Genomic DNA, 106,463 nt, shown 5'->3' with positions numbered 1-106,463 from the left:
CTCGACAAGTTCGTCGATGAACTCGACAACTTGCCGCTCCATACTTTTGCAGCACAGGTCGAGGAGAAATCTGCTCCAAGCTCGACTCCTTCTGGTGCTGCCTCAGCTTCCCCTGGTTTGGACTTGTTCCAATCTAGAGATCTGCATGGTCGACCTCGACTCGATCCATGCAAATTGGCCACTAATCTTCAGGAGGCCGACGAATCCGGATCCCTCTCCATGTTGGAAAAAGATCTGGACTTACTGCTCCAGGATGGAAATCCTGAAGCCACCGCGTGTCGGGGGGCTTCGGGTTGTTCTGGTCCCGGTGATTTGGTGATCACCTCCTTGCCGAAGGGGCGCATTGTGCATTGGAGGGGGATGATGCTCTCCAACCTACTCGAGGCAGAGAGCCGACTTGTGGCTCACCTCGAGCCATTGCCTTTCCAAGAGGGCAGGCCATTGGCCACCGCGGAGGAGGGGTCGACTGAGCTAGTCGACGAAAGTTCTCATGAGCTTTCTTCCCGCCAGGTGCTAATGGCCGAAGAAGGCGATGACGGTGGGGACTTTCCCATCGACAACTTTGAAGCGATCTCTGAAGATGAGATCACGGCCAACGCCGGTAACGAGAATGACGTTGATCGTGAGGCACGGAGGGCCAGGAACAGGGCCCGCACAATCCGGCGGAGGAGGGCTAACGAGCGAAGGCGATCTATGCATCGCGAGCTCGACCCTGAGTTCGCTGCCGCAAGCGAGCGGGGTTTCAGGACTCCGGTGGCCAACATCGCCAGGGTGACGGCCATCCTCGAGCGCAGCCACGACCTGGAGGTACGCCAAGCACTCCTCTACGCGCAGAGGGCTTGGATCCAACTGGATCAACACAATCCGGCGTCCGCCATCCGGGAAGAACGCGTGGACGAGAGTCGAAGTCAGGCTCGCAGTCGAACGGCTGGTGGTCGTCCTCAACATCAGATCAGCAACGACAACGCACGTGGTAGCCAGGCCCCTGGCGGGAGGCAACAGCCACCGCAAAGGGGTCACCCACGACATGTCCATCTTCGACCTCCTTCGGGGGACCTTACGCCAGCACATCAATGAGGGTCGCGATGCGCAGACCGTGATCTCCTCCAGGTGCAAGACTCGCGAAGAAGTCGAAACTGAATGTACTGACTGTAGCGACCGGTTTCCTGCTTTTTCTGCTCGTTTCAGCAGCTACAAGTACCTAGAGGGCTTCAAGCCGATCGGCATCACCAAATACGACGGCAAGCAAGCTCCTCAGCAGTGGCTCCGTTGCTACTCCACGGCCATTGAGGTTGCAGGGGGTTCAAACGTCACCAAAGTCGTCTACTTCCCGATGGCTTTGGACCCTGCACCGCTCACCTGGCTGGAAAGCCTTGGCAGCAACTCCATCGACTCCTGGGAACGACTTAAGAAAGTTTTCATCGACAACTTCCAGGGAGCGATCGCCCGTGCAGGTACTCGACACGATCTTGCCCAATGCAAGCAAGAACGTAACGAGCTCCTGCGGTCCTACACGCGTCGTTTTTTCGATGTTCGCGCCACTATTGTGAACATTTCGGAGGAGGACATCATCGATTGCTTCTACAACGGCATCACCGACCCGGGCACATACAGGGACTTCGGGCGGAACAGGCCGAAAACTGTTGCGGGCCTTCGTGATATGATGCACGATTGGTCCGAGCAGGAGAAGAAGATGCGGGAGCGGTTCCCGCGGCATCAAGACAGCACTCTGCGGCGCCCAAACGACAACCGCAGTGACAAGGGCCAGCGGGACTTTTCGGGGCCACCCCGAAGCGAAAGCCACATGATGTCATCGCGACTATCGATCATCCTTTGCGGGGCAAGAAGTCGATGACGTAGGAGGAGTTCGAAAAGCTCCTGCAGAAGAAGTGCCCATGGCATCCGGGCGCCAACCACGCTGCCATCGACTGCTACCACCTTCGGAGGACTTTCATCAACTCCGGTGGCGGAAAGAAGAACAAGAAGCCTGCTGACAAAGAACCCGAGGATGATGATCAGGAGGATCATAGGCGCAACCCGAAGTTTCAGGACGCGTCAAAGGTGGTCAACGTCATCTTTGGGGGAGACGAGGATTTCTGTTCCACGCGGGATCAGAAGCTGCTCCTCCGGGAGATTTTGTCCATCGAGCAGGCGGTACCACGACCACTCCGTTGGTCGGAGGTCCCCATCTCGTTCTCTCGTGATGACCAGTGGACAAGCTTTTCCGAGCCCGGCAAGTTCCCCTTGGTCCTGGATCCTGTGGTGGCGGAGGTCAATCTTATCAAGGTCCTCATTGATGGCGGGAGCGGGCTCAATCTCATCTTCGTCAGCACCTTGAAGAAAATAGACCTGGATTTCAAGGATATGCTGGTTCCCAACAAATCCCCCTTTTACGGCATCGTCCCAGGTAATGCGGCGCACCCGCTTGGTACGGTGGTCCTCCCAGTCACCTTCGGCACGCGGAAGAATTATCGTACTGAATTCATCAAGTTCGAAGTGGCTACTTTTGACTCTTCTTATCATGCAATACTGGGTCGTCCGGCACTTGCCAAGTTCATGGCAGTGCCACATTATGTCTACCTGCTTTTTAAGATGCCAGGACTCGGTGGAGTGCTCACCCTCCGCGGCGACTTGAAGAAGTCCTACGACTGCAATCAGGAGGTGATCCAATACGCTTCGACTACTCGCGTGCCAGATGCTTCAGGAGAGGTACTCGTGGCCGCGCAGCAGCTCTCCCAGACCGGGCTGGAGATTCCTTCCAAGAAGGCCAACTAGTCGAGCATCCAGTCGACTGATGATGTGGCCCTCAAGACGATCCAGCATTAGGAGGGAGATTCATCTAAGACCGCTGTTATTGGTGCGGGCTTGGGTGACAAATAGGAACTTGCGCTCGTCAGCTTTCTTCGGGCTAACCGAGACATATTCGCATGGAAACCAGCGGATATGCTAGGGGTGCCCAAGAAGTTGATCGAGCATGCTTTGAATGTACACCCGAAGGCTACGCCTAAGAAGCAACGCCTGCGGAGGTTTGCCCATGACAAGCGTGAGGCCATTAAATGGGAGATCGCTAAACTTTTTGCGGCTGGATTCATTAAAGAAGTAATCCATCCAGAGTGGGTAGCGAATCCCGTTCTTGTAAAGAAAAAGAATAATGAATGGAGAATGTGTGTTGACTACACTGATCTCAACAAGCATTGCCCAAAAGATCATTTTGGGCTGCCGCACATTGACCAACTTGTCGATTCGACGGCTGGTTGTGTCCTTCTTTGTTTTCTTGATTGTTACTCAGGATATCATCAGATCGCGCTCAAGGAGGAGGACCAAATCAAGACTGCATTCATCACCCCGTATGGGACTTATGCCTAGAAAACAATGCCCTTCGGGTTGAAGAACGCAGGAGCAACATACCAGCGGACGATCCAGATGTGTTTCGCGGATCAGCTGCACCGGAATGTTGAGGCCTATGTGGATGACGTGGTTGTCAAGACCAGGGATTCTGATAATTTGATCGCAGATTTGGAGGAAACATTCAGCAGTCTGCGCAGATTTCGGTGGAAAATCAATCCCACCAAGTGCGTCTTTGGAGTCCCTTCAGGAAAATTGCTCGGGTTCATCGTCAGCAATCGGAGCATTGAAGCCAACCCTGTCAAGATCACGGCCATCACTGATATGGAGGCCCCGGCTACAATCAAGGATGTGCACAAGTTAACAGGTTGTATGGCGGCTCTGAACAGATTCATCTCCCGACTCGGGGAGAGAGGACTGCCCTTCTTCAAGCTCTTGAAACGCCAGGATAAGTTCCAATGGACGGAGGAGGCTGAGCGGGCCTTGCAGGATCTGAAACATTATCTGCAATCACCTCCAATCCTTACAGCACCGTTGCCTGGGGAGGATCTGCTACTTTACATCGCGGCAACAACTCATGTTGTCAGCAGTGCTATTATAGTCGAGCGAGGCGAAGAAGGCCATGCGTTTGGAGTGCAGAGGCTTGTCTACTTCGTCAGCGAAGTCCTTTCCGAATCCAAGGTACGGTATCCAGCTGTTCAAAAACTCTTGTATGCAATCTTAATCACATCAAGAAAGCTACGCCATTACTTTGACGAGTACAAGATCACTGTGATCACGGACTTCCCGCTGGCGGATATTCTTCATAATCAAGATGTCACGGGTCGCATATCCAAGTGGGCAGTGGAACTGGGGGCTTTGTCAATCGACTTCAAGCCACGCACTGCAATCAAGTCGCAGGCTCTAGTCGACTTCATGGCTGAATGGAGGGAGAATCAAGTACCAACCCCAGTGGACAAGCCAGAGCATTTGACCATGTATTTCGATGGGTCTCTCAAGCTCGACGGTGGTGGCGCTGGGGTTCTGCTTATTTCTCCACGAGATGAGCAGTTGAAATACGTCCTTCAGATCCTGTGGGCGGTATCCAACAATGAAGCCGAGTATGAAGCTTTGCTTCACGGGCTTCGTTTGGCGATATCACTAGGGATCAAGCGACTACTTATATATGGCGATTCTCTTCTTGTCGTTCAACAGATCAACAAGGAATGGGACTGCAACAAGGAGACAATGGATGCCTATGTCTAGGAAGTACGCAAATTGGAGAGCAACTTCTCCGGCCTGGAGGTTCATCATGTATTGCAGGAGCACAACGTCGGCGCAGATATCCTGTCCAAAATGTGGTCCACGCGCGCTCAGGTCCCGCCGGGAGTCTTCGTTCAGGAGCTCAAGCAGCCATCCATCAAGTCTTCTCCGCAGGTAACCATCGACGTGGGTCCCCAACAACCCGATCGAGAGGTTATGGTGCTGGAAGAGGACTGGCGAGAGGCTTTTATAGACTTCATTCGAGATCAACGATTACCAGTGGGAATTGACGCTAGGAGCGCAGACGCAGCTCGCATCTTACGCAGAAGCAAGGGTTTCGTCCTGGCCGACGGCAAGCTCTATCGGCGAGGCGCTCGGTCAGGGGTTCTCATGAAGTGCGTCACAAAGGAAGATGGCTACGACATACTGCGGGAGATCCACGATGGCGTCTGCAGCAACCATGCGGCTTCGAGAACGCTGGTGGGAAAAGCGTACAGAGCTGGTTTCTGGTGGCCCACCGCAGTAACCGACGCGGAGGATCTCGTGCGCAGGTGCCAAAATTGTCAATTCTTCGGCAAACTGACGTATGTTCCAGCTCACAGCCTTATCACCATACCGCCATCCTGGCCTTTTGCTTGTTGGAGTCTTGACATGATCGGGCCCTTCACGACGGCGCCAGGCGGTTTTACCCATGTTCTTGTGGCTATCGACAAGTTTACTAAATGGATCGAGTACAAGCCGATAGCCAAGCTCACGCCGGATCGGGTCGTCGACTTCATCTTAGATATTCTGCATCGTTTCGGCTTCCCCAACTCCATCATCACGGACCTGGGGTTCAACTTCACGGCGAACCAGTTCTGGGAGTTCTGCGAGAATGCTTGTATCGAAGTTAAATATGTCTCGGTTGCACACCCAAGGGCCAACGGACAAGTCGAAAGGGCGAACGGTTTGATCATTGACGGCCTCAAGAAGAGACTTTATGATGCAAATAGCAAGAAGGGAGGCAAATGGGTGCATGAGCTGCCACATGTCGTCTGGGGGCTTCGGACTCAGCCGTCCAAAGCCACAGGACAAACACCTTTCTTCCTCGTATATGGATCTGAAGCTATTCTACCAGCCGATATCATGTGGAAGTCTCCAAGGGTCGAAATGTACAATGAAGGCGAGGTGGACGAGGCGCGGCAGTTAGAGCTCGATTCTGTGGACGAAGCTCGCTGCACCGCTCTTGTTCAGTCAGCTCGGTACCTGCAGGGGATTCGGCGATATCATGATCGCAATGTCAGGGAGCGGTCATTCAGTGTTGGTGATTTGGTTTTGCATCATATCCAGGACGAGTCTGGCCTACACAAGCTCAATTCAAGGTGGGAAGGCCCGTTCGTCGTCAAGCAGGTTACAACGCCCGGTTCTTATCGACTACAATATCCGGAAGGTCAGGATGTCCCGAACTCCTAGAACATTCAGAACCTGCGCAAATTCTACCCTTAAGACGAGGCCCGGTGATCGCTAAATCCCCGAGGGCTCAGAAGGTCTTTTCTCCCCGTGTCAACTTGGAGGCTATGAGACACACGACTCGTTTTGTACCTGCCTTTTTACTTACACGATGGCCAGGGTCACGTGCAAACACATATGTACATAAATCGACTTCTTGTCGTGAATGATGCGGGGGCTATGGCCACGATCATCTCCCTTCGACTCCCGTTCCTGACGGAACCCTCGGCTCCGGCTAACTCCTCTGCACATTGAGTTCCGCCGCAACCTCGGATGGTCGCCAGCGACAGCAGTCACATTTTTTTCCAACGCAGTCGATCCGCTCGACTAGCTTCACAGCAGCACGCTGGAAAGGCTCGCATAACGAGCTCTCTCGACTACATCCTGAGTGGCTGCACTCAGAATAGTCTCGTTTCTGCCCAAAGAATGGCAAACCCGCGGCGCCGCCCGCACCTGCTCCTAGCAAGCTTGATCCGTCCGGGTCCTACCTAGCTTACGGGGCACGCTCACAGAAGGAGCGCTCTTCGACTACACTCCGAATCGCCGCACTAGGGGTAGTCCCTCTTTTGCCCTATGCACGGCAACCCCGCGACGACGCTCGCGTTCTTTCCTAACAAGTCTAAACCCGCTCTATCGAGTTGTGGCTAATCTGTTAGACAAGTCCTAGCCACCCTTCGGGTCGTTGCACCCAGGGAAGCATCTACTACTTGCGCTTGTAAGCCCGGATCCCAATTCAGCTAAGGAACGCAAACAAGTATAGATATCAAGTGAAGTATTTACATAAGAGAATGATTATTTGTTTCTCGTACCCTAATCCTGCAGTACGTTGTGTACAATTTGTTCTGCTACAGGTTGGGCTTCCTGCAAGTACTCTTCGAATCGCTCATCCGTGCAATCCGCCGCCATCCCTTGTGCAAAAATGCCCAGCTGCGCGTTTGGCATGAAGGACTTTACATAGGCGAGGGCGTTGCTCACGCACGCGATTGGAGCTTCAGATAGGAACTTGAGCATTTTCTTCGGGGCTTCACGGAGTCGCTCCAGCAGGGGCCGCGGGCCTGCCTCGCCTTCTTCTGGGGGATCCACCATGTCCACCAGCTCCTGGGCGGCCCCCCGGAGGTCCTCCAGCTCCTTGTGCAGCTGCTCGTCCTTCTCGCCCAGCGCCTTGACTTGCTGAAGGCAGTCGACGAACTGACGTTCAGTATCGCCGATCACCTTCTGCAGCCGTTCGACATCATCTGTACGACGATACAGCATATTCTTCACGTCAGTAAGCAGCTCCTCTTTGTGTTTCGTTATTTTCCTAAGCTCTGTGGTAAGGGTACTTCAGCATCTAAGGGGAGCTGCCAAGGAAAAGTACTCGAGAGAAGCGAGGGCCTACCTTGGTGCGCTTTCTTCTCAGCCTTGAGCTGCTCCTGGTACTCTGCTTGTTGCTCCTTGAGTTGTTGTTGGAGCTCGGAGTTGGCCTTCTCGAGGTTCTTCAGGTCATTCTTGAGCAGCCAGGTCTCTCGAGTTCTTTCTTGATTCAGTATGTCCAGCTCTTGCTGCAGATAGCAATTCTTCGTAATCTCCTCGGAGACGCGCTTGTCCAGGGCAGCTAACTCTCGCGCGTCACTCACAACCGCGCGGAGTTTCTCCGACTTCCTCTGGGATTTGGTGATTACATGCTGCGCAAAAGGCGGAGATTGAGCCATAAACAATTCACCAATGTGCACATCTGGAACATTACCCAAATACTACCATGGAGAAGTCGTATAACTCCTTGAAGGTGCTCTTGAAGGTCTTCAGATTTTCGGCCGTCAGCAGGAGGTCGTCCACCAGGTCGGTGGTGATGACGTTCTGGTACCCCGGCCCGGCCCTCAGCATCTCACGGGGAGTCCCCAAGGACCCGGCGGTATCCCTGGACGCCGGCTGCTGGACACCTGCAAGTATGCAATGCAGTCAACACATTGCGCCCAGCTCTCGGTAGCTAGCCGCGGGCGGATAAGCGCTTACCTGTGCCATCAGTAGGAGCGGCTCCAGGGGCCTCGACTTGTTCTCCGCCACCAGCTTCGGCTTCGTCTTGTCGGAGCTCGGGAGGCGGCAAGTCGGGGAGCGTCGCATCTGCCTCAGGGGCCAGCTCCGTAGGCACTGGTTCTCCAGGCGCCGATGGCTCGGAGGCAGCGGCGGCCGGGGCCGGCTCCGCACCGGCGGGGTTAGCCCGGGTTGCTGGCTCCGGGGCCGTAGTAGCCGCGCCTGGGTCCATCTGGAGTTGCACCGCGCTCGCAGCCCTGATGATATCGAAGACATTGTTATCCAAGTGGGCAAGAGCAAGATTTTCAAGCGGCAGGAGGGAAACTCACAGTGTCGACTTCTTTTTGGCGGCCTTCTTCACCCGCCAGGCCCGTCGAGGAGTGCCTGTTGCTGGCGGCGAGGCTTGGTCGGCCGACTGGGGGATCCCCACCACAGCAATGGTCACCGCAGCGACGGCAGAGGGGCCTGTTTCCACTCTTTCGGGCTCAGTCTCGGGTGGTAGAGCGGGGAGACTATAAGTGGAAGCTATCAGTATGCCGCATCGTTGACATTTCGCAACTAGCCCAAACAGCAACTCAGTACCTGGAAGACTCGACTTCTTGTGCCTTGCGTTTGCGCACTTGTCGTTGGCCCTTCGGCACCGGTGGTAGAGCGCCGGTCAACTCCACGCTCTGGTCGGAGGAGTTGTCCCGACGCGGTTCCCCTTCGATTCCTTCGCTCGCCTGCGAGTCCACGCATTCGGTGGACTCGCTGCTGCCTTGAGCCGCAGCAAGGCGAGCCCCCCTTGGTTGCAACGGCAGCAGAAGAGCGTGGTTCTCCTTCGGCTCCTTCTCCCGCCTGCGAGTCCACGCATTCGGCGGACTCGTTTCGACTTTGAGACACAGCAAGGCGAGCCTTCTTGGCTGCAGTGGCAGCAGAAGGGAGGAGATGATAGGCTCGGGGGAGGTCAGGTTACGGCGGGTAGCTACAGTACAGCTCCGTGTGTCCCTGCAGAAAGTTTTTCAGTTAAGTAACGGTACAACATCAGATTTCTCCAACGAAAAGAAGTCGAATACTTACCAGCTTGGGCGGATTTCGTGCGGAGAACAACGTGGGCACGTACGGCACGGCGTCCACGTCTAGCAGCACCCGCTGAACTCGCTGGAGTGCGACTTTATCTGGCAACTCCTCTGTGCACATGCGAGAAGGGTCAGCGGGGCCTGTGTACTCGAAGCCCAGGCAACAGCGCTGCTGGATGGGTTGGATGCGGCGTTTGTAAAATGAGAACATAACGGAGGTGCCGGTCACTCCCTTCTTTTTCTGTGCCTCGATGGCCTCCAGCAGCTCTCGGACTTGAATCATCTCCATGCCGGAGGGTTCAAGGTTCCATTCCCCCCTCACCACTAGCGGTCTGCTCGACTTCGTCGGAAGTTGGGGGGTATGATTTTCGATGCAAAACCATTGGTTCTTCCACCCAGGAAGGTTTGAAGGGAATTTGTACGAAAGGTATTTCTCGCCGGCCTGCTGTCGCAGTTGGATGCCGGCGCCCCCTACTACGGCAAGTTTCTTTGTGGTAGGCTGGGGCTTGATGCGGAAGAGAAAGCGGAATAGATCCCAATGGGGTTCAATTCCGAGAAATGCTTCGCAGAAATGGATGAAAATGGAAATATGGCAAATGGAATTAGGGTTGAGGTGATGGAGCTCAAGCCCGTAGTAATAAAGAAGGCCGCGAAACAAGGAACAAGTGGGGAGGGCCAATCCCCGTTCGGAAAAATGGAAGAATGTGACAACTTCGTCGACATTCTCCATGGGGAGAGGTTCACGATAAGAGGGGCGCCAGTTGACAAGGTTCTTTTCTTGAAGCAACCCCTCGGAAACTAGCTTGTTTAGATTGTTGAGGGAGCACTTACTGTGTGTCCACTCCGTGGTCGTTGGCTCCGCATCTTTCTTCTTTCCCTCGATCTCTGACTTCTTGGACGCCATCTCCGATGCGCTGGCCACGAGATGCTCGGGGGCTGCAGGGAGAGGGGCGGGGAGGTTGGAGCGGGAGGATCTTCTTGGGGGGATGGTGGCGGCGCTTGGCTCGGATTGGGGAATTCGGTGGCTTTTGATGGAATGCAGATTGAAAGCGTGGTTTTTTCCTACCGTTATCGCGGGGTTAAATAACCAGCGGGGTGGGGAAAAGTTACTGTTCTGAAGTTCAGGAGTCACGTCCGAGAATATTCCGAATCTGAGGGGTCGTTTGATGGATTATTTGGATTGGATATTTGATTAATCATTTTTTCAGGGTTTGTCCGCCTGAAAAAAGCGTTTTTTCGAATTAATAATCTAATACCCATCATCCGTACCATCGTTTTGGTAATTTTGCAAGTTGTCATTATTCGCCTGCATGCCACGGTTATTGGATCCTTATCTCCAAATTTTGTGGGATTTGGATTCAAGGCTCGGGGGCTGCGGGATACGTGGCATCGACTACTTATTTTTTCAAATCTTTTGAAGGATAAGTAGGGTCACAGACAAATGGGACCCTCAGCCTGATTCTCCGATTCAACCTAAGGCTCGGGGGCTACTCCATATGGAGTGCGATTTTTAAATCGCACGCCATAATAGAAATTCAGGGCATGAGCACCTCATAGCTTCGATACAGCCAAACAAGTACTCGAAGAATGACTTCAAGACGAAGCTTCAGAAGAAGTCGAAGACTGCTTCGAAAGTACTCGATAAGCCTGCAGTACTCAGCTACGAAGAGCTCGGGGGCTTGTCAGACCCGGGGCCATCGGGTTGGGCACATTACGTAGTTTAACAGATTAAGCCCGTCTTATCTCTTACTCATTTGGTTTATCTCTTGTTTATCCCGTTTAAATAGGAGATAGAGTTAACCAACACGGAGAGGATCTACTCGAGATGTGTTCTGGTATGATCCCTTGACGGGGGTTGGTTAGCATCTTTGTAACTCTGACCTCTCGGATATATAAGGGAGGTCAGGGACCCCCTCAAAACAGAAGATCATTAGATCGTTCCACACCAAAGTCAATACAAACCAAACAGGACGTAGAGTGTTACGCTCTGTGCGGCCCGAACCTGTCTAAGTCTTGTGTTCCTTGCACCTTCGAGTTCCTGATCTCGGCGTCTCCTCACCCAAAACTTACCACCTTGGGCATATCCCTCGGTGGGCAGCCGGTTAAACACCGACAAGCAGCGCTGGTCGCGCGCTGAATAAGCAAAAACCCGTGGTCCCCGCAAACACCTTCTCCCTTCCCCTCCTGCTAAGGTTGTGTTTGGTTCAGCTTTCTGAACCTTCTTACAAGTTCAGCTTTTGTGCAGCTGCTTTGAAAAAGCTGTTTTTCTGTAGTACAAATTTGAAAGCAGGTTGTACCCTACTTTTGCAGCTTTTACTATTGGTCACATATATACCCTTTCAATTCTTTTTTATATATAAGAAAATAAAGATTTTCATGTATAGGAAAATAAAAATAAAAAAATAAAAAAAGTTAACTCCAAATATTTTTATATGTATAAAAATAAAGATTTAAAGGGAAAAAATTGGTCATCACAAAGAAATATTGTATACTGTCAATTTGCATAAAGACAACATATAACTTTTTCACAGCAGGCATCTGATAATAGCTTTTTCACAGCTCACAGCTGAACCAAACGCACCCTAAATTGCCCAGCAAAAGGAACTGGAACTCCAGCACTGCCACTGCCTCTTGCCGCACACAAAAGCAAAACAGACACAAGAGATTTTTATATGTGCCCATCATCTACAGATACATGTTTTTAGGGTTCCAGCAACAAAAAGAGATCCACAGGAAAAAAGACATCCCCTGATGCAAAAATGCAGATCTTGTGTTACAAAGTTGCTAGAAGTGCAAAAACTGAACTTCCGGACAAGACAAATGTGCTGGATCCACCTCATTGCTCCCCCCTCCCAAAAAATTTCCACTGTTGTAGATGCGTACCTGTAAGATTGAAAATCAGGAACAAAATTAGAAAATTGAAAAAAGAAATACAAAGATTTGCCTGGGAAAAATGACTGAACTACATGTTTTCACAATACATTATTGCCTGATGATGCATATTTAGTTGCCTTTTGATGCATGTAAAAATGCTTTGGTGCTCCTGCTGTCTAATCAGTTTTGTGACTTGCTGGAAATGGTATGTGTAGGGAAATTAAAATGGATTTAAACAAGCTTCCACCCGAATTTGATTATGAATTTCTAGATGATTCAGATACCAATCCTCCCTATTGCACTCAACCAGTCCTTGGGAGAGAGGAGTAAATGACAAGGAGTATGATCCAAAACTTCAAGACTCAACTGTTTTGGGTAACAATATAGCTGCAGTTGGCAACAATTTAGCTGTTGTTGGCAACAATTTAGCTGAAATCACCCCAGATGTGCATACAAAATGCTGATAACCCACCAGATGTAGCAATTGTGGAGGAGATTTGGTCAACACCTACACTGGGCAAATGTTTGGTACTAAGCAAGAAGCAAGGGAGTTCTACAACTCATATGAAACCATGTTATTGCCTAATGATACCTTATATTTTGCCTATTAAAGTATAGAAATTTGCCAATATGAAACCATGTTATTGCCTAGGGAGATTTTAGTACTGAGTGGGAGCCAAGATGGGTTAAAAGCGCATCCATCGAGTGCTTAAAGAAGCATGAATGGTGTGCTTATATAACTCTGTTTTATTTACAAACAGATTCATACAACTAAAAAAGGTGAAGAAAAAGAGGAACTCATATATGCTGTACTTATGTAAACAAGCAATTATATTGTTTGTACTTGCGCAATTATAAATGAATTTTGCAACCGTAAACTGATCACTGACAGCGTACAATAGATTGTTGCTTAACGATGAAGTGCTTGTTATGCTACAGGTTTGTAAAAGACAAAAAATACTGCATAGAGAATGTGCCCCCTCCCCATCACAGCCTAAAAAAATCCTACTACCCACTAATTAATTCCGAACTAACATAGAGCTACCATAAGTAAAAACTACTTATGGTTCTTGTCGCTGCAGGTTCTTGTCCTGAAGATCGGATTTTCGAGTCATATCCCATATATCAACTCTTCGTGTACTTTTGGATTGTCAGAAGTTTTTTCAGTCTGAACAAATCAACTGTGTTGTATACGTCTTGTAACCGGGAAAAAACAAAGAAAAGAAAAACGTACCCAGCTGAAGAGTAGAGGCCAAGCTTAAGCCCCTTGCCGTGGACATAATCCGCCAGGGCCTTGATCCCAGATGGGAACGTCTTGGGATTAGCGACCAGGTACCCCTGTCAGCAAGTCAATTACTAGCAAAGATAATCTGTTCTAGTTTGCAGCTAGACCGATCGTGCTGGAACAATGCTCAGTGCAGGAACCAACAGCAAAGGTACAGTAACTGACGATGAGCTGAAATAGCTAGCACTACTGGTGATATACCTTTTTGGTCCTTTGGTAATCTGCCCAGCAGTCATCTGCCATGAACAGGCAGGCAGGTACGGCGGTGTCATCTGTCAGTAACTCGGATAACAAATTAACACGTATGAACTCTGAATTAGAGCCAGGCAAAGAGACCGCACCTAGGTTGACGTACGTGTACCCTGCCCTGGCGAGGCCGGTGGCGACGAGCGCGTCCGCTGTTCGTCGTCGGAATCAACAGCGTACGTGCAGTCAGTCAGCAACAGCATCCATAGATTCAGATACGATATGGGTTGAGAGTGGTCTCTGACTGACCGGTGCTCCGGACGACCGTCTCGTTGATGTCGCACTGGAAGTGGTTCCAGCTGCTCTGCTCCACCTGGGACCGCGGGAACGAGGGATCAGTCGGAGAAGAAAAGCAGCACCCAAGCTCGGATCACAAACACCCGAGAGAGAGCATCGGGCGGAAGCCTCCGCGCGCGATTCTGAACGCTGGAAAAGATGATGATTCGTCGGTAGTCCAGTCACCCCATCTGCGGCGTCAGGCCGAGCCCGTTGGCGAGGAGCGCGCGTCGGTGGGGCAGCCGGCGGCCGCGGCCTGCAGGAGGAGGGCCGTCGGGGGCGCCATCCGCGCCGCGCGTTGCCTCGCCAGACCTGCAGACCAGCAGCCCCTGCGTGGCCAGGCGAGCACGTAACGCACGCGCGATGGATGCGACGCACGCAGGGCTACAGCGGCAGCGCGAGATGGAGCCGCTGCCTTTTTGTCCGCCGCGTGGCGCGGGCCGCGGCGCTGAGACGCTTTCGGTTTCGGGTACGTGTTCTCTCTTGCCGTGCCTGCGTCGCCCGCCAGACGTACTACGCGCGACCACGGACCCGTGCGCGCGCATCATCATGTCTGCGTAGCCTGTGCGGCGAGACAAGCCGTGACGCGCGGCAATCGCTCAGATACACAAAAAAAAAAGAAAACCATGACACGCGGGCCGACAGCTTGTCGCGCGCACCATCTGGGCCGCGGACTGTTGGGCCGTGGACTAAATTTTTTAAAAAAGGAATAAAAAAATAAAATTCGAAAAATAGGTACCTCCCGCCCAGGATGCGTCCTCCCGCCCATCCAGCGGACGGGAGGTTCCAAAAAAATTTGCAGGCCCCTCCCGAGAACCTCTTTGCGAATAAGGAAAACTTTTTATTCGCGAAGAGGTCCTTGAGGCATCGCGCCCGGCCAGTGGGCGGGAGGCATCCCGTCCGACCAACGGACGGGAGATGCCCATCTACTTAATTTTTATTAATTTTTATTGGAATTTATATTTTACAGACTATTTAAAATTGGACTGTTGGGTCGGGTGCGCCGGTCCCTACCCTCGCCAAGACTCGAATGGCAGGCAGTGTCCTACTTGCTCCATCAATGGGCACTGCAATGCCCTTGGCAGAGGAAAAAGTAATTCTCATTTTTCAACACCATTTCCCTCCACCTTCAATCTTGCCGTTTCAGGCGGCGGTGGAAACCGGTATCAGTAACCACGGCTTGGGCGTCGGCGTAGGGACAAGCCAAAGGTGCCGCCACAGCCAACCCCATACCGCTGGCAACGCTTGTCTGCGTCTCTCCTTGCGAAAATACAAGGGAACGCTACAAATCATACGACCTAACTTACACAAAGTTTCCATCAGTTATACTCCGTCCTTCCATTTTTACAAGGCATAGTATAACATGGCACGGTCATCTAAATAACACTATGACCATTCATTTATCATATACTATATCATTTATGGTTATAAACTTATATGCATGGTAAAGTATATTTGATTACGAATCCAATCACATAAAGTTTACATTATAAAAATAAAAAATTAATAGTAGAATTAATGGTCAAAGATTGCAAAGTTTGAATCTTGATATGCATGTGCGGATGTATCTTATAAAAGTAGATGGAGCATCGGAGGCAAAAATGGAAAAGGCCCGTGAACAATTCAGGTATAATGCATGCATTAGATCTGCACCACTCAAGAGTCAACAAGACCCGTCACCAATCATAGTACTGTAATATCTCTCGAGTCCAATGGACGCACACAGCATTCAAACATTGCGTCTTACATTTCCATTTCCCTCAGGAAGCTCATTACATAGGTAGAGGGACGACTAACAGCATTCTGTTTCTCCTTTTGTCTTCAGCGCGCTTCATATTGGACAACTGTACAAGAAACAAAACATTTAGTGAGAAATTGCACATGGGGGCAAAGATAAAGTGAAGAATGCATATCAAATTCAGGTTATCAACCATATATCAAATTTCGCAATCCTAATTCAACTACCATTTTCAGACTAAGCTGTTCCTATACGTTGCACTATGTTTGTCAAACAATAAAGGTCAATGTATGAAAATTGTCGTTTTCCTAAGCAGTAAGTATTACATACTAAAAGTGTCTAAAAGATCAGGTGCCTGTTTTAATCCTTGACAATGAAGGACATTTCACTGCATTTCAGGAGTAAAATCAGCAATGCTCCTACATGATACGTGCAGTACTGCCGTCCCAACATTTTGTGGCATGCCACCACAACCAATCTTTATGTAGATAACCCTATGTCCACACTAAACCCTTAACTATCTATGGCTTTAACTAAAAGACAGGCGACAACCTCCCCCCTATTACAGGTAATCTCCTTCTAAACCATTAAGTTCAGTTATCGCAGTTTAACCTCATCATATCCCCATAGATATGTTTCGAAGGCAAGCTGCAGCTATGGGCTCATTTCAAATAATATAAGATTTGGGATGAACTTTGCTATTATGTGAGAAACATATAGGATATATCAAAGGCTTCCCATGTATATGTTTATAAGGGCTCACACCTGGCTATATTTTAACTGTTAATGACAAGACTTTTGGATACAATTAAGTTAACCAACTGTAACAATAACTAAATCAATCATCACTTTTGAATGGGCACATAATTTGTCTTTTTTAAGTGCACAAGGCTATACAAAGTACTAGGTTGCTAGCTACATGACAACTTCAGTCCCTTTCTGTAATGACTGAACCAGAAAACTCATAGATAATAAGATAAATGAAATGCTGTGTTCTAACTGTGGACACAAGAAAATCAAAATCACCACAATTTTCAGTTAGTGCAAAGGTACAAGTAATGTTCAGAACTTAGTAGCACAATATCCTACAAAACCTCATTGAGTAACCTAAGTGTAGCACTGCGGACTGCAAAATGTTTACCGTACTAAGTTGCATATCAGAAGCCCTACTAGTGGGGTCAAGAACAGATACAGTATGCTAGCGATGTCATTTGGATTTTGAAGAACATAAGTTGTATATCAGAAGCCCTACTAGTGGGGTCAAGAACAGATAAAGTATGCTAGCGATGTCATTTGGATTTTGAAGAACATAAACTTAAACAGTGAAGAATGTGGCAAACAAAGTGATATCCAAAGGAGTGTTAAACGCCTGTTTCAGGATACAAGTGAAGGTAGAGTTGTACACATAGGAAAAAAACAAATGCATCTCATCTTACAGAATATACAAGTGTCAAGGGTGGGAATTAAAGTATCATGTAACACCCTGCATATAGACTAGAAGAGATCCAAGTTACATGGTTTCCAAATCAAATAAAACGAAAGTGAAATCCAGTTTCTCCTTATTTCGCATAAAAGAAAAGGATTGAGGAAGATAGCGGAGACGAAAAAGTTAAAACTAAACACTAGTCATGGGAAAGCAGAACAGGCCGGGAGTAACAAAAACGCCAAATCTCAGGACCAATCCCAGATTAAACCCTCGATTTAGCAGCGGATCACAGGATTGGGGGATACAAAAACCGAAGCCGCAGCTCCAGAAAGGAATCAAATAATCCAATCCTAGAGACCCCTGCTTGCTAGCGAGCTCAGCCGTCGCAAGGTCGGCGTGACCGAAGTCCGAGAACGAAGCAAAGCTACACCGGCTGCTGCGGATCCATGGGTCGGGGGAGATCTAGGGTTTCCGGCGGCAGGTGGTGCGCGGAGAAGGGGAGGAGGGTTTGGGGGTTTCTACTTTCCTCCCAGTCACAGCCGTCGCACCGTGCCACACGGCAAGAACGCGGAAGAAGAAAAGGAGAACCCGGGCGGGCCCGGCTGGTCCGCTAGTCCAAGTCCTACGTAACCTAACCCCCAGACCGAGAATGCGGTGGGCCTGCGTCATTGTTAGTTTATTGGGCCTCCAAACCAGTGGCAGAGGGCCCGGTATTGCCCGGTATTGCTCGGGCAATACCTCGGCTCGGCCCAGCCCAACTAAAAAAATCTAACCCTATCCGCACGCCGCCCGCTCTGCTCCAGGCTCCCGCGCGCCGCCCGCCCGCACGCCGCGCGCCGCCGCCCGCAGCCCCGCGCGCCGTCGCCATCACGCCGCCGCCCGCCGCCCCGCGCCCCCGCCCCCGGCCGCCCGCACGCCGCCGCCCGCAGCCCCGCGCCCCCGCCCCCGCCCGCCCGCCGCCCGCAGCCCCACCCCCGCCCACCCGCCGCCCGCAGCCCCGCGCCCCCGCCCCGCCCGCCCGCCGCCCGCAGCCCCACCCCCGCCCGCCCGCCGCCCGGCCGCCGCCGCCCGCCTCTGCCTTCTGTTTCTTGGTGACTTGGTTAGTTGGTTTCCTCTTTGGTTTTTACTTTTCATGGCACTGCTAAGAGCCTAAGAGAGTCCGGTCACAGAGATCTAGGATTTGGGAATTTGGGAGCTGTGGCTGTGGTGGCTGTGGCTGCGGCAGGAGCTGCACTGCCAGGAGCCAGGAGTGTCCGCGCCTTTGCCAGTTTGCCTGCAAGTCCGGCTCCAGGCTCCAGCCCGCCTCCGCACATTGGCGCCGCTCCGCCGCCGTCCTTGCCGTCTTGCTGAGTGCCAGCGCCCCGCCGCCATCCTAACCATGGTTGAAAAATAGCAAGGGGAAGAAAAAAATTAACCAAAACGGTATATTTTTACATTATCCAGTGTCTAGACTCTAGGCCTCTAGCAATGTCTAGTAATTTATAGGTATATCTTGAACATTCGCTCTCATTTCAGTCTTATTTTACATTTGCTTGTTGTGAAAAACGTTTAAATTGCGGCATGCATTTTTTTAGCTCGTTGTCTCGGCAATACCTTGATTTTGTCGCGTCCTCCGCTACTGCTCCAAACCATCACTTTCCCTGCTGCTTGCTCAACAAGAGCCCCGGCCCAACATCTATGGCGGCTAACTGCCTCTTCAATTGTTTCTTCTTCTTCTCAAGTTCATTCTCGGAATCTCACGCTCTGAGCACGTGCCACCGGCGTATTGCGGAGCGTCTCACTGACCACAGCGAAGGTAATTAGTAGGCTTTGTGAAAATACCCGGATCGATATAGGGGGAGTTTTGCAAATATTCGGATCTCGATTAGTAATCGCGATGCAAAATAGGGTCCTATTTGTAAATATAAAGGTCCTATTTGTAAAAACAAACTACCTGGTGCCAACAGATAAAAAGGCCGGCGGTGCTGCAGTCGCCGACGAGATGGCGCTGCCGCCGCTCTCCGCGGCTGTGCTATGCCCGTCCCCACGCATCCCGCGCGAAGATCCGTCGAGATCCACCTATCCTAGCCGATGCTTACGGCTTCACGCGCGCTCCTCTTACGTCCTGATCTCCTCCGCGGACGCCGGCGGGCGGCCGCGTCGCCTGAGACGGCGATCGAGGGACCTATAAAGCCCACGCGCACGCACCGATGGCGGCGCCTGGCCTAGCGTTTCCTGATTTCCTTAGTATTGCAGGTGAACTGGGGACGTCTGACGGCAGGATTCAGGTCGATCAGTGTAGCAACTCAAGAAAGCCTGCAACTACCATTTGAGAAATGAAATGCTGGCCTGTAATGACTGGGAGATCAATCAGTTTCCAAGTTGCATTTGTGAGATCTGAACTGGTGAGGGTTCTCCTTCTATCACTATGGATGCGTGTGCAGCTGGCCTTTTAGAATCATGGGAATACAGCCTTGTCTCAAGATGCTGAAATGACATGATGAACAGGCAAGGAGAGGAGGTTTCAGGTTTTTGCAGCCAAACAGTAGTTTCCAGTAAGTCACTAGAGTAAGCAGAGCATGTTTCAAACACTAATTGATGTAGGCACAGAAATGCATCCACACATACCAACACTTAGGGGAAGGAACTGTTTTTTACAGGTGATGGAACACATTACTTTCTTGACCGTTGAAATGTTGTACTTACATAAGTAAAGAATACTTGGGCAGCAGATTGCCGCAAGTTCTTACAGTGTTGAGTTCTCCATAGCGTCGAAAGACTAAGGATACCGTGCAAACAGATGTACAGGAGACACAGTAGTTTCTTTCAAGGTTGCAAACTTATCAAAATATGGATGCAGCACACCATAAGTCATCAGTTAGCACAGCAGTCACCTAGAACGAAAAAGTGATCATCTGATAAGGATCCACCTGGACCTGGTTACTGAACCCTTGGCTCCAATCAACCTTAAACGAAACAAAGCAACATGTATATGCCTGACTGAACACCATCTGGTTTCATTCAGAGATTTGGCAACGATAATTTCCAGAGAGAAAGAAAATAGCCAAATCAGCCAGCATAATATTTTCGTGACCCAAATAATGAAATTTCTCCTTGCAAAGTAGTATGCTTTAAGTTCTCTATAACCCACGAAAGTAAAGTAATGTTTTTACAGGAACCACAACCAGTAGACAAAAGTCTGCATTACAAAAAAAAAAAGCTAAAGTACAAAGAAGCTTGTCAAAGACATCACATGATTTGTCCATGAAGCTTCTTATCAACAATCACTTTACATTCTAAAAGCCCAAAGTGTCTCTTGCACTAACAAAGACATGTTTATTGTTATCACAAAAAACAAAGACAAGCATCTTTAACTTGAATTGACCAATGAACAATTCAATGAATTAGCTACTGATTTCCCTTTTCATGCAAGAACACTTGAATTTGAGTACCTTTTCATTAACAAACAACACTGTATTAGCATTTTGTTTTTTGGTAGTCAGAAATCTACAATGAGCAATGCGGAGGAGCAAGTTCAGATTATAAGTGTTGGATTATATGTATGATTTGATCTGCTCAAAAGTACAAGTTGTGAGAAATATTAATATCCCCCCTAAGATTACTTACCAACGAGATTAGTATCAGCACAATAAACTTACCATTTCTCACCATCCTTTGCAAATCCACTGATACGAATTTCGGATCACTCTCCTTTTACCATATCAGCTTCCTGTAAATTAAAGATTCAGAAGCAACAAAAACATTGATTAGATGGAACTTAAATTCGGCATTTATGAATTGCTTTCAGAGTCCTGAAAAGAATGCACCGAATTCCTTTTGTGATATTTAGGAATCACATTTCTTCAGCTACACATCATATTCGTAAACCAATCATGAGATGTACTTTGAGAAACGATGGTTTTATTATTTGCCAAAATTGCGCATGTATCGATCTGTACAGTACTCACAACATCCAAACAGCTAAAACCAACAAAAGATGCAAACTTTACAACTAAATTGCACAAACTGAGAACATAACTGAAATTGCATTGAACTTCATAGAAATCAAATCCACAGGCCAGATTATGTACTTAAAAATCTGAAAGGCCTAAAACATACGATAATCCATGTGCCAAAGCAAAGGAAAAAACATGAAAATACCATTTCTCAAATCACCACGTGTTAAGAGCTTCCATCACTGAAGCAAATTTATTGACCATTACAGATATATTCCAAGTTTCAAGTCGACCAGGTGCTGCAATCTTTGCAGCTAACGCGTCTGCAGTTGCTAGCAATACCCTACTATGTACAATTGTTTGGTCACACAGAACAGTCAGACATTGACTCCAAGACAAAAGCAAGCTGGGCCTGATCTCTATTTTGGCAAACACACAGCGAGCAATATAGGATGGATTTCATCGAGACATTCTACAAGCTGCCTATGGTACATATTGGAGAGGGTAAATATAACTGATGGTCGCTGGGCTGTTTGCATGATTCACAAAAAGGAAGCAATTTCCATCTGTTGCACTTAGCCAAGCTTCAGCTTCAGACAAGTGAATTCACAACATTCCTTTTTTGATTTCTCATCAAACAATTACCATACAGATCTTTAGCTGACTTGAGATCAGTGTGACAGTTCAGCGGTGTACGTAGAATTCTGTTAGGAAGAATAACCAAATAACTAGAAACAAAGAACCCACACGCAGGCACACATCATATAGCAATAACCACTGTTGTTTGCTGCTTTTGATGCCCCTGCTCGTGGTTACTGAAGCTGATATATCAATAAGGTCTTGGTGGATAGGTACCAGGGTAAGGTGCTGCATAAGATCAATTGAGGCAAATAGGGATCATCTGGTTAGAGCACTGACTAATATCTTGAAAAAGGTGAATTTATCTCTGCTCAGTTGAAACTTACCAGGTGGATACGGGGACTGTGCCTCTGGTGGGAGTGGGTATGGTTGACCATATGGTTGCGGCGGATATGGTTGACCATATGGCTGCGGTGGATACGATGGAGGGTATCCTGCCGAAGGGGGTGGGTATGCTTGCTGCAGAGGTGGTGGATATTCTGTAGTTGTATATGGTGATTGGCTAGGAGTTGGGTAAGCAGAGTATGCAGATGCCGCAGGATATGCTGGAGCAGGTGGATACGAAGGTGGAACCCCAGTGTATGGAACTGCTGATGCTAGTGCTGGTGCTGCGGCTGGTGCTGGGATTGGGACTGGGGCTGGGGCTGGCATTGAAGGTGGAGGAACAGAATGTGTACTTGCTGCACCGATACTTCTACCCATTTTGTTCTTCTGTCAGACATAATAAAGACAATCAGGCACACGCCAGTGCTAAGAAGGCAAAAGGAATAATAAATCAATATCTCACCATTGCCGAGACATCAACATGCATAATGAGCTTCACTTCCCCAGCGGATCTGCAAACTTCCCGCTTTCAGAAAGTTCATAAGACCAGTGCAGTCAAGGTATGTGAGACAGGAGTACCTCATGTTGCGTGTCTGAAGTGGCCATGAGGAATCATCATAGCCATTTGCGAGCACCTTGTGCAGATATACTCTACAAGAAAGCACAGCCAAAGCCAATGGTTACTCACTAAACAGTAACCGCTATTTAACATACTGATGGACGATAAGAGCACAAACCTGCCACTGCCGATGAAGTCATCGTGGGTTAATGTGTTGCTGTTCCAAACGACAACATTCAACTCGCGGAGCCCTTCAATGAGGGGTATATGGAATTTCTCATCGAAAGTTGGGTTTCTTCCCCCATCTGGTATCATTATCACATTTTAGGTTGAAAAAAGAGAAATAGACTAACAGATACAATATAATAAGCATGGTTCTCTAGAGGCCTGCTAGTACGAAAAGATTGGAAGATTCTGGAGGCAAATAATCGACAAGATGAATGTTTTATCATTGTTGGTGATGTCTGATAACTTCATCGCTTGGAGATCAGTCTCATTTATTACAATAACATGTAGTAGCTAAGAACTTTATTGGATCTTGGAACCAAGGGAAGGAGTATATATCAGTTTTCGGAAAACTTCTCTTCCATAGTATAAAATTCAATATCCTAGACTGCACTTAGAGGAAATAGTTCCGGGTCCATTCCAATCGAGCCTCCTATTCCAGCATTAAGATCTTATTGACCTAGAGCTTTAGGTACTGTATTTGTGGCAAAGAAGTAAAAACAAAAAATGTTTGTATGAATTGCTCATAAATGTGTACAACCCAAGATGATTCGGCAATGGCCAGACAAAAAAATGGTGATCGGTTTCAACTTTCAGGGTCCCTAGTTTCTTCATTACTTTAGGTTTTGTTCAAATGAAATTAGTTTTTAAACCATGGAACCACTAACATATACAGCTAGCTTCCAGATAATGATGACACCAAGACACGTAAAAGGAACAAGGGATTTTAGTACCCAAAGCAAGTGCTTCTAGCAGCAGCAGGGTATGTTCATCTCTTCATAATAGTTGTCAGCCATTAATGATTAAAAAAACATAATGGTATCAGAATAGCAAAAGGTTATAATAAAAATCCATACCAAACTGAATTCCTTTTTAATGAAAGGTCCAACATGATAATTTACTATCAAATCAAGAATCAAGCACGTTATGCCGATTCCAGGAAGATGCCAGCTAGGGGTATCTAGCGCATCGACAGGGCATATAACTAGGCACAAAGACGCTATGCACAAAGTTAGATAGAATCAGCCCAGCTGGTCGGCTGTTGGCCTCCGTATCAAAGCTGTGTACCATCAGCGGTATTTGTTCCCTATGGGCCCAAATACAGCTAGCTTGTAAAAATTGTGCAACCCAATTAATTGTGCAAAGAAGTAAAAACAAAAAAAATGATTGTGCAAATTGCTCATAAATGTGTACAACCCAAGATGAATTGACAATCGACGGACAAAAAAATGGTGATCCGTTTCAACTTTCAACGCAAATTGTAGGCATGATTTGCATATACTCATCACTCCCTAGTTTCTTCATTACTTTAAATTTTGTTCAAATGCAATTAGTCTTTAAACCATGGAACCACTAACATAAACAGCTAGCTTCCAGATAATGACGACACCAAGACACGTAAAAGGAACAAGGGATTTTAGTACCCAAAGCTAGTGCTTCTAGCAGCAGCAGGGTATGTTCATCTCTTCATAATAATTGTCAGCCATTAATGATTAAAAAAACATAATGGTATCGGAATAGCAAAAGGTTATAATAAAAATCCATACCAAACTGAATTCCTTTTTAATGAAAGGTCCAACATGATAATTTACTATCAAATCAAGAATCAAGCACGTTATGCCGATTCCAGGAAGATGCCAGCTAGGGGTATCTAGCGCATCGACAGGGCATATAACTAGGCACAAAGACTCTACGCGCAAAGTTAGATAGAATCAGCCCAGCTGGTCGGCTGTTGGCCTCCGTATCAAAGCTGTGTACCATCAGATTTATTTGTTCCCTATGGGCCGAGCTGTGAATTCTCCCATTAGCTATTGTTTTGCTTTGCCGCCTTTTCTTGTTCATTGTTTCACCTTCCTTTGGCCGTTTGTTTTAATTTGGCTGTAATTTTCTAGCTCGGTTTCTTATAAAATGCCCTTATCCCCTATTTTTTTTTTCCTACTGAGTCATGTAATGTAAGGTGACCAGGAGGCAGCAGGCAGCACCCACATCAATATTAACGGGAAGCGGCAGCAGCAGCTGACCCGTTCACCTGCCCACCTACTACGGCCTTGCTGATACCGACAGTTCACATTCAGCCAATGCCTCTGAATCAGACCAATTGAACGAGTATGCCCAATACGTCAATAGGTTGAGCTGAATCAACTGCTGAATTTCCATGCTCGCAGTCTGAATCGGTGTAGCACGTACCCGTTTGAATTTCAGGTTCGGTCGCCCGCAACCACAAGCAGGTCCGTCGTTGACATTGAGAGGAGGAAAAAAAGGAAGGCAACGAACAGAGAGAAGCGGGTACCGACCGGTGCAGGTGCGGGTGCGGAGCTTGGTGGTGGCGTACTCGAGCACGACGTAGGGGTCCTGGCGGGTGAAGAACTCCGTGTCCCGCAGCTTCCGGCACCCGGTGACTGCAGGCAAGCGCAAGGGGAAAAAGTTTTCAACCTAGGTTTCGGCGCCTACAGCTACAGAAGCCGAGGTGGGGCCTGGGGGGGTGTTGCTCGTGGAGCGGCTCACCTCTGACTTCCAGGATCAGCCCGTGGATTGACATGCGGAGCGCGGCCGCCGGCCGGGCTGGCGAGGAGGATGGGGAGGGGCCGCAGGAGGAGGAGGAGGAACGAGCCAAGCCAACAGGGTTGTCGCTGGGCGATGCGAGCACGATGACGAGGGCCCGGCCCCGTGGTGTCTTAAATATAGGACCTTCCTCCTGCTGGGGCACCGCTGCACCCAGGACCTCCTGCCGCGGAAATATAAATTCCCATAAACTTCTCCAGCGGCTGCCATGGCGAGCAGAGAGGAGAGAGCCGCTTGGAAATTTGGATGGATCGTCCCTGCATCTGAGAAGACGCGTGGGCGTGGCCCCCAATCCTCGAGCCGGATCGGTTGCTACTCATCGTCATCGGCGTGTCGTCCCAAAGAGAAGAGGGCAGAGAAAAAGGCAGGATTTAGTTTTGACCCGTCCTGCAGGTCGTTATGAATAAGCAAGCCCTCTGGAGCACGCAGCAGGACCTGACTGACCGTTGGCGACTGAAGAAACAGGGCTAGAGGTGGGCCAAGGCCCAAGGCGCGTCGCCGCATGTGCGTGCAGCAAACCGCTAGCAGTTGCGATCCACGTTCTTGCTTGGATCCGGGTCACGCATTTTTTTTAACTAACATGGCCAGTCAACGGAGCGAAGGCTACGTTACGATCCTCCCCTCCAAGCACTTTTTCCCCGTAATTTCTACGCAGGAGAGGCACGTGTACGCAGAGAGAGATCAGGTTCCAAATACGCCGTCGACCGTTGGTTCCCGCGCGGTTGGTTTGGAAGGGCTTGATTCGCACAACTACCATGGCGCGTACGGGTATCCTCTCTTCTCTTACGATTCTCCAAGACGAATCTGATCCCGCACTGGTTTGTTCGAGGGTACCACACGGTTTCTCGCCATCGAAATCCGAAAGGAATTTCTTCCAAAAAAAAAATTCCGAAAGGAAGCATCGCAACGGCAAGGGAGGACGAACGCATGCTGGATAGGCAACTTGAGCATCGTTGTTGTCCGTTGCAAACGTACGCGCGTCGCAGTTCAACGGGATTGGTGTGGGGGGAGAGAGCAGCAATCGCAGCACACAGCGCCGTCGCCGCACGTAGAAACTACGGGGAGAAGGTGCTCGGAGGGGACGACAGAGGCTGGGCCCGTCTAGGCCGGCGCTCGCATGGCGCAGACAAAGGGGCCGGGATCCCACCTCTCTCCCCCCTCCTCGCTCGAGGGCACCAGCAGAGTGCTGCTGATTGCCTTGTTCCCTCCGCAGCAGTCTATAGTAATTGGTACTGAGATTTCCATAATGGTGCTGGGGAGGTTGCGATGTGCTACTATATGCCACTAGACATGAAAACAATGTTGCAGCAAGGTCGAGTATTGATTCATCTGTGAAAAAAGCATACGTATCAACTGGTCATTTCAATGGAAGATATATTTGTAGTGAATAAAGATTCTGAGCCAATGCAATGACGGAGAAAGAAAAGCTGCATCAAGCCTAGGACTGCAGTTAGGAAGTGTTTTATTGCAGAGTACAACTTGAAACAGCGTTGCATAGCCATCGAAGTTGGAAACGTGCATGGTCGACCATTATTGTGGGCATACATCCAATTGCGTGTCCACTAGAACCACTGAGTGGCCTCTCGAAATAATTGCAGACACAACCTCTTAAGGCTTATATCAGTATATGGGCAACACTACACAGAATACAATGTTACAGTTGCCAAAAGAAATTGATGGCACACAATCCAAAAAAAAAGGGGGCGATAATGCTATAATCTACCTTGTATCTACCTGACCGATATAGTATAACTTAATTCAATAGCCATTACAACAAGATCACATAAAACTGAGTCGGCCTGGTAGTGCTCTGTCAAACGATATTTACAGTCAGCCAAGACTACCACAGGAAAGTGAGTTACCTTCAGTATTACTGTCGCCAATCATTTTTTTTAGCTCTCTACCAGGCTTTGTTGATTGTTGTACAATAGTCCTTACTCATCCCTATCACTAGCACACAAACTCACTCTACAACCCAAAGACAAACCACAAGCAGAAGCTGCAGGCCGAAGGTTATACCAAGGTTATGCTCTCTTTACCGAAAGCTCCTTCCTGCTTAAAATGCCAGCCTCGGCTGTTGGTTTGCGCGCACGTTATTGTGCCTCAGCCTCAGTCCCACTTCCTCTTCTTGATCTTGCAGGACTAGTGCCCTGTCCTGGTCATCTGACCCTATAGTTGCTCCGGATTCGCTTGGTTCAGGTGTGTCCTCACCAAAGTTGTGCAGCCTCCGGCCGATCAGATAGCGGTCATCCCTGATGGAGTTGTGGAGGTTGGTGAACCAGACATGGAATCTCTTGCCACAGAAGAAGAGGGCACTGAAGATCAGGCAGCCTAGCCAGGCAAAGCGGTAGACTGCTGAGTTCACGATGAGAGGGTAGCCCAGCACCGGGAAGATGCCCCTTGCAAGGACGTATGGGACACAGAGAGCAGTAAGGAGCTTGGTGACGATCGGCATTATAATTTCATGGAGGACCCACAGACCCCTTAAACGGGAGAAGCCATCGTCTCTAACTCTCTCAAACTTTGACCTCCAACTTTCATCAACCAAAGGTGCCATCTGATCCAACATAACCTGGAAAATAGTCTCAAAGTAAGTTAATTAACTCAAAACCTCCTCTAGTACAAAACAAGGTTGATAAACAACTGGAAAACAAAAGGCAGGAGCACAAGAATCAGAGTCATCTATAATCTTACCAGCCTAGTCCATATTTTCAAGAATATTAACCCAAGCGCCCAATCCTGGTATAATAGGAAGACGGGGCTCTCATCGATAGGCACTCTCATTGGTACAATGACCAGTAGCTCAAAAAGGAGTCCAATCAAGACAGGAATAACGAAGATCTGGAAGAAAGAAAAAATGCTACCAGTTAGATCTATAACACAAAAGGTACTCAGGAAACTCCTCTTCAGCCAGAGAGCTGCCACAAATTCAAAAGGTGGATAGCAGAAACTTGAAACAGCACAGTTAAGTCCAGAAGATTACCCATATTGACAACAGAACAGAGCTCTTCAAAACAATAGAGCACCACTTGCAGATCTGTTGTACCAGGATTCCTAGTTGCCGCGATCTGGTATAATCAATTGCATATCTGGTTCCAGCTGCTGCGCTCCAGAGAATATAGCACCCAATGCTAAAGGAGAAGAGATCTGGACAAGAGTACCCAAGGGTGTCAGCAAATGTGTTGCACAATTGATCTCGTTATTCATAAACATGAGAAGTTACATAACATCAATTGAGGAAATAGAATAACAAGTAAATTACCGTTGCACTTGATGCCATGTGTGATTGGCAGACGGGGAACAGCCTCAAAAACGAGACGGCCAATCGATATAGGAATAACTATCATTCCAGCATTGAATATTAGTAGTGTCATCCATGCCAGTACAAGCAAGAGCACAATCCGAAGCACAAAGCCGTACCTTCAAAAATGGAAAAAAAATCAGATAATTAAACCATAATTTATGTTGATGTATTCAGAAAAATATGATCAGAACCTCATACACTTGTCAACTTTCTCGAGTATTTGTTATATAGATTGATAAATTACTCAATTATGTTAATAATCTATTTGTAAAATTATGATTCAGAAAACATGTGCAGATAACTGAGCCACAGTTGCATTCAGTTTTTTTTCTATACAAACTCCGTTATCTTCAGAGCTGTTTAGTTCTTTTGATAGTGTAATCTGTGTAGGATTGCATAATGTATGGGGGGAAGACCATGCATACTTATTCTTTACACAAATCTAGAGATTATATAAATACTTACTCTGAGTCTCCCTGATCATCTACATCAGGTTCTTCAGCAACATCATTGGCTTCATTTGCATTTCCCCTGCCATTATCTTCTGCAGCAACATGTTGTATCATGCGTTGTTCAACCTGTGGGGCAATCATTTCCCGCCCACCATGGCCCCTATCTCTTCTTTCTGCCCTGCCATTCCAATTTTCCTGCCCACCGTTTTCTTCAGGTTTTGGCAGTAAGAAATCAGTTAATCCAAGGGCCCAACCAACCGCAGCAAACCAATGGTGCAAAAGAGATTTAATAGTTGCACGAGGCTTGAAGTGCTCAATTGCGAATGGGATGCATATTTGGAACAGAAGGACATCAACTGGAATCTCAGTGAATGGGTCAAATATCCTGCAATTCCGGAGGCAAACACGACTTAAGACTTGAAATTCCAAGTGACCAAAAAAAAATATGTTGTGTAAGCTAACTCACGTGATGTCCAGAGGAAAAATTGAAGGTGCTACTCGCATGGCCAGTTTTACAGGTAAGAAGACCAACATCACAATCAAGCTTCCATACACGGCAACAGACAAAAGAACCCGTCGAGCATGTTTATGCACAGGATCGTCAATCAAGTCCCTAAACGGATTGTAATTTGGATCAGCAGGGTCCCGCAGAAAATAAAGAACTCCATTGCGCAGTACCTAACACAAAAAGGTAAAAAGAATGTCAGACAAATGAGATATAGGAGAATTTAAATGTCTGATTGCAGTTGCTGGAGATATAAAGTGAACTGAGCAATACCCCTCGAAGAAGACTGACAAATATGCTTATTTGGAGCATATACACAATCCCAACTAGCCAATGGATAGAAGAGCTCGCCAAGGGTGACATTGTAAAGAATTCAACTCTCTGAGCAATTGTTGTGCCCAGCATCTTTAGAGTGCAGACATCAAGCCACCAACCACACATAAGAGGAAAGACACCGAGCTCAATCACCAGAAGGAATGCGACTTTGACCATCGTCATGAGATGTTTCATTCCAGCAAAGAACTGCCTGCACAGAGATGGAATGGCCTCTAATATTGTAGCTATACCATAGAGTCTTCCAATGGTAAAACGTTCTCCCCTAGCATATCGAAGTAAAGCCAGTGATCCGATGTACAAAAATACAAGGCAGAAGATGAACATGTATCCAACAGCAAGAGTTGTCAGATCGGAAAGATAAGATGAGCCGATGGTTGTTCCTTTTATCAGACTGCTTTTCCCAGTGCCTTGAATTACACTAAGACCAGTGGCATTTATCTTCAAGGATTGAGTAACAACCTCGATCACATGCCCAATGACACCTTCATTGTTACTATCGGAAGAAAAATTCTTCACAACATTAAGTGCACTCTTCAATGTATCATTAGCTATAGAAATAGCTGTTTCTGTGAAGGGCATCATTTTTGCCAGCATAGGAGTAGAGGCCGAAGAGAAAAACCATGATAGATAGTACAGGACAATCCTTCCCAATGAGAATGGAACAAAGATCACAACAATGAGGAATATAGCATTGCTGGCCAAAACCTGGAGAAAAGACACATTCCTGTCAGTATTTTAAAAATCTAGGACCACAAAAAATCATGTTATTTACTCGCAAAATAAAATGAAGTTAAGACATCGATGATTTTAAAAGCACCAACTGCAATGTTTGAAATTGGATCATAGATGTTGTCGAAAGTTAGGACTATCAAGCTTCTCTCATGCCCCTTTCATTTCATATTTCAGAGAAAAAAAAATCAACAGTAACCAATAAAGCACTTAGAAATAAACTGCCTGCTGAATCAACAGATCGGACATGTCAAGTGGATTGACAAAATATGATATGCATTTATTTAAATTGAAAAGCTGAGTGAGATGGTCTTAAATTATCAACAAGATGATATCCAAACATGCTTATTGAGACTCAATTTCAGTGGGCCCTAATAATAAAGGTTTTGACTACTTATTACTACATATTGGACATTATTAGAAAGCAAAGCAACACAACTCCAAAACTCAAAATAGTCATGCAGACACATTAGTCCTAGAAATAGTGTTGTAGGAAAGAATAGTACTTACTGTTATTGCGTTCTCAACCAAGTGGAAGACAGGGCCTTGCATACCAACAAGTTCGTCAAAAGGAACATCCTCTGCACCATCTGCATCATCCAGACCATCAAGCATCTGCTCAACCTGAGCCTCAAGTCGCTCCAATCGAGCAGCAACATTTTCAGCATTTCTCCTCAGAAGTTCACCAGCACCAATTCCTTGGGCTTCAGCTAATTCATCAATATTTCCATCTGCAGGAACCCTATTATTAGGACCCGCTAACCTCCTGACAGCCCGAGCACCATGCCTTTCACGGCCTCCATCATCCCTCTCAGCATCATGTCCACCAAGCTCACGCAAATGCCTTATGTAGTCCCGTAATGAGGTGGCTCCAAGAAATATAAGGACAATGATAGCTGAGAGAAGGAATCCATGAAGGCAATCACTAAGGATCAACTGAGCACTGATGTGACTCAGGAACAGCCTTTGCGCTTCACCAAGACTTCTCACAAATGTTAACCTCCATATCCAGTAGGTAATGAATGGGATAATCATGAGCCAAACTGAGAGAACAAAGGCAAGCCGGAGTATGAATTGAAACACATGGCATGCTTTCATTCCAACACCAACTATCAGTTCTTGGAAAGGAAGTCTTGTCGGAGCATTTTCAGCGTACACAGGTGAGAAGGAAAATGCATGTTTACAAACCTGCAGTGCACAGATGCGTGGATCAGAAATTATCTAAAGAAACTGGAGTTAAGACAAACAAAACACACCATCCTCTCTGTTTTTTCCCTTGCAATTCAAGCAATTACCACCCAGCCCTAGAGTTTCCAATGGAAGTTGGAACAACCAACAACTAATACCTGTTCACTCATTTACCCTAAACCAAACAAACACCCGAAAGTGAGACGCTTTAAAGATCCAAGAAATTAGTCAAGAGGAGCTTCATTCTGAAAGGACATTAGGCAACTGAAACTAAAAATCAATTGTCAATATCGCATCAATAGTTTCACTGCTAAGCAGCTCATGCAGTTGCAGGTTATCAGAACCATCATGCCTTCCTAAATACAGAAAGCACAACAGCAACGCGGTAGTATGAAATTCCTTTGCTAGCAGAATAATCCATCAAAACTGTCCAGTCAAAATGAATCTGAACCCTAACCCCCTGATTCTAGCAGCTCAAAGGCATAAAAAGCTCAATAATCACAACAGCAAGCAGCACTACAAAATTCCTTTGTTATCAGGATAATCCATCATAACCATCCAGTCAGCATGGTTCTCATCCCTAATCCCCTAACGCAGCTCAAAGCCATAAAAAACCACATGAATTACTAGCTCTACCCACTACCGACGCATATTAACCATGCTCTGCCCCAACCTACATGCCATAGACAAAAAAATCACCCGGAGCACCAGCTCAACATTCAATCGACCGATTCCACCACGCAATCGAACCAATCAAATCCCTAAATCAACAACGCAGCGGCGTCCCCAACCACGGGGGCGGGCGGGGGCACGGTTTTTACCTCGCACTGGCGCGAGTTGCTGTGGTCGAGCCACTGGAGGAGGCAGTCCTGGTGCACGAACTTGATGCTGCCGCTGCAGGCGCACGGGTACCGGAGCGGGTGGCCCTCGTCGCCGCGGTTGCGGCAGATCCGGCACACGTCCCCCTCCTCCTCCTCCTCCTCCTCCTCCTCCTCCTCTCCCCCGGGCGGCGGCCGCGGCTCCTCCGGCAGCTCGCCCGCGGCGGCCCGCTCGGCGATCTCCGCCATGGCTGGCTCGCGGGGGGGCGGCGGCGGCGGGGTCGGCCGCGTGCGATCGATCTCGCGGGGGACGCGGATAGGGGGCGAAGGCGGTGGGGGGAAGTTGCAGGGAAGAAAAAAACGTGGAGATTTCCGGAGCCTCGTTAATGACGCGCTGGTGACGAGGCGGTGGCGGTCGGCTTAACGGGTCTCGATGGGCGGGTCGGAGGAGATCCGGACTTATCAGGAGGGTTCGATCTGTCAAGGTTTCGTATTGGGCTTGGGCCTAGATACAGCCTGCTTTATAACTCTCTGAATCTGATGATGGGCTGCAACAGGTCATCATGGGCTAGCCCTCTAGTTGTATTGTAAGTTCCCACTCTCTCGCATAGAAAATTAGAAATAATAATAGAGCAACTCTAATCGCTCCCATGGAAGTTTTATTTCTTCGCAAATGAGGTATCACATAGGCAAATATAGTGGCATGGTTTTTGAATTTTGAAAAAAAAATGAGTTCTATTTAGATGAAACTTGGTTCACACGGTTTGCAATACAGTGAAGGTATTCCACACATCTCTTGAGGGTTAAGAGTTTTATTCATCTAATCCCGTATGCCATGTCCAAATAAACGCTTCCATGTCACGCTGAATTAAATATTATGATTGTCTCTGAAGTAAAAATAATTAAACTTGCATTGTAGCGGTTGTTTTTCTTCAAAATTTCATTCCACCTCGAATGATATGACAACCTTGAAAACAGTAAAATGAAACTAGTACTTACAAACTACCTCACAATCTCTCGTCGAAATAAACGGGCCCTTAACAAGACAAGACGAACTAGCTCGGTACCCAAGCAAGATTTAACCAGCTAAGGCCTTGTTCGGTTATCTCCGAATGAGGGCCCATCCCACCTGTATCCTTACAAAAAAAGTCCGTTCGGTTTGGACTGGCCCGGCAACGAAACAGGCTGGTAACGGCCATTTCCCCGCCTCCACGGCCCGGAAGACTTCCCCACGTTCAACTCAGCCGGATTTTATCCTGCCGACGCGACGGACGGACGCACGCGAGCGAGAGCGAGGCCGACGACGCACGCCCTAGCGCGAGTAGGCAACCCTATTTCAAATCCTGGGCTGAAATGGATGGTGACCAAGATCGAGTGTGATACCTGGATCCACTTGATCCTGGCCAAGGTTGGAGGTTGGTCCGGACTTAAACTTGAAGAACCCAACGAGGCCTAAGTCAGAATACATTGTAGCAATAATTTTGAACGTGGACCACACACAGGGTTCCACTTCCGTTTCATCCATGCAACAGCCCTAGAGCAGCATCACGCATGCAACTAGCCAGCTAAGAACAGTAGATTAGTAGAATCACTGAGGCCAACAACAACAACAACAAAAAAAGAGAACCGCAGTGGTCACCCAAGTCTGATCTATTTCAGGTCAGAAAATTTCGAGCTCTCGTTGCTCAAAACTGCTCCAAACTTTCCAGCCTGACGACCTGTCAGCGTTCTTGTAGCCACAGTGACCCCCATTTCCTCCCTACGGCTACATCTCGGCGTCGGAATTGTTCCTGCCGGTGCCGGCCGCGGTGAGCGGTGGGCCGCCGCGCCTGCCACGGGCGCAGGGATGAGGCTGCTCGCCTCGCTGCCACCCTTGCCTACCCGGAAAAGGGAACGACCCGGCGGCCGAGGCTTACGGCGGCTCTCGCTAGAATCTTTAGGCCGCCAGTGGCCGATCCAGTGGCGCTCGCTCAGTGCCACTGTTGCTGGTGCTGGACAGGCAGGCTCAGCGGCCGGGCCTGGACGCCGCGGGCGGCTGCTGCCTGCAGCGGTGGCCCAGCTGCCCCAGTGGGAATCCTGATGATGCTGCGGCGGCGGCGTCGGCGTCGGCGTCGGCCCGGGCGGTGGCGTACGGCGGCGCCCAATTATTGCCGCCGTTGGGCCAGCGCATGTGTGCCGCTGCCGCGCCTCCACTGCTGCCGACCTGGCCCTGCGCGATCGGTCAGGTGCTGCCGGGTCGGTCAGTGTTCACAGGAAAGGAAACCGAGCGAACGATCGAGATCGATCGCAGCAGATTAGCACGATCTTTCTCTCACGGCGTGATTGGATCTTGTGGAGGTTTACTGTGAGAGCCGATCGGTGGTCGTACGGGCAACGTACCATCTGGAGCATGTGCCCGGTGTCATCCCTGCCGCCGGTGCGGGGGTGGTGAGCGTGATCGTCGGCCAGGGGGAGGAGCCGGAACGTGCACGGAGTCGGGGAAGGTATGGTGCGGATGCTCCCGTGAGGGTAGCCGGCGCCCGTCTCCTCGTCCTCCTCCGGCAGGGCGAGCTGGTTTCCCGGCATGGAAACACTTTCAGTGTCAGTGTCCGAGAGAGTTCAGTCAGGTGAATCAATGGACATTAGCAAGCTCATCAGCGTGGTTTATTCACCGTCAGGGTCATCGTCCTCTGCCTGCTCGGCGCGGTGTTGAACGCATCCACGGCGACGGTGGAAGAAGGGTCGCCGCCGGCGCAGCCCAGGCTGAGCTCGAGGTCGAGCTCACCGCCCCAAGCTGCACTCACAAAGATAGTCTGGGGTCAGGATCAGAAACACCTGAAACTATGGTTGGAGATTTTATTTGTGCGATCAAGGGGAAAAAAGACCAAGAATATGACTCACATTGCACTTGGAGCTCCTCATCGTACGTCTGGGGCTCAAAGTTGGTCACTGCCTCCTTGCCGTAGCACTTGATGGCAGCCTTGTCATAAGCCCTGATTAGCATGGCAAAAAATCAGAAACTGTCACACGCTAACAAAGCAATTCTGCAACAGTCAGTGCCGCATAACAGAAATGCAGAGGAGTGCAGCGAGCAAACATACTGGGCAGCCTCCATCTCCGTGTCATAGAGGCCAAGGTACACGTACCTGCAATGACAAGGAAGTCAAGCCAAAGTTTCTCAAATGAAGTTCAGGATTTTGCAGTAATCGTTCGGTATTATTACTTCTTGCCCATGAGCTGGCCGATCCTGGCCTCCCACTTGCCGCACTTGTGCTGAGTGACTCCCCGGAACCTGGAGCTCCCCCTGACGAAGCCGGCGCCCTGCCGCCGGAGCACCTGGACGAACTCCTCCTTGCTGAAGTTCTTCATCTGGCAATGCCATGGCAAGAGCAGAATCACGCAGTGGGAGAGATGCAGAAGAACAGAGCACGCAGCTCCCTGTTACGCTACTGTTCGTGATGACCTCTGATCTGATCAGCGATCACCTTCTTTATCTCATCCGTGTAGTCACTCAGGGTGAAGTTGATGTCTGCGTTCACGCCGCGGAACTTGATTGCAGCTTGGTCATAGGCCCTGGAAGACCAGAGAACAAAGTGTATTCAAATCAAAATCACATATTTCCTCTTTTTTTGAAAGATAAAAAATCTGCAGAATTTTTATTAACCTTGCAGCAGCCTGTGCAGTGTCAAATCCACCTAAAAAAAGAGAGAAGGAAGTCAAAAACCGCATCATGCTACTAAGTTTCAGTGCTCGAATGGACAGGAACTCACCCAAGTACACCTGCTTCCCACAGTCCCTGCCAATCAGAGCGCAAACATGAGAGAGAGGAATGAACATGAAATGGAACAGGAGATTGGAGATCGCGCAGCAGAGCTACTCGCAATGGCTGTGTATGTCTCTATCTTTATCACGGCCAGCTGCGAAGGGGAGCGCGCGCATAGGTGCAGGGGACTGACCAGATGTGGGACTCCCACCGGCCGGTGCGGCGGTAGAAGGTGACGCCGCGGTACTGCGAGCTCCGGGACCGCGGCCCGCGGCGGCTCTTCCTCGACGCCGACCGTGCCCACTGGTCAGCGGCCGACGCCGCGGCCACGTGGCACTGCTCCGGTGCCGGCGCCGGCGCCGGCGCGGCGGGCGCCACGGTGGCCGGGAAGAACTGCTGGGTGACGGCGGCGGCCGTCCTGGTCGGCACCCCGGGCACCGGCAAGCCAAAGATCATCCTTGTGCCTTCTTCCGGCCGCCGGTCAGCCTGCAGCTCGTCCTCCGCCACGGCGCGTGCAATGCCGTCGACGGCGCCGTGGAAGGATCTCTTGGTGGCTGCCATGGCCGTGCGTGCTGCCAGGTACAGTCACAGATACACACAAGCACACGGCGTTCACGGCTCGAGGCTCTCTCTATGTGATGGAATGCATCATTGGAACTTTTCCTTTTGTGCAGTTAGATGATATGATACCAGCTGATCAGCTTCTCTCTCTCTCTCTCTCTCTTCTCTCTCTCTCACTGTGCGAGAGAGAGATGTGTGTGTGTATGTGTGTTGAACACTAGCACTTCGTTGCGGTCTGTCAAAGAATCTGCAGGCATCAAGGGAAGGCTAAGGAAAGGGAAAGATTTCTGAGCAGGCTATCACCTCATGTCACGCGTCTCCTTTTTATGGGGTTGGAAGGATGGAGAACACCAGTCCAGCCACAGGCGAGAGGGACCGCTCCCACGCACCACCCTCCTCCTCTATCTGTCTACCTATGTGCTTTGGCCTTGTCACCTATAACCATCACCCATCACATCTGTCTCTTCATGGTGCACATTTACATACCACTTGCTTGTACGTGTGTACATGCATGTCAGCACGTACATCCAATGCCAATTTATTCCAAACTGAACACGCACCCTATACACATATATCATTTTCTTAATTAATTCAGAAAAACAATAAATTTCCACATTTACTCGCAGGGAACCGTCACCTTTCAAGTCTAGAACTCCAGACGGTAACATTGACGATTTCTCATCTTGAAAAGGAGGCTTCATTGGTCAAATGGAGACTAGGGTCGTGGTATCAGAAACCCAACCAAAACCCAGTGCATGCAGTAGTGGCTGGCAAGCAAGGACTACTCATGGTCATGGGATGGCCAGTAGGGGGAGCGGTGCTGAGATTAGGTCGTAGGTTCCTGGCATTCGGCCAACACTAGTGCCTGCCTATTCCGATGTAACCTGGCCCCTTTGTCCGCATTCACTTCGCTGCGTGCGTAGCGTAAAGGCCCCCACCTTCCACCCCGCGCTCGCCCCCGATCTCTTTCTTGCTTGCGCCGGTGAAAGTGGCCGGGCCGGCCGGCTTTCAATACCGGCGCAAGGCCGGCCATGTGTTCGCCTCTGCGTGTGCAAATGCAGTGGCAGATGGCATCATCATCTCCTTCCTCCTATCTACCTCCGGCTCCGAGTCCCACGTTAACCGGATCGAAAGGCACCATCATGCGCCGTGCATGGCGTGTCCGCGCGCCATTAATTGCGTGGTCCAAGTGTCCGTGGACTGACTTATTATTATTATTATTCTTATACTTGAATTGTCTAGCTTATTCTTGTCGATAGCATTTAAAAACGTTTTGCAGAAAAAAAATAGAAAACGACAAGAATGTGAGTTTACTATATGGTAACAACAAGCTATTTCATACAATATATATGCTTTGCTTTCCATGATAGGAAGATATTTTTTTAAATTATACAGCAGAATTCAGACACTTACAACACGCGTATACTCGTCCGTACGATGGAGGTCGAATGTTTGTTCGGATCAAAAGAGGAACCTGGTTATTTTCTTTTTAATGAGGCAAGTGGTTGAGATATTTCTTTTCCGCTTCAATGTGTTTCTGCCGTTGTGAATGCGACGGGGCTGCAACTACGTTTGACTGGAGAAAGTTCCATAGGAGGAGGATCTTGTGTCCTTGCCCGGTTGCCCCTTTAGTTTAATTTTGGTTGGTGCAGCATTGTTTTAAATCTGGTTGTTGCAGCATTGTTGCAATGCTAAGGAAGCATAATCTTTGCTTCTGTTATCTTAATTTTTGTCAGTGTTAGCACTTGGCAATCCTATTGGATGTTTGGTATGTTACTACGAGGATACCGTAGATGATTGATACTCCCTCCCTCCAATCTAAATAACCGATATTTGGGCCGCATGCAGTAATCATTCCAAACTTTGCTTACAAATTAGTGCCTCGTCTGTTTCAAAAAAAATTCCTCTAAGAAAAACAAATTGGTGCCTTGCATTCATGTTTTAATGTTTTATGTTAGAAAATGGTATGAGTACAATTTTATCAAAAAAGTTGTTCCATAGAAGTAAACTTTTGCCATGTCTCACAAATATCAGCAGCCAAAGCTTTTCCATGTGTGGATCATGTCAATGCCCAAAACTTCATTTTATTTGTGATTGGAGGGACTATTTTGTATTCTATCCTTGTGTCAGAACTGCCACATTAAAAAGACAATCACTACACGACGCTAGACGCTCTAGATGGAAGTGTCTTGGATGTATATGCGTTGCCAAACAAAAGCAGGGAATGCTTCTTTAGGCAGGAGTTGAGGTAAACAGGTAAGATTGCTTGCGGATGAATTGTCCAACCAACATGGATAGCCTGAGATAGATTACTGTGCTTGAAGAGTGACAACAGTTGGTGCCATGCTCTTTACATGACAATCCAAGATCATGAGCTAGAAGATTGATGAACAAGCAGGTGGCTGGCTCAATGCCCTACCAAATTACAGACAAAAAAAATACCACTTGGGATACCAAATTGCTCAATCCATCACAATCCCTGTCCACAGACCAAAGTTGTTGGGATTCTTATATTGCTGTTCCAAAACCAAAGGCAACCCTGAAGGCTCATTTGGGATGTTAATGTTTACCTTGAGAAGTCAACATTGTGGTAGGTGCCCCGAGTTATGTCCTCCCCAAAAGCAAAAAAAGGGGGCTACTGTAGCCCAAAGGGGCCAAGATGAAAGGCAAGACCAGAAAGAGATCTAGAATACAATCATATCAGGCAGGGCATGCCTTACTGCCATGAACTCCCCTTACCCTTTTCGCAGTGAAAGCCTTCCTCAAAAAAGCCAAGCACGATTAACGCGAGAGTGGCGCAGCACAGGGATTGCGAGATGAAGAAAGTGACCGCGAGTAAGAACGGGTAAAAGGGCAGTCGTATGGCCTGTATTTTTACCGTGCGTGAGAGAGGCGGATGCTTTTATTTTGCTGGATCTCCGAGCAGTGCCGGTGTGTCCATCCATCATCATGAACAGCTGGGGAAGAGGGGGTAGGGAACCAAATGCGAGCAAGCAGAGTATTTCCATAAGAGGCCAATCCACGAGTACCTTGTAGGTCCTTGCTCCTCCTTTTCTTGCCTCCACTGCTCGTGCTCTCCCTCTCTCTCGTTCACTCTCTCTCTCCTCTGTCTGTCTTCCCTTGAGGCGACTGGCAAGGGTGTCGCTGCAGGGCAGCCCGAGTTAACTGCTCATCAATCACAGCCAGCGCCAACAGTCACTTCAATCCCATTTCAGTTCTGCCCGTGCTTAGATATTCGGAATAGAATGGTAAAAATCTCTGCCCCAAGAACTAGTAGACGCTACCAAAAGATCAAATCTCCCCTTTTGAAAATGTGCAAGCATGCCAGGTTCCAGGAAGAAATTTTGTCCAAACGGTTGTTCCCAAGTTATTTTCGGAAGGATTTCGTTGGATCCGCGGCTCCGGATCAGCTGCCCCGCGAATCAGATCCTGCTCGAGCAGTCGAACTGGAACGTGGAGAGGACCAGGCACTTAAGCCGGGGAGCAGCGCGCCTTTACGCTCCCCCCTGCCACGAGATGCGAGGGGGGAATCGAGGGCGGCGAAGGGAGGAGCTCCCGGGAAGTAGCCAATGCAACAGTACGGAGGAGCCCCCCTCTCCTTTACTTGTGCCACCAAACCCGGGGTTCCCACATGGGTGCATTTGGAACAAAGTTGAATTCGGGCACTATTTGATCTTGACAGTGATGGTACCTGATTCGGGAGATGCAGAGGCTGGTCCAAAGTCTCGAGTTAGGGACAATGTGCAGCTCCACAGAGCTTGCCAAACCTGAAACAGAAGAGGGATCTGCAGGTCTGAGATGACATCAAGCATTTAAATTGGTCGGTTCAAGTACATAGTGCAGGATTTGAATTAAGATTCATTCGGTTCGGTTAACCGAACCAAATGTCAGCATGGATTGTTCCATGAAATGGTTTAGTGAGAAACGAAGTAAAGCACTCATGATATTCAGACCAAATCAATTTATGAAATAGTCGAATTCAGATGCCATCTGGACGACCAACGGCAGCCCACAAGGAAAAGGAAGATGAGATCCTTCGATATTCCCCAGTGAAGAAATGAGCCCCAAAACGTTCCCATCAAAAGCACCAAAATATCGTTGCCTCCTGTGATGGAGGTGACACCAAACGATCAGATTCAGAAAATGACACACTCTGCCAGTTGCTACTCTGCTCTTCGATGTATACCCTTTTGATGAAAGGAGACAGAGAGGAGAGCCCACTCATTACCATTTTTTTTTTACAAACTGCGTTGGATCTTGGAAACCGGCATTTCCCGCTTTCCAGGGCAGCACTCATTGGAGTTCTCACGTGGTGTGTTGGGTCTGTTGGACCAAACATCTTTCAGCAAAATAGTTCGAGGCCTGACGCGCGTTTGCAGCCACCAGCATGAGTACTATGTTTTGCACCAAAGACGAGCAAATTGGTCACAGAAAACAGAGAAACTCCTTGAATGCCTTTGAAAATTGCTATCCGTATGAGAAGGTTTGACTGGCCTGCAGTTGCTCGCCTACCTCTTTCTGTTTGATATCTTTCGCTGTCGAAGATCATGAGATATCTACAATTCAGGGCGTTCCCTGTCGTCCCCTATGTTCAGTCCACAACTGTGTCACTCTGCAAAACGTTGAATGAGATTTTAGTTACACCTTCAATCTTACAGTGCTCATGAAAAGCCCAAGCAACTAGCTAAGTGTTGCTGATTTGCTACCACCACCATCCAGGAACTAGACACATTAACGAAATGATGCATGTAGCAATCAATAGACTTTGTGGAAAGTACCAGATCACACTGGAGCAGCACTATGCACTTTGAACCAGTTACAGAGGATAATAAGCATGCCAAATGGAATCATGTGCGTTCAACTTTTGAGGTCCTCCCATGCCGCGCAACCTCAGCATCCTACAGGGGCATCGATAGAGGGCAGCAGCCAGGAAAAAAGTGACAAAGAGAACAATGAACAACAGTTAGGGGAGGGCCAACAAGGACACAGGAATATGCTTCTTTTTTTCTTTCGAGGAACGGGAATATGTTTCCCATGTCCATGGATGACAAGAATGCCTGTACATTACAGTGGCACCAAATAGACCAACAAAAGCGACCATTTTATCAGCAAGAAACTCTGAAGAACTCTGAAATCCCAAAACAATGTATTAACAATCAGATTCAGGTATGCTCCTGTGCAGTTATGTTAAGGGAGACTAGCAATCCAACTTCGAACTGCTGGAAAACAGTTAAGCACACGTGCGAGCGCGCGCACAAGTGTCATAGCATTCCCCTAGAAACTAAAATTGCATACTATCTGAAATACACTTTAATATTGTTTTTCTGAAGGCTCGAGTGCATACGTTTTTTTTCCAGAATTTCAAAGCCTACATTTTATCAGCAAGAAACTCTGAAGAACTCTGAAATCCCAAAACAATGTATTAACAATCAGATTCAGGTATGTTCCTGTGCAGTTATGTTAAGGGCACAGGCCAAGGTCAAAGGAAACTAGAAATCCAACTTCGAACTGCTGAAAAACTGCGAGCAACTCCAGCAAACCCTCTAAACAGCCCACTATCTCACGTTTAGAGGGTTAAAAAAAGATGCACTCCAATAGACCCTCCACTAGACCCTCTATTTTGAAGAGATCTCCAGATCCCCTCCTCCACCCTCCACTCCTAGGTGGTCTCTAGGGAGACCTCTATTATAAATTAGAAATAAGGGCAGTTACTGAAGTTGAAGCAAATTTGAAAGCCCTTAAAAAATAGAATCAGCCCTATTTAGCATTCAGAGAGTTTGATTTAGGGTCTATTGTTGGAACTGCTCTAAGCGCACACGCAACAAGTGCCATAGCATTGCCTTAGAAACTAAAAATGCATACTATCTGAAATACACTTTAATATTGTTTTGCTGAAGGCTCGATTGCAACTGAATACATTTTTTTCCAGAACTGCAAATTTCAAATCCTACATTTGTAGGGAGCAATACACAAGAGGCAGGCGCCGTACCTCAAAGGCTCGGACCACCGCCAATCTCGAAGATAGTATTCAAACCGCTGTCTCATGGACCAGATCGTTCCCTGGAAACGCCAACTATGTCAAGATCAATGATGATGTAGCGGTATATTAAACCCGTCAAATTAATACAGTCGACAGCGGCATTTCATCGAATGCTTCGCGCACAATCAGGGACCATCAGGCGATGGAAGAGAAGAGCACCTGCGGCCCTGCGCCGGAGGGAAGCGGCTCGAGCTCCACGCGATCCCGCGGCTCCGGGACCGCCTCCGCCGCCAGTACTCGACCGTGGCCGTGGAGCCTGGAACTGAATATGGCCGGAGAGTTGCCACCGCCGCAGTCGCAGAAATGCAGAATCGCTGTGAGTTTGAAATGAGGAAAATAAAAAATAAAAATAAAACCGCTTCTGCATGGGCACAAGCCCAGAGCGTAAAAGCCTATAACTGGGCCCATAGAGAAGCAAAGCCCAACGTTTCTTTCTTTCAAAAAACACAAAACAAGAAATAAAGCCCAACGTGGCCTGCTTCACTTCTCTCCGGCTCGTCCCAGCGGAAAGACGACGCCGTGCGTCAGGGACTCAGGGGGCCACCTGCGCTACGACCGCCGACCGCGATGGAAGCCGGAGGCGGCGGACTTGAGGAGGAAGAGCAGGTGATGAGCGAGGTGCACCTGGGCTGCCCGCCACACTTCTCCAGCCTCCACGTCTCCCGCTTCAGCTTCTCCTCACGGCCCCTAGGTACCAGCAGGCAGCAGCTCCCGCTCCTTGCGCGCATTTCACCGTACAACTTCCCTGCAATACCTCGTGGTGTCAACCGAGGTGAGATTGTTGGGATACGGCATGATTTGTACTGCCCTAAACTTTGGTTCGGTGTTTTCAGGGGCATCTGGGGACGACGACGGCGATGGAAGCGGCGGGAGCGTGCTGATCGCGGCGACGAGCGATTCCTGTAAGTGAGGGGGTCTGTAGTCTGTGTCTCTGTGAGAGTGAATATTTTATTGCGGTGGTTGATGGTGTCGTAGAGGTTGATTTGATGTATATGTGTTCGAATTTCTCGTTGTGGTGACATGATGATTGGCAATGTTTGGAAGGTGGTTCGCCTGATGCCGTTGCCGTGGATAAGGATGGGGATCTCGTTCTTGACCGGAGGAGAAGAAATAAACATGGTACATCAATTTCTGATTTCTGCACAATGTGTTGATGTGATTGGCGAGCTGCTCATTTAAGCTTTCTTGGACTGCAGCTAGAAGTGACTACCATCTGCTCACCATTCAGCATGGTGTTACCAGCTCGCTTAAGAGCGTTGGCCTTCAGGTTAGAGAATGTTGATGGTGCTTATTGAACGTGTGGTCCTTTTCTTTCATGTACTCGTGTGATTCAATGGTGATATTAGTTTGCAGGTTTGGAAAGCTGCCTTACTATTAGCTGACTTTGTTTTGCACAAAAGCTTCACATCGTCCAACTTTGATGGTGTTACTGCCATAGAGGTTGGTGCTGGAACAGGTGATAATTCATGATTTTGTATGAATCCAGTGGATTGGGGTTTCAGTGCTACAGTACCTTTCTTGGTCTGTTACTTGTTGAAACACTCTACAAGTCCACTGCATGATCTGTCCCTAACTCAGCAATGTTTCTCAGGTTTGGTAGGGTTGGTATTAGCTCGAGTTGCTGGAAGGATTTTCATTACAGGTACTTGTGACTCCTTTATAGTCCAATTTGGTAGAGTTGTTTGCTTCCCATTTTACTCATTAAATAAACTCCATGTTCCATATCAACCTAACGTGTATGGTAGTTTGATCCTTTTGGCTTCTGTTTGGCAAATAGTTTTGATTGAGATATCCAATCTCGAGATATAAAAATTTATTTGGAATAAGAACTTCAATACAATGTGGGAGTATGATTCCAATTGTGATCATTATTACTTGGTTACTTTCACAAAATATTAATATCATTTAAAAAGAGAATATTTGGGTCATTTGCACTGTTGAAATGTTAATCCCTGTTAGTACTTATTGCTCTCATGACTTTAGCCAAAACAAAATATCTGAATGTTGGGTTGATATGACATGACTTGATGAATTCATGGTTATCTTTTTGAAGTAAAATAATTCATAGTTACAACTTGTGCATTTTATGATATAATTTTAGTTCCCTCCAGTAACTATACCCAAGTACATTTGATATGCGATTTTCTTTTCATGTTTTGCCACTTTGCTGTCTTTAGTCCTTATAAAATTTATTTATCAATGGGAATGAACAGATAGAGGTGCTGATATCCTAGATAATTGTTTGGCAAATGCCCATATCAACTCCAGTATGCTAAAGTTTGATGAAGCTAAAGTTTGTGTACGGGAACTGGACTGGAAAGTGTCATGGCCTCCACCCGTGGGTACATATGATCCTTCTGATCCAAGGTTTTCCTTACACCAATTGATCTCGCTTTCATCACTATTCATGATGCACCAGAAAACAGTGATCCATAAGCAGCATATTTAAGTGGACACTGAATATCAGATCATGTGTTGGTTGACCACTAACTATTTATGAACAAAATATTCCACACTGTGCTGTGCATTGTATTTTCCATACAGTAGAACACATGATATGATCATATGAGTTTAATTGTGTAAGTTAGATGTACTAGCACCATCACACAGGCAAACTGAGTAGATGTAAAATTGATCGCAGAAGCAAAAGGCTAACATCATGTGTGATGGGCATGGGCTGCAAATTGACATGGAATTTACAGAGTTCATGGTGTAAATGAAGGCACCTTACTTCTGACCTGCATGCAGCTTAATCATTGGGGGCTTTTAGCTCTAGGGAATGGGAGCCTTTCCAGCACAGCAGCACTTGAGTTGCTACATATGTTATATTCATTTATATTTGATAGTCACAAGATGACTGGAGTAAGCCCCGGTGGACAGATTAAACCCAGGGCAGAAGCATCCTTTACAATGTAGTGATCCCATGGGTTGGCTACCAAAGGATAGCTGATACAATTATTATGAACCACTGAATCCGACATGCTCTTGGGAAAGGGTGTGCTCAGGGAGGTTGTCCACCCAATACAGTATTTTGTGCACAAACATTAGATGGAGTTTTCCAACTCCTCTATATAATCTTCCTTTTGCTTTATTTCAGTTTTGGTAAACATTTCTTTGGCACTGGGCTCAAGTCACATGTTCTTTGTGCAGTTTAAGGTACTTATGGTCTGCAAATGATATTGAGGAGGCTGAGAAAGCTACAGTCCTGTTTGCCGCAGATGTTATCTACAGTGATGATCTCACTGATTTGTTCTTTGACACAGTGAAGAAACTGATGTCAAGTGGTGCTAAGAAGGTATCATCGTATCCTGCATATATACTATTCAGTTCCAAGGTCTTGAGTTAATATGCTTCCCCGAATGAGTGTTTGAAAAAATGGATGACTCAAGGTTCGTCTTTGTATTATGTAGGTGCTGTACCTGGCCCTGGAGAAGAGATACAACTTCAGTCTGGACGATCTAGACGTTGTGGCCAATGGTTACGCTCACTTCCGAAGTTTCTTCGCAACTCAAGAAGGTAAATTGTTTTGCAAAAAAATTCTGCTTATAGCTAACACAATCATCTAAGGCATCTGTATCTTTTCCTTTCACCCCATGCATCTGCAGAACACAGGGATGCACCTGACGGAGATAAACCAAGTCTCGTTGGAAAGCAGATAGATCTCGCAGAGGTTCCTCAGTATATCAGAGAATATGAGAGGGGAAAGGATTTGGAGATTTGGGAGATCGAGTACAGTCCAGAACAGGAACTGCAGTAACTTGTGCAGAAGCCGTCGACTCTTGTTCCATGCTATAGTAGACGACATGAACAAGAGAACGGTGTAGCTTAAAAATTCATATCATCGAGGCAGTACATCCAGAAATATCGTTTGCGGTTGTTCTTTCACTCGCCTATTCCAGCAGTAACTCTATCATTATTTGCAAATGCAGTCTGTAAATGGCATTGCAGGCAGCTCGTCTTACTTCCATGCGTCCGCTCCAATCAGAACCAGTACGAGTAGACGATCCAGGCGAAGATGGTCCAGAAGAGCACATTGAAGAGTATTACCTGCACCGAAAAAAGATCGACCGTGAACATGCGAATATGCATCTGTTTTGGCTGATCGGCGCCGTGGCGCTGCGAGTCGTGATGGACGCGTACCGGCAAAGGCGGGGCGGGGACGGCGCCGTCGCCGGGCCTGGGCCCGAGGAGCGGCGCCGCCGTGGAGGGCGCCTCGACGTGCACCGTGCAGGACACGTCGGTGCCGTCGGACGACGAGCTGCTTGAGCTGCAGGACCTCGGGAGCGGCGACGGGTGGAACGCTGGGTCCCACCAGTGCTCCTGCTGCCCGAACGGCGGGGGCGGCGAACAGGGCGTGTGGCAGTGGTCCGCCGGCGGGCAGTGGCAGTGGTGGTCGTGGTGCATGGCGGCTGGGAGCCCGGCCGGAGGAACCCAAAGCCTTGGCGCCGCCGCTGGTTGGTGGGGGATGGCCGGAGGTAGATCGCGTCGCGTTGGGGTCGATCGGGGTCCGTCGCGCGGCGTGCGGGCTGCCCCGGCGCGTTAATAAGGAAAAAAAAAACCCGAAGGTTGCGTTTATCGGATTCCTTAGAAATTTATCGAGTTTACTATTTTTCTTTTGAATAAAATTTAGAGAAAAAATCCCTCAAACCATAGACAAAATAATCTAGATTATCTCCAAACAATCAAACATGAAGAAATAAGACATCATAATGTATAGAAATGAGAAAATATATGGACTAGGAGGATGGACTACGAGGAAGGGGTGGACACATATTCGAAATTACCGAATTTTTTTGAAAAACCGGTCACCATCAATAAACATGATTATCAGTTTTCTCATTTTTCTTTCGCAGAGAAAATTTTTCCCGTCGCCAATTATGTAGTGGATGGATTGTGCCACGCGTGCGCGGTCTTTGGATCACGAATTCATGATGTCGGAGATTTTTATTTTGAATCTGTTTGAATTTGGTACGATACGTCGTATTTTGAATCTGTTTGAACTTGGCCTTTTATCGGTCATGTAAATCCTGATTGCTGCAAAACCAAAAGAAAAAAAAACTGATTGCTGCACAAACTGTACATGCACAACATGGGAGGAGAGTAATTGAATTCACCCGATTCACTATACCCACTACATTCGTAAACTAAACTTGAGCTCAATTTGCAAGCAATGTTTGTATTTCCTATCAACAATTCAACATCATCAGATGCGCGTGCGCTGGTCGTGTCCGCTCGAATCAGAAGAAGCACCCGTAGAAGACGAGACCCGCGACGACGATGGCGAAGAGCAAGACGAAGGCCACAGCCTGCACGCACCGCCAAGGAACAAGCACACCGAGTTAGCCATTCGAACGCTAGCTGCAAACTGACAGATCGACCGTCTCTGAGCTCGAGAGAGGATGCGTACGTACCGCGGGGGATGAGCCGCCGGCGTCGGGCCTGGGCGTGTTCTCGAGGAGCGGAGCCGCGGCACCGTCCGACGTCGAGGACATTGGCGGCACCTCGACGCGCACCGTACCTGTAGGGGCTGCGTTCCGGCGCCGGCGCCGTCCGAGTCCGACGAGCTGCTGGTGAAGAAGCCGCTCGACTCTGGGAGAAGCGCCGGGTGGACGAACATTGTCGGAAGCGGCGGCGGCAGTAGGCGTAGCAGTGGCGCTGTTAGAACCGCCTAATTTAATATCATTTTAAGCGAAACCGTCGGTTTTTATTATGAAGATGAGAGCTAACATGTGCTCGCACAAATAGCGCGCCACGGGTTAACCTACATGTAAACTACCAAGAACCAACTTAACTTTTCACCGAAAATAATATTAAATCCGGTAGTCCCGGTACGTGCTCCAACATATGCCCAAGATAATGCACATGCACATACCGTCACAAGCTCATACGTTGCCAATGATCCACAAGAGCAAGTTTTAATACAAAGTTAAGCCACTAACCATTACAACATTAATATAAGGGAAGGTTCCAAATCTGAAATTTAAAAGTTCAAATAAGGGATACAAGCCTCGGGCTCACAAATAACATTAGAAAGAGATAAAAACCATAGAGTTCAATGTTTATCATGATAATCCCAAGTACGATGCGCAGCGGAAAATATAACGATAAAGAATAATGGCGTCTTGCTCAAGGACATCATTAACCGCGTTGGCCTACTCCTCGCCCGTGCCGGATTCGGCGGGGTAGAAATGGCCAAATACCACTTCCGGCTCACCTGCAACACTATAATATAGCAACATGAGTACAAAGGTACTCGCAAGACTTACGCGAATAATTAATAATCAAGGAGTATGCATATGAAAGCTCATAAAGAGGCTTTAGGGTTAAGTAATATTAGTTAAGCATGAGCTCCCTAACTCCACACCCAGCTTCCTAGCATTTTAATTAATTTGCCCAGCCCACCTCAAGTAAGTTTTAGTTAATTAAATTAACCAATCCCTAAACATCAACAAGAGGTAACGAGTAACCAACCACATGACCAAAACTTCTACGAAAAATTCGTAGGATAAAGAGCTTGCTCATAACCGAGAGCGCGGCAATTCGAATTGATTCAATAACCTTGCAAGGGTGTACATCTTTACCCACACGACACAAGAACCATGCGACTCACCCAACCGATCACGTTGGGCAAGAGGGTACTCGCATCAACCTTTCCCGATAAGTTGTAACCGTTGAACATCACGCCTAACTTGCGTAGAGAGTTACCTAGGTCCACCGGGGACACCCCTAAGCCTCTCTACAAAGCTCTATGGCCACGCATCTAGGACCGTGCATCAACGATTAGAACTAGAGGGTAATCGGTTTATCCACCCCATGAATGGATATGTGGTAGTACGATAAGTGCTCAATTTCCAAGGTCATCCACGGACGGTCCTTAACCAATTCGAGCGGACTATTCCTCCGAGACTCCTTTCCCTAGGCCCTACCTTTCGCTCGAATTAAGACATAACCATCTCGCTAACCTCCTTTTCCCAAACCTCCGACAATCAACGAATAAGCATGAATATATTAGGAGTAGTGTAGTGAACAAGGTAACCCTATTCCAATGTATCTTACAAGTTTAAAAGCTAACTCTAAGCATGACTAAACCTTTGCTAGATCCTTTAGTTGCTATTACCCGTGACAAGGACATGAGAGCGAAAACAAGGAAGGTCATGACAAGTAAATAGGATCGACGATGCAATAATTAAACATATAAAATATACATATATGCCCATTGAGATAACTAAGTCTAATCAAGTTAAAAAGGGTCAAGGGATCATGCTTAGCTGCTTGCCTTGGTTCTCTTGTTGCTCCACAACACACTCGGCTCCCGGCTCGGTCTCAACGGTCTCGGTGGGCTCAACGGGTGCGTCCTCCGGCGTCTCGGTCACTATAATGCATGAATGGGATGTATGCATTAGGATGATGCCAATGATATGAAAATGAGATGACATGCAATGGCATGGCAATAGAAGAAAAATGTCACTCCAACATGAAAGCAATACGACCATGGCATAACAAGCTCCATTACTACTTTTAAATTCTAGGACCGAGGCGAACTTTGCTTAACAAGGCATCTAGCAAGCATAAATCATGATTTAAATTGGGCACACAGGAGATCTCAAAATAAACTTATGAGACTTGAAATTGCCTCAAAAACATCTTTGTGGAATTACTTATGTCATTTATAATTTTCAGCCGCTAGACTCAAGTTAAATCTTAAAAGGTACTCAAAGTATCTCTATAAATTCTTAAAGAATTACTGGAGACAGAAGACATGATAACAAAGTAACAAAAGTGGTTTCATCATTTTATCAATTTTCAATCAAAAGTTACACAATAAACAATTTTGTAGGCAGAATTTAAGTAAACACATTAAAACTCTAGCAAACAGCATGAAAACACTTGCACCAACTGTATCATCATCTAGAACTTTCAGCAAGGATCCTAACAAAGCTTGGTTTAGCATTTTTGGATCATCACAAAATAAGTTAAGCATTTAACTAGGTTTAGCAATAACAAATTATAACTCATGGCACAGAACTTTACAATGCTTAAACTTAATTTTTCTAAATAGATCTATCATAGAGGAGTCAAACAAATCTAGTTTCACAATTTTTGGAGACCCATAACATTTTCTATGCAATTTACAAAAAATAGCATGAAATGACAAAAAGAAAAAAAGGGCGGCAAGCGCTAGATCCACCCGGATCCAGTGCCCCTGGGCGCCGACAGGCGGGCCCAGGCGACCAGCGCGTGACCCAGGAGAAGTCAAGGCGGCCAGCAGGCGGAGGAGCGGAAGGGGGCGCGAACGGGCGGGGGCGGCGCGCGCGCGAGCAGCACGGTGCAACGGCGGTGCTCGCCCGCGGCACGGGCGAGCGGGGCGAGGCAGTGAGCGGCGGCGCTGCGGAGCATGGCGGCGGCGGAGGAAGGAGCGCATCGGGGAGGAGCTGCGGGCGGAGGGGGAAGCGGCGGGCGGCCGGAATCGATCGAGGAGTGGGAGGAGGTGGTGTGGGCGCGGGCAATCGGGGCGAGGCTCACCGGCGGCAGCGGGTGGCGGCGGCCGGCGGAAGGAAGAGGAAGAGGCGTTCGGTGGCGCTAGGGTTGGAGAGGAGAAGGAGAACGAGCGCGTTTGAAGCGGGGAGGGGAAGAGAGAGCGGCGGGCGCGCAAGGTAAATCTCGCCCCGGGCCGCGTTGGCCAACCGGCGGGCGCGAAGCGATGCTCGCCGCGCGGCCAGCCAACAGGCGGGCGCGGAGGCACGGGGAAGACGAAGTGGGCGGCTGACGCACGGGCCCAGGCGCGCGGGGAGAGAGAGGAGAGGCTGACGGGTGGGGCCGGGAGGAAAGAAAATATCCAAAAACAAAAAGTTCAACTTCAAAAATCTAAAAATGGTACTTTCCGAGCTCCAAAATTCGCCAAAATTTTACCAGAGCTAGATCTCACTACCAATAACATAATGCAATAAAAAACACTCAAAAAGCCTTCAAAAATTGCCCACAATAATTCATCCAAAACTGCAGTTTTCAAACTTTCCAAGAATTTTATGGCTCGTGAGAGACATCTAAAAATTGACAAAAAATATCGCCAAATCACTATTTGAAATCTAGTATTTGAATAAAATCTTTGGGTGAATAGTTACATAGCAAAATTTGAACTTGCTTCACAACTTACACTTAGATCACATAAGAAAATGGATGATCACTAGGTAATTAAATGCATATGATGCTCCTTGATGCTTGGATGATGCTCATGATGATGTTTTTAAATTTTTATCCATGTGGTTTTAAACTTTGGGTCGTGACAGGCGCGCCGGCTGGCAGTGGCAGTGATGGTGCGGCATCTGTGCCAGGAACAAACGAAGAGTAGTCTTGACCCTTGAGAAGCTGAGATGCGATCAACGCGCGGCTGGCGGCTTGTTGTTGGCCGGCTGGACCGCGGCATTGGAGATTTTATTGACGCGTCGAGACGCGATGGCGATGGGCGTGCTCTTCCTGTCTCGGCGTCGGAGTCCGATCGAGTGGCCGGACTGGAAGACGCCATGTCGTTGGTGTCGGACTCGGACGCGCTGGGCCTGGCCTCGGGAAGACGGGAATAGGCGGCATAGGGCTCCAGAAACCATCCTGCTCGCGCGCGGACGACACGCACGGACATGGGTGTCGCACCGGGGACATTCGTGCGTGTTCGTGGGTGTCGCACCGGGGACATTCGAGCGGCCGGACTGGAAGACGCCATGTCGTTGGTGTCGGACTCGGACGCGCTGGGCCTGGCCTCGGGAAGACGGGAACAGGCGTACAGCATAGGGCTCCAGAAACCATCCTGCTCGCGCGCGGACGACACGCACGGACATGGGTGTCGCACGAGGGACATTCGTGCGTGTCCGTGGGTGTCGCACCGGGGACATTCGAGCGGCCGGACTGGAAGACGCCATGTCGTTGGTGTCGGACTCGGACGCGCTAGGCCTAGCCTCGGGAAGACGGGAACAGGCGAACAGCATAGGGCTCCAGAAACCATCCTGCTCGCGCGCGCACGACACGCACGGACATGGGTGTCGCACCGGGGACATTCGTACGTGCTTGGGTAGCTGCGTGGTGCGTGCCAGGGATCGAACAAGGGGAAAGTCGTTGGACTTCTCAATGTTCGGCAGCCTGCAGCAAGTGGGCCGCTGTGGATGCTGTAGAGGCTGCTGCAGCTCAAGTGGGCCCCGGCCCACCTAAAGATGCGTGTATATAAAAATTATTCAAGAGTCGGCTGCTAAAAAAATATATAAAAAATATTTATATAACCATCGAACAGCTATGTAAATTTCCGACATTCAAATTAAAGATGCTTGAAATCATAAGACACCTTATTAATATATTCTTTTACGCTTTTGATGAATTCTATGCCATATTTAATGTATTGAATATTTTATATGAAGTTGGACTACTCTAACCCAAAATACTGGGTACGTAGAGGAGCGGTAAGACCATATATATAACTTGTACATTCTTGGGATATAATTTGACCTCCGTCCACCCAAGTACATTACACATTCAGTTTTCTTTTCATGTTTTGCCACTTTGCTATGTTCAGTATTTGCAAAAATTTATCACTCATCAATAATGTAAATCCTGATCGGTGCACGAACTTTACAGGCACAACATGGGAGGAGATCAGGAGAGAGCGTAATTGCTTTCACAATATTTAGTACAAATCAGTCAATCACTATCACTATATTCCTAAACTAAACTTGATCTCAATTCCCGCAAGCAGTGTTTGTATTTGCAGCGACCAGAGCGTGTCGTGTCCGCTCGAATCAGAAGAAGCGCCCGTAGAAGACAAGCCCGGCGAAGAAGATCAAGACGAAGGCCACAAGCCTGCACCGCCAAGAAACAAGCAAACCGAGTCAGTCCTCCGAGCGCAACTAACTGCAGGCTGGCAGATCGATTGATCGAGCTCGAGAGAGAGTGCGTTCGTACCGCGGGGGACGAGCCGGCGTCGTCGGGCCTGGGCGTGGGCTCGAGGAGCGGCGCCGCGCCGTCCGACGTCGAGGACACTGGCGGCACCTCGACGCGCACCTGTAGGGGCTGCGTTCCGGCGCCGTCGTCGTCGGAGCCCGACGAGCTGCTGCTGCTGAAGAAGAAGCTGCTCGACCCCGGGAGAAGCGCCGGGTGGATGTGGCAGTGGCAATGGTAGCGGTGCGCCATGTTCGAGGAAGAGTCCCCTCCTGCTCGCATGGCAGGAGGGCGTGGTCCATCGGTGGACAGTAGCAAAGATGATCCATGGTAGAGCTGGTATAGATTAGGGATTTCTGTAGGTGGGCCGGCAGATTGGTACGTGCTCTCCCGCGGACTGTGGCTTCAGGGATTCTTATCGGAAACGACGCCCAGTTTAAGGTGTCTTCATGTGGATATTGTTTTCCTGTGAATATTGTTGTTGCGGTTTTCTTGTAGCCGGCTTCGTTGCGTGGGTGTTTGTTGTGGTGTGACTTTTGTGATTTTTTTTTCACCTTCTCTATCGATATATTGGCCGGCAGTTTGACCTACCAGCTTCCGTAAAAAAAAAAAAGGACGCCGCGCGCGGTTTTCGGCAGTAGATTGGAAACTTAGCGGCTCTGAATTTCTGATCGCTCTGCCGATGCGGCATCGGATCGGACTTGCAAGCATGGCCGCATAATAAGTTCATGGGTATTGGATTATATTATACTATAGAATGTATGTCCAAATAAAATGAAAAGCTACATGTCTGCAGAACTAGATTAAAGCTACTATTGTGGTTCTTAACTTGGCCGCAATGTCGAATTATCATCAAATCATAAGAAAAAAAACTAAAACGGTAAAATGGAGCTAAGATAGGAGCGTCCGAACACGTGAAAATATTGGACACCTCGTTGGTTCCGGAAGGGCGTGTGGCACCATCTTCTCCGGTTTCTAAAAGCCATCCTCTAAGTAATTATTTCGCTCTTGCTGCTCCCGGCCATCCCCTCCTCGTCATGCTTCCAGAGCACGCTGCCTCCTTTTCCAGCGCCCTGCCCGCCCCCGCACCTGCTCCCCACGCGCTTCAACGATAGGACGGCCCTGGCTGGTGAGAAGGGCGGCGGTGGAGGCCACCAGTGATCCCATCGCGATATGGAGAAGTAGGGGCGCGCCCAGCGCACACGGCGCGGCGCTCGCGCTCCCCTCCGATGGCGAGCCGCTCTGGCAAGAAGGGTGGCGATGGCTCGAGTAGGGTGGAGGAGAAGGGAGCACCCTCACGCACACACGCTCGACATGCGTGGCTCTTCTCCTCCCTGCGCTGCCTCGAGACGCCCCGGTCGGCGATGTGGCGAGCCCCCAAGGCGTATGTGCGAGCGGCAGTGTGTGAGGGCGTCCGCGCAAGCTTCGAGGCGGCGGCACACGAGGCCGGCGGCGAGCTTCGGGCCGACAGCGAGAGATCCAGGGGTGGCGAGGGCCTATGGTGTTGCAGTAGATTTTTTTAATATTGTAATGGTTGATTCGAGATGTTGGGGTCGAGATTCATGTTGCTATGGATTGTCCTTGCGGTTTGATTTTGTCGAGGCAGTTTTTTTTATATTGCACCGTATGAATTTGATGTATGCGTTTTCAGTAGTATTTTTTATATTGCAAGCATGTATTCTTGATGCTGATGGACCTGACGTCAGCGTCAGCGACGTCCGATCAGATGAACAAAATGACTAGGATGACCGCCGCCACCACGAGGCCGGCGAGCCCTATGGCGCATAATACCCAGCCCTGCACCAAAATAAAAGGAAAACAAATTAAAAGTCATGCCCGGGCGATCGATTGGATTACGACGCGCGCGGTCGTTCAAAAAGAAAAAGGAAAGAAATAAAGAAGGCACGCGTACCGCGTAACCGCGCTCCGAGCTGTCTTCGGCGTCGACTGGCTTGGGCTTAGGCTTGGGCACGAGGAGCGGCGCCGCCCGGCGACGGCCGCGCCGGGCGGCTACTTCTGGTGGAGGACGAGGTGGAGCTGGAGAACACCGCCGGGTTGTACATGACAGGGACAAAGGTGGACGCCGAGCAGTCGCCGTGGCACGCCACCGCGCAGTGCCCAACCATGGTCGCCGATCGTGGCCTGAACTTCTTCGCCGGCCGCCGCGGGCCGCTACTCGGGAGGATTATGACCTTCGGCCGTAGTAGATTGCACCGCCGCGTAGCTGAGGTCTTTGGATTTGTAGGAGAGCTAGAGTTTGTAGGAGGCCGTAAGCCCGGAACGAACGTCCAGGAAAACCGGATTCGAATTGGGTGGCCCGTCAGGACCCGATTCCCTTTCCACGGGCGTCGCGTGCTGGACCATTCAGGGAAGCGCAGCCCACCATGCAAGTCTGGGCTGGGCTGGCTCGTGGGCTCGTGGGTCGCCAAGAATTGCCACTTTGATGATTTGGGAATTTTTTAAAAAAAGGGTTAAAAAATTAAATTTAAAAAAGCGTGCCGATTTGGAAAATTTCCAAAAATGGTTACCTCCCGCCCATCCAACGGGCGGGAGGTGCCAAATCTTTTTTCAGGCCCCTCCCGAGGGCCTCTTCACGAATAAGAAACATTTTTATTCGTGAAGAGGCCCCTCCCGCGGCGGCAAAGGCATCCCGCCCGCCCAACAGGCGGGAGGTGCCTAACAGTGCGGATTTATGTCTTTCTTATTTTTTATTTGAATTTATATTTTACAAACTATTTAAAATTCATACTTTTTTTCAAATACAAGATTTATTCGCCATACTCTTTTGTATACATATAAAATTTTAGTTCAATTTTACGAAGAAGATTACGGTATCTAAAACTCGTACGAAGATGGTTAAGCGATAACGTTTTGCAACGTAGAATCCAAATATTACGATAGTATGATACATCAAGCCATTAAAAATAAAATAGTATGATAAAAAAATAGTTTAAATATACAGAGTCCACCAAATCTTGAGTATGTACTCCGCCTGTCCCGGTCCTCGCGCTCTCTTGTTCCTCTCCCCTAGTCCTAGGCCGTCGGCGCATGTGCTCCTCAGAGTACGTGAGTGCATCTGGAGCATGGTGAGGACGAGGCGGAGGAGGCGCCGGTGTGAACGGGTCATCCTGGATCTGCAGAGGTGGAGCGTCATACGTCTGGGAGGAGCCAATGATGTCTGGCCCGGCGCCGCCGCCCTCCAACTCCGGTACACGTACTCCACGGTCAAACAACGTGAGTAATAGGAAGTAGAGTAATATTGTTATCGATTTTTTTAAAAAAAGATTTAATAATTGAAGTTGCGAAAGATGTACCGCACCACGTTGCGATTGATCACGGTACAAGGGATACATGTCCGAGATGGTCGGCGGGTGCTGATGCTCCGCGTTATCAATATGTGAAAGAGTGACGTACGGACGCATGCGAGTGAGGTACCAGCGGAGGTATGCGCTGTAAGACGCCTCTGTGTGTGGCTGCGGCTCGTCCCACACATGGTCAGGTGCGTCTAGCCACGCTTCTACGTACTCCTGCAGCTTGACAACCCAGTTGACTTCGTTGCCATGATATCCCCTGCGCGAATATCTGTTGCAAATATTTGGAAGACAATATTATTTCATGATAACGGTTATATAATTAATAGAAAATGAGTTATCACAAACTTACTCGTGTACGCTGCGCGGCACGGCCTGAAACGCTCGGGGTAGGAGAGGGAAGTGTTGTCGTCGCCCGAACTGCCTCATCACTCGCTCGACGCAGTACGGCTCCACGACAATATCGAACACTAGGTTCGCCTTTGTGAGCCAGTACGCCTCGTCACGCGTGCACAGGGAGGACAACCTGTACGGCGCACGTGTGTGGACAGCCGCAGCGGTGTACGGGGTCCAGATGACATCCTGTGGCCGCAACCGATCAAATTCGGACACGAACTACGGGTATGCTTTTCGGACCTGCCGATGTGCGGGTATGCTTTTCGGACCTGCCGATGTGCGGGTATGCTTTTCGGACCTGCCGATGTACCCAGCTCAGCTGCAAAATTACACAAATGCATTGGTACTATGCATATACATAAATGTGCAACAGTAAATTAAAGAGCTTACCCGTCGATCATAGATTTATGACGCACTAAACACTCACAGTGTGTATCTCTTGATTAATCCTTAATCGCTCATTAACCAGTTGCATAGGGATTCAAATGTCCTCTCGTGCGGTCTGGTAATTCCTCTGACCGCACAGTTGAATTCCCTTAAATCTACCTCATTCGGCCCATAAATCACATTTCCTTCTCCGTAATATATACTAAAAGTACCCTTCTCGGAAGACATATCTGTCAATTATTAATAAACTAGTTATACTGCATATTAATACACAATGACCCTAAGTTTCAGCGATTCCCAAATTATATTTTCCAGATTCTAAACTATTCAGAATATAAATTATACTAAAAACAATTAAAAATACTAAAAACTGTTCAAAATATAACTACCCTAAGAAATATTTCCTAGATTATAATTATTTTTAAGTAATTATACGACTAGAACGAGAATATATCTCGAAACCGACGTGTGAATAGGGCTTCGCCGCTTTCTCTCCTTCCTTTTTTTTTCTGGTTTTTGCTGAATAAAATGAGAATTTAGGGGGCAGGTAGGGGCTTATATAGGGGGAGGGGAACCTCCCGCCCGTCCAACGGGCGGGATGCCCCTCCGCACTGTAGGGGCCCCGCACCTCCCGGGATACCTCCGCAGCCGCGTCAAGGGTCTCTTCGCGAATAAGAAAAGTTTCATATTCGCGAAGAGACCCTCGGGAGGGGCCTTGAAAAAGATTTGGCACTTCCCGCCCGTTGGATGGGCGGGAGGTGCCCGGCCCCACGTCTCCCGTCCGTTGGTTGGGCGGGAGGTACCCCTTTTTAAAAATTTTCCAAATCAGCGCCCTTTTCAAATTTAATTTTTTAACCCCTTTTTTAAAAAATTCGATGATTTGGGTCCGTTTTTTGTCAACTCAATGGATTACAAGAAGGCCATCCTGGGTGCGCGGCCCGCGACGCGCAAGGATGGGCTGGGCTGGCTTGTGGGCTCGTGGCCCAGGAGAATGAAACGCGAGCAGAGAAGGGACACGATCTGTACTGTATCTGTATGCATCACACGACGATCTGTACTGTATCTGTATGCATCACACGACGTAGAGGCCGGAACCGTCTCCTCAATTCTAAACCTTGGGCGACGGGTCGACGAGGCAGACGCTCCGGCGAGACCCAGCTTCTTCTCGCAGATTGCCGAGCAGCCTCATCTGCCGAGACTTCTCCGGAAGATGCTCGAGCGATGTCCACAGTGTCCAGAGTTTTGGAAGCAACAGGGTACCTGATCGAGTTCGTCGAGACTTCTGAACTTGGACGGGAACCGAACCGTATACGGACAAAAGCTTCGCTTTGACAGGAACTGAACCGTATATGGACAAAAGCTTCGCCATCCCTAGCGTCCCGTTTGGGTCGCCAGCTCCAGAAGCACAAGCGTGCCGCAACTGCTGGGCTCGTATAAAGCCAGGGGATGTTTCGTTTTCCTCTCGATTTCCAGCGCTACCTGCCTGCAATCCTGCAAGTTTTCACACAGCTTCGTCTAGATTTTTTTATGGGCACAGGCCACAGTGCACTTAGTGATGGATGGTGGGTCAACTTCACTATCATTTCTCTAATCAAATGGATGAAGGGTCCACTGATATGCTATGGTACCGACCTGCTCCTTCAGCAATGAACATGGGCGGACAAAGGTGAAGATACCTTGATGCTTTGTTCTTTTCCCAGCATAAAAAAAGAAAGGAATGCTGCAACTGCCCCTCATCCATTGGGGATCAGAACTCTTTGTTCAAGGTTTGCCACTTTGATGATTTGAGGCTTTTTCCATGATTCCAGCAGCTCATGAGATCACACCACTTTGGAGCTCTATTTTCTCTCTCTAATCTATTAGTGTGCCTTTTCAGATAAAAATCCAGGGCTTGGTTTTTCTGCATGCCTCTTGTGTCCTGTACTAGCTGAGTCCTGGTTCAAGGCGTACAGGCAGGGGCTACCAGTGGAGTGCCCTGGCAGAGAACCTGTTGCCGAAGAGTGCAGCATCTGGTGTCCTTGCTCACCGCACATGCAGGGCCCTCGCAGAAAATGGAGCTGGATGGCCAATGGGTTGTAGGAGTCCTGGGGTAGCAGCATAGCCCACACTAACAGTAATCTTGTCTAACTCAAGTTCAGTTGAGTAGACCGGGTAGGGTTGATTCCTTTCTTGTCGCAGTTGGCTCCAATCCCAAAGCTCTTTCAAAGGCAATCAAGCATGCTTAGATATTTTTGAAGGTAGCATCAGAGCAAATCAGTAGCAAAAGAAGAAAATAAAACGAATGAAGAATCATAGAAAACCTTGATGGGTTAATCCCCTTTAATTTGGCTTTGTCTTTTCAGAGAGATAAGTGGGAATAAAAAAGAGCTAACGACAATAAAATGAGCTGGAACAGTTAAATGTCACATCATCTTGTGACGTGACTGTCAGCAGCTGAAACTCAGATGAGCAGCTGTTTTGTTTTTTTTTTCTTTTACAGAATCCACCTGACCGTTACTTCTTTCTTTGTGCTACGAAATTAACAATCTGCGACAGCGGTTGCTCAATGAAATCTCCAGCATGGTCCAGAGGATCAGTGTTCTATGACGCAATAATGTGGCTGCCAGCCCTGTTGCAGCATTGAGCATTGGTGCTTTGGTTCGAAACTTTGTTGCAACCCAAAATGATGATAGCTGGCTGAAAAGAAGGTTGTTTGCCCTATGGACTTTTGGCATCCGCTTGTGGTTGCATGGACCTAGAAGTATAGATGGATAAATGGGTGGCCCGGCACGAGCCTATTCAGGCACGGACCGTTTCGGCACGGCCCGTTAAGGCACAAATATAAACGGGCCGTGCCGTGCCCGCCAGCGGCTTAGGTGGCAGCCCGAGCACGGCACAGGTGCATCCTAGCTGTGCCGTGCCGGTCCGCGGAGGGGAGAAGACCGGACGCCGAGGTGTCGTGCGGGGAGGGGAAGGGGCCGGCCGCGCTGTTGCGCATGGAGGAAAGGAGTGCGGCTGCAGGGGGCAGGGCGGCGGCCAGAAAGGGAGGTGGGAGCTAGGGTTTAGGTGGAAAAGGGGTTTATATACATGGGCTGACGTGGGGGCTCGGTGAGGTGGACCGGGAATTTGGGCTTCTATTGGGCTAGACCGCTAATCGTGTCGGATCGGGCTGGCATGGGCACAATGGTGGCCTTGCCATGCTTGGGCCGGACCAAAATCTTGTGCCATGGGCCGGCCCATCACGCTCGTGCCTTTCGGTCATCTATACCTAGAAGTGCTACCTGTTGAGCATATGGTAGGGAACGCCCAAGGCAATGGTTTTTAAATCACTTTGAAAAAATGTTTTTTACATCATGATCGACCATTATGCAAAATTTGATGTTTTATGAGTTTAATTTTTTGCCAATCTCTCCCTCGACACATGCTTTTTTTTTTATGGATTTGGCCTTGAAGTTGTTTTGTCCCTTTGAGGGGACAGACCGATGAAGACTAGAAGTTGAGGTGGCATATTCTATGAATTTATAGAAACTGTACAATTTAGACTAAGAGCAAGTATAATAATAGATTGTAAGTAGGATGAATACTGAGATTTGAGGAGAGAGGAGAAGTAGGTTGTAAGCTTAGAGCTGGTTTTGATATAAGAACTGAGAGAGACAAATGAACCATGTATATTGGTGAAGAGCTAACTATTGTACGAGTGGACCGAGAGATAGTGTAGCCAGCAACAGGCTGTATTATTAATCTTACTCTAGGCAGTTTTGTAATATGGCCCAAGTCCCAACGCTTTCCTCGAACTATGTGTTGTTAGTTCACGTACAAAGCTACAGTCGCTAGGACTGATAGTTGATTAGAGATGGCATCATGGTTATAGTAAGAGGTGGCATTAGCGCCGTAGTGAGATGGCTTGTGCTGAGGCAGCGCCTAACCCTTTATTGTTTGAGTGGCAGAGAGAGATGGGAATATATAGTACACCATTGATGCTATATAACAACGAGAAATTTGACATTCAAGAAAAAATCAATCACAAGATATATAGAACAACTCTTAAAAGACTTCATAATAAATAAAAAAGGAACTATAAAATTAGTTTCGAATTAACTCTGTTATACAACTGAAATTAGTTTTGCATTCTTACCCACTCATCATTTCAGAAATTCTCTAAAATTTCTTTATACCGAATGATGTTCGTGGAAGAGCAAAATTCAAATAAATTAGGTTTCCTTTATCTCGTTACTTAGAAACCATTAGGCTTTTTCTATATTTGCATATGAATTGAAATTATTTTTAAAAGAAAATCTAGCTAACTAAATAGATATGGCCGTAAAAAAAAACAAGAAAATGGTATGTAAATACTAGTTCCATTTAAAATTACCTGTCACTTTGATTTTTATTCTAAATAAAAAATTTCAATTTAAATTTAAATTAAAACAACGATGGGCAAAATATTGGAAAAAGAAAAGGCTAAGCGGTGGCAGAAAAGCACGGACGGGAAGGAGGAAGAAGCAACTAGCGCAGAAAATCCGCTCCCATATAAAACCGCTCACCTCCCCGGGTCCCCCTGCGCACGCTTTTCCTCCCACCGCCACACACCACTCAACCGACCGACATGCCCATGGACTGCCGAGTTCTCGCCGTTGCTTCCAATCCCTTCCTCCGCAGATTGCTCCAGTAGCCGTAGAGATAGTTTGCTTACAGGTTTTTTTGTTGCTTTTCGTTAGTTTAGGTCTTTCAAAACCAATTCGTCGACATCACTTTGGAAAGGGGAAAGTAGTAGCGGAACCTTTACTCTGCTTGCTTACGGTTCTAGTTCAACTGCAATTAGCAGCAAACAACGACTCTTCTCTGTTAGCACCGCCACTAAAATTCTGAGCAAGAAAATCTCAGCGATTAGATAGAACATCATAAGCGTGGCCAGTAGCGGACCTAAACTTTAAAAATTGAGTGTACATAACCTCTAAAAATATTTATGATTAGTTTGAAATATAAATTATTGCACAAGCTAATTGAATATTTTTCTTATAACTTTTGTGCATTATTACATAAATATCATTCATTTAAAATTAGAAATAGCCTATTTTTTATATAAAATGTACAAGTCAATATATATGTTATATATAGCGTGTATTATTTTTTTTCGAATTTTCCGCTTTTATGAAGCTTATAGATTTTTTTTTCTCGTGTTGATTCTATCTAAAAAGTTTGGTAGAATTCACTACATTCCATCCCTATTTAGGCAATAACATCTTATGACAGGATAATAAAGATTTCACATGCCTTGTGTATGGTTATCTAGTATTTTATTTATAACTTATGTTAGTTGTTTCATAGATAGCACATAAAATATCTATCAACATGATTTTTTTGCTTCACTATGTGATTTGAAATGTTGTAGGATATATTTTCTAACACTAATGTAGAATAAAACTTTTTTAGCTGGATCTAGCAAATTTGCCCATGCGTTGCAACAGGTGATACTGTGAAGCATTTATTAATCTTATCTACTTAAATCTCATCACGTCATAATTAGATTTCATGTGACAATATCTGGTTATATTTTCAAATAAAGATTTAACCCTAGTAACAATGAGGGTGCTCACCATATTAGCATGCATGCTCGTCCTGACACTATAGTCTGATGAGTGAGCCAATCCTTCTTTTGCTCACCAATTATTTGCTAGCGGATGTTATCACTGGCTTTCGTGCATGGTTATTTCGTGATGCATGATTACCTAGCGCAGAACGCCTCCATATCGCCGGCGCGCTCTACTTCATCCTGCTCAAATCCTTTCCCTTCCACTCTTACTAACTATCTTGTCTATAAATAAGATAAGATGGTCTCGATTCCAAGTTGGAGGAGACTATGGTCTATATGTGAACTCCGTCTATTTTTAATTCTGTGTCCGATGAGAAATTTATGACTAAAATCAATAACGAACTAACGAAATAATCCATTTTTAGAAATGGGTAGAGATATTATTTAAAATATTAGGAGACAATACTTAATAAAATTGTATAATAAAAATTAATATAATATAACTTTCTATACCCCATTTTAAGAACATATTTATTTTATGGCATAGCACTACACTAAAAAAAAAGATCAATAGCAATAAGATGTTTCAAGTGGTGGACCATAAGATATCAAACTTTTCAATATTTTCATTACCGTTATCTGTTATATACGCTAAATTAGACGGTTACACTATCGTATCATTATTTTTTTTACTCGCATTTCTTAAGCTATCATCTAAATTCAAATTGGAGAAGACAGACGATTCCTTAACTTATTTATTAGATATATATTTTTATAGATATATGACAATTTGCATGATAGAATTTTACTGATTAGTTATTTGTATGGAATATTATTTTCTCACCTTATTTGCTAAAGTTTATGTCCCTATGTAAGATTTGGATCAATACTAATATTGAAAAGATTGACCCAATACAATATTGATTAGAGGACAACCCAATTTAATTAGTATAACATGTAGAGCATTATTAAAAGAATGATAAACTAATTTTATTAATTTATTTATTATATTAAAAAAGGAGTATAAAGGAAGAGGTAGAATAAAACGCGTCACGACCGGCTGATTTACTCCTATCCCTAAAGACTCAATAAAAACATCTTGTGCTCACATGGATCTCGGCTCGGGATGGATGGCAGGCTCGCTCGAGCTCGGCTCACTGACAGCCCCTCCCGCTCACGGTTCATCTCCTTCCTCTGTTTCTGTTTCTGTTTCTTAGACCTTTCCCTTCCCTCGGATTCTCTCCTCCCTCGCTCTTGCTTCCCTGGCGGCGACGACTGGGCGAGCGGCAGCTCCATTTGTCACGTCTTCGCCCAGCCCTTTGCCGGCGACGAGCGCATCCTCCAGGTATGCCCGCCCCTCCTCTTTCCTTATGCTGTGCGAGACGGAGCACCCCAAACCCTAACAAAACTATTTGTATTCGGATCTGAATCCAGTTACAATATATTACCTACTAACTTCGATTTTGTTTGCAAAAATTATCGGGTGTACATGTGTACACCCATGTCCTATGCTGGGTCCGCCCCTGAGCGTGGCTAGAATACTATGAAGTGCTGAGACTTTCCTGCTCAAAAAATTATTGGGGTTTGTAATGGTGAAATTTGCTCTGTAGGAATGGCCGGTCAAAGCTCCGACTCCCAACCCACTGATGCATTTGAGTACATGCTGCTTGAGAAGGACCCTGATCTCTACCGGATGGTCTTCTCTGGTCCAAGCCAGATAAGCCCGTGGATTGACCCAAGCGTGCTGAAGCTGAAGCACCGGATTGGGAGAGGCCCATTTGGGGATGTCTGGATAGCAACTCACCATCAGAAGACGGAGGATTATGAACGGTACCATGAGGTCGCGGTGAAGATGCTGCATCCAATTAAAGAGGACCAGCTGCAGCTCTTCTCAGCAAGGTTTGATGAAATCTTCAGCAAATGCCAGGGTCTCGACAATGTTTGTTTCCTGCATGGCATCTCCACGCAGAATGGAAGGGTATGCTGGTTGCAGTGTGCTGTTCTGTATTGACTGCTACGCATAGTCTCACTGTTGCGTTACCTTTGTAATGAAGGTTAATTCATAGCTTATTTGGCTTCTTGGATTTTTCAGATTTGTATAGCAATGAAATTTTATGAAGGATCTGTTGGAGACAAGATGGCACGTCTTAAAGGCGGAAGGCTCTCTTTGTCAGATGTTTTAAGGTGCGGTGGAAAAGCCCAATGATTAATTTACGCATCCAGTACACCATGAGCCATCTACATGTAGAATCTAAAACTTTTAGACTTGAGCGAGTAGTTTCTATGAGGCACCATTAATTGTATTATAGAGTTTAGAAACTTATTATAAAAATCATCTACGGCATAAATCTGTTGGTTGATGGCTAGAAGTGAAGGAGCAGCATGGCATCTGCTCTTTACCGTCACACTGAAATTGTAGGGGATCTAAAATCTCATGTGCAGGCTTACTGTCAGTTATCCTTTCTTGTTATACTATAACTTCAATGTATTTTTTGTATGGCTATTTCCTTGAATATATTTTCTAATGACTTTTTAAATTTGCAGATATGGGGCTGATTTGGCACGTGGAATATTAGATCTACACAACAGGGGAATAATGATCCTAAATCTTAAACCTTGCAATTTTCTCATAGATGAACATGATCATGCTGTGCTTGGGGATTTTGGAATCCCATCCCTGCTGTTCGGACTTTCGCTGCCTCATCCTGACCTTATCCAAAGGCTTGGGACTCCAAATTACATGGCTCCAGAACAATGGCAACCAAACATCAGAGGTCCGATTAGTTATGAGACTGATTCATGGGGTTTTGCCTGCAGCATCCTTGAGATGTTGAGTGGCATTCAGCCATGGCGTGGAAAATCACCAGATGAGATTTATCAGTTGGTTGTCCTGAAGAAAGAAAAACCAATATTCCCATACAGTCTGCCTCCAGGCGTTGAATCTGTGCTTTCTGGATGCTTTGAGTATGACTTTAGAAACCGTCCCTCGATGAAAGATATTTTGCATGCATTTGAGAGGTAACATGCTAAACATCATGGTTTCACATTATCAGCATTATGCAGGTTTTGTTTGAATTTACACTAGATGAGTAATTTCAGCATGGTTTATTGTAAGATTAGCTTCTGTTACATCTAAGACTGCTAAGTTCTACTGGAGCATTGTCTTTTCTCTTGTCAAAGCATAGAAATGTGTTCACGTGTTTCATTGGTTCTATCGTAGTATGGTCTATCTTTGGTCAATATTATATCCCCCCCATTCTATTTTCTTTTGAGCAAAATGCTGGAACACCAGTTGACCTAACTTGTTTTCTATTTTTCATTGCTTAGTGCTAAAGATGCAGATCATGACACCACTGGCTGGGACAATTCTGAAAATGTAACAGTGGACAGGCCGACCATGGCAAATCACACAAATTGGTTGCTATTCAAAGACAAGCTGCAAGTGGGAGACAAGGTCCGCTCAAGAAAGCTTAAAAGCTCCTGTAGTCCTGAAACTATGGAAATCCCTGATGGAACCATAGTTGGCATGGAGGATGATGGGGAACGTGATGGTTTCATTCTTGTACGAGTCCATGGGTTACACGGCCCTTTGAAGGTTCGCTGCTCAGCTGTCGAGAGGGTAACATATGGTTTTGCTGCTGGAGACTGGGTACGCCTGAGGGAGGAGGACAAGAAGCGTTCTCAGGTTGGTATTCTTCATAGCATTGACCGTGACGGTACAGTGACTGTTGGTCTGATAGGAATGGACAACCTTTGGAAAGGTAATTATTCAGATCTCCAAATGGCTGAAGCCTACTGTGTAGGGCAGTTTGTGAGGCTGAAAGCCAACATTTCAAGCCCAAGGTTCGAATGGCAGCGAAAGAGGGGTGGAGGATTAGCTACCGGCCGAATTACACATGTATATCCGAATGGGTGTCTTCTTGTGAAATTCCCAGGCAAATTTAGCCTTGGTGAAGTATGCATTTGCTTGGCAGATCCCTCTGAGGTTGAGGTGGTGAGCTTTGACAAATGTGAGGGACTTGTGAAGAAGTATGAGCATCTGGAAGACTTTCATTGGGCAGTGAGGCCCCTGTTCATTGCTATTGGTTTCTTCACTGCTCTCAAGCTGGGTGTGTTTGTTGGGAAGGGCATTGTGAGGCCAAGGAGTCGGAAGGTTGCGAGCATCTCTGATCAGGGTGATGATTACCAGCAACAGCAAGTAGTGCAAAACAATGCCAATGCGGCATGGCTTCCTCCACCAGTTGCAAACATGCTTTTTGGAGATGGTGTTGCATCTTCTGGATAAGAACCATAAGATCAATGTAAAGATGGAGATATCCTGAAAACGTGAAAATAACATGGGGAATCATGGATCATGTACCGCTTCAAACAATCTTAGTTGTGCATATTTAGGCCTGAAATGTTTTATCTAAACATCTGTAAATATCTCTATCTTCCGCGACTCTGCATCTCGGATTCTGTACATCTACTCCAGAATCATCTCCAAATGTCTTAAACATACAATTATATGAAGCTAGATTTCCTATTTGGTCGACTGTTTATGCCATCCTAGGCATGTATTATGGCCTAGTATCTCACGTTTCTCTGCTTCTGTATGAAGATTCTAGTCGAAAGCCCAAAACTGCCATTTGCATTTGGCATTACACAGCAAACTTGTTGCCGTCGGTCATATCTCCTCCCCGGAGTTTCCTCTTCATGAAGACCACCAACTCTTCAACTGCATCAGCATGCTATCACATTACACAAATATCATCGTTCAAAACAGACGACATGTGCAAATCTACAATTCAGTAACCTGTTGAGACAAGTTGACTAACTTGGAAAATTACCTTCCATCAGGAGATAGTACTATACAAGTCTAGCCTGTTCGAATGCTATTCAAAGTGGTGAATAATAAGCTGATAGATACACGAGGGAGGATGGCTAACATGAACCATCAAACTGCCGAGCTCCTCTTCATAGAACCGGCCATACCATCTGAATCCAAACTAGAAATCAAGCTGTGAACCTTGCGACGACGAGCAACTGCCTGATGCAGCAGAAGAAGGCCCACTTGATCCATCCACTGGAGCCTGATTCAACCCTTCTAGCACCAGCGACCTCCTCTTTCGCAGCTTCAGGGAAAGTGTGGACGCCTCTAAGATCACAGGGACCTGCTTGTCAACATAAAAGTTGTTAAACATACGAGCACAAAGTTTATTTTACAGCAGTTATAAGACTTCGGTACCTGGCTATTAGTTTGCGCCACTTTGTGGATGTGCAAAAAACCAACCATATCTTGGTATCCTGTGAGGAGTTTTGCCAAGTCTTTGTCCTCATCTGTAACCAAGTAAACGGGCAATTGAAAGGCAGGATAAATTAGATGATAAAAATGGTTATAAAAGGGTCAAGCTTGCCTGGAATTGCTTTGATCGATAGCAGTGTATCTGCCAGGTGCTGCCATCTTTTACAGAATGAATTTGACAGAACTGTACTCGGAAATGTTATAACAGCGACCGAGTTAGATGACCGCACCATGGCCTTCACTGATTTGATAAATGAGACCATGTCCCAGTCCTGCAGTACATAAATCAAATGACGTGCAAGTTGCAACAACATCAAAACTAGATAGAAAATAGGAAGCAAAAATCCGTTTCGAATTTTCAACACAATGCAGTCACCAGCCAATGGATATCATGGAGCTAAATGCTTACCTTCTCAAAGTATCCACAATGCGGTGCACATAGTGATTGTATAGCAATTCTCCCAGCAGTTAAACTTCCACCATCTTTTCTGAATGCGAAAAACAAAGGAGGTTCCAGAATCAATACTAGGCATAGGGCATGGTAGTAGAACCAAACTATCATTATTGGACAACAGATATAGTAGATGCTGATAAAAGGGCACTGCAACTATACCATGATATTCCTCAAGGAAAGCAATTTTTGAACATCGAATCAAGAATTAAGCTCACCTTGGAAGCTTGGATAAGAAAGCAGAACAACGATCCTGGAGGTTGCTTAGAGTATCTGCTTCTTGAGTGCTTACACATTCAATATTCTGTCCATTAAGTAAATGCCTTTCCAGGGGCTTCCTCAAATCAAAATCATTGCTAAATTCCTGCTTATTGTCTGCAATGATACCAAGTGAATCAGATTTTTCATGAAGATCTTGAGGGACTAGAAGCAAGCTTAAGTTAAATAATAGTACTGGAAATTATGCTAATACAATCAAAATAATATATATTATGTGCCTAGTACTGTATGGTTGTCTTTAGACTATCCTTTGCTGAGATGCTATCCTGTAAGCTGGTAATCCCAGCACTAGCAGATTGTAAACAAAAAACTCTATATGCTTTCTTTAAAAGCAGGGGAACCTTTCGGGGGAAAAAAGAATAGCTGTTTATAGTGTTAGCATCAGGTTGCAACCAATGATACTCAGGAATGAGCTGATTAAAAGGCAAATAAATTATCAGCATGCTAATGATGAATATATCTCTCTTTTTTAAATAGATTTTGTATCACATCCTTGCAAGAAAACTTGCATACAAAGCATGGTTCTGCAGAAAATCACCAACAACAGAACAAACAAGAGATTAATAGATGGAATGGAGGACCACCTTTATGTTCAGCACGAGAAGTCTTCTCATCTCCAAAGTATTTCTTGTACTGCCAAGCTATCCTCAAGCCCTCATCCTGCATAATGACAAATTCAGAGCAATATAGAAAGAAGAATGCTCCTTGGCAACTCCAATTATGGAATAAAATCACTTTCTGGAGACCTACATTTGCTCGTCCATCACTACTTGGTCCAACCCCCATCGCCCTGTGTCGCCCATCCTCCTTTGAAGATGAAACCGGAGCAGGTAAAGTACCAAGGAACAACCGTGGCTCCTTCATAGGCCCTGCAAAGAGCAGCGGCTGCTTGTGCACAACACCCTGTGCCATGAAGCAGCGAAGAAGCAGAAGGTGATGTGGCGCATCAGTGTCCTCCATGATCATTACAACTGAGCCTAGAAGGAATCCACCACCCAGAATCCCTGAAAGAGAGGGCCAAATAAATGGTGATTCAGTGATTACCAATGCGCATCACAATTTTTCTTTTCATATGAGCATCCTTTTCCTTTTCACTTTCTAAGTTCGATTCTTATGCTCTCTTCATCACATTAAGTAACTTCCAAGGATATCTTATTTCTACATACTCTGATATTCCTACCATGCTAATTCCTTCACGCCCATGTTCCACTTCCACATATATCCCAGATAAAAAGCATATCTATTCTCCCTTCTCAAGCCTAGAGGTCCCTTCCCAAGCCTAGAGGCAAGGCAGATTATAAAATATAAAGATGGGAGAAAACTAAACATTTTGAAAATATATATAGGTCTCGCAACATTCTAATTGGCAATGTTTCCGTCAAAACGCTCAAACATACAGGTAAAGAAACTCCCGAGCATCGTCGGTGCCAAAAGGATGAAATTTTCCTCAACGAGGAGATTTTACATATCATCCGGGAACAGAAGAGCGAGCGATGAGATTTTTAGTTCAAGCACGAGGACGCTTACTGTCCAGGTCGGGGATGCCGGAGGAGACGAAGATGCCGCCGTTCGGGCCAAGCTTGACGCCGGTGGCGCCGGACGAGGAGGCAGCCTGGTTGTCTGTGGCGCGGGAGAAGCTGCTCCGGCCGAGGGTTTGGCCACCGGCGGCGGCCATGGCGGCGGCGGCGGCGATGGTTTCCGTTTCTATTCCTTTTCGCCTCTGGGGTCTTGGGCTCTATCAGCGGCAGACGGACGGGTAGGAGAAGTTGCGATCAGTTTTGCAGATTAGTTTTCGGCCAAGCCCATCTGATTTATGGGCCTATTTCCTTTTACCTGGGCCTTCTAACTGACATGTGCGAAGATACAAATGAAATCAATTTACTTCTTTTTTTTACTGAGTCAATAGGTTCCCAGTTCTAACGAAAAAGGAAGATCAACTTCCTACCTCTGCATTCGATTTTGCACCCAAGTTTTTCCAGCAATCACGTGTATAATTTCCACCGAGACATATTACATATCAGATAGTTAAAGGAAGCATATTTTTCTTGTGAATTTTGCTCTTTGTTTTTTCCCCACTGAGTCCTCTTTAGCCATCAGTGAAAAAAAAATCAGCATACAGTAACTGCTTCAGTCCAAGATTCTTGTGTCCTTGGACAATCGCAGCTCGGCATCTTCTCTGCACGGATCATGACAAAAACGAGACAATTTTTTTTTTAAAAAAAGGTAACACCGAACCTAATCCTAGTGTACTAACCGTGACATTGGTTGCTTTGGCATATAATTTAGTAGACAACCAGCACACTGTCATGCATAAACAGTGGCACGTTGCTGCTGATCTCATTTGTCTGGTCTTCCGAATTGGCATCTGTTTTGGTGCAATACTCTTGGCGCGTCACTGCGTCCGAATCATCTTCTAGCTGATCTGTTTATTTCTTCGGATACCGTTTCGTACACGATTGCATTCGACTAATGAAGCTTGTCTTACTCAGGACAAAAAAATCGCCTATAATGTATGTGACGAATTAAGAAATGCATACGCGAGTAGCATGCGTGCTGTCACGACTTGTAAAATGTTGAAGGTGCAGTGCAGCAAAGTACCAGATGCAAAAAAAAAAATGATGGAGCTGCGCATGCAGCTCGCATCTGAATGTCACAGCTTATTAAACATATTTTCAATAAAATACTATAGAATTTGTACGAAGATCATAGGTTTGTTTCACGAAATGCATTACAGCTGTGAACATAAATGTGCTAGTAAAGAAATAAGCCGCTTTAAGTAACTTGCGCCACATATATAACAGTCCCATTGTCGGGTAGCTTTCCCAAAGTTCGACCAAACAGGGCCCCCAAATTTAAAGCCCTCAAAATTGGGTGAGACAGTAGCACAGAGCAGTCACCTATTAACAGCACAGTCTTGTACGAGTGATCTGTGCCCAGGAGATTAGGCTACGCCACAGCATTTTGCATTTTTTTTTGGTCTAGGCCTTGTTACTTTTATTTCACTCTCCTTTATTAATAAAAGAACGGTAAAACTCTTGCAGTTCCTTTTTTAAAAAAAAACAACAGCATAGTCAACCGTTAGTCAAACCTTTCCCCATCCCGCTCCTACCTCTTCCTCTCCTCGTCTCTCCAAGTCTCTTTCTCTCTATGCTCAACCAACCGTCACTCCTGTCCGATAGATTGCTTCCGCAAGAACTCTTCAACCACCATGAAAAATAATTCGTACCATTATAACTCCGTCCTATCAATTAAGTCACAATTTCCCCTGAAACGATAATGCTAGTGGCAATGGATTTATCATCACGCATCTCATTTATTTCTTCCATGTTTTTAATTCCAAAGCTCAATTTTGGGCCGTGTTGTGATCATATCTAAGGGACGATTAATTTTGAAAGTATAATTAAAGATTTCATTTCAATACCAAATGGATGGTGCTTTGCAGTGGAAGTTAAGGAGTAAATAAGTGTTTGCAGATTACTAACTTACCTTTTTAGCATGATTACCTAATGCTTTTTTTTATTGTTGTAAACAGATATGTTGCAGTTATGTAATGAAAAAAATATTTGTGGTTGCGGGCATTTTCCGAATGTAGGGACTCCTTTTTGTGTTTAGCATTGGTGCCTAAATTCCTCAAATTCTTAAGGTACGGCCGGAGGTCTTAATATTTAATGTTTATGATGTTGATAGATCCAATTTTAAAATTTAGACATCAATTGTTTTCAAAATATTTAATTTGAAAACATAAAATTCATATGTTCATTTATTTTTGGAAAGTGCTCGCATAAATTGATTTTATAAACAAATTTAATATAAGATATTTGTTAAAGTCTGTCCATGACAACCCTAAAAAATAAAATAGAAAGATATGATCTCATGAGGCCACCAAACGCATAAGCATGTGTGTAAGCCTTGTCTTTGCTCCACGGCGCATCTGTGAATCATCCAAGTATTTGGGTGCTCCCCCTACAAAACGACACCGCGAAGGGCAATAATTTGGCCTCCATGTAGCAGCTGGTGGAAGACTAGTTCTCGCCATCCCAGCGACACCCAAGTCACGAGCACAAGCATAAGTGGCAAGCCGGCAATGTCGCCATAGCTGGGCTTGGAAGCATCGTTGGCACACGCCAATGGAAGACCACCACTATTTCTACCTCGCCTTGGCCCTGGTGTCGTTGCTCGTCGTGATAGCTAAGCGCCGCTGCGGCCCGGCGCACGGTCATGGCCTGCGGCTGCCGCCGGGGCCGTGGCAGCTGCCGATCATCGGCAGCATGCACCACCTCGCGGGCCAGCTCCCGCACCGCGCGATGCGGGACCTGGCGCGGCACCACGGGCCGGTGATGCTGCTCCGGATCGGGGAGGTGCCCACGCTGGTGGTCACGTCCCGGGAGGCGGCGCGCGAGGTGATGAAGACGCACGACACCGCGTTCGCGTCGCGGCCGCTGAGCGCCACCGTGCGCGTGCTCACCAGCGGCGGCCGGGACATCATCTTCGCGCCGTACGGGGAGCACTGGCGTCAGCTCCGGAAGATCGCCATCACGGAGCTCCTCAGCGCGCGGCGGGTGCTGTCGTTCCGCGCCATCCGCGAGGAGGAGGTCGGCGCGATGCTGCGCGCGTGCGCCGCGGCGGCGGCGGCCGCGGCGCCCATCGAGATGCGCGCGCGGCTGTCCGCGCTCGTGGCCGACGCCACGGTGCGCGCCGTGATGGGCGACCGGTGCAGGGACCGCGACGTGTTCCTGCGGGAGCTCGACCGCTCCATCGAGCTCTCGGCGGGGTTCAACCCGGCGGACCTGTGGCCGTCCTCCCGCCTCGTCGGCTGGCTCAGCGGCGCCGTGCGGCGCGCCGAGGAGTGCCGCGACACGGTGTACGGGATCCTAGACGGCATCATCAAGGAGCACCTGGAGGTGATTGACAGAGGCGGCGGAGCCGGCGAGGCCGAGGACCTCCTCGACGTGCTGCTGAAGATACAGAAGGATGGAATCCTACAAATCCCGCTCGACATGGACGTGCTTAAAGCCGTCATCTTTGTAAGCACTCTTCGCTTACTCGTTCCAATTACGTCATAATCACGGCAAAAATCACAAGGATGTATCTTTCTCGCGCCACTTGGCAGCTTGCGAGGTTGTTCCAGCTGCAATGCACATCGTTTCCCTGAAACCATTGTGACGATCAGACATGCATCTTATCTTATAGTACCATACTGTTAACAAGGTAGCAACCCAACGCGTAACATCATATGCATCATCTTAGACCGTAGACAGGAGCACAGAGTGAACTTTTCTTTCCAGAAGATAAGGATAGAAACTGAAGGACTGTGATTTTGGGGGCCAAGCTAAATTCAGATCAGTAATCCTGGCATCCTGCTGATTGAGGTGTAGGCTCTTCATTTTTTTTGAAAAAAAACAAATGATGGGAATAGACATAGCAAACCAGAGGTAGGAACGAGTTTGATCGCAGTCCTTTGTTTGGCACAGTTTGGGAACTCAATGCGAATTTAACATTGTTTCTCCAATTTTTTTTCTTTTCTTATACATAAAACCAATTTAGCTGATATAACTTGTACTTAAAAATCCCAATTTTTTTTTGTCGCATCCGGATTCCACAGTCCAAAGCAAAACTGTGTAAGAACGCTGCAAAAGATTCAACTGCAGTGGCCTTTTGCAAAAAAATGTTTCTCAATTTTCCCTTTCCTTATACATGAAACCCATTTAGCTCATATAACTTGTGTACTTGAAAATTCCAAACTTTTGTCGCAATCACATCCAGCTTCCAACGTCCAAAACAAAACTCTGCGAGAACGCTACAAAAGATTCAACTGTAGTGGCCTTTGCATCAGGCTGAAGCAGGCCCCAATGTTCTGTCTGAAACTCTGAATCCAGCACTCGATCACGTGCGCCGACATAGCGCCACCCAAGGCCTGATCTTTCCCGGCGCGACGTGTCGAGTACGCAAACGCGCTGACCGGCCTCTCTTCTCCGCAGGATATCTTCGGCGCCGGCAGCGAGACGTCGGCGACGACGCTGGAGTGGGCCATGGCGGAGCTCGTCCGGAACCCCAAGGCGATGCGGCGGGCGACGGCCGAGGTGCGCGGTGCCTTCGGCGCGCGCGGCGCGGTGGCCGAGCACGCGCTCGGCGAGCTCCGGTACCTGCACCTCGTCATCCGGGAGACGTTCCGGCTGCACACGCCGCTGCCGCTGCTGCTCCCGCGGCAGTGCCAGGAGGCCCGCCGCGTGCTCGGCTACGACGTGCCCCGGGGCGCCACCGTGCTGGTGAACGTCTGGGCGCTGGGCCGCGACGAGCGGTACTGGCCCGGCGACCCCGAGGCGTTCCGGCCGGAGCGGTTCGAGGCCGGCGAGGCCGGCGCGGTGGAGTTCAAGGGCGCCGACTTCGAGCTCCTGCCCTTCGGCGCCGGGCGGAGGATGTGTCCCGGGATGTCGTTTGGGCTCGCCAACGTCGAGCTCGCGCTCGCCAGCCTGCTCTTCCACTTCGACTGGGAGGCGCCCGGCGTGGCCGACCCCGCGGAGTTCGACATGGCCGAGGCGTTCGGCATCACCGCGAGGCGGAAGGCCAACCTCCTCCTCCGCCCCATCCTCCGCGTGCCCGTTCCCGGCGCCTAGCGCCGTCGCCGGCGAGCCTATGGATTAATTTCTCGTCACTTGTGTCACTGTGTCAGTGTTCTCCTGCCGATGGTCTGCAGGAGCGGTGTCTGTTTGCCATGGCCCGCCGGCTCTATAACCTATCGGTGCAAGACCGATATAGGTCCAAGCCCATCTAGATAATGAATGGGCCGATTTACTTAAATATGGGCTTTTAAATCATAGGAGCAAGACCGGCGGCGGTAGGAGAGTCCAATGTATCGTGGACCTGTCCCAACTCGGCGTGGAATTGAATTTGTTTCAGGCTTGGCCCGTATGGGCCTCTGACTAGCCACAGCGGCTATATATCGCCCTCGCGCTACAAAAGCACAGCCATCGTCTGAAACAGCGTCGGTGGCCATTTCAGCCTTTCGCGGCTCTGGTACGGCCCACTCGTGACTCCTCCTTCCTCCTCTATCTCGCCGCCGGTGTTCTCCTCCGCTGCCTTATCGCCCCCGCTCGCTTCTTCAGGGTTCAGGTTAGGGACTTTGAGGTTTGGGCTGCCGGAGCGAAGCTTGTCTAGCGAGGACACGGGTATACAGAGAGGGTCTGGGGGTGGCGGCTGCCGGCGGTGGTGATAGATTGTGAGTGGGGTGGGATGACGCTAGCCGCGGGTTGTGGAGGATCCCTGGTGATAGTGGAAGCGGCGGAGGCGTCACAGCGAGGGTCCGGCGGAGGCGGGCTGTGGAGGCACATCGATGGCGACGGGAGCTAGATTAGGGCGGCGGATGCGGATCTGACGATAGGAGCCGCCGGAGACGGAGTTGGCGGGCGCTGTGGGGTGAAGGGCTGGAGCATGTTCAGAAGAGACGGATGGAAGAAGCGAGGAAGAAGATACGAGCCGGTTTCTTTTGAGCCGGTCTTCAAGTGATAGATGTTTAATTCATCATCTGAAGTGGCACCCTTTGACTAGCACCCTTTCTATCTTATTGTTCGGCACGCCATTTTTTTTTCTTTTGTGGCCGTAGCTTAAGGTTAGACCATTAGTCTGGGAACTCAAATATCACTTAAGCTTTGAATCCGTGTCATGTACTAAACTCATTACAAAAAAGGTGACCATAATATGTACTTCCTCCATTATAATTATAGATTATTTTGATTTTTCTAGTCTATTAAAGCGAACTTAACTTATAATTTTAAACGGTGTGAGTAGTAAGTGTATAAAATTAAATGGTAAAGTCTAATTTCATGTGATGGGAGCTCAGCCGCGAGGCGCTGAGCGTTGAGAGGTTTTGCGTGCTTGCTAGTTGCTACGTGTGCCGATTGTTAGCTGACCGCTAACTACCCTTGAAGGCTTGAACTACGCTTGACTCCCAACTGTCAGCAGGATGACCGGTCATCTTCTTGTCCTTTTATCGGCCGGCGTAGGCGTGTAGCATTTGGACCAAAGCGAATGAGATCCGTGAAGGATTCGGCTCGGCTCCAGAGATCCGCAGTCCGCGTCTCCAGCAGGGGATCAGCCGATCAGAGTTCAGAGGCCTTGCATGGCATTGCACGCGTGCATTTCCTTCCCGAGAAGACTGCACAAGCAAGCATTCATACCGCCCTGTCCTCAGTGGTCAGTGGCTCAGTGCTGTGACGCCTCCAGTAGGTTGTGGTCTCGACTGCTGTGGACCTATGGTGTCTACTCCCCCGTTTCAAAAAATAAAATATCTTAAGAATTTTAGAACAAATTAATAAAAAAATAAAATATTCATATTTGCTTCTATTTATTAACTATATTTGATACTAATTAATTTTTAAATGCGCAAGCACTTTTAAATAGAATAAAATAATTTATTTTTGACAAATTTTGAATTATAAAGTATTATTTTTTTAAGAGGGGGGAGTACACGACTGCAAGGAAATAAAAGAGATTAGAGTTTTGGATCAAAGTTTTCTTCTGCAGCGATCATGAAGCTGCACCTCGCTCCTCAACTAGGATCAGAGTTTTCTCAGTGCGCCGGTCTCAACTCTCCCCGCTCGAGAGATTTCCAGCACGCTCTCCCTGCCTGCTACGGTTGCGAGAGGAGAAAAGGGAGGATAGCGTCTCCGCCGGCGGAGCCGGTGGTCTCCTCCGTCTCCGATGGCCCGAGGGGCGTCGCAAGGTGGCGGAGACCATCGGTCTCTTGCCGGCTGGGGCTGTAGGGGATAGGTTACGTCCTAGTGCACTAGGTTTTTGTTTTCGGATGGCGGCGGCGGGGCGGCGGCGGCGGCGTCGCGGCGGAATAAGTTCTCCTGACTCTTCCCCATCCCGTCGGTGTTCTGCTTCGGCACCGGCGGCGAGCCTATGGAGGTGGTTCTCCGCGCTTTGTGCCCTTGTACAGGAGTTGGTCGGCGGCGGTGCGTCGTCCTCGGTGGCGGCGGCTGGAGCCAGTCTCGTGTTTCCAGGGTGCGGAGGAGGTTGCGGGTGTTGCGGTTGCCAAGAGGATGGATCGAGCTCGAGCTTCCCGCGGCGGCGGTTTTCGTTGGCGGCGAGCCCGATCGATGGATGTTCAGCGTCGGCTTCAGCTCGTTCGTGGCGGCGAGTGTCTTTTGCGGTTCGTTTCAAAGTCTTTGTGCGATGGAGTTCCCTTCGGTCTCGGGTTCGGCGGCGGCGTGATCCGGCGACGGTGGCGGGATTTCTTGAATCTTCCGCTTGGAAAGAGTCCAGGAACCTTGTTGTGATTTCTGTTTTTCTAGAGACCCTTCCTGAAAGTAGGGTAGGATAGTTGTCCTCCGTTCTCCTGTATGCCTGGCCAGCAACAGCTCATCGCTAGCCCCGCAATGGTTGCCCGTAGCACGGTGCGCGTCGACGGCCGCGCCGTCCAGACCAAGCTCACCGCGCGCTCCGCCGTCGCGCGCAGGTGGCTCTACACCACATTGTGGCGCCACCGCCGCACACTCCACTCCGCCGCCGGCCTCACCGTGGGTCTGGACGTGCAGTGGACGCCGCCCTTCGGCAGGCTCCCCGCCGGAGCCGAGCCACGTCCGGGCACGCTGCAGCTGTGCGCGGGCAACCGATGCTTGGTCTTTCAGCTCGCGCAGGCCGCCCGGGTGCCCCGGATCCTCCGCCGGTTCCTGGCGGACGCCCGCGTCATGTTCGCGGCCTACAACGTCGGCTCCGACCGCCGGAAGCTTTATGCTCACCACGGGCTGGAGGTGCGGTCAGTGCTCGAGCTTCGCGGCGCTGCCGGCATGGGCAACGCGTCCCTAGCGGACATGGCGAGCAGACTGCTAAGAATCCATGGGGTGGAGAAACCGTGGGAGATCCGCACTAGCGAGTGGGACGGGTTGAGACTGTCCCCGGAGCAGGTGAGGTACGCGTCCATCGACGCCTACATCTCGTGCTGCCTTGGCGTGTACCTCCGCCGGCGCGCCATGGCAAGCATAAAGTCGGAGACCGAGTCTTCCGACGACGACACCGAGTCCACGGCGAGTGAGTCCATGGGGTAGAGTAACTTGTGCTTTTGTTGCTGGTGAATGGTGATAGTGTTACAGTGGTCGCCAGCCAATGGCTTGCTGTAGTAAGCATGTTGCTTGTATGCTAGTAGTTCAGAGATGGAGGACGGCTCGTGATGTGATCTACTACTACATTGCAACAAATGTTTCTTGTAAATGCTAGTTGCGAAATTTTATTTTTGCAATTGCTATTGTTTCGTTATTGGCATTTGGCCTCAAGATGAGTTTTCTTGGCTCCATCTCTGGTTGATTGTATGGAGAAATTAAACTGGACAGGCGCCGGGTCCTCGCTTTCCGCTCCGTCCGGGAGGAGGAGGTCGCCGCCAACCGCCATGCTGCGCGCGTGCGCCGAGGCCGCGGCGGATGTCCGATCTCGTCTTGCGGCGGGCGGACGCCACGGTGCGCGCCGTGGCGGGCGACCGGTTCTAGAACCGCGACGTGTTCCTGCTGGCGCTCGACCGCGCCGGCGAGCTCGCCGCGGGGTTCAACCCGGCTGACCTGTGGCCGTCCTCCCGCCTCGTTGGACCCGGCACAGCGGCGTCCGGCGCCTCGCCGAGGAGTGCCACGACACGATGTTCGGGATCATCGACCGATCGACGTCGTCAAGGAGCACCAGGAAAGAATGGTCGGCGGCCGCGGCGAGGGCGAGAACCTTGTCGACGTGCTGCTGATACAGCAGAACGATGTCGCCAGCCAGTTACTCCCTCGACATGAATATTATCAAAGCCGTCATCTTTGTAACTACTCTTTACACTTTCCTGAACTCGTTTTAACTGGTCATCATGATTTTTGTTACGAACCAACATGGTAGGCTCGTACTAATTCTTTCAATTTTAGTAAAAACATAAATTATATGGAAAGAGTTTTAGTAATTGATCAAATTTTAGTACATTGTAACAACTGCTAGCATCGTAGTCTCAAGAAACAGTACATTGAAAAAAGAGAATCGTAGTCTTAAGAAACAGTACATTGAAAAAAGAGAATAGTGTATAGTTTGTTTTGAGGAGACAGAGAGATACTAGGAGTGTGTGTGTTCTTTTTGTATTCTTTTTTTTGGCCGGCAACTGTGATGTCTGTAATAGTATGGAATGCTATCACAGTTGAGGAGCAAATTAAAGCTCGTATTTACCTTCGCGGGAGAGCGAGGCTAGAGAGACCCATGAGATACACTTTAGCAAGCATGTAAAACTTCGCCCCTCAACTCTTTAAAAGTCCAGTGCCAAGCATGTAAAACTTGCATGAGTGAGAACTAAATAACTATGCCGGTTGAATTTTACGAGGATGATGGATTAGTAACTGTACGATGACACTCCCCACTAAGACTGATTTTACATGATGTGCAGTTTCAGAGATCATTCAACACTGTTGGTGCAGTGGTAAGCAGAGCTGAGGGAAAACACAAATGCTTATCTCACTAGCTCAAAGCTGAGTATCGACGGCCGGTCAAGTGGTCAAGTTAAATTGGATGTGCAATCGATTACTTTGTCAAAGAACACAGAAAATGACCACAAATGGAGTTTTGCGCAAAAATTCCTACAACATGAAAGCCGATTCAAGCATTCCAACACAAGATGATCTAAAGGAATGGGGCCACTCCAAACGGAACCTGCCAAAATGCCAAGAAACTTTTACGTTGAATTTGAAAAAAAAAAACTTGACTATCACTAGTGTATGCGAGTAAAAATAAGATCAACATCATAGACCTGTTCTTCTGAGAAAAAGAGTTTACATCAGACTAGGAATCGACATGAATTTGCTACCTTACAAAGCAGGGGCAACACTTTCTGCCTTTTGCGATAATTGTCAAGGCAGCAGTTGACTTGTGCTCTGCTTCGTTCATCCACTCAATCATTCGAGCACCAAGGCCACACCCATGGCGGCGCTCCCGCTGCACCTGCTCCTCCTCCTCCCACTCCTCGCCGCCGTCTCGTTCTGGTGGCTCAATCGCGCGGCGTCGCGCCGGCGAGGCGGCGGCGCGCGGCTGCCCCCGTCGCCGTGGGCGCTCCCGGTGATCGGCCACCTGCACCACCTCGCGGGCGCGCTCCCGCACCGCGCCATGCGCGACCTCGCGGCGCGCCACGGCCCGCTCATGCTGCTCCGCCTCGGCGGCCTCCCAGTCGTGGTGGCCTCCTCGGCGGACGCCGCCCGGGAGGTGATGCGGGCGCGCGACCTCGACTTCGCGACGCGCCCCGTGACGCGGATGGTGCGGCTGGCCATCCCCGCGGGAGCCGAGGGCATCATCTTCGCGCCCTACGGCGAGGGCTGGAGGCAGATCCGCAAGATCTGCACCGTCGAGCTGCTCAGCGCCCGCCGCGTCCAGTCCTTCAGGCCCGTCCGCGAGGAGGAGGCCGGTCGGCTCCTCCGCGCCGCGGCGTCGGCGTCGGCGACGCCGCCGCGGGCGGTGAACCTGAGCGAGCTGCTGTCCGTGTACGCCGCCGACTCCTCGGTGCGCGCCATAATCGGGAGCCGGTTCAAGGACCGGGACACGTTCCTGGGCATGCTGGAGCGCGGGCTCAAGCTGTTCGCCAAAATGAGCCTGCCGGACCTCTTCCCGTCGTCGCGCCTCGCCATGCTCGTCAGCCGAATGCCCGGCCGGATGAAGCGGCATCGGCAGGAAGCGGTGGCGTTCATGGACGCCCTGATCCGGGAGCACGAGGAGAGCAGGGCGTCTGACGACGGCAAGGAGGACCTGCTCGACGTGCTCCTGAGGATCCAGAGGGAAGGTGATCTGCAGGTTCCGCTCACCACTGACAACATCAAGTCAGTGGTCGGAGTAAGCACTCGCGCACTTAAATCCCAAACAAACAAACACAGGCCATGGTGTTTTTTCTTCTTCTTTTTTTTGCGGGTAGACCATGGTGTTTTTTCAGTGATGCAGAGTAACGAAATTTGGCTACGTGTGTGCCGTGCAGGACATGTTCGCCGGAGGCAGCGAGACGGCTGCGACGACGCTGCAATGGATCATGGCCGAGCTCATGAGGAGCCCGAGAGTGATGCAGAAGGTGCAAGACGAGGTCCGGCAAGCACTTGCCGGACGGGCTACAGTAACAGAGGATGATCTTAGCAATCTGCAGTACATGCGGCTGGTCATCAAGGAGGCTCTTCGGCTACACCCACCCGTGCCACTTCTACTCCCACGAGAATGCCGGAACACATGCCAGGTCCTAGGGTTTGATGTGCCGGTGGGCACGATAGTGTTCGTGAACGCATGGGCGATTGCCAGGGACCCCAACTACTGGGAGACGCCGGAGGAATTTGTGCCTGAAAGATTTGAGAGTAGCAAGGTTGATTTCAAGGGGACGGACTTCGAGTACCTACCGTTCGGGGCGGGACGGAGGATGTGCCCGGGAATGGTGTTTGGGCTTGTGCACCTGGAGCTCGCACTCGCTGGCCTCCTTTACCATTTTGACTGGGAACTACCGTTTGGAATGAAGGCGGCGGATCTGGACATGACCGAGGAAATCGGGGTCACCGCACGACGGCTTCAAGACCTCCGGCTGGTTCCCGTCATCCGAGTGCCTGTGCCGGTGGACTAGCGGCACAAGTGGTGCTTTGTGTTCCTTGGTGCAGCAGCGGTGGCGGCGTTTGGAGACATGTACTTCTTATATGTACATGAGACCCGAAACTACTAATAAGGTCCATGCTTATTTGTACTGCTGAGGTCCTTACGTGCTGAGTTTCTTTAGTGTTCAGTTTTTACACATTCGGTGTGGCAAATCTTGTATCTGGTATTTACATGTAAGTACAGCTGTAATACATTTCGTGAAACAGACCTATGATCTTCGTACAACTTCTATAGTATTTTATTGAAAATATGTTAATGAGCTGTGACATTCAGATGCGAACTGCCTGCGCAGCTCCATCATTTTTTTTTGTATCTGGTACTTTGCTGCACTGCACCTTCAATATTTTACTAGTCGTGACAGCACGCATGCTACTCGCGTATGCATTTCTTAATTCGTCATACATTATAGGCGATTTTTTTTGTCCTGAGTAAGACAGCTTCATTAGTCGAATGCAATCGCGTACGAAACGGTATCCGAAGAAATAAACAGATCAGCTAGAAGATGATTCGGATGCAGTGACGCGCCAAGCTTATTAGACGAATGAGATGTAGATATGCAGCAGCTATTCGACTCGCAGATCTCGACACGCGTCTGCACGTCTGCTTGATTTATACCGCAAAAATTCGATAGGAGATCGTGCAGGCTGCAGACGGGCCCGCCTGCATCCTTACATGTAACTTCTATATGTCTACCGTTTGCACAATGTTGTTTTAGAAATAATTCATTTGTGCATACAAACAGTTATATTTGAATGGAACTCTAATTATCAGTATATTTGTGATAGTATACAGACAAAAAAACATACATATAACTTGGTACACAGAAAATCATAAGACTTGCATATATATTTACATATACGTAAGATAGATGTACAAGCTCCTCAAATGATGATTTTCTGCACAACGATAAGAAATGCAAAGCACTGCACTACTACTCCACCGGCCGTAATGGCACCCGGACGAGAGGAACAAGCTGGAGGTCCTGGAGCCGTCGGACGGTGACTCCTACTTCCTCTATCAATATCCAGATTTGCTGCCTCCATTCCACGTAGTAGCCCACGGTCAAAATGGTACAAATAGGTCAATTCAAAAAAATGATAAAATAAATTAGAATAATATTTCGCGCAAATAATTTAGAGGAGAAATCAATTAGAATGGAATGCCATCGTAATTAATTAGCTAATTCAAAAAATAGTATTGAGTACCCACTTGCGTCCTTAGATACAAAAGGCTAGCTAGTAGGAGCTTCATGTTAGCGAACGCGAATGCTATGCCCGGGCATATCCGACGCCCTGCACCGAACGGTGTGTACTCAAAATCCGTTCCCCCAAAATCAATCGTGGAACGCTCGAACCTCTCTGGAATGAATTCCTCGGGCATGTACCAGTACTTAGGGTCCCTGCTGATAGCCCAGGCGTTCACGAGAACCATGGTGCCTTTCGGCACATCGAATCCTAGAAACAGAGCCAGCTGCTCAACAGACGTCAGCCAGATTAGTTGTCCGCTTCGAATTCCAACTCGACGACTTTGATTTGAAGCCTAGCGCCGCGTAAGAAGCCAGATGGAACACATAATCAAATCCGTATGTCTTGAGCTCAGACGCAGGTGCGCGCTGATCTGCTAATTGGTCTTGTACGGAACATCATCCCGCTGGTCCGAGTAGATTGATGTTTGAAGATGAGGTCCTTCAAGCTCATTCGAGTTGGATCCAGACTCGCCCTCATAGTTTCCAATTAGATCGGAAAGTCGAATTTTGCCAAGATCATCGGCGAGGTCGTTAATATCACGGCATAATGCTGGAGCAGATGACTCCGGCTCCCTGGTGTCGGCGCGACAGCTGTTGAAATCACCAGAGCTGTTGGTGACGCTGACCCAGAAGCCGAAAGTGAACGTGGTGCCCTCGTCGAGCATGACGCTGGTGAAGTTGAAAAGTGTCATCGAGTTCGCCAGTGGATGCTCGATGAACACCCCTACCTGGCGCGCCAGTTGTCGGTGTTTAACCTCCAAGCCTATTGAGTGATATCCCAGAGGTGGTAGATTGTAGGTGAGGTGTTACCGAGATCAGAAACTCGAAAGTAAAAAAAACACGAAACTTTAGATAGGTTCGGGACGCAATATGCGTAATACGCTAGGTACTGTGTGGTGGTTTGTATTGCCTTATACGATTATTCTTTGAAGGGGGTCCCTGCCCATCCTTATATAGTCTGGGAGATAGGGTAACATGTAAGTCCTAACCAAATACAAGCATAGGAGTCCTACCGAGTACTACTCGGATAATTTTGTTATGTTCCAACTAGTCCTACTCCTGTACGAGTAGTTACAGCTGGTGTAGTGCGTGGATCATATCACATCCTTTATTCTAGAATATATATGGATTCAGCTTGCCTGTGAATATTCTACCACTCTAACCATAAATTTTTCAAATTACGGATTTGTTTCACATGATCGTGATAGAGATTCAATATAGGAAATCTCATTTTAGTGGATATGCCTCGGTCCTGTGGTAGTGAGCCACTTTTAATAGAATATTACGGCTTAAGATAATTTTAGACCAGGAGATGAAATAGCCAAACTGAGAGAACAGGAGAAAATATCTAAAACTTTGTTGCTCACTTTTATATTCTACAGAATTATTTCAACGTATAGATCTAATACAAATAGGATAAAATAGATATTTGCAATACATAACAAATACCCATAAGATTTTTGTGCTAAAAGATTATTTAAGAAGTCTATGGATGCACAAAGAAGGTACTTGTTTTTATCTTCTATTTAAAAGAAGGAAGGATACAATAATATAACTAAGTGATAGGTATTTACAATCTTGGTTGTTATCAGAAAATGAAATTCACAAGATATAGGCCATAGAAAATAAACTATCAAATATTGGAGTGAGGATTTGTTCCAATTAAACACATTTTACTTGAAGATATGTTATATTGATATATTCCATGAACTATTGGAGAACAATGACTATATATGATGTTGTACGGTAATATCATTTTTGTTCGTGAAACAAATCCTACATCATGTTTAAATTGTTTTAGGCACAAAATCAATTGTTCAAACAAGCAAAGCACATATTTTGTTTGCAAAACAACTGTTATAGTGTCAAGAAAAATTTGGTCGACACATATAATTTATATTCTAGATAATTAGGGTTTAAGATATAAAGTTATGAGATTATCAAATACTCTTAGAAATATCAAGCTTGACAAAGAGCATGGCGGTTTTTATTTTTAGATATGATTATTGCTCCATGAATGTACTCATCACTTTAATGTAAGAGCATGTGGGTATTATTTTTTTAAGTAATTACTGGTCTGTGAATGTACTCCTCCTTTGATGTAACCGTTTTGGCTTTCGGACACTAAGAATACATTTGGTTCGTTGCTAGGCTGAGCTAGTGCTCTGCCTATTCTAGCATTGCCGTGCTTAATCGAGCTGACCATTTGGTTTGAGATAAATAAACTAGCTTTTGGGAGCAACTTCACATAACAAATCATTTAGCTCTCCAGTCTCCAGTAAATTAATATATAGAAAAATCAAACTTCAGAAAAGTGTTGTGTATACATGCATGCATATCAAAATCCAAGCAAACAATACATTCATTTACTCATCAACTATTAGCAATTATCACTACTAATCTAATATCGAGGTTGGACTTTGAAGCCGTTCCTGATGGTTAGCATATCGACGATACGAATATAAGTTGTTTGCTATTAGCCGATAATTCTTCCACCACCATACAACAGGTAATTGTTCACTGGTTCGTAAATAAATCAGTTCTCTTGCCTCACAACCAACCAGATCTTGAAACAAGAAAAGGATGCTTTTGGATCAAGAAAGAATAACAGATAAGACAATAAACAGAGCTTTTGATGAGTTTGGTTCATGCTTCACCTTTTTCGTACAATATGCTAGCGCGGTTTTTGCCATCAAGAGCGAGCAAAATCAGCTCTCTATCGTGGCTGAGATTTTCCTAGCCCATTGAGGCAAGTTTGCCCTTAAAAGCAAGAAAATATTAACAGATCCAAACACCCACTCTTGCCTAGTAAGGCTTGGACAGATTTTGCCGAGGATTCAAACAAAGTCAATGTAATGTGGAGCAAGTCTATTGCCTAGTACCTTAGCTAGACTTTTTTGCGGTTCTGTGCGTTACATTGAGTGGCCTATAATCTTTTACTCCTTTAGTCTATAGAAAAAGGAGATAGGTTCTAGTACCGACCTTGAACATCCAAATAATTTTGGTGCAAATACAATTTAAATTTGGAGGCTTTGGAAGAAAAGAGCATACACATCTATGATATCGTGCTCAGTTCTAGCCAACTCCAATAATACTTGGGAGATAGTCCAATACGAGTTCAGGATTATTAGGGATTTGCTTTTGCAGCCTCCAATAGATCATTCTCAATATTCTATTCTCTTCTATTTCTTTGTGTACATATACATGAACACTACAAATACTTTATTTTTACATCCAAATAATTGAAAAAATTATGTCAATACCCCACACAAAGATGATTACCTATTTGTTGCGGAAAAAACTGGACGGTGAATCTTGTGGAGCAGACACACTAATACTCGGGAGCTCTGTTTATCTTCAGCGTAGGTCCTGCTATTGAGGTTCGGGGGTGTGCTAGTCAATTTGAGTTGTAATTAATAAAAGAATAAAATTTAATCAGTAAATAACTAAGACCGCACCAGGTGGGATTCCGAAGAAAATTGAACTCTTGCGGAATCTTCTGCTAACGTCATCTTCCTAATCCGATTCTTATCGTAGTCCTTTGACCATGCCCGCGTCAGCCTTGACCAAGACGTCTGACAGCTTTGACCGAATTGCGCTATCGGCTCCTCCCAGGACTCTCCATTGGCTTTTTGTAGGACTCTCCATCAGCTTTCCCCAGAACTCATTTCTTTCATAAATATACTTGCAAAATTTTAACATCAACACTATCATTAGTGAGTAATGTGGATTGATTTGAATTACTTAGTGTTGCGAGCCTAGGAGGGTAGCGCGCTTGGGATGCGAAAGAGGTTGTATCACCCAGCTTCCTAATCTAATCTAGCCAGACTGCAAGGAGTCATCAACATTCTAAATCTCATACCCTAGGCAGCAGCGAGGGCCCCTCCCTCAATCTGTGCTGCAATGAAGTTGGCGACCGGTTGGCGGAGATTCTTGCAAGGCAGGATACTTGACGGTGGCAAGGTTGGCCCCGCACGTATTTTTTCGGAAGCGCATACCCTTCTATTTAGGAGAGTTTGGGATGAATTATATTGAGATAAAAGATGGAACTACGAGTCTCATTAGTTGGGTATCAAAATCTGCCTAGCTAAAATTTGGGCGAGACTATAGATTTCGGCACTCGGCTGGTTGTAATTAAAAAAATAGACCATGTAACTAAATGTTATTCTAAAATTATCAAAATTTTGGTAAAAAGGTTGGCATGCATATATATTGGCATGACAAATTTTGGTATCCAACTAAACGGACCATGGTGTCGGAGCAAAATCGTTGAAGTAGGGTAATTTTTTTTAGAAAAGAAAGGTGACTGCCGGGATGCTATGCCGCATAAGGAAAAGTCCAATTTCGCCGTGCAAGTCCGAGCTCGGACCCGGCATACAGTGGGGACGGTGGCGATCGAGTCGGTGTCCCAATCACACGGTAACCCGGCCGTGTCCTCCAAGGCTTCGCCGACCCAACAGCCGCCGCCCGACCCAATATATACACACCAACGGCCCACGCGACGCGCGACCCATAGCCCACACAGTCCCGCCCTCTCTGCTCTCTTCTACTTCTGCTCCAATCCAAGAATCCACCGACCTCACGGCGGCCGCGCGAACCCTACCTCCCCTAACAGCCTCATGGGGCCGACCGTCGTGGCGAGCCGGAAGCGCGAGGCGGACGCCTTCCTCGGCGACCCCTTCGACCTGCCGCGCTTGACGAAGCGCGGCCGGTGCTCGGCGTCGGCGGCCGCCGCCGACCTCGGCCTCAGCTTCCCGCTGGAGTCCGACCCGGTCGAAGCGCTCCAGCTCATCTTCCCCGGCGCCGATCCGCAGGTGCGCCAACGTACGTGCGCTCGCGCCGATCGATTTCGATTTTCGATTGATTTGGCACGCGCTCTGCTTCCTCGTGATTGTGCTCTGTTATGAATTATGATACGTGGATTTTTTCTTTAGTCCTAATCGATCACGACGAACAGACATACTAGAACGCATCGATAGAGCAGAGGGCAAGCGAGGGACGGTGATTTTGTGTGTGCTGCGATAGTGCGATTACCGTGAAATCTTTATTAACAACTGATTATCTTGACTGCAAAATTTGGTGCCTTTTGGATTTCAATCCACCAATGATCCGACCAACACAAACCGGTCAGGTATCCTGAGTTCTGACCAGTTGGTACCAAGGAACATGTTCAGTCAAGTGCTGTTTGTCTTACAGTTCAAGATGGTACTAATTAGGATGTCTGCCTGATATTTTTTTCCTCTTAATTTACAGATTCTACGAGATCATTTACAAGCGTCAGGAAATGTCTTGGATGCTGCAATCAGAGCATACAAAGATTATTCGGCAGATAGAAGCACAGAATCTGCTTCTGCCGTAACCTATCCTCCGTCCGACAACCGGGCAAACGATGCCGTCCCATTTGAAGGTATGCAACATCTCCATATGTTTAAACCCAAAATGTTCAATTTACCATGCAATCGTTATACTCATCAAAGTTAGGAAAATCAACAATTGTCACTGATGCCAATATACCATGGTTATTAGCGACATATATTTCCATGCCACCAAAGTGTTTGCTTAACCATTTAAACCAGTTAACTTAAACCTTACATCATCAATGCCTATTGCAGTTGATTTTCCACTGTCAACTATTCCCACCAATGGCTCTGAATGGGCAGAACTCATTGTCAAGGAGATGTCCTCTGCTTCAAATTTGGTTGACGCCAAGAATCGCGCCTCCAAGATACTCAAACTATTGGAAAAATGTGTTGCTAGGGTTAGCCCAGATGAAAAGCGCAAAGTAAACAAGGTATTATCAAAAGTTATATATTGCTTAATTCTGAAACTGGGCTTGCTAACGATTAGTTATCCATGCTTCAAAGCTCACCTGAATTAGTGTTGTCCATCCAGGAGCACAAGATAGTGAAGCAGATGCTGGGAGCCCTACTTCACCAGAACGGCGTTCTGAAGCGGGCTTTCCTCATACAGCACAATCGGCTCAAGGAGTATCAAGAGATGGTGCAGGAGCGGTCTCAATTCAACCAGATCGTCGAGGAGTACCAGAAGCAAATAAAGGCATTAGAGGTAGGTTTTGTAAAACAATAGCTACAACAATGCTTAACTTTCATTAATTCTCTACTAACCATCTCATCTGGTACTACACAGGAGAAGAACTATGCCTTGTCATTTCACCTTCAGCAAGTGAACCATTGCAGCAACACCTACGGTTATCGCAATCCAGACGTCTTCTAACCAATACTGTTGGCTGAAATTTATGGGTCAATCCACCAGGTCCTGAAACTGAGGGGAAAATCCTTTTTCAGACAGAAAAAGTAATCAAAGAAAGGATATATTCATGTGTGGTATTGCAATGAGTTTGTTCCTGTCAGTATTCTCTATAGATCATAGCCGATCTAGTTTAAGTGAGCCAAATTTGAGTGATTGAAAAATTCATGTAAACCATTGTGTTCTAAATTATTGTGATAGCATATTGTGATAGTTCTCCATCAAGCTCCTTACTGAGAAATGATGATCAAAAAGCCTTTATACAGGGAGTTTGAGGACGTGGCTAATTCTCTTTCCTTGCACACTCCTTGTAAGCATCTTGCAGGGATCATCCACCTAATAAACAATGTGTATTTTTATTCGACGTTGTTCTGTCATCTACTCATCTCCATGGACTAGACGACACATTGCTTCCAGACCTGAACACAAATCTTCATACTATATTTCGCTCGCCATTCACATGCACCCCTAAAGTATGCCAGTCCACACGGCATTTCAACTCGTGGAACTCTACTCCATTTCTTTTTCTAGAGAAGTATTGTCTACTAGATACAATAACCTCGAGGAACAAGCAGAGAGATGCAACTGTAATCATGGAGCAAGAACTCCAATCCTCCCACCATTACATCTTCTTGGTCGTGATCTTGCTGCTGCCTCTCCTTGCCGTCAAGCTCCGGCGGCGCAACCACGGCAAGAACCCACCTCCCGGGCCATGGCGGCTTCCGGTGATCGGCAGCCTGCACCACCTCGTGGGCGCGCTCCCGCACCGCGCCATGCGTGACCTGGCCCGGCGGCACGGCCCGCTCATGCTGCTCCGCCTGGGCCAGCTCCCGGTCGTCGTGGCGTCGTCGCCCGACGCGGCGCGGGAGGTCATGAGGACCCACGACGCCGCGTTCGCGACGCGGCCCCGGACCGCCACCATCCGGGAGCTCACGCGGGACGGGCTCGGCGTCGCGTTCGCGCCGCACGGCGAGCACTGGCGCCAGCTCCGCAAGCTCTGCGTCACCGAGCTGCTCAGCGCGCGGCGCGTGCGGTCCCTCCGCCGCGGGCGCGAGGCCGAGGCTGCCAACCTCGTCGCGTCCGTCGCCTCGCTGTCGTCGGCGCCGGCGCCGCCCAAGCCCGTGAACGTCAGCGCCCTCCTCGCCACGTACGTGACTGACGCGATCGTTCGCGCGGTGGTGGGCGACCGGATCAGCGACCGGGACGCGTTCCTGGAGAAGCTGGACGAGGGCGTCAAGGTGGCCGCGGGATTCAGCCTCGCCGACGTGTTCCCGTCGTCACGGCTCGCGCGCGCGTTCAGCGGGGCGGCGCGCCGCGCGCAGGCGCACCACCGCGAGATGACCCGGCTCATGGACGGCGTCATCGAGGAGCACAGGCAGAGGAGGGCGGCCGGCGCCGGCAACGAGGAGGAAGACCTCCTCGACGTGCTCCTTCGGGTCCAGAAGGAGGGCAGCCTGCATGTTCCCCTCGACATGGGCACCATCCGCGCCGTGATCATCGTAAGATTAGCAACCTCTCGCCAAGTCGCCATTCGCCAATGTCCTCGATTAAAACCATGTTCCGTTCTGCTATGCGTTCAAAACTTCACGAAATTGACAAGATTGTATTTTTTTTGGGATGCTGCGAAGGATCTTTTCGGTGCCGGGAGCGAGACGACGGCGACGACGCTGCAGTGGGCCATGGCGGAGCTGGTGCGGCACCCGGCGGCGCTGCGCAAGGCGCAGGCCGAGGTGCGCTGCGTGCTCGCAGGGGAGAGCCGCGTGGCGGAGGACGTGCTGCCGGAGCTGCGCTACCTGCAGCTCGTCATGAAGGAGACGCTGCGGCTGCACGCCGCGGTGCCGCTGCTCCTCCCGCGCGAGTGCCAGGAGGAGACACGCGGCGTCCTGGGCTACGACGTGCCCGGGGGCGCGATGGTGCTGGTCAACGCGTGGGCGATCGGCCGGGACGCCGCGATCTGGGGCCCCGACGCCGAGGAGTTCCAGCCGGAGAGGTTCGAGGGCGGCGGCGCCGGGGCCGAGGTGAACTTCAGGGGCACGGACTTCGAGTTCGTGCCGTTCGGCGCGGGCCGGCGGATCTGCCCGGGCATAGCGCTTGGGCTCGCCGTCATGGAGCTCGGTCTCGCCAGCCTCCTATTCCACTTCGACTGGGAGCTCCCCGGAGGCGCTGCGCCGGAGGAGCTCGACATGGCCGAGGGGCTCGGGATCACGGCGCGGAGGAAGAGCGACCTGTGGCTGCAGGCCACCGTGCGCGTACCTGTACCTAATATCTAGAGGGGAGGAAGAAGATTATATTGGTGGATCTGTGACCGGGTGGAATCCTAAAACATTATTTTCTACTGTCTCGAACATTTCCACTCTCGCTTGAACATTCTTTTCTCCTTGCTAGTAGAATACTTTTTTCTCCTAAATAGAACGTTGTGGTGGTAGAGGCTCACTAAATTGGGCTGCTGGCGTCGAGGACGATATGTGTGGCATCGCCGCTGATCATCGGGAAGGCATATGAGCAGCCGTGATTATAGAAGAGTAACATTTGTAGATTAGTTTTCTGACTTCAGGCTGACATCTGTACGTGAATGTGCATCAAGCTTACTGGTATGCACAATCCGCATGGCTTTGGCCACATATGGGGCAAATGCCGTCAACCTCAGCTTGTCGTTGGACAGTGGTAATCCCAGGTATGTTTGTGGGACGCCTTCCCGCTTGCAGCCTACTAGTGTTGAGATACACTGTTGTAGCAAATTTTCTGGAACATGCATCGGGACTGCAGTGCTTTTGGAGTAGTTGATCTTGAGGCCAGTGGCATCCGCAACTGATCCAGCAGGAGACGAAGTCGAGTCACATCCGCTAGCGCGCCACGGCAGACGATCAGGGTGTCGTCTGTGTACTGTAGGACCGCACAGGTCCCGTCCTCCTGGATTGGATGCCGCACGCCGCCATCAGTCTTGATAAGAGTCTGCAGCACATCGGCAACCAACAGGAAGAGATATGGGGAGGCCGGCGACGTCGAACTGCCACAGGGGCGGCGGTGTGGCCGTGCCCAGCATGCCTCTGTAGTGTGCAGTCAGTGCGTCCACTTTTTCTTGGTGCGAGTTAATCATCATACCATTGACCTCAATGCCACGGATGGTGTTGCGCCGGAGTCGTTGCGTCGCGTGTGCATGGAAGAACTCCGTGTTGGAATCACCTTCGCGGACGGCTCGTTGCTTCCCGCGCTGGCGCCAGAAAGCCGCTCGCTGCTTGATCGCCAGGCAAAGCCGATCTTGGCACATGGTCCGCACCTGTAGTTCATCAGCAGATAATGCACGATCCTCCTCCATGGTGTCTGTTAGAGATAATATTCTAGAAGTTTCTCTGCATGTAATCTTTAACCAACCGAATCAATCTCTTATAGATAGCAAAGATATATTCTAAATTGGAGTACAGATAGAACTCTAATAGATTGATTCGGTTGCCTTATTTGTATAAGTTGTTGCGTCCAGCCTTGGCGTATATATAAACACACAATCCGCGGCCACCCAAGGGTGGTAGAAACACTTCTACCTGTTCCATTTTACATGGTAACAGAACCAACCTCTAAAACATCTCATCTAGCCATGGCGTTTGACTCCAATTCAACCACCACCATCCCCTCCTCCTTCCAGATCCCAATTGCTGAGAAACTCAGCAAGACCAATTACATGCTCTGGAAAGCCCAAATCCTGCCGCCAATCAGAGCGGCGCAGCTGGAGGGACTACTCACTGGAGTAGGGGCAATGCCGGCCCAGACCATCGTCGTCAGGACCGGCAACACCACCTCCGCACAACCCAACCCGGAGTATGCTCGCTGGGTCTCCCGCGATCAGGCCGTTCTCGGGTATCTCCTCTCGTCATTGATGAGGGAGGTGCTCATGGGAGTCACCACGCTCACGTCGTCGGCTGCTGTCTAGCGCACGCTGGACGGGATGTACGCCACCCGTACCCGTGCTCGCTCCGTCAATATGCGCATCGCGCTTGCCACAACCAGAAAAGGTGCGTCCAAAATGACCGAATTCTATTCCAAGATGAAGAGCTACGCAAATGAGATGACTGCGTCCGGCCAAACCCTCGGTGACGAGGAGTTTGTTGCGTATGTGCTCACTGGCCTTGATGAAGAGATCTACAATTCCTTTGTGTCCTCCATTGTTACCCGGGTCGAGCCAATTTCGCCTGCTGAGCTGTATTCACAGATGCTGGCCTTTGAACTCCGGTTAACAAAACAAGCTGCCAACACCTCCTATACCTCGTCCTCCGCCAACGCAGCGTCACGGGGTCATCTTGCTCCCTGGACTCGCGGTGGACCTCCCTCCCGTGGCCGAGGGCGGTCCTCTGGCCCCGGCCGTGGCTCCTCTTCAAGCGGGTCACATAGCGGCTACAACGACAACAACAACTACCGCCGTTCTGCTGGTGGTGTGCCATCAGATGCTAATGGAGGCCAGAATCGTCCAAGGTGCCAGGTTTGCAAGAAAGTCGGTCATGAAGCCGATATCTGCTGGTACAGATATGATGATAGTTATGCACCAAATATTCGTGCTGCAAACATGGCGTCGCCCTCAGGTGCTGATCCAAATTGGTACCTAGACTCTGGTGCTACATATCACATCACCGGAGAACTTGAGCAACTCACAATGCATGAGCGGTATAATGGCAACGAGCAGATTCGGGCTGCAAACGGTGCAGGTATGGATATTGCCCACGTTGGTCAATCTGTTATACCTCTTACAGTGTCAAATAGTGAAATAATGAATTTGCAATTGGGAATGATGGATGGTGCCTTGCCCAGACCTTTGCCGCAGCGCGCGTCGACTTGAGGCAGCCAGCGAGGTGGCCGGCGGCGTCGGAGAGTGCGGGGGCGTCATGCCATGCAGGGAGGACACTAGGGAGGAAAAGCTTATTGTGGAGCCATGCATTTTCAAACCGGAAGATGTTTGCTTTGGGGATGGCCGTGGACATGTGAGCAATGATTGGAGCGTGATCAGAGGTGGGGCGAACACGAGCTGTCAGCGTGGTTTGCGGGAAAGCGGAGCTGTCATCTCCTTAACTACGATTCTAATTGCCCATTATATTCCAGCACTGAGACTGCACACAATGTCCCAGCTTGGAACAGGCGACATCAAGCTGACCATGGCACCATCGTTAACATCATAGTTATGATTGAGCACATTCCCTTTGGGGTACAAAAGTGAAAACTCTGACTATGTAGCTGCTGTGGCCTTCAGAAACAGACGACGAGACGAGCACAAACCCAACCGAATGGTGCCTCTCCAGAATCAAATGAAAAGCCACAAAAAGCATCTAAATTATCAAGAGTGCTTGGAAGTCTTGGAGGACTTGATCGATGTTCTTTTGAGAATCCAGAAGGAAGACCACCTCGGCGGCTCTCTCTCCATTGGAATCATCAAAGCCGTCATCCTTGTAACTAGCTCTATGAATCATTGTCCTATTCTTATTCTTTCAAAAAGTTACATTTTTCCACGACAAACTAACATTATAATATCATGCAGGACTTGTTTGCAGGTATGGTGGAAGTGAAACAACATCAACAACTACCAATTGGGCTATGGCAGAGCTCATCAGGAACTCGATCAGAGAAGCATAGGCAAAATTAATATTGGATCTTATGAAGACAAACAAGAGATTTTACACGCTAATTGCCCATCCAGAAAACAAACACAACTACAGTAATGCCAAGAATAGTTCCTGCACTTAACTTCGATGAGGCATCAGCAGCGGAGTCTGAAGATTGTGAAGAGCCATCGTCGAGACTACCTTTGTCCTGAACCATAGTGACTCCCCAAACTTGGGCTGTTCCCTTCTGCTGACACATCAACCGATGCCCAAAACTTGGGCAGCTTGCCGGTGAGCCTGTTGTTTCTGACATCAACGAGGCTAAGACTCGGCAATGCCGCGAGCGCATCCGGGATCTCCCCGGTGAGGCGGTTGCCGGCTAGGTCAAGCTTTCTCAGCCCTGTCAAGTTGGCAATGGCCGGCCACATCGTCCCTGACAAGTTGTAGTTCGTCAGGCCGAGGATGGTCACCTCTGACGCGTCGCATATCACGCCCAGCCAGCCACTGCAGGCGTCGTTCCCCGTCCACGACCTCGAAAGATTGAGCGGGTAGCCGAAGCCCTCCGCCACCTGCAGCAGAGCGCTCACCTGCGCGTCGCACGGCCCGGGCGCGTCCAAGCAGAAGCCGTTCCCGGCGACCACGTCGGCGGCCACGGCGGGGCTGAACGCCGGCACCGGGCCCTGGAGGTGGTTGTAGGACGGGAGATGTCTGTCAGGCTCGCCATCCTACCCAGGGACACCGGTATCACCCCGGTGAGGTTGTTGTGGGACATGAGGTTCGCGACTACGCCCGCCGCCGGGAAGTGGCCGGCGATGCTGGCGTTGGAGGCCGAGAAGGTGTGGAGGGCAGGCAGCTGAAGATGGCGTCGGGGAACGGCCACGGCTGGAGGGGCAGGCCGTCCGTGCTGAGGCTCCGCAGCGCGGGTGTCGCGCGAAGGAGGTCCTCCGGGAGGGACGTGAAGGCGTTGCCCTCGAGGGAGAGGCGGGTCAGGGAGGGGGCTCGGGGCGGCGGGACGGCGCCGGAGAACACGTTGCCCTGGAGCTGGAGCGACTCGAGCGCGGTGAGGCTGGAGAGGGAGGAGGGCAGGGTCCCCGCCAGGCCTTGCCCCGCGAGGTCGATGGCGGTGACGCGGCCGGAGGGGGAGCAAGTGACGCCCTTGAACGAGCAGGCGTCGCCGCCGCCGGCGGTCCAGGTAGAGGGCGGCCTCGCGAGGGATCGGGCTACGTCGGCGATGGCGTCGGCATCGGATGAGCATCCGATTCCCGCCGCCGCGGCGGCGGCAAGGCAGCACGAGAGGAGGAGGGTGATCTGGAAATGCTTCATCTCCATCCCCATGGTGGGGGATTCTGGGTTGTCTTGCCTTGCGTAGAGGGTGGAGGCTCGAGGCGGCGTGCGGTGGTTCTTGACTCGGCGTCTCCGCCGGTTTCTCCGACGTGCTGCTGACAGCTTGTCAGTGCTATGGTTTTGCACACGCGCCTCAGTAAATTTTGAGAGCTAGCTAGTTCATTTCCAAGTTCCAACACAATATTAACTTCAGTGCCAGTGCCCGTTGGGGTCACGTTCACAGAACAAATCTGTTTTGCATTTCCCTCCCGGCCCACTCGAAGCTCCACATATGACCTGTGAATAGCATCATCAACAATTTCTTTCATTTTTCCTCGCACAAAAAGCAACTTCTTTAATTTTTTTCGCGGTGCATATAAACCATCTTGAGCTACTCCCATTTTGGGACAATAAATATTTAATTCCTTGTTTCACTGTAAATGATAAAAAAATGGAATATGTGTAGAGAGTAGAGACTATGTATTGATGTGAAGAAAAACGATAAGTGGAAAAAGGATGGAAGGGGTGTCAATTATCCCTTTTCCAGATTAGTTACTATTTCCCCATTTTTTAAACTAGAAATAGCTCATTTTGAAATATACTATCTACATCTCAATGTCCTATAAGCGCGCGATTACTATGTAGTGATATGCACTTATGCTTCATTTGCATAAGTGCAAATACTGGTCTCCACGCATTATCCATGGTAAAAATGGGGGCACCACAAGTAGCCTTCCCATTCCTTCCTTTCTTTATTCTTTAATGAAACGAAATTTCTTTCTTTACTTTATTGGAAGTGTCTCCGCATCAGTCGATTGATAATTTGTTTATCTTTCAATCACCGGTTTCCACCATTGATTATTCATCCAATCAGTGTGGCTCTGTATTTAGAGCATCTTTAACAGCCTAGCCAAATCTCACTCTCTATATTCTCATTTAGCTATCCATTTAGCCAACATTCTCTCTCTATATTTCGGTACACTCCAACAAACTAGCTAACTCAGACTCTTCGTATATCTAACATGTGGGACCTCTCATTTGGATCTTTCCTTTTTTTCACCCAGCCCTATCCTAACCTCCTTCCTTTCCCTCTCTGCAAGTGGGGCCGATCCAAGGCAACAAGACCAACCTGCGGTCGTTGGCCGCCGCGGCGGCTGGCAGGGCCGGCACCACCGCAAAGAGGAGGAGAGCGCGAACCCGGTGGGGTCCTCAGCAGGCGCGAGTGAGCGGTGGAGGTAGGGGCACCGTGTAGGGAATGGCGGCGGCGGCCATGGTCACCGCGTGAGGAGCTGTGGTGGGACGGCGGTGGTGGCGGGAGCGGAGGGAGAGCGCGGGAGATGGGAGCGGCCGTAGAACGGGGACGGCGACGATGGCACGACGCGGGAGCGGCGTGAGGATAGCGACGACGGGCGCGGCGCCGGAGCGGCGAGGGACGGGGTGTGTGTCGGTGTTTAACCGGCTGCCCACCGAGGGATATACCCAAGGTGGTAAGTTTTGGGTGAGGGAACGCCGAGATCAGGAACTCGAAGGTGCAAAGAACACAAGACTTTAGACAGGTTCGGGCCGCACGGAGCGTAACACCCTATGTCCTGTACGGTGGTTTGTATTCTCTTTGGTGTAGAATGACCTAATGTCTTCTGTTTTGAGGGGGTCCCTGACCTCCCTTATATACCCGAGAGGTCAGAGTTACAAAGATGCTAACCAACCCCCACCGAGGGATCACACCAGAACTAATCTCGAGTAGATCCTCTCCGTGTTGGTTAGCCCTATCTCCTATTTAAACGGGATAAACAAGAGATAAACAAAATGAATAAGAGATAAGACGGGCTTAATTTCTTAAACTTCGTGACATGCCCAGCCCGGTGGCCACGGGTCTGACAAGCCCCCGAGCTCTTCGTAGCTGAGCACTGCAGGCTTATCGAGTACTTTCGAAGCAGTCTTCAACTTCTTCTGAAGCTTCGTCTTGAAACCCTGCTTCGAGTACTTCCTTAGCCGCATCGAAGCTATGAGGTGCTCATGCCCCGAATTTTAGTTCTGTTATGGCGTGCGATTGAAAAATCGCACTCCATATGGAGTAGCCCCCGAGCCTCGGGTTGAATCGGAGAATCAGGCTGAGGGTCCCATTAATTTGTAATCCTCCTTATCCTTCAAAGAAACTTGAAAAATAAGTAGTCGATGCCACGTACCCCGCAGCCCCCGAGCCTTAAATCCAAATCCCACGAAATTGAAGATAAGGGTCCAAAGAATCGTGGCATACAGGCTAAACAATGACACTGTAAGGAGAGACCAAAGTGATGGTACAAATGATGCAATTAGACCAAAGATTCGAAAAAACCCCTTCTTTCGGGCTAATTAGCCCTGAAAAAATGATTAATCAAATATTCAATCTAATCAGACCACCAAGTGACCCCTCACCTTTGGAATATTCCACAAAACGACTCTTGGTCTTCTGAACAGTAACTTTTCCCCATCCCGCAAGTTACTTAACCCCGCGGCCATAGGAGGAAAAATTGTGCTTTCAGTCCGCATTCCGCCAAAAACCACCAAAACCCCAATCTGAGCCGAACGCCGCCGCCACTGCCCAAGGAGATCCTCCTACTCCAACTTCCCCGCCCCTCTCCCTGCAGCCCCCGAGCATCTCGTGGCGTAGCGCATTGGAGATGGCGCCTAAGAAGTCGGAGATCGAGGGGAAGAAGAAAGCGGCAGAACCATCGACCGAGGAATGGTCACACAGTAAGTGCTCCCTTAACAATCTGAACAAACTGGTTTCCGAGGGGTTGCTCCAAGAGAAAAACCTTGTTAACTGGCGCCCCTCTTTCCGTGAACCTTTCCCCATGGAGAATGTCGACGAAATCGTCACATTCTTCCATTTTGCCGAACGGGGATTGGCCCTCCCCACTTGTTCTTTCTTCCGCGGCCTTCTTTACTACTACGGGCTTGAGCTCCATCACCTCAACCCGAATTCCATCTGCCACATCTCCATTTTCATCCACTTTTGTGAAGCATTTCTCGAAATTGAGCCCCACTGGGATCTATTCCGCTTCCTCTTCCGCGTGAAACCCCAGCCAACCACGAAAAAACTCGCCGTGGTAGGGGGCGCCGGCATCCAACTGCGACAGCAGGCCGGCGAGAGATACCTTGCATATAAATTCCCCTCCAACCTTCCTGGATGGAAAAACCTCTGGTTTTACATCGAGAACCATGCTCCCCCCCTGCCGACGAAGTCGAGCAAACCGCCCGTGGTGAGGGGGGAGTGGAACCTTGAACCCTCCGGCATGGAAATGATTCAAGTCAAGGAGCTGCTGGAGGCCATCGATGCACTGAAGAAGGAAGGGGTGACCGGCGCCTCCGTCATGTTCTCCTTTTACAAGCGCCGCGTCCAACCCATCCAGCAGCGCTGTAATCTGGGCTTCGAGTACACCGGCCCCGCTGACCCTTCTCGTATGTGCACAGAAGAGGTACCCGACGAAGTCGCGCTCCAGCGAGTTCAGCGGGTGCTGCTGGACGTGAACGCCGTGCCATACGTGCCCACTCTGTTCTCCGCGCAAAATCCGCCCCCGCCGGTGAGTGTTCGACTTCTTTTACCGAAGAAATCTGTTACTGCGCCGATGGTGTACTGAAAACTTTTCTGCAGGAGCACTCGCAGTTGTACTGCAGCTACCCGCCGCAGTCGGACCTCCCCCGAGCGTATCACCTCCTCCCCTCTGCGGCCGCAGCCGCCAAGAAGGCTCGCCTTGCTGCGGCTCAAAGCCGCAACGAGTCCGCCGAATGCGCAAGCCCGCGGGCGGGGGAAGAAGCCGGAGAAGAACCGCGCCCGGCCACCGCCGTTGCCACTAAGACAACTCGCCCTACTACGGTCCGAGGCAGCGGCGAGTCCTCCGAGTGCGTGGACTCGCCGGCGAGTGAAGGAACCGAGGGGGGAGCGCGCCAGGATAGCTCTTCCGACCAGAGCTTGGAGTTGGCCGGCGCTTTGCCACCGGTGCCGAAGGGCCAGCGGCAGATGCGCAAACGCAAGGCCGAAGAAGTCGAATCCTCCAGGTACGGAGTTGCTGTTTTGTCAGTTACCAAGTTCCAATGATGCCGAACACTAACAGCACCCCCTTGCAGTCTTCCTGCTCCACCACCCGGACCTGAGCCCGAAAGGGTGGGGACAGGCCCCTCCGACGTCGCGGCGGTGACAATTGCCGTGGCGGAAACCCCTCCATCGGCCGGCCAAGCCTCGCCATCAGCGACGAGCGTTCCTCGGCGGGCCTGGCGGGTGAAGAAGGCTGCCAAGAAGAAGTCGACACTGTAAGTTTTGCTTCAATCGCTTGAAAAGATTGACCGCGCCTGCGTGGATAACCATGTTGTCGATGTCGCCAGGGCTGCAAGTGCGGTGCAACTCCAGCTGGAACCGGGCAGGGCTGCGGCACCTGCCTCAACTGCAGCAGCCCCCGAGCCCTCGGCGCCTGGGGGGCCTGTACCCGCAGAGGTGGCCCCTGAAGCAGATGCGGGGCTCCCCGACTTGCCGCCTCCCGAGTCCCAACAAGAAGGAGCCGGACCCGGTGGCGATGAACAAGTCGTGGCCCCGGAAGCGGGTGCGGGGCTCCCCGACTTGCCGCCTCCCGGGTCCGGGCAAGAGGGAGCCGGGCCCAGTGGCGGGGAACAAGTCGTGGCCCCTGGTGCCGCTCCTACCAGTGGTACAGGTACGCGCTTACCCGCCCGCGGCTTGATGCCAGGGTCCGAGGACAATATGGTGACTACTTCGTATGCTTGCAGGTGTCCAGCCGCCGCCGTCCGGGGATGCCGCCGGGCCCACGGAGAGTCCCCGTGAGGTGCTGAGGACCGGGCCAGGGTACCAGAACATCATCACCACCGACCTGGTGGATGATCTTCTGCTAACGGCCGAGAACCTGGAGACCTTCAAGAGCACCTTCAAGGAGTTATACAACTTCTCCATGGTAGTACTCGCGTAAAGTTCCGGGTGTGTGCATTGGTGAGTTGTTTAGTACTCATTCTCCTCCTTTGGCGCAGCATGTGATTACCAAATCCCAGAAGAAGTCGGAGAAACTCCGCGCGGTTGTGAGTGACGCGCGGGAGTTAGGTGCCCTGCACAAGCGCATTTCCGAGGAGAAGACGAAGAACTGCTATCTGCAGCGCGAGCTTGATATGCTGAAGCAGGAAAGGACTCGAGAGACCTGGCTGCTCAAGAATGACCTGAAGAACCTTGAAGAGGCCAACTCCGAGCTCCAACAACAGGTCAAGGAGCAACAAGCAGAGTACCAGGAGCAGCTCAAGGCAGAAAAGAAGGCGCACCAAGGTAGGCCCCCGTTTCCCTCGAGTACTTTTCCTTAGTGATTTCACTTGCTTGCTGAAACATCTTCACCACAGAGCTTAGGAAAGTAATAAAACACAAAGAGGAGCTGCTTACTGACGTGAAGAATGTGCTGTATCGTCGTACAGATGAAGTCGAAAGGCTGTGGAAGGTGATCGACGACACTGAACGTCAGTTCGTCGACTGCCTTCAGCAAGTCAAAGCGCTGGGCGAGAAGGACGAGCAGCGGCGCAAAGAGCTGGAGGACCTCCAGGGAGCCGCCCAGGAACTGGTCGACATGGTGGACCCGCCAGAAGAAGGCGAGGCAGGCCCGCGGCCCCTGCTGGGACGGCTCCGTGAAGCCCCGAAGAAAATGCTCAAGTTTTTATCCGAAGCTCCAGTCGCTTGCGTGAGCAACGCCCTTGCATATGTAAAGTCCTTCATGCCCAATGCGCAGTTAGACATTTTTGCGCAGGTGTAAGCATCTAGGCCCTTAAGGTATGTTTCGGTGATTAATGACAACCATTATTGTGACTAATGAGTTTGTGCAGCTTATAGATCATTATTGCTCATTTGGTTATATGTCAAAAGAGGCCCCTAATTTTCATTATTCAAAAAGGCGATCTCGGCATTCAACTCAATAATATGTCAAGACTAAGGATCTTTCTATCCTAAGTGTCATAAGGTTGAGAAGGACACTTAGGTTAGTATAGGTTTTATAGTTTTGTAGTGATCGCACTATTAAGAGGGGTTTAGGCTTAGTAACTTGAGCATGGACATGGTCATTTGAAAATGGATGCACACAATGGTCACTCAGGTTTCTAGAAGCTCAAATAAGTGGTTCTCAACTTATATCTCAAGAATATTTGGATTTCATTCAAGACTCAAGTCAGAAAGGCAAAATCAGAAAAATCTATTCACCGGTTTAACCGACGCTTCAAGTTTTATATACGTCGGTTAAACGAGGTCAGCAGGACTGGACAAGTCAATACACCGGTTAAACCGACGTTATTTGAATTTGACGTCGGTGCAGTTGTCCAGAGACTCGGTTTTCAGTTGATCAGTGGACAACTACACTCACCGGTTAAACCGACGCTATTTGAAATTGGACGTCGGTGCAGTTGTCCAGTGACTTGGTATTTCTGTTGATCAATGGATGATTACACTCACCGGTTAAACCGATGCAACGACGGTTAATCTGCCCAAGCTGTAACGGCTAGTTTTCAGAAGTGGCAGTTTACATTCACCGGTTAAACCGACGATGACTATTGGAGGGACGTCGGATTAACCGGCGCTACGCAGTTTTCTGGCAGCTTTTTCTCCAACGGCTCTATTCGTGTGAGCTGCCCATATATACCCCTCCAATGGGTCATTCTACCACTCTTGACACCAGGCAACATCCAAACACACATACTATAGTCAAGAGCCACCTTGAGCTTCAACATTTCATACACTTGTTCATTCAATCATTCAAGAAGCAAGATTAAGGACTTGAGTAGAGAGAAGCTTGTGTGCATCCATTCTTGGTGATTGGTTCTTGCTCAAGTGAAGGCCTTAGCTTGTTACTCTTGGTGATTGGCATCACCTAGGCGATCTTGGTGATCGAGGTGATTCTCACGGAGCTTGCCAAGGATTGTGGAAGCCCGGAGAAGAGATTTGTACGTGCTTGATCTCCACCACACCGGGATGGTGAACGGAGACTCTTAGTGAGCGCCCTCGTCTTGGTGACTTGGAGGTGACAATACTCTTTGTGAGTGTCACAACGTGGATTAGGGGTGTGTGCCAACACATCGATACCCACGGAAAAATCCGGTTGTCTCTTGTCCACTTTACTTTTTCAAGCATTATCTTTCATGCAATTCATTCATGTGCTTGATTTAGGAATCACTAGTTAGATCTACCTTGCTAGGCTTTATCTCTTTTCATCTTAACTAGCTTGTGTAGGTTGTTTAGTTATCCGGTTGGTGAATTGGAGCCTTTCTAGTTTTTGCATAGTTAAGGTTGTTTTAGCTTGTTTTAGAAATTGAAAAAGGCCCAATTCACCCCCCCTCTTGGTCCATCGATCCTTTCAATTGTATCAGAGCCTCGTTGCTCATTGGATCATTAGGCTTCACCGCCTAGAGCTATGGCCAAGATGGGTGGTTCGCCGCCTCACTTCGAGGGCAAGAACTTGCCTATTGGAAAGTTCGCATGGCCGCATACCTTGATGCGATTGCCCCCGAAGTATGGTTGGCAACTAAAGTCAGGTTCACCGGAGATCCCACCCCCGACCAATTAAAATGGAATGCTAGAGCTAGAAATGCAATTTTCGAAGCTATTAGTGAGGAGTCTTTGCTAGAGTTAATGGCATGGACCTAGCAAGTGATATTTGGAAGGAACTCATTGAAATACATGAAGGTTCCACCAAAGTTCGTGAACAAAATATCACTTGTTTAGAGCTAAGTATGATTCCTTCAAAATGCTAGCTCATGAAAATTGCAATGATATGTATTCTTGCTGAATGTCATTGTCAAGGACATTAATGCACTTGAAATATCCAAAATTGACAGTGCATCCATCAACCGCAAGATCCTCATGCTCCTCCCGAAGCCCAAGTATAACATTATCAATGCTATGCTTCAAAAGGAGGATCTCGCCACAATGGAAGTAGGAGAACTTGTGGCGAAATTCGCGCTCATGAAATGAGCATTCTTGGTATGTCCGAAGAGCCAACATCAAGCAAGTCAATTGCTCTAAAGACCAAGACAAACAAATCCCGCAAGCTCAAGATGGTCAAACAAGACTCAAGCTCAAGCAATGAAGAAAATGATCATCATGAGAGCTCATCCGATGTTGAAGATGATGGAGAGCTTGCTCTCATGATGAGAAAGTTCACACGCTTGAATGAGAAGATCAATAAGAAGGGCTTCAACTTTGACTCCAAGAAGGGAATGTTCCGGCCAATGGATGTCAAGAACAAGATTTGCTACAATTGTGGCGAAAAAGGACACATCCGTCCAAATTGCCCCAAGCCGGATAAAAGAAGCAAGGACAACAAGAGTAAGCATCGCCATGATTCAAGCGATGATGAAGAAGAGGAGAGGAAGAACAAAAACAAGAGATTGGGAAGAAGAAGACCCATGACAAGAAGACCAAGCTCTTCCCAAAGAAGAAAGGGCATACCAAGAAAAGTTTCTTGGTGGAGAAACAAGAATGGGTGACCGATGTCTCATCAAGCGAAGACTCAAGTGATGAAGAAGACATTGTCACCATCGCCCTCACCAATGAAGAACCATCTCTACCTCCGCCTCCTATGTGCCTCATGGCAAAAGGTAACACCAAGGTATGTGAGGTAGATAGTGAAGATGATAGTGATGAAGAGCTTGATCCAAATGAATTTACTAACCTCATCAATGAGTATACATCCGTCATCAAGAGGGAAAAGGGCAAAGTTAAAGTTCTTGAGAGCACTCATGCCAAGTTAGAGCTTGCCCACTCCGACTTACTTAGTAAGTACAATGACTTGCTCAAAAAGCACAATGAGTCACTTGTACTTGCTAAGCAAGTTGAAGAGAGCCACAAAAAGCTCAAACAAGAGCATAGGGAGTTGGCTCACAAGTATCAAGAACTTGAATTTGCTTATGAAGTAATTGACCCAAGTCTTGAGAAAGTTGTTCTTGAAAAGGTCAATGCTTCTACTTCATGTGATGAC

At 48.5% G+C, this 106,463-nt stretch overlaps 13 protein-coding genes and 2 long non-coding RNA genes across 18 annotated transcripts; 7 read left to right on the top strand and 8 right to left on the bottom strand.

Annotated features, from left to right (window-relative positions):
- Positions 1-11,774: 11,774 nt before the first annotated feature.
- LOC112890998 lies at positions 11,775-14,030 on the bottom strand. Its single transcript, XR_003228378.1, has 4 exons — positions 13,798-14,030; positions 13,644-13,700; positions 13,252-13,538; positions 11,775-12,026 (listed from the first exon to the last, which is right to left on the bottom strand). It is a non-coding gene; the product is annotated as an uncharacterized LOC112890998 (long non-coding RNA).
- Positions 14,031-21,108: 7,078 nt separating this feature from the next.
- LOC112890996 (leucine-rich repeat extensin-like protein 3) lies at positions 21,109-25,577 on the bottom strand. Its single transcript, XM_025957890.1, has 7 exons — positions 25,176-25,577; positions 24,965-25,069; positions 22,624-22,750; positions 22,466-22,537; positions 22,350-22,398; positions 21,889-22,273; positions 21,109-21,790 (listed from the first exon to the last, which is right to left on the bottom strand). The coding sequence occupies exons 1-7, from the start codon at positions 25,207-25,209 to the stop codon at positions 21,753-21,755; spliced, it is 810 nt and encodes a 269-aa protein (XP_025813675.1). The 5' UTR covers positions 25,210-25,577; the 3' UTR covers positions 21,109-21,752.
- Positions 25,578-26,774: 1,197 nt separating this feature from the next.
- Positions 26,775-32,947, bottom strand: LOC112888830 (probable E3 ubiquitin ligase SUD1). Its single transcript, XM_025955172.1, has 9 exons — positions 32,568-32,947; positions 31,069-31,746; positions 29,767-30,534; positions 29,455-29,666; positions 29,002-29,373; positions 28,495-28,652; positions 28,216-28,379; positions 27,927-28,073; positions 26,775-27,804 (listed from the first exon to the last, which is right to left on the bottom strand). The coding sequence occupies exons 1-9, from the start codon at positions 32,811-32,813 to the stop codon at positions 27,289-27,291; spliced, it is 3,261 nt and encodes a 1,086-aa protein (XP_025810957.1). The 5' UTR covers positions 32,814-32,947; the 3' UTR covers positions 26,775-27,288.
- A 1,055-nt stretch (positions 32,948-34,002) lies between these two features.
- LOC112888659 (AP2-like ethylene-responsive transcription factor TOE3) lies at positions 34,003-43,196 on the bottom strand. 2 transcript variants are annotated; one of them, XM_025954933.1, is made up of 13 exons: positions 43,067-43,196; positions 42,857-42,927; positions 41,380-41,479; positions 40,559-40,652; positions 36,314-36,339; positions 36,208-36,238; positions 36,029-36,116; positions 35,767-35,912; positions 35,645-35,689; positions 35,445-35,536; positions 35,216-35,337; positions 34,944-35,114; positions 34,003-34,773 (listed from the first exon to the last, which is right to left on the bottom strand). In XM_025954933.1, the coding sequence occupies exons 3-13, from the start codon at positions 41,414-41,416 to the stop codon at positions 34,570-34,572; spliced, it is 1,056 nt and encodes a 351-aa protein (XP_025810718.1). In that variant the 5' UTR covers positions 41,417-41,479; positions 42,857-42,927; positions 43,067-43,196; the 3' UTR covers positions 34,003-34,569. The 2 variants fall into 2 exon arrangements, with proteins under 2 accessions (XP_025810718.1, XP_025810716.1); XM_025954931.1 differs by lacking the exons at positions 40,559-40,652; positions 41,380-41,479; positions 42,857-42,927; positions 43,067-43,196 and adding an exon at positions 36,500-37,141.
- Positions 43,197-43,414: 218 nt separating this feature from the next.
- LOC112889929 (methyltransferase-like protein 22) lies at positions 43,415-46,788 on the top strand. Its single transcript, XM_025956733.1, has 10 exons — positions 43,415-43,598; positions 43,741-43,809; positions 43,952-44,026; positions 44,104-44,174; positions 44,261-44,363; positions 44,499-44,549; positions 45,121-45,274; positions 46,058-46,202; positions 46,318-46,423; positions 46,513-46,788. The coding sequence occupies exons 1-10, from the start codon at positions 43,475-43,477 to the stop codon at positions 46,662-46,664; spliced, it is 1,050 nt and encodes a 349-aa protein (XP_025812518.1). The 5' UTR covers positions 43,415-43,474; the 3' UTR covers positions 46,665-46,788.
- On the bottom strand, positions 46,712-47,154 carry LOC112889930. The gene is made up of 2 exons (XR_003228226.1): positions 47,048-47,154; positions 46,712-46,954 (listed from the first exon to the last, which is right to left on the bottom strand). It is a non-coding gene; the product is annotated as an uncharacterized LOC112889930 (long non-coding RNA).
- A 6,295-nt stretch (positions 47,155-53,449) lies between these two features.
- Positions 53,450-54,282, bottom strand: LOC112891137. The gene is made up of 2 exons (XM_025958069.1): positions 53,849-54,282; positions 53,450-53,746 (listed from the first exon to the last, which is right to left on the bottom strand). Exons 1-2 carry the CDS (start codon positions 54,104-54,106, stop codon positions 53,609-53,611), a joined length of 396 nt encoding a protein of 131 aa, XP_025813854.1. The 5' UTR covers positions 54,107-54,282; the 3' UTR covers positions 53,450-53,608.
- Positions 54,283-64,511: 10,229 nt separating this feature from the next.
- Positions 64,512-67,955, top strand: LOC112889017 (E3 ubiquitin-protein ligase KEG). 2 transcript variants are annotated; one of them, XM_025955474.1, is made up of 5 exons: positions 64,512-64,775; positions 65,041-65,408; positions 65,523-65,614; positions 65,975-66,448; positions 66,758-67,715. In XM_025955474.1, exons 2-5 carry the CDS (start codon positions 65,043-65,045, stop codon positions 67,713-67,715), a joined length of 1,890 nt encoding a protein of 629 aa, XP_025811259.1. In that variant the 5' UTR covers positions 64,512-64,775; positions 65,041-65,042. The 2 variants fall into 2 exon arrangements, with proteins under 2 accessions (XP_025811259.1, XP_025811260.1); XM_025955475.1 differs by lacking the exon at positions 64,512-64,775 and having other exon boundaries at positions 65,043-65,408; positions 66,758-67,955.
- LOC112889018 (elongator complex protein 4-like) lies at positions 67,788-71,206 on the bottom strand. 2 transcript variants are annotated; one of them, XR_003227991.1, is made up of 9 exons: positions 70,972-71,206; positions 70,195-70,448; positions 70,029-70,104; positions 69,384-69,540; positions 69,124-69,202; positions 68,827-68,986; positions 68,658-68,749; positions 68,260-68,583; positions 67,788-68,147 (listed from the first exon to the last, which is right to left on the bottom strand). XR_003227991.1 is itself a non-coding variant. In XM_025955476.1 (8 exons), the coding sequence occupies exons 1-8, from the start codon at positions 71,117-71,119 to the stop codon at positions 68,419-68,421; spliced, it is 1,131 nt and encodes a 376-aa protein (XP_025811261.1). In that variant the 5' UTR covers positions 71,120-71,206; the 3' UTR covers positions 68,143-68,418. The 2 variants fall into 2 exon arrangements, 1 of the variants encoding a protein (XP_025811261.1); XM_025955476.1 differs by having other exon boundaries at positions 68,143-68,583.
- A 2,179-nt stretch (positions 71,207-73,385) lies between these two features.
- LOC112889893 (cytochrome P450 71D7-like) lies at positions 73,386-76,368 on the top strand. Its single transcript, XM_025956682.1, has 2 exons — positions 73,386-74,468; positions 75,423-76,368. The coding sequence occupies exons 1-2, from the start codon at positions 73,572-73,574 to the stop codon at positions 76,056-76,058; spliced, it is 1,533 nt and encodes a 510-aa protein (XP_025812467.1). The 5' UTR covers positions 73,386-73,571; the 3' UTR covers positions 76,059-76,368.
- Positions 76,369-78,821: 2,453 nt separating this feature from the next.
- Positions 78,822-79,490, top strand: LOC112889155 (Werner Syndrome-like exonuclease). Its single transcript, XM_025955644.1, has one exon. The coding sequence runs from the start codon at positions 78,822-78,824 to the stop codon at positions 79,488-79,490; it is 669 nt and encodes a 222-aa protein (XP_025811429.1).
- A 1,808-nt stretch (positions 79,491-81,298) lies between these two features.
- Positions 81,299-83,270, top strand: LOC112890879 (ent-cassadiene hydroxylase-like). Its single transcript, XM_025957749.1, has 2 exons — positions 81,299-82,269; positions 82,409-83,270. Exons 1-2 carry the CDS (start codon positions 81,370-81,372, stop codon positions 83,030-83,032), a joined length of 1,524 nt encoding a protein of 507 aa, XP_025813534.1. The 5' UTR covers positions 81,299-81,369; the 3' UTR covers positions 83,033-83,270.
- A 5,559-nt stretch (positions 83,271-88,829) lies between these two features.
- Positions 88,830-90,852, top strand: LOC112889621. The gene is made up of 5 exons (XM_025956347.1): positions 88,830-89,121; positions 89,561-89,714; positions 89,920-90,098; positions 90,200-90,373; positions 90,455-90,852. The coding sequence occupies exons 1-5, from the start codon at positions 88,927-88,929 to the stop codon at positions 90,539-90,541; spliced, it is 789 nt and encodes a 262-aa protein (XP_025812132.1). The 5' UTR covers positions 88,830-88,926; the 3' UTR covers positions 90,542-90,852.
- Positions 90,853-91,060: 208 nt separating this feature from the next.
- LOC112889800 (premnaspirodiene oxygenase-like) lies at positions 91,061-92,981 on the top strand. The gene is made up of 2 exons (XM_025956569.1): positions 91,061-92,073; positions 92,203-92,981. The coding sequence occupies exons 1-2, from the start codon at positions 91,168-91,170 to the stop codon at positions 92,842-92,844; spliced, it is 1,548 nt and encodes a 515-aa protein (XP_025812354.1). The 5' UTR covers positions 91,061-91,167; the 3' UTR covers positions 92,845-92,981.
- Positions 92,982-96,353: 3,372 nt separating this feature from the next.
- On the bottom strand, positions 96,354-97,491 carry LOC112889153 (receptor protein kinase TMK1-like). Its single transcript, XM_025955643.1, has 2 exons — positions 96,973-97,491; positions 96,354-96,881 (listed from the first exon to the last, which is right to left on the bottom strand). Exons 1-2 carry the CDS (start codon positions 97,489-97,491, stop codon positions 96,354-96,356), a joined length of 1,047 nt encoding a protein of 348 aa, XP_025811428.1.
- Positions 97,492-106,463: the final 8,972 nt, after the last annotated feature.

Source organism: Panicum hallii, chromosome 4 (genome assembly GCF_002211085.1).
Source record: "Panicum hallii strain FIL2 chromosome 4, PHallii_v3.1, whole genome shotgun sequence".
NCBI classification, from domain to species: domain Eukaryota; kingdom Viridiplantae; phylum Streptophyta; class Magnoliopsida; order Poales; family Poaceae; genus Panicum; species Panicum hallii.
This window is presented reverse-complemented; position numbering and strand designations above follow the sequence as displayed.

Bases quoted from the DNA above. Each gene is read 5' to 3' on its own strand.
- LOC112890996 (XM_025957890.1), bottom strand. From the start codon at position 25,209: ATGTCAATCCACGGGCTGATCCTGGAAGTCAGAG. The intron at 22,538-22,623 runs GTTTGTGCTCTT...GCTTTCTTGTAG, and splicing joins GACTTCATCGGCAGTGGCAG to AGTATATCTGCACAAGGTGC. The intron at 21,791-21,888 runs GTAAGTTTCAAC...GATCTTATGCAG, and splicing joins ACAGTCCCCGTATCCACCTG to CACCTTACCCTGGTACCTAT.
- LOC112888830 (XM_025955172.1), bottom strand. From the start codon at position 32,813: ATGGCGGAGATCGCCGAGCGGGCCGCCGCGGGCGAGCTGCCGGAGGAG. The intron at 29,374-29,454 runs GTGAGTTAGCTT...CCGGAATTGCAG, and splicing joins ATTTTTCCTCTGGACATCAC to GATATTTGACCCATTCACTG. The intron at 27,805-27,926 runs GTAAGATTATAG...ACTATTTTCCAG, and splicing joins TGAAAATATGGACTAGGCTG to GTTATGTTGGATCAGATGGC.
- LOC112888659 (XM_025954931.1), bottom strand. From the start codon at position 36,867: ATGGCAGCCACCAAGAGATCCTTCCACGGCGCCGTCGACGGCATTGCA. The intron at 35,115-35,215 runs GTGAATAAACCA...CCGGGAAACCAG, and splicing joins AGAGGACGATGACCCTGACG to CTCGCCCTGCCGGAGGAGGA. The intron at 34,774-34,943 runs GTACGTTGCCCG...CCGATCGCGCAG, and splicing joins CCGGGCACATGCTCCAGATG to GGCCAGGTCGGCAGCAGTGG.
- LOC112889929 (XM_025956733.1), top strand. From the start codon at position 43,475: ATGGAAGCCGGAGGCGGCGGACTTGAGGAGGAAGAGCAGGTGATGAGC. The intron at 43,810-43,951 runs GTAAGTGAGGGG...AATGTTTGGAAG, and splicing joins CGCGGCGACGAGCGATTCCT to GTGGTTCGCCTGATGCCGTT. The intron at 46,424-46,512 runs GTAAATTGTTTT...ATGCATCTGCAG, and splicing joins TTTCTTCGCAACTCAAGAAG to AACACAGGGATGCACCTGAC.
- LOC112891137 (XM_025958069.1), bottom strand. From the start codon at position 54,106: ATGCGAGCAGGAGGGGACTCTTCCTCGAACATGGCGCACCGCTACCAT. The intron at 53,747-53,848 runs GTACGAACGCAC...TTGGCGGTGCAG, and splicing joins ACGCCGGCTCGTCCCCCGCG to GCTTGTGGCCTTCGTCTTGA.
- LOC112889017 (XM_025955475.1), top strand. From the start codon at position 65,043: ATGGCCGGTCAAAGCTCCGACTCCCAACCCACTGATGCATTTGAGTAC. The intron at 65,409-65,522 runs GTATGCTGGTTG...TGGATTTTTCAG, and splicing joins TCTCCACGCAGAATGGAAGG to ATTTGTATAGCAATGAAATT. The intron at 65,615-65,974 runs GTGCGGTGGAAA...TTAAATTTGCAG, and splicing joins TCTTTGTCAGATGTTTTAAG to ATATGGGGCTGATTTGGCAC.
- LOC112889018 (XM_025955476.1), bottom strand. From the start codon at position 71,119: ATGGCCGCCGCCGGTGGCCAAACCCTCGGCCGGAGCAGCTTCTCCCGC. The intron at 68,987-69,123 runs GTAAGCATTTAG...TATGTACTGCAG, and splicing joins ATTGTGGATACTTTGAGAAG to GACTGGGACATGGTCTCATT. The intron at 68,750-68,826 runs GCAAGCTTGACC...ACTTGGTTACAG, and splicing joins ATCGATCAAAGCAATTCCAG to ATGAGGACAAAGACTTGGCA.
- LOC112889893 (XM_025956682.1), top strand. From the start codon at position 73,572: ATGGAAGACCACCACTATTTCTACCTCGCCTTGGCCCTGGTGTCGTTG. The intron at 74,469-75,422 runs GTAAGCACTCTT...TCTTCTCCGCAG, and splicing joins TGCTTAAAGCCGTCATCTTT to GATATCTTCGGCGCCGGCAG.
- LOC112889155 (XM_025955644.1), top strand. From the start codon at position 78,822: ATGGTTGCCCGTAGCACGGTGCGCGTCGACGGCCGCGCCGTCCAGACC.
- LOC112890879 (XM_025957749.1), top strand. From the start codon at position 81,370: ATGGCGGCGCTCCCGCTGCACCTGCTCCTCCTCCTCCCACTCCTCGCC. The intron at 82,270-82,408 runs GTAAGCACTCGC...TGTGCCGTGCAG, and splicing joins ACATCAAGTCAGTGGTCGGA to GACATGTTCGCCGGAGGCAG.
- LOC112889621 (XM_025956347.1), top strand. From the start codon at position 88,927: ATGGGGCCGACCGTCGTGGCGAGCCGGAAGCGCGAGGCGGACGCCTTC. The intron at 90,099-90,199 runs GTATTATCAAAA...TTGTCCATCCAG, and splicing joins AAAAGCGCAAAGTAAACAAG to GAGCACAAGATAGTGAAGCA. The intron at 90,374-90,454 runs GTAGGTTTTGTA...GGTACTACACAG, and splicing joins AGCAAATAAAGGCATTAGAG to GAGAAGAACTATGCCTTGTC.
- LOC112889800 (XM_025956569.1), top strand. From the start codon at position 91,168: ATGGAGCAAGAACTCCAATCCTCCCACCATTACATCTTCTTGGTCGTG. The intron at 92,074-92,202 runs GTAAGATTAGCA...GATGCTGCGAAG, and splicing joins CCATCCGCGCCGTGATCATC to GATCTTTTCGGTGCCGGGAG.
- LOC112889153 (XM_025955643.1), bottom strand. From the start codon at position 97,491: ATGGGGATGGAGATGAAGCATTTCCAGATCACCCTCCTCCTCTCGTGC. The intron at 96,882-96,972 runs GCATCGCCGGCC...GTCCCTGGGTAG, and splicing joins CTTCTCGGCCTCCAACGCCA to GATGGCGAGCCTGACAGACA.